This window comes from Lacerta agilis, chromosome 12 (assembly GCF_009819535.1).
Source record: "Lacerta agilis isolate rLacAgi1 chromosome 12, rLacAgi1.pri, whole genome shotgun sequence".
Classification (NCBI taxonomy): Eukaryota; Metazoa; Chordata; class Lepidosauria; order Squamata; family Lacertidae; genus Lacerta; species Lacerta agilis.
Window position 1 is genome coordinate 31,299,827 of NC_046323.1, and position 119,614 is coordinate 31,419,440.

The following is a 119,614-nucleotide window of genomic DNA, read 5'->3' on the forward strand; positions in this document are numbered from 1 at the left end:
GTTGAGATTAATGCTTTAGATCTTTATCATATGTTACTACCACAGCAACCTTTTTACTTACACGGTGTCTTGTCTATAAAATGTTGGTGTGCGATCAGTTTTGGAAGAAAACAGAAGGCTCTCATGGGTGTAGTGCCCTCAGTATGGACTGGGAGTAGAATACAAAGGAACAACCAGGTGACGTGTTCACACCTGAGAATCAGACATTCTCCCCCTTCCCCATTTCTCACAAATGCACAAGCAACTCCCCATTATGCAGATTCTATTTTTGCATGATCGTGCACACACAAGCTGGGAAGACGTTTCTCCAACTCACGAGGAGACCACAGGGGCAGGTCTCCTGAGCAAGGACGACTCTCCAGTGTATGCCTGTGGGAGCTCAGAACATAACCCCCGCGTAAATTGGGAACCACCAGTAACAACAAAAACAGTCTTTTGTCAGAAGACTGTTTTTTTTCAGCAGACCTAAAGTTTCAAAATAAATTTTGAACACAAGTCACACATTTAAAAGGATGAAATCATCTTTATTTCAGTACTTTGACAAAATACCCATAAAATTCAAAACTTCTACCTTTACAAAAATAGGTCTCTACAGGTGATATTTTTTCTCTGCAAGTGCCAGTAGCAAATAGGATAAAATCATGAAAAGTCCTTCACTTATAGCCTTATCAGAAAGTGTTGTGCACGCTTGGGAGCTACACACACGGCAATCTCAAGACATAAACGTTTCAACCTCTCAAACTGCCTGATAAATACACTTCAAATAATTTAATTGTTTAAATTAGCATTCCACAAATATACATGAAATTTAATGATCAGTTTCAAATGTCCACAAAAAGTGCCTATATACATAAGTTCCAGTCTTGGTGAAGGTGCCAGCAAGGTGAACTGCATACAATCATTGAGCTGTGTTCATGTTGGTCCCACAATATACACATACGAAAAGCGCAGCAGCAGCAGCACAGAGTTGCAAAAAGGCATTTCATCTGATATCACTACCAGTGGTAAAGAAGGTCACAAGCATTATCTTCTCATACCAGAATGCAGTTGAGTGTATGAAGCAGGTGCTGTGGACAAAAATGAAACACATTAGTGGGTGGTGGTGTGGCTTTGACAATTACAGACCTCCTGAAATTAACACAATGGTCGATGTGAACAGCAGTTGTTTACAGAAATACAAACTGGAGAGCAATAATTTCAAAAGAGCAACGTTTACCTGACTGTACACTGCCAAGCCGCCTCTGTAGAGCCTCCAAACGGTTGATATAATCTGTTAAAGCCCTGTCAGGATCATAATTCTGCAGCTGAGAACATGCGAGGGAGACTGGGCTTAAATCTGTGTGGATTCCCTGGTACCTTAGAACGGAGAGAGAAGCAACAAAAGATGTTAGTTGGTGTTGTAAAGTGCTTTCAGGTTGTAGAACGTGACAAATACCACAAAGTAAGCAAAACTCTGTTCATGTTTCCTGAAACATACGAAGATAAATGTACAGAAACTACGCCAAACAAGTGCAACAGGTATGTCAATATACAGGTGAAACTCAAAAAATTAGAATATAGTGGAAAAGTCCATTTATGTAAGCAATTGTTTTCATTAGCTACTGGAGTTTGATATAGTGACACCCTGTGTTGAGAATGCCTGCAACCCGGAAGGGTTCCAGAGCGTGCATGACCCCCTGGATGCGCAGAATGCTTTTGCGCACTTGGCGCATGCGCAGAAGCGCTCAAATTGCTCTACTTCCAGGTTTTCACAGTCCCCCCCCCCGTGTGTTCAGGATACACACGCCTGCATTTCGCACGGTGTACGTAACCCAGGGTTCCACTGTATGAGATAGACTCATGACATGCAAAGCGAGATATGTCAAGCCTTTATTAGTTATAATTGTGATGATTATGGCGTACAGCTGATGAAAACCCCAAAGTTGAAATTGTTAATTTGGGGTTTTCATCAGCTGTATGTCATAATCATCACAATTATAACAAATAAAGGCTTGACATATCTCACTTTGTATGTCGTGAGTATCTCATATATTAGTTTCACCTTTTAAGTTAAATTACTGAAAGAAATGAACCTTTCCATGATATTGTAATTTTTCGAGTTTTACCTGTACAATCCTCAGGCATTTATGCTGATCCTTCTGTAAAAGCCGTAATAACTTCCCTGCTGGCTGTGAAGCACCAGGCACTCTGATGATGCAATGTAAAATAACTAAAGAGTACAAGAGGGCAGCTCCCTCCCCCAAGGAGCTTCCAATCTAAAATTTGACATGGAGCATTAGGTGGATCAGATCCAAGGTCCAACTAGCCAGCTTTCCCATTTCCAACTGTAGCCAATGACATTCCACCGGGAAGTCCATAAGCAGGACACAAAAGTCAACAATGCCTTCCCACACCCAGCATCTGGTACTGAAAATGTGCACAGACTTTTATGGGGTGTGTAGATTCCATTTATGAATTTGTATCATCCCTTTTAAAAGCTATGAAAGTCACTGGCCCTTGCCACAGTAGGTGCTAGGTAAATCCATTCATCAATTATGTGGTGTAAGGGAGCATGTGTTCAATTGCCCCGATTCTACTACCATCAAGTTCTAGTGTTTTGAGAAAGGGACATGCATTTTCGGCATTTCTCTCACAGCCTCCTTGTAAGCCAGTATTCATGCCTAAGGAATGGCTTCCTTGATCAAGTCAGGGTCCAGCATTCAGTTTCCAGCAAAGTTCACAAAACATGGCATAAAGATGATGGCCTCTCTTAGCTTCGTACCTCTGAAAATAGAAGCTACATGCTAATTTGCTTCAGCAGCCCATCACAGACATGCAAGTAAAGAGCAAGCACTGATATTTACCTATGCTGATAGCTTAGAGGAGATCTAAGTGATTCCAGCTCTGATCTAGATCTGTAAGATGAATGCCTATGTTCTCCAAAGAGCTCCAGAGCACCAGGGAAAGAATCAGGTCGCAGGTCATTACCTATGTAAACCAACATATTAACTTTCTGCTAAAGAGAAGAAGCAAATTGAAGACTCCCATTTCAGCACACCAACAGCATTTAATGAACTTGTTTCTTGTAAATTTTGGGTGAAAATCATTGAAACGGATGGCCTTATTTACAAATCATGCTGTCACCATTCAAGCCTATACTACAGCCACGAGGACTTAGATGTATCCCCTTAAACCTGTACAGCTTTGTTTAAATTACAACCCAAAAGCTGAGCCTTTCCAAAGAGGCCAAAGTATGCTGGTTCTGAGCATTCAAATAGTGTGTTCAAAACTCTTTTCTCAAATCAACACTATGGACTCTTTTCACAAAATACAGAAATTTGAGTGTCAGGATAGTATCACAAGTCTCCAATAACTTTGTATCATGCTACATGATTGAATTTTATTAGAATCATAGAGTTGGAAGAGACCACAAGGGCCATCCAGTCCAACCCCCTGCCAAGCAGGAAACACCATCAAAGCATTCCTGACAGATGGCTGTCAAGCCTCTGCTTAAAGACCTCCAAAGAAGGAGACTCCACCACACTCCTTGGTAGCAAATTCCACTGCCGAACAGCTCTCACTGTCAGGAAGTTCTTTCTAATGTTTAGGTGGAATCTTCTTTCTTGTAGTTTGAATCCATTGCTCTGTGTCCGCTTCTCTGGAGCAGCAGAAAACAACCTTTCTCCCTCCTCTACATGACATCCTTTTATATATTTGAACATGGCTATCATATCACCCCTTAACCTTCTCTTCTCCAGGCTAAACATACCCAGCTCCCTAAGCCGTTCCTCATAAGGCAACATTTCCAGGCCTTTGACCATTTTGGTTGCCCTCCTCTGGACACATTCCAGCTTGCCAGTATCCTTCTTGAACTGTGGTGCCCAGAACTGGACACAGTATTCCAGGTGAGGTCTGACCAGAGCGGAATACAGTGGTACTATTACTTCCCTTGATCTAGATGCTATACTCCTATTGATGCAGCCCAGAATTGCATTGGCTTTTTTAGCTGCTGCATCACACTGTTGTCTCATGTCAAGTTTATGGTCTACCAAGACTCCTAGATCCTTTTCACATTTACTGCTCTCAAGCCTTTGTGCCTTTCTTTTTTTTTTTGCCCAAGTGTAGTACTTTACATTTATCCCTGTTAAAATTCATCTTGTTTGCTTTGGCCCAGTTCTCTAGTCTGTTAAGGTCATTTTGAAGTGTGATCCTGTCCTCTGGGGTATTAGCCACCCCTCCCAATTTGGTGTCATCTGCAAACTTGATCATTATGCCCTCAAGCCCATCATCCAAGTCATTGATAAAGATGTTGAATAAGACTGGGCCCAAGACAGAACCCTGTGGCACCCCACTAGTCACTTCTCTCCAGGATGAAGAGGAGCCGTTAATGAGTACACTTTGGGTTCGGTCAGTCAGCCAGTTACAAATCCACTGAATGGTAGCATTGTCTAGCCCGCATTTTACCAGCTTCTTTACAAGAATATCATGGGGCACCTTGTCAAAGGCCTTGCTGAAATCAAGATTATTGCCTATTTAAAGACACAATGTCTTGTTTTGCAATTTAGAAGAAAAGCATAGGCCAGTTAAATATCTAGTAGTGCAGAAGGCAAACCTCTGATGGTCACAGAACAGTAGACGAAAGCAAATGCTATAGGCCCTTGTTTAAGTTTTCTTAAGCACTAAGCTCTGATTACAATGGAATCTAAGTCTGCTGCATTTTGTGGAGATGACTGTCTGAGTGTTGAGGGCTCTGTTACTTCATCAGCTTCCCCATTCACTGTGTGAATGTGTGACTTGGCTCAGGTTTGTATTCTAGGTAGGAGCGACTTCATGAGCTTCAGATTTTTGTTTTAAAGTGATGACTTTCAGCCTTTCTATGCTAAGGGTCCATTTTAAACCCTAATCTACAGCACAGAATTTTAAAAATGTGCTACTTTGTATCTCTATTCATTTCCTCTGTCTCCAAAAGATGGCCATTGTAACACTGGTGTGGTCACTTTAAGATCAACTGAGAACCACCAACAAACAATTTCAAGAAAGCTATCCTTATATATGCATGACAGACATACACACACTCTTCTGTGAATGGGGGGAAATGTCCCTCAAAAACCAAATCACTGAAAAAAGTTTATCTCATTGCTAACCTTAAAAAATGAGACACTGGTCTCTAGGACTGCCAGACCTTTAAAGGTAATCTGCCAAAAAATTATTTACCTGTGTTCTGGCTAAAACCTTCTCTGTTGATGCCTGTTAAACTATAACCAGTTACTCGGTGCCATCGACGAACTAGAAACTTCATTCTGCAATTTGAAAATGAACAAAGAAAGACTTGTCTAAACATTTCTGATGTAAACAACAGGATTAGAATTCTCCACAGACACATGAAACAGTCTACATAGCCAATCTCTAAATCAGCTAATGCAACTTGGTGCACAGAGCAAACCAAACCAACCATGGCAGTGGGAAAGAAGTGCCAAGTCTGGAGTGCTGTCAATCTCATGCCACCCAGGGTCAAAGGGAGGGGGCTGTGCTTTCACTTATCAGGAGAGCTGAGTATTCAAAGCCTCCTCTTGGCCCTCAGCTTTGGAGAAGAGACAGCCACAAAGGTTCCTGCAGCCACAATGAAAAGGCCTCCAGGAACGGAGTTCCTTCTCTGCTTTCAGAGAAAGATCATAGGTCCCTCAGGATGAACTTCCAGGGACTATAGCACTGCACCCCAACACTGCTTTTCTACTACGTTTTTTAAATAATGTAGGCTTGTTTTTTGTGAATATAAACATAGGTAAACTAAATAATAAGTTGTACAATTAGTGACATTCAGGAGAGTAAAATGAATCATGTTTCCTTAGGTACTGCAAATAGAACACATGCCATAGAATCTCTTGATTCATTTTCTTTCCATGATATGTAACTTTGCAGTGACACAGGTGCTCAGATTTAAATGGAGTGGACGCCTACTTCCATCATTTTATTTCTTTACACATGCAGCTCATGTATTTGGTTCAGTTTATACAAAACAAATGTCCTGTATCATACCTTGAAATTGCAATTAATACTCTAACGACTGAGCGGAACCGAGTGAAACCCTTTGAACGGCGGGTGATCAGCTCTAGGTCTGTGTAGGAAGGCTGCCCACCCATTCTGGCAAGGAGGGTTAAGGTGGCGTCTTCACACTCCTGAAACCCGCCCAATAAGAGCAGCAAATATTTCTTCTGGTATATGAGAGCCTTCCGAAAGCTCTCTGCTCTCAAATATCTGCCATAAATTCTCTAGAAAGGAAAGGAAATTAAATAATGTATTAAGAAATAACACTCTCTGTCATCTCTGATGTCCGAATGGAGGTCATTCTTTCCACCTATCCTAGGCCAGGAATGGGGAATTTTGTTGGACTACAGCTTTCACTGGGATGCGGGTGGCGCTGTGGTCTAAACCACTGTACCTAGGGCATGCCAATCAAAAGGTTGGCGGTTTGAATCCCCACGACGGGGTGAGCTCCCGTTGCTCCGTCGCAGCTCCTGTCAACCTAGCAGTTCGAAAGAACATCAAAATGCAAGTAGATAAATAGGTACCGCTCTGGCGGGAAGGTAAACAGCGTTTCCGTGCACTGCTCTGGTTTCGCCAGAAGCGGCTTAGTCATGCTGGCCTCATGACCTGGAAAAACTGTCTGCGGACAAACATCGGCTCCCTCGGCCAGTAAAGCAAGATGAGCGCCGCAACCCCAGAGTCATTCGCAACTGGACTCAACTGTCAGGGGTCCTTTACCTTTACCTTTTTTACAGGTCTCATCAGCCCCAGCCAGCATGGCCAATGGTCGGAGATGATAGGAGTTGCGGTGCAGCAATCTCTGGAGGGCCAGAGCTTCCCCAACCCTGCCTACTACCCATGTAGCTCCTGAAGTTAGTATTGCAGTTTGAGGAGCTGCTACTTCAACCTTAACTGCCAAAGGGAAAAGGCTCCACTTGCATGCAGAATGTTGGCCTTTTCCTTTCATTTATCCAAAGGAAAAGTCGGAAGAAAAATGGAAGAAAGGAAAGATGTTAAACAGACTAGGATGTGACAGGCCAGGGTTCAAATCCCCACTCAGCCTTGAGCTTAGTTTGGGCCAGTCACAGTCTGTCCGCCTAAGCTACCGCACAGAGTTGTTACAAGGATAAAATGGCGAGTGGGAGAATGATGAAGGCCACCTTGAGCTTCTTGGGAAAAAGGTGGTATATAAATGCAATAATAAGCATTTTGCCTCAGATTAATGTAAGGGGGGGGGGAAGTAATATTCTTGACAATAGAACAAAATGTCCAAACGGCAGGCGATGAAAGGCCTCTTACCTTTAAAGCAGCATTTTCTGAATCTGACCCCAGTTCTCTCAGAAAAGCCTCATTCCTTAATTCTGCCCTCAATTTGGCCAGCTCTGCTTCGGCCTGCTTCAGGGATTGTTGCAGAGTCAATTTCTCTTTGTTCCAGAGCTCTCTTTCAGAAGCAAGGAGAGTATCGACACTTCCTCCATTGTTCAGCGGCAGTCTGAAAGTCTTGTGAAATTTCAGAAGAAATGCAGAATTAAGTCCACCGCTACCAACAAGGCAAACACCGATTTCAGGAGAGGAATCTTCCTCAGGACTAGCAGGGGAGGAAAAGTTTAAATCTCCCCTCCAGTAAAAGACAGTAGCTTGGTGGTACAGCGTCTTGCTTTGTGTGCAAAAAAAGTCTGAAGCTCAATCCCCCAGCATCTCCAGGTAGGGCAGGGAATGAACCCTGCCTGAAATCCTGAAGGTATTGCCAGTAGGTATAGACAAAGCTCATGAGCCTCACAGACCAACTCTTTGGTTCAGTATAGGGCAGCTTCCTAAACCTGCTAGGATCCTAATCACTGTTTACCAGCCAGCTAATGAGTGCAGAGAGAACGCAAGAGAGCTCCGCAGCTGGTCGCTGTCAGTTGGTGCCCATGGAAACACAGCCAAGCAAGAGGCGGATGGGGGAGAGAAAGCAGCCATTGTAAACGTTGATCTAGTTCATTTCCATGGACCTTGTTGCCCGAGAAAAGGCAGAAGGGCTTCAAATCCTGTAGGAGGCTCTTAATGATACAGTCTGAGAACGATTGGAGCATGGCCAGCTGCTAGACACCAGAATACAGGAGACACAGGAGAAGGGGGAGAAGGTAAGGGCAGGGATGGTGCAGTTATTAAGTCCCAACCTGAGCAGCCATTGAGGGAACAAAGCTGAGTGTTATGCCCAGAGGTGAGGTAGCAATGGAAGGGAGTGACCTAGAGGAAGAGCCAACAGGCATCCCTGTGATGAGATGGGTCTTGATTCCAGTAGGGCAGGGTTTCCCATATACTTGGGTCTCCATCTGTTGTTGGACTACAACTCCCATCATCCCTAGCTAGCAGGACCAGCGGTCAGAGATGATGGGAACTGTAGTCCAAAAGCAGCTGGAGACCCAAATTTGGAAAAACATGTGTTTAAAAAGGTGCAAGTTAACTGCAATGCACTCAGCTTAAGAGATGTATGACTCAGTCCATCTGGACGAGTATTTAAGGTGAATTGAAGGATTATTTATATTCAAATTAGGTAGAAACATACCGAGTCTCCACATGCCCCTCTCTGCTGGTATCGTCTAAGCTCCTCCTCCAGTTTCATGACTGCATTTCTCAAATTGTTCTTCTCCTCACTCAGTCTGCTGACAAACCCAGTCAATTCAGCATTCTGTTTTAGTAATTTTTCAGTCAATGAAGCAGAGGATGGCAAGTCTGAACTTATCTAGATAGAAAAACAAGCAGTTTTCGAGTAGATCAGTATGGCTCCCAGGATTTTTTTTTTAAAATGCTACAAGATCAGGAAAAGAGTACCCACAATTGTTCTTTAAATCAACTTTGAAAAAACTTTCATGAAACAATGTAACAAAATAGCACAGATAATTATACTTATTTTATTATTTTGCTAAATTTTGATATCTTGGGAGCCACCTTGACCTCCCCATATTGAGTCAGAAAGGCAGGAAGAAATATTTTAAATTAATAATAATTTTTAATGGATAGAGTCCCATACTAGGGTAAACTGAGTTCCATCAGAATTCAATAGGACCTATGTCCACAGAACGATGTGTACAGAATTCACAGAAAATGTAGCATGTTTTGCATACACACATGTTAATTTATCAGGCATACATACTTATGACATTCTGTATCAGAAACGTCTTGAATAAGTGCTAATTTATCTCACCTCTGCTTCCAGGGTGGGCAAGCCAGACAGCATTTGTAACTGCAAGATAACTTCTTCAATGTTATTTTGTATCCCAACAAAGCCTTCATCATCTGCTTTTTCAAATGGTAATCTGGAATAAATAAAAACAACTGTTTTTTATGTAGAGTAACAGTATGCACATAGGCATAAACCTAGCATAACACAAGAACTGGTGCCCACCGGTAGTTTTCATTTCTATAGTCTAGCTTTCAGGATTCTTTAACATAAAATTAATACAAAATAACTGCGAATCTAAACTGTGGCTAAACGCTATGGCATCTTCATGGTCTACATCACTGTCCTGCAGAGATTAAAACTTTTATTTAAGAATTTATGTCATTTTCTCCTGGAGAGCTTTTCTTTGACTTATACCATATAAAAAAGGTAAAGGACCCCTGGATGGTTAAGTCCAGTCAAAGGTGACTATGGGGTTGCGGCGCTCATCTTGCTTTCAGGTCGAGGGAGCTGGTGTTTGTCCGCAGACAGCTTTCCATGTCATGTGGCCAGCATGACTAAACCGCTTCTGGCGCAATGGAACACCGTGACACAAACCAGAGCTCACGGAAACACTGTTTACTTTCCTGCCACAGCAGTACTTATTTATCTACTTGCACTGGCATGCTTTAGAACTGCTAGGTTGGCAGGAGCTGGGACAGAGCAATGGGAGCTCACTCCATTGCAGGGATTCGAACCACCAACCTTCCAATCATCAAGCCCAAGAGGCTCAGTGATTTAGACCACAATGCCACCCACGTCCCATTCCTGGTCTTGATCCCCAGCATCTCCAGTTAAAGCATATCGGGCAGCAACACAGGATATGATTTCTGCATGAGATCCAGAGAGTCATTGCCTGCCATGGTAAACTATCCTGGGCTACAAGGGCCCATAATGGTCTGACTCTGCACAAACCGCTTCAACACAGTTTATTTGCGACATCATGAAAGGGAAGAAAACTGTTACTTTTTAAGTTATTACCACTGGAATTTAGTGGCACAAATGTTCTGCCTCAAAATACTCCGGGTTGTACAGTCATACCTTGGTTGTCAAAAGGAATCCGTTCCGGAAGTCCGTTTGACTTCCAAAAACGTTTGAAAACCAAGGGGCGGCTTCTGATTGGCTGCAGGAGCTTCCTGCACTCAACCGGAAGTTGTGGAAGCTACATTGGACATTAGGGTTCCAAAGAACATTCGCAAACCAAAACACTCACTTTCGGGTTTGCGACGTTTGACTTGCAAGGCATTTGTGAACCAAGGTATGACTGTATTCAGGTAAGTTGTACTCAGAGGAGATCTATTGAAACTAATGGACCCAACTTAGTCATGTTTATTTATTTCAGTGGGTCTCCTGTGAATAAAACGTACGACTCTGTGCATTTTGGGATGGGCTGCTCCACCTCAGTCAGCAAAATATCTTGATGGTAGAACCTGATGGTATGGCTTCTACCACATAAATTTTACCTCCTCGTATTTAAGCAGGCAATTCATACATTTTGGCACTGGTAGGTAGCCAAAGTTTACATTCAGAATGACCCAACCCCAAAAGAAAAGCACATTATCTCCTTCTGAAGCAAGGGGAGGATCTTTGTCCCAAAGTGAACACAGTCAATTAAATTCCACATCCCCCAAAGTGTGGCATGCTGCTACAGTGGTGCCCCGCTAGATGAATGCCTCGCTAGACGAAAAACTCGCTAGACGAAGGCATTCGTCTAGCGGGAGGCTGCCCCGCTAGACAAAAAAGTCTATGGGGCTGCCTCGCAAGACGAATTTTTTTCGTCTTTTTTTTCCGTCTAGCGAAAGCGTGGCTGTCATTGCCGCTTCGCTAGACGAAAAACCCGCTAGACGAAAAAATTCGTAGAACAAATTCTTTTCGTCTAGCGGGGCACCACTGTAATATAAAAGAGCTGACCACCTTAACAATAAAAGCATAACCAGAGTCATTGGTTTCTGAACATCCAGTTATTGTCAGTAGCAAGAAATCACTCTAACCTTTGGGCAGCTTTGTTAGCCAGATGTTTCAATGTGGAAGACACACTTATAAGCTTCTGTCCAATCATCTGCAGATCTTGAGATTCCTTGGTAGCATCTCCCATGCCAACTAGGGCAGAATAGGACAATTCTTTTGTTTCAACTCCTCCAATTTTCTGCTGGAAAACCCACTTTCTGGTTCGCTCGTTAGATGTATCCCAAGTAGTCTGTACATGCAAAGGTGGTGGGGGAGATTGAATTTCCATATTTAGTACAAAATCCTATTATTGAATTAAATGAAAGGACTGATGGGACCATTTTACACATGTAGCATTAAAAGATACCAATCGGCATAATTACAAAGAATAAATGGTGATTTCATTTAAATAAAGGCTGCATTAAAAAAAAAACCAACCCAACTATTAGTAGCTTCAAGCTGCATACTTCATGACCCAAGGCTATTTAGAAAATAATTTTCAAATAGGTATACAACATATACAAGGACATTAGCTACATAACAATATATGAAATATCCTTGACCACCGTATAACTGGCTTAGATGAAGTTAAGCACATCACAAAGTTTTAGGTGCTACTTATTTTTAAGCTATTGTTATCTGTAATTGTTGCTGGTTTTTATTGGTCTCCCCCCTTTTTTTTAGTAGATTTAAACTTCTTGTAAGCTGCCCCAAGCATAGTGGAAGGGCAGAGCATGAATTATCTTAATGAAATTTATTAGCATTCGCAATAGCAATTTTTGACAGATGCTAGGAGAGCTTAATGAAATACCTAAAATTTTGCTTTCAAAATTACCCCCCAAAGTCCATTGTCCTTCATTCCCCTCAATTAAAAGCAATTTTGATTCATGCAGTTAAGACTCAATGATCTAGAAATTACCAATTTTATGGGGCAATTAAAATCACTTGCAATTTTGAACTTTATGTTCTAAAAGCTACCATACCTCATTTAGATTCTGAGATACTGCTTTTTCCACTTTTACTCCAGGCTCTTCTCTCTGTTCTCTTTGCTGCAATTCTTGGATTGTTTCTTGCAATTTCTTTTCCTCACATTGCAGCTGATGAACCTGTTGTCTCTTCTCCCCAAGCTGCCACTGAAGATCTTCTACCTTGGATTCCAATTCGTGTACCTTTTTCTGTGCCAGGATGTTAGCATCTTGCTCAGTCTGTAGAGCTTTTCTTTGCACCTGTCTCTCATTTTCCATCTGTTGTTTCAATTGCACAACTTCCAATTTATATTTCTCAGTTTCGCTAACCAGGGCAACTATACTGTCATGCTTTTCATCCAGTTGTTTTTGCAGATCCTGGAGTAATTCTTCAGCTGGTGTAAGAGTTCCATCCTGACTTTTCTGGTCAGCTGCCTGAAGCTGGGCACACAACTCTTTCTCCCTTTCTAGCGCACTGTTTATCTCAAGAACCCTGAACCTCTCAGATTCCAGGAGCACCTGAAGCTCAGAGTTACAACTGCGCTCCTGGGACAACTGGGCTGCATTCAACGTTTCCTGGGACTGGATCTTCTTTTGCAAATCAGTTGACAGCTCTCTCTCCAGCTCCAAAAGATTAGTCAGTTCTACAACTTTTTGTTTCTCGCTTTCAAGGGAATATTTCAAATCCTTCCAAAAGGAAAAAAGAAAATCATACACAACTGTCTGCATGAATCTGAAAATACAACTTGAATGTTGACACTACTTGGGCTGAAGAAGATTTTACTAGATGCGATTCTAATTCAGGGCTTAACCTAATGCTGGAGTCTCTTCATTAAATATTTTTTCTCTGACTCCAATAAATAATAATAATAATAATATTTATTATTTGTACCCCGCCCATCTGGATTAAAGTACATATTACAGATGCAGACCTGCAAACATCTCAACTTAAAAGGCTTGTTAAAAGAGGAAAGTCCTCTGCTGTCTTTTTGGTGCCTACTGAGAATGTACTGAAATGTAAATTTATTTCTGGCAACTTGAAGGGATTCAGACTCCCACCTACTGTAATATCAAAAAAAACCCAGGCATCATTTGACAGCTGAGTAGATTTAAACTTGGTAAAAAGGAAGAGGAGGAATAGTTCACATGCTTATTTGAAGTATACGGTCCACCATGGGAGAGACTAGCATGCTGAAACACATTCCTTGTATGCACAAAGTCACAGGCTTACTTCCAGGCATCACCAGTTAAATGGCTCAGATAGGTAAAGGTAAAGGGACCCCTGACCGTTAGGTCCAGTCACAGACGACTCTGGGATTGTGCGCTCATCTCGCTCTATAGGCCGAGGGAGCCGCCATTTGTCCCCAGACAGCTTCCAAGTCATGTGGCCAGCATGACTAAGCCACTTCTGGCGAACCAGAGCAGGGCACGAAAACGCTGTTTACCTTCCTGCCGGTGCGGTATCTATTTATCTACTTGCACTTTGACGTGCTTTCGAACTGCTAGGTGGGCAGGAGCTGGGACGGAGCAACGGGAGCTCACCCCGTCGCGGGGATTCGAACCACTGACCATCTGATCGGCAAGCCCTAGGCTCAGTGGTTTAGACCACAGCGCCACCCATGTCCCTCAAATGGCTCAGATATAGTAATGTAAAAGACCTCTGCCTGACACTCTAAAGAGATAATGCTAGTTAGAGTGGGCAATACTGAGATAGATGGACAAATAAAAAGTCTGACTTTGAATAAGACTGCTTCTCATGTCCCTAAAAGGATGAACATATGACTTCAGGTACTGAAACACACACTGTCACTCAGCACACTGCTTCCACTTCCACACCTTGCTTGCTGCATCATTATTTAGTTAGATAAAATCTTAAGCTCTGTATAACTACATTCTGCACGCTGAGAATGTTTTAAGGGTCAAGAACTGTTACCTCAAGGTCTTCTTTTCCTCTTTCTTCACTGCGTTCTATTTTAGCCCTTTCTTTCTCCAACGCCCATTGAAGCTCTCTTGATTTCTTCTGTTCACTTGCCATGGTGTCTTTGAGCAAATCTAATTCAGCTGCTTTCCCCTTAAGTTCATTTCTGACAAAAGTCAAGACAAGGTTGCCTTTATAAACCTTTTTCAAGAAAGTAACTAGAACAGGATAAATTATTCACACGTGTGTGGACACTGAGTGTGAAACTACATGTTAAAAGGGAAACATTAGGTTCTCAACTTCATCTTTGTCTCCTAATAGTAATGGGGGGTGGGGGTGGACATTTGTTTAGGAAGTACTGAATCCTTCCTTGCCCACTAATCCGCCATCATCCCAACCATAGAATAGAATATTTTTTCTTAAGCATCAGCAAAATGAGGCATGTCAATCTGAGGGATTATCCACCCTTACCTTTTGACCCTCTTTCCAGGTTCCCCCCCCCCCAGATGTTTCCCCATGTAAACCCGCTCTTTAGTGGTCAATCGGAGCAAGCGTTAATTTGGGTATCTGTGGATTGCTATTTGCTCTGATTGACCTTTAAAGAGTAGGTTTTTGCACGCAAAGCTCTGGAACAAAAAAGGAAAGGAAAGGAAAAAAAGGATGCTAAGACATGGAGCTTTAAAGCACAGACTGTGCATGGAAAGAGTGGAAAGCTCAGTGTGAATAAGCACTGGTTTAAGTAATTAAACAGATTAAAATAACCAACCCCATACCACATTAGCTATTGTAGCTATTACAGTTTGAGGCCATTGGTTTTTTCTATAATTAAAAACCAGAGAGGTCAAACTGACTTTGTATGAAAAATTATGTATATATAATTTATATTGACATTAAACTTCAGATTTACCATAGGACCCAGCCAATGAGAACCTCACCTGATGGCTTCCAGATCTCTTAAGTGCTTATGCTGGGCTTTCAGTGTTGTTTCCAGTTCCAGTTTAGTTTGTCCAAGTTCATTCTTCAGTTCTGCAACCACCACCCTCTCAGAATTCAGCTGCTCCTGAACCTCAGCTGCTTTGTCCTTTATATTATTGAGCTCCATTTGCACCTCCATGTTGTACCCCAACAATTCTAGAGAATATGCAGTCAAACAATAAGTAAACTGACTGTACACACTAATCCTTTATGGTCGAAAAAACACCCTGAGCAAATGGCTGTAGCAAGTCGAATATACCATTTATAAAACACGTTTGATTTCAGCAAATGGTAGCAAAGAAACAGGTACACACACATATATGTCAAGAAAGGCAGCACTAGCCTGAAGGAACAGGAAGAGACTGTTCTTCCATGGGTTTGGGATGTTGCCAAGAGGGATTTGGCTCCCCTTATTGCTCAAAGGCAGGAAATAATTAACTTCACAGGAAGTTGTTGACTCTCCCTCCCTTGAAGCCAGTTCCTTTCATGCCTTCACTCAGAACAGACCCTTGACATACCTCTTCCGTCTTCTCCTTCCTCAAGCTTTTCGGCATACTGTATTGTGACTGTTTACCTATCAGTATGTTAGATTTCTTTAGTTAGTGTGACTATCTCTATGCTTGCCTCAGAATTGCTCTTAGTCACAAACAAATGTCAGCTTTATTTTGCCCTATTAAGTAAGCCACCCTGCCCTCAGTCTGTTGTCTATTCTCTGCTTTTCCTCATGCCTCCTCATTTAGGCAAGCAGCTTTCAAAGATGGGAAAGGCTTTGGGGAAAAGCACCACCTCACCCGCCTCCAAGGCATGTGTGCTTCAGAATCTGTCATCCAGGTTATCGAGTGTTGCTGAGGTCGAGACGTAGAATGAGGGAGAAGGCGCCTAATGAGGTAGACCCGATGGCACTTGAAATACAGCAGCCCAACTACTATCTTGCAGGTGCAGTTCAGAGCGGTGGCAACTGTGTGCATGGCCCAAATTTGTCCCACCTTAGAAGTGATGACAGCGGGTGGCGGCTCCGGTTGAATAGAGGAGGAAGAAGCAATACAGCTCCGGGCCAACGGAGGGAATGGCAGCAGACAAGCAAGATACAGAAGGGAGGGAGCTGAAACTGCAAGACTTCTCCCCACTCTTTTCAGGCAGGCAAGCAAACGGAGGAGAAATTCTCAAAGGGAAACCTACACTGGCCCTAACTCCTGAAGTTGTTTTATAGTCTGCTTCTTCTGAAGAGACTTCTTGGTTTGAGGAGTTCCCACCCATGTGGAATTTCCCCCAATAAGTCACCCCCATTCTGCCTTAGTAAATATATACACAAGCAAATAAAGCTTGCTTTCTTGTCTCCTATATCAGCAGAGTTAGCTAGAAACTACCAGGGTGCCAAGTAAAACCATGCCATCAGCCATAAAGTGTAATTATAGACAGCCCTTTTGTCAATGTCACCCATACCAGTCCTTTCAAAATAACCAGTTCAAGAGAAGAGGCAAGGTTCCAGGCAAAGAGACTGTGGAAATCTCTTTCAAAGTTCATTGCTGTCTACCAGTTCAGAGGAGAAAATTAACAGCACTTCTGATGCCATACCAATGAGTGGGAAACTGGCACGTCCAACAAGGAGACTTGTAACTGTCTTTTTATTCATTTTTTCTATGTCTAGTTTTCCTATTTCCCATTTTTTCTCTAGGGTCCTCCTTAGCTTGGCCAGAAAAAGAACTGAGGTTTCAAGGGAGGGAGAGTCAACTTCCTTAGAAGGCATTTCTTGCCTTCAACTGTAGGGGGAACCAAATCCCACTTGACATCCTAACACCCAAGTAGAAACACCTTTCAGATAACAACAACGGCTCCATCTATTAGCAGGTGCTTATGAATATATAAGCATACACAGCAACACAGAGTCATATAAATTACCATGACATTTTGGCTCCATTTCTAGTTCTCCCCTTAGATCGGTTCTTCTGTTGTTCAGCTGAGCACGCAATAAATTGATTTCCATTAACAGACTTCTTCTATCTGCATTCTGAATGCAGTCCACAGCAGTTCTCTGAAATATGTGCTGTTATCAATTAGAAACAAAAGAACGAACAATAACTCAGATTATTATCTAAAATGTGTCTTCAGTAATCACAATTTAGCAAGTTATTGTCATCTCAAGCATTTTATACGGAACATTGTGTTTGCCGCTGAAGAGCACATAATGCAAAACATGAAGGATTTCATCAAGGGATCAATAATAACTATTAATGTTTATAGTTATTGAGCTGGTCTGTGACCGTAAAAATAAATTCATTCATTCATTCATGTTTATAGTTTTATCATTTCTGTGTGGTGATCTTCAGTAACAAGTCTTCTACTTTTCTTAAAATGTATTTCTATAAAATAAAAGCATTGTGGTATTGCAGTAGCATGACACTACATCTTTATAACATGCTTTTCAATTTACATTTTTAAGTGAAGGAAATATTCCTGTTGCAGTGCAATTCTCTATATATCTACTCAGAAGTAAGTTTCAATGGAGCTTAGGGGGTACAAAGGTATAGGTTTGCAGTCAAAGATGAAAAAAGTTTATAAACTACAATTTTGGAGAAAGTTCAAAGTTGACCCTCTGGGAACAACCTTAGCAACACGGAAGGCATTTTCAGATGAAGCAGTAAATAAATTGTTCCCATGATATTTTTTTTGGACATGGGATTGACAGGAAAGACAGTGGGAGCAACAGGCAAGACCACTGCTAGGATTTAAAACCACAATGTGAAGAGCTTCTTTAGTTTAATAATTTAAAAGTTTCTCAAGAGAGAATCACAATTTTTGCCATACATGAGTAAGTCTTACCTGTTCTTGAAGTCTCTTTTCCAACTGATCAACTATCTCCATTACATCTCTAATGCCCATTTCAGCCAATTCCATTTCAAAAGCTGCTAGAAGAACATCCTTTTCTTTTTGAAACACTTGTTGAACAGCATACAGAAGTTCAGCTCGCCAATCTGAGACACCTTCAGAAGATTCAGATCCTGCATAAAACTACAAAGGCATGAATGCAATTAGTCATATCATGACATCAAACTTTTTCCGTTAACTTTCATTGATCTGGCTTTTAATTTATGCATACTATTTAAATATATTTAAATACTACTGGGAATGCAATACCTGTGCTTTTTTGAGGGATACCGAAGAGCGCTGTTTTTCTAAGAGGAAATAGCTTACCATTTATTCATAGCGCAAATTGCCTGAAGGCAACTCATTGTTGCCTTCCTGCAGAGTTAATTTCAACATATTTTGTTGCCACTCATTTGTGCCTGGTACAAGATTTTCAATCTCCATTTCATCAGGATAAGAAACGTGGCCATCAGTAATACTCAAAGAAGCTGCATATATGTTTTGAGGTGGCCCAAATTGGTGGAACAGATTCTGGGCTAGCTGTGGTGGTGACTGGAGTAAAGCTTGTGGTAAATGTTGTAGCAGAACATTTGGAATCTGGAGACAACTCCACCAGTGTGTTAAGTGTGACAACTGGGGCCTGACGCCTCCAATAATATGTGTGAGTGCTAGGTCCAGTTTCTGTAATCAACTGAGAAGCTGAGTAAACTCTCAAAATAGTTGTTGGATTTAGTTTTGCTTAGAGGGCCAGGGAAGGTGAGCCGTATTGCAACCTCCCGTTCATTTTAGGAGTACTATTGTGCTGGATTCTGCATTAAACCTTGTCATTCTTGACCCTTTTGCCCTTTCCTTGCATGACTTTGGCTGCAATTCTTTATACACCTTCCTAGGAGTAAGTCGCACTGAACACAATGAGATTCACTACTAAGTTGACCTGTATAGGATTCATTTACATATGGCAAGAATTAGATCAGTTGTACTTTCTTATCTCCGCTTGTAATGGCCAAACTTAAAAATCACTTGCATACGATTTAGCAATGATCTTAAATTTACTTGCAGTCCTTTTTAGCCCTTCATAGCCCTCTTCTATCAAAGAACGCACAGCAAATATTTCACATTAACCTACGTGAAGAAAAAGGCATCTAGTACAAACCATGAAGACTAAGCAGTTTTGCAGTTATAATTACCTCAGTGTCCCTGTGAATCTGCATTTTTGCAATTACATCCTTCAAAGATGAAACAGTGCCCAAGAAAGCCTTACGTTCTTCTAGCCAAAATTCTGGGCCTTGTTTAAGAGAATGTATGTTGCTTTCCTTATAAGGAGATTCTGAGAGAGAGATAATCTGTTCACCTTCCTGATGAATAGCTCTTAGCAATCCCTGTTTAAAAAAAAGAAGCCAAAAGCTGTTATAAAATCATGCTGTTTGTGGTTTACCATCCTGAGCACATCATATCAAATCAGCCATGCAAAGATAAAGGGGCAGTCCAAAGACAATGGGGAGCCAGTCCCTCTATGTGTTCAAACTTGCATGTGCCTTGGGTTTGAGCACTCTCTCACTACCTTCATGACTGTAAAGAAGAGATTGGAAGCTATCACTTTTCAATAACCCAAAGATCCTCATTTTGCCCTATTCTTTGAGTTTACAACTTGCTTTGAAACCAGTTGTGGGGTTTTGTTTTGTTTTTTTTAAAAAACCTCAAATAAGGGGGAATTGTGATTTATTTAAAAATGGAAGTGAAAAATTATAATTTTCTCCTCAATATGCTCAAACTGGCCCAGAGCACTGGCTATAACAAAGGAGAAATGTTGGCTCCTCAAACAGTATGTATGTTTTTCTGTTTCTACATTTCCCCTCTAATCTCTGTAATAGTTGTTGCAAGGATTCCAGATTATATTGGTGTAAAATCCCCTTATTTACCTTTATTCCTTTTGGAAGAATATCTGTTGATTCTTCACCTTCATCTCCTATTCCTTCTGATACAGCATCTGATCCTTGGCTTGGTATAAGATATGCTCCTTGGCTGCAGTCTGAACTAGAGTCTAAAACAGGCAAATCATTGGGACAAATCAACATGGCTTCTGCAAAGGGAAGTACTGCCAAACGCAGCAAGAGACAGGGGACATTCTCAACCATATTTGCAGATAGTGGGAACTGAATCTGCATGCAGAGAAAAAACAGTGTTCTCTTACCACTGGAGCATCCATCTCTAGCATTGGAAGATGAAGGCTGTGCTAGGCCAGGGATCCCCTAAAATTTGAAAAATAAATAAATAAATCTAAAGATCAAGATTGAGTTTACTGTAATAAACTGATGGACTGCTTTTTAAAGAAAACAATAACAAAAGCAACCAGTACAACTACTACTAGTTGTTGTTTTTTTAAAAAAGAAATACAACCACACTTCATTATCATCTAAAAGGTCAGCACAAAAGCAACCAACTTTTCCAGCTTAAATTCAGTTTGCTTTCAACAATTTATAACATCTCTGCATTCCAATTTATACCAGCCACTGGAAGTTAGAGGAAAAAATATTTGAGGCCCACTTTAAAAAGTTGATTCCATTAAATCCATGACTAGCACTTCATTTTATGAGAATCCAATTCATGTCCCAATAAGCTACCCATAAGTTTCACTTCCATAGCTAAACCACATTTCTCTCTCTCTCTCTCTCTCTCTCTCTCTCTCTCTCTCTCTCTCACACACACACACACACACACACACCCATTTTATAAAAAGAAATTGGAGAACTGATCAGTATTCCTCAACAAGGGCAGATTCATTCCCCAAGGGCCTCCAGATGCTGAGTCCTACCCTAAACCCTTTCAAAGCCCTCCCAGATCCCTTTCCTTACACCCTCTCTCTGCTCTTATCCCTATTAATCAAATCAAATATCTTTATTGCGGTCAATAGACCCATAAAACAGTTTCAAAACTTATCCCTATTAATCCCCTGAGAACCCTAAATAAGGCAGCTATTTCCTATGAAGAGTGCTAGTTTCAGAAGCATATGTGCTCACTTCTAATAGCCACAAGTGCCACAAAAAGAACATCATCATCTGCACCATCTATGGGAGCCCTCAAGAAAAAGGTTGGACATTCATTCATCCCACGTATCACTGGATTCCCCTGGACTGATGAGAAACTATGGAAATTTATCTGATAGTGATAGAACTCCATGATGCTATGACTGGTACAACACCCTTGTAGGCACCCTGCAAACCCTCTTATTGAAAATGAAGTTGTTGTGACATTATTCACAATACACACCTCTTTATCTCTCAGGGATTCTATGACATCCTTCAAAGTGTTACATTCCTCCATTAATTCCTGCACTACAATAAACTGCTCTCTTTTTAGTGCATCCGATTCCGAGATATGCCGGGTCTCCATATCCATTATTTCAGCAGCATGTAGCTCCTGCATTTTGTCAATCTTTTCACTGAATTCTTTGATGATTTCCGCAACCTCCTCTGAAGAACACCCATTCTGTAAATCAATCTGAATTTCCTCATTTTTGACAAGAAGCTGTGAAGTTTGGTTGCAGCTGTTGATGTGCAGGGCCTTGTCAGTCTGACATGATGCATCAGTTCTATTGATACAAACACCCTCTGACTTTTCAATGCTCTTTTCCTTTCTCACATAATTTTCAATTTTCTCTTCTGCCTCAGCCAGCTTATCTTTGGTTTGCCTTAGATCTTCTTCGAGACGGAGTAAACTTGTTTCTTTTACCTAGAAGTGGATCAGAATTACAGGTGTTTCAAATGCCTTTTTTTGTGAAGTATCGAGTCTAAAACATCTGAAGTGGTTAGGGCCTTGTCAAAAAGTCAGATTTTTTATTGTTGGCAGCCAGTGGCCATTACAATGCAACTCACAAAAACAAACAAGGGAATCCAACTGTAAGTTAAACACGGACATTTTCAGAAATAGAAGTTGTACAAACATAAAATGGTAAAGTTCCTTAAATCGTTTAAATTAAAAAACAAAACCCAATGGTAGCTTTGGGCACATTTATGTGGAAAAACATCAGGCAAATTGATATAAGAATAAGAATACTACCCTTCAACCAAACAGTCTTTTATGAAAATATTACAAGCAATCATTAGCTCAAAATGAAATAATTATGGCAATGTTCAGCTCTTACCGTTAACTGCTCATTAAGTTTTTCTGCCTTTTCTCTGTAACTATTAAGCTCTTCCTTAGCAGCAACAGACTCAGCTCTGATTCTCTCTAGTTCAGGATAATCAGACAGTATATTTCTTTCTTTGTTTTCACTCAATTCTTTAGCCACCTACACAGCAATGAATAAAAAAAACACAATTTTGTGACTATAAGCCCAGGCATGTTTTGCTTATTTGCTACTACAACTCTGATATCATGATTCCTCATGACATAAGCTGTGTAACAAAGCTTTAAGTACCAGTAGTTCATTAGGTTGCTAACCAATGAAATCAGGACCATGCAGCTAAGATGCGGTGTCTCTGAAGCGCTCTGGGTCATTAAAGAAGTCCACTGAAGCATTTGAAAAGGCCACTGAGTACTACAATACAGATATTGGCCTAGTTAGGAGTGTGCATATTCAGCAGGTCGTGGTGAGTCGTAGCTTACTGCAGGCTTCCTCAACCTCGGCCCTCCAGATGTTTTGAGACTACAATTCCCATCATCCCTGGCAACTGGTCCTGCTAGTTAGGGATCATGGGAGTTGTAGGCCAAAAACATCTGGAGGACCGAGGTTGAGGAAGCCTGACTTACCACATCATGCATACCAGGCCAGTATTACCTTTAGCACTTAGAGCACAGCAGTATGGCATTAAATGGAATAAGCTAAAGCTCTGATTCCAAGAGTCCATGCCTAGCAAAGTGCTTCTTTGAGTGTGCTACAACTTGTCTGAAGCGACTTGCATTGAATCAGCAAGAGAAAATGTCTACTCATTTTCAGCAGTGGTTATTTGAAGGACGCAAGCAGTAGCAGTTGGTGGGCAGAGCAGGGTGGGGCTGTGCTGCTTACCTTGCGTCCCAATGCTGGGGTCACTGCCAGTTACTGGCGGGCAGCGGGGAAGCTGGCATACAGCAGGTGATGCAGCACGGTCAACCTGGCACTCCCACCACTTGCCTGCAACGCATCCCCCTCCCCACTGCCTTGCTCCCTCCCCCTCTCATAAACTAGCAAGAGACCCAGGTACTGGGAAGCCAGCTCATTCCCACTCCAACCTGCAGACTGCTACTAGCTACAGTGGCTGGGGCACAAAAGGAAACCAAAGAATTCCCAGCAGGAGGGTAGAGGTTCACACATGATCTTTGGAACCCATCCTCAGAAATAGTAATACTTAATTGGATGACCTTTTAGAATTTACTGAAGTATATTGATGGGAGGGTGCATCTTTCTACCTTGCACAGTTATGAGGCTAGTATTATTATAATCTGCTAGAACTGGCAATAGTTCATGATAAGCAAAGCGAAAAGATACAAGTTTCCTTACAACTGAGAAATCTGTTCCCCATTGTGCAAGGAGACTTGATGAACTATTGCAGAAACATTTTTGGTCATGTATATGGTGTTTTCCAACATTACCTCACCCATATTTTGTGAAAATTCACCTACTCCATAAAAGAAGAATGAGCAGCTATTTTCAGGTCACACACACCTGAGCAGTAAGCATTTTTTCTTGCTTAGAACTCTTTGCTTTCTCCTTTTTGTGCTTTTCTTCTACTTCTGCTAGTAGCTGGTGAAGTTCAGCAAGTCTCTCTTCCTTCTCCTTTGCTTCCTTCTGTGCAATTTCCACCTTTGCTTTTTCTAGCTCCAGGCTGCTCTGTGCACTTGCCAGTTGGCTCTCCATTTGCAAAAGTTTGTTGGATAATGAAGATAATATAGAACCTGCATCTTCTCCAGGTGTGCTGTTTCCTTTCTCCGTTGAAATAGTTTTTATAGCTTCTAAGGCGTTTCCTGAAACCATCTGCATTTCTTGGAGAAGTTTACTTTGCTCCAGAACTGCTTTCAGCTGAGCTTGACTCACAAGGGCTGCAGCAACTTTCTGCTCAAGCGTTTCTTCCAGCTCTGCTATTTTCTGTTTAAGCACTGCTGACTCAGCCTGGGCTTGCTCTTTTAAATCTGTGAGCTGATTGCAATGTTGCTTTAGCTCTGAATCCTTTTCCTCCGAAGCCTTTTGAAGCTGCTGCAACTTTGAGCTGGAAGAATCTTTGGCATTTTCCTCCTCATAGCCAAGAGGGGTTTCATTTTTTAACATTTTAGTTTTCTTCTGACTTTCAGTTTTCACTTGGCTTGATCCTCGTATTTCTGCCACACCACTGTCCATCTGCATGTTTCTATGTATTCCTTCCTTTTCCTCATGTTCTTTCTTCAGTGCATCTACTTCCTTCACCAACTTGCTCATCTTTAATTTTGTTTCCTCAAGTTCATTCTTCATGACAGTGACCTCTACATCTTTATTTTCCACTTGTTTCAACAAAGCTTCCTTTTCTGCCAACACGACATCAAGCTGGTATTTTAAGTTATCTGCATCTTCCTGAGTCAAAGAAAAGTCCAGAGGTACTTTGTGCTCAATATTTGCCAACTCCTGCTGGAGTTTTTCGATAACGTCATTCAGCTGCTCGAGTTCCTGTTCGCTGTTTTGCTTCACACGTTCCTGGTCACTCTTTAAATATTCTATTTGGGCCTCCAGTTCCCGTATGTGCTCATTTTTGCCCTCAATCACCTAGGTGGTCAAAGAAATAAAAAATGTTTAATTATCCAAAAGAGGTAGACAGCTCTGGAATTCATTCCAACAACTTGCTTACATAAACAACTCCTCATATTATCAATATATGATTGATTGCATAGTGCCAATCAATCCACCTTCACATGGAAGTTTTAAGAACCAAATGTTTCTGCCAGTTATTTAAGAATTTTGGTTTGTCCAAACATAAACTTCATAGTATTTTCCACTTAAAAGTTTCAAGTTCTGGAAAATATAAAATTCACTGTGTTCAAAGGGACTATATGCAGGACCAAGTCACTTCATAGTGCTTTTTGATCAATTATGTCTGCAGATATACAAGCAGCTTACAGAGTAATTTGTGTGACTCTAATTCAACTGATAATGTCTCGCCAGAACTATTCCTGTATTTCAGCTCCTCAGCTTCGTTGCTAGTTACTAAACTCCCATTTGCCATTTGCAAAAAGAACTCTCCAGAGTGCTGGTTATTTCAACAAAACCGGCGTTATATCCCTAGTTACTAGAACTTAACATTATTTTCCACAGTCCAAACATACAAAAAAAAAATGAGTAAGTAAGGATCCTGATAGGTGTCCTAAGTTACAGAATCAAAAGGTAATTTCCACATCTTCCTACACTGAGGAAGTTGCTATATTATCTAAGTACAGTTGTACCTTGGAAGTCAAACGGAATCCGTTCCACAAGTCCGTTCAACTTCCAAAACGTATGGAAACCAAAGCGCAGCTTCTGATCGGCTGCAGGAAGCGCCTGCAGCCAATCGGAAGCCATGGGAAAGCCCTGTGGGACATTCGGCTTCCAAAAATAGTTCGCAAACCGAAACAGTCCCTTCCGGGTTTGCAGCATTCGGGAGCCAAAACGTTCGAGAAGTAAGCTGTTCGAAAACCAAGGTACATGGTTGGAAAAAAGAGAAACTCATACAATCAACACCTCATATCTTCTTTTTTTTCCTTTTTTTTAAGGTGGGATACATTTAACAACATAAGAAGAGCCATGCTGGGTTAGGTCAAAAGCCCACCTAGTCCAGCATCCTGTTCTCACAGTGGCCAACCAGATGCCTATGGGAAGCCCATAGCACTCTCTCCACTTGTGATTCCTGGCATGCATTCAGATGCATACTGCCTCTGATAGTGAGAGAGAACATAGCCACTGTGGCTAGTAGCCATTTGACTAAGAAAAAGAAAAGAACATGGCACTCTGGTGACTAGTCAAAAGCTGTGAAATCATGACTTTACAAAACAATGGCACCTATACAGATGTAAGAGATTTTGCAGGGGGGAAAGGACACTATGAAGTAGCAAAAGAAATAATAATGAAAACAATAAAGCATATTATTTCACTGGTGTATTATTATGAAGAAGGCCAAATGATCCAAGAGATAAGTTGCCAACCATACAAGGAATGTTCCAGAATTTTATCTAAAAGAAATCTATTTAGAAAGAGGGAAAGGTGTAAAGACCAAGTAAGAAGATTCAAATTATTCAGACAAATAATTTAGAGGAAGATAAAAGTAGCTAAATGGGGAAGGTGTGCTTCAGAAACCCCATGAAGAGTTTCAATGCTAGGAATTCAAAGGTAGAAACAGGAAGAGGAGTATAGTATAAATAGAATGAATTCAAAAGACCAAAAGCTGAAATATTGGCTTTGAATAGATGACAGTGATTGGTTTATATAACAACTTCAAGAATAGAGTTTTGGATGTACTTTGGCCTCACCTAGTAAAACTCTTCCTTTTTGCTTTCTCAGCAAAGGATGCAGAAAGCATTTATTAGCCACCACAAAAATCTTAAAATCAAAAGAAATACAAAAAAACCAAAAGTAGATGGAACCAGAAAACTCAGAAGCTCTAGATATTTTACATCTTAATTTACAATTTATGGGAAGCACTACAAATAATTGTCTTCCTCTTTCCAAAAGATATAGCAATTCCTGAAAAGACATATAAATAAAGCTAGTGAATTATCTCTATTGCTAATGCAAAGGAGGCTCTGTGGAGGACTTGCTGCGTAACGTAACTTGAAGAACAAGTAACATATCTAAATGAGTAGCAGCAGTAGTGATTTCAGGTATGTAGTCATGAAAGGAACAAAAATATGGGATCCTGAAATTGAAAGGAGGAAGGGAGGGAAGATCCAGAACATGTTTCTCTTTTGAAAACCTGAAAATAGCAGGAATACTATTATAACTTGGAACAGAGAAATATTATGACTCACTACATTTTGCTTTTCAAAGTACTTTGTTTCACAGTAACTAGCATCAGCACTCTGAAAACTATTAAAAACTGGTCTGCCTTTTGTGCTTTGCTGTAAAATGCACACTGACAGTCTATCCTAAGTTTGCAAGAAGAATTCAGTAACTTTCAAGAATCACGATTTCAGTTATGAAACGTATTTTTTTCTGCAAACCTCTGGCAGAAATTAGGCAAAATCCAGCAGATGGCATTAGAGTACAACCCATTGTATAAATACTTGTACTGGAGATGATACATTTCATTAGCATCCTGATAATCACTACTCAAGATTATCTACGTTTATATTGCTCCAGGTATCCTACAGAGGAATTGTGACTAAAATTGGACAATTATCTACCACTACACAGAAATTGAGATTTCAATAAATATATTAAGAGAAATCAAAATCCATGAGAACCTTATTTTGAAAATCAGGACATGGGTTTCTAAATGCAGAGTGGCATAACCCATGTTCTAACACCTTAAACTGTTTGGCTTATATGGAAGTCTTGATTTTACATCTCACAATGAAAAGAGAGGTTCCCACAAAAGATTCCCAAAACCATGTACTTTGTTATCTGTTGTAATTTCAAGTTGCTGTTGCAGTTTTGAAATTTGTTCATGGAGTTCATTTATTTCCTGTTCCTTTTCCTGTATGATCTGCACAAATTTTCCAGCAACTGCATGATGACCCTTTATAGAAGTATCTTCAGGTTTCTGGATAGCTAGTCCCATTTTTTCCATATCCTCCTACAGACAAAAAAACAGCGGCAAATAATGTAACTTGTTTTTCTCTCATTCTTTTCCATTTACAAAATGAATATACAAATATATATTAATATATTCTTTTAAAAAAATAAGAAACCAGGATGTTATGTATTAAAAGTTTTAAAAACTCATGATTTGCAGATGTGTTCATTCAAGAGTAGAAGATGGGTGGAAAATAGCATTTTCCTTTCCAGATAATTACCTTGAAAAATTTATTCTCTTGCTCAAGTTCTTGTTGTCTTGTAGTGGACTCTTTGTGCTGGATTTCTAATTGCATGTGCAACTGTTGTACTTCTTCATTTTTGTTTTCTAGTTCCTCGCGAAACTGCTCTAATTGTTCTTCAAGATTTATGATCTATATACCCAAGGTAAGTGGCAAAGGGATAATATCTTTTAAACAAGCAAAAACCATAAAAAACTGTTCTGCAATCTTACGACCATACTTATTTTCAGAAACAAATGTTTGTATTTAATTTCTAATTTTAAAGTCTATTAAAAAATACTCAATTTTACAATGAACGTGGAAAATTATGGATGGATGCTAGCTTATTTCTTCTATTCCGTTCTATCGTTCTGTCCGGATACTGAGGTCCAGCACTGAGGGCCTTCTGGTGGTCCCCTCACTGCGAGAAGCCAAGTTACAGGGAACCAGGCAGAGGGCCTTCTCAGTAGTGGCACCCGCCCTGTGGAACACCCTCCCACCAGATGTCAAAGAGAAAACCAACTACCAGACTTTTAGAAGACATCTGAAGGCAGCCCTGTTTAGGGAAGCTTATAAGTTTAACAGTCTATTGTATTTAAATATTTTGTTGGAAGCCACCCAGAGCAGCTGGGGAAACCCAGCCAGATGGGTGGGTTATAAATAATTTATTAGTATTATTATTATCTCATTCTCAATATAGCACTAGATATACAATGGGTACACACATCCTGAAGATTATTCCAGAGATGTTGTTCCTTCAGGAAGGTGACAAAGGACCTACAGGAGCTGGTGGGGCTATTAGTCTGTGGCTGAGGCCACCGTGATTCAGCACCCTGAGATTTTAAAAGGGCACCCACAATTATATCAGGATGGTGCATTGCACCTTGTGGCTAGAGAACACTGCAGTGGGCTCAATAGTAATACTAAACACCTGTCAAGTCTGGTGGTGAAGCTGGATAACCCGTAGATGACTCAGGTTTTTTAAGAGGCAACTATAATCTCCTAGGCTAAACGTATCCAAACTGACCAGGTGGCTGGGTATGGGGAGACCAGAAGTTGTGTCACAGGGTCTGGAAAAGGGCATGTGCTGGCCTCTTCCAGACATCATTCCCCTCCACAGTGAGCTAAGCAACATTTGAGCTGGCTTATATCTAAGCAGCAGCCATACCATACCATGGCCCTGCCTTTGGCTTGGGGCTCCCAAGCTATGTGGTCGCATATACATTTGCCATGAATGTGTGCTGCTTTCATTCACTCCAGAGATTGGTATGTGGCTCTCTTTGATCCCCTTACCTCCACTCAGGGGGAACAGTTTCATCTAGGCCACATGTCTGGCCCGCAGAAGAAAGCCAAGCTCATACAATGAAGCCATGTGACTATTCTGACATCTGCACACTCTGCATCCTGTGATGTTGGATTGAAATGAATTGTATGAAATATTAACTTATCTGCATAATTGAAAGGGATACTCTACCTCTTTTTCTTTCCTGTCTACAGCTTCTTGCTCAGCCTGTAACTGTGCTTCAAGGGGCAATTCTCCCCTTATTGTTGTAGAGCCAAACTGCTTCCTTTCCTCCACCTTTAAAGTAAGTATATTAGCTATCACATCTCTTGAATCCACAATTAAATAACTGAATGTTCTTGTTGATAATAAATATATAAAAACATTGTCCACAAAAAATACCTTTTGCAGACTGTCTGCACTGATCATTAAAGCTTGTTCCAGTTCTCTGATTCTGCACTCTAATTTCTCAATTTCTTCGTTCCGTTCTTGCACGTCTCTCTGAAGTTGCTCCTTAGAGAGCAAAAGCTCACTGCATTTGTCTGTTTTTTCTTTGAGGTGATTTGTTAACTGCTCAACCTGTGACAATAGGCAGGAACGATATTTCAAACCTCTTGAAATATTAAGGATGAAGAACTCTTTTGATGAAGGCTCCAGAAGATGTATGCTAATGTAGGTCATAAGTTCAAACACAAATTTACTGTAACGTTAACCAAGTTAAATTGCGTAGGAGAAAAAGAGGCAGGAAGTAAGAAGAAAGCTTTCAATCTCTGAAGTATTTAGGCACAAGGAGCTACTTAGTAACCAGAAGCCAAGAGAATAAAGGCAAGTTAAGATGGAAGACTCAAAAGAAAGCACATTGAGAGGAAAGAGAGGGTATTGGCCGCCACGCATACAGAAATGGAGGCAGCCAGAAAGACCTAATTGAGAAAGAAGTACCGTAGTAATTGGCCAAAGGAAGATAGCAAGACAAAACCAATTAACAAAACACTCCCCAGTGGATGGACAGCTATCAGTTCAAACTGTATGTACAACAGACAGAAATTACCCAGAGGCTCAAGCCTGCCAAATTAAAAGGGATGTTGCTTCACAAACACAAATTAAACAAAACCCAAGAGTGAGCTGTTGAACTCTTAAAAGATTTATTTCAGCTTTCACAGGTGCACTATTTCCTTTGATGAATGAATGAATCTGCAACTTCTTCCAGATTAGAGACTGATATATGGATAGACATATAGGAAGACAGACAGACAGACAGAGACAGACAGAGTTGCAGGGAGGAAAGAACACTGGAGTGCAAAACCACGATTACTTCCTGATATGATATGGTCACTGTGATTATTTTATATGCATTTGAGATTTGCACAGAAACATTGTAGAACCACCTTCGCCAAGCTACTGCTACAACTCTGCAGATTTAGTCCCACTGCTGCGGCTAGTGGCAGCTATAGTGCAAAACATCTGGCAAGCTCCAGGATGTAGGTGCTGCAGTTGTACCCATAGCCCTTTGGATCCACAGTTTGCACTTCCCCCACTTTATCAGTCTCTCTTGGTGCTAGCTGTGAACCTGACAAAGTGGGCTCAAGTTCACAAAAGCTTATGCTTCAATAAAAGTCTTTAAACATGCTTCAAAATGTTTTGTTTTTACTGAAACAGGTGAACGTGCTTCACCCCTGGAATGTGTCACAAATTAAAACTATGTCGGCTATGCCTGCCACACTGAAAAACACTGCCCTAATTCAAGAAAGAAAGAAAAACAACCACAAATGATGCATATCTTTCTGTATTAATAACAAAAAGCAAATTTACAAAATTCCAAGTAGTATTCCCTTTCATTATCCCTGTACAGTAAATAAAAATCATCTATTCAATCTTCCCAGTGAATCCCACAGAGCCTCTGCTCCAACCCACTTTGCATAAGGCCTTTGGAACTCACTTTGATTTTGTAAAGTGTGTTGACTGACTGCATTGGGACTATCATTAGGAAATAAATGAATTAAAAACCACACCTGAAAAAAAATCTATGGTTTCGGCTATTAATTCTACAAATAAATGGTTATAATAATGTGTAGTCCAATTGCATGCAATAGACCTTATTTGTTCCAAGTAACTGACATTAAGATGGAACTCCCCAGTTTGACTGTAAGAAAGTACTCTGGCTAACTGCGAGACCAGATCATTGTGCCAAAGCTGGCATGCAATTGGGAAGTAGGAAGGGTGACAGAGGAACATGCAGCCATGACACTTGTCCATGGTCATAAATAAAGGATTATGAAACCTTGGACAATTGTCCAAACAGAGGACAATTTTCAACATTTCAGTTTATGTATTTATGGTCAAACAAACCAACAAACCTGTATCTTACCTCTCTGTTTTGGTGTTCATTGATTGGCTGAAATCTCTGGGGAATCTTAAGCTGCTGCTCCAGTTTCACAATCTCTTGCTGGAAAACATCTCTCTCATGCTCCCTATCAATTGCCTGCTCCTGAAAATGTAACCATCATACTTCTTATGGCAAACATGTTCAAATGAACTTCAAAATTAACTCATGGTATCTTGTTTTCAATTTTACTTAAAACTAAACAAGATTTTCAAAATGAATGTAATGATACTGCAGTGCTTCTACTGTTTATCAGTTATATGTATATATATAAACACCTGTTACCAGTAAATAGCAGAAGCCCACAGAAAATCAACTTTCTAGTTGGAACATAACCACTGATATTTTATCGAAGTATTGTAGTCAGCTGGCTTATCTTATTCATGACTATGAAAATGTGACAAGCACTGGGCCCCAGAAAGCAAGCAGGTATCTGGCACACGTCTATATACATTTGTAGCAGGGCTGATAGCAATACATTTTTATATACTGTACAGTATGGTGCCATTGCAGACAGCCAAGGCAGAAACTAAATATTGTAGATGGTTGACAAACACTGGCAATTCTTTTTCTGGCACCGAGTTTAATGTGCCTGTTTGTACTTTAGGCTACTCTTTAGAGATCAACTCAAATGGGCTACCTTAATAAATACACAAACGCTTGGGGCCATCTCTAGAATACTATGACTAATGATTCTCTATTACTCATCATGTCTGGAAAAATACATCTCTAAAATATAACCATCTTATCTCACACATGTCAAGATGTCAGGGTGTGGCTATGTGCTCTTCTAAAGTATTTTTCAAGGTCTGAAATAATATATATATTTCTTTATCGAGCCTGAATTTAACAGATTTTAAATTCTGAAATCGTGATCAACGTTGTTTTTCATTCCTTTTAATGTGCATTTAAAAAAGTAATCTGCATCAAAATGTAAAAACACACAGAAAGCTTTTTTAATGTGCAGTATTAAGTAAATTAGAGTATGGCCTTTTTGTCTCTCTCCCACTCTTAAAAAAGTCTGTCATATATGGCTAGCAGGATTTGCAACCCATCTCTTACTTACATCTAGAAATTTTTTTGTTTTCTCAAGCTGTTTCTCCAGAGCTTGGTTTTGTTGCCTTAGATCCATCAGTTCTGCATTTTTTTCTTGCTCCAGTTCCAAATACCGGCTGACCTGCTCCTCTATATCAGTTTCCAGTGCTTTCACCTGCTTTTGAAGGTAGTCATATTCTTTTTCTGCTTGCCGCTGCACCTCTATTTTTTCCTTCATGAGCTTTTCTGTTTCCGCCAGCAACTCTGTTTTATAAAGGCATCAGTTGTTGTTTTGGACAGGAATAGTTAACTTAAGCCTATCAGAACAAATTCACTCCCAAAACAATGTGTTCATGCTATAGTATAATAAAGGATGGAAATAGGTTTGGGTTTTACCAGAATTGTGTGGTATCTCTCAATAAAAAGAGGGAGGTATGGAAGGAAGATATCACAAAAAGTCATACAAAACCCCAGAATGAAAGCTGAAACACTCTCAGTTTACTTTAGGGCACACCAATTTTAATGATTAATCATGTACATGGGTCACCGTAACAAATCGCAACTGCATATATTTAATTCAGTATTGGGGGAAATGTATGATGGCATTAAAACCCAACTGTCTTCTCATCCAGTAGGACTGATCCAAGTTAACAACAACAACAAAAAAGGTCCATGAAATGGCACATACAATGTTTAAATGTCAAAACACTATAGACCTTCACCTGGTGAGTTATAGAAAGGACAGCGAAGCAAATGTCTTACCTGCAGTGGATATTTTCTGTCATCGGTGTTGTGTTTAAACACCTTACTACCCCTGCCCTTCATTTTAAAAAAAAATGTTTTTCATGATGTGGGAAAACACTAGCATATTTAGGGCCTACAGTGGCATGGGGCTACTGTAAGAGATTGCCTTTCAATGCCACACCAGTCACACTGGATGTTGGAGGCCATATTGGACTACCTGGTGACAGGTAGTTTCTGTGTCGGCAACACTCCTTCTGGGATTTGGACTACATTAACGTGAACAGGAGGCGCATTGTGATCTCTTCCCAGCAGAGCTAAGGCTTCCAATACACAGAGTGGATCCGCTTAGTCAACTCCCACTGAATTGGGCTCACCATGCACATATTTCCTAACGTTTTGTGTAGCCAGAAATAATGTCAGGATAAATGCTTTATAATGTGATTCACCAGTATAACAGATACAGATACTGCAATCACAAAATGCTTGTAGATTTTTTTAAATGAGGCATACTCCAGAGTAATGGATTTATGGATAAAGATCTTTTATCATATAAATGAAAGAAAAAGGAGGGGAAAGTCACCAGATAGTGGTCATTTTGCATTACACAATACATAATATTTGGGGACCATCATCTTACATCATGCTTGCTTGCTTAAACATCGTATGTCAATACAGAAGTCATGTTTGGCAAAGGTATTATCAACCAATGTATTTGCAGTTTTTAAAGCAAAGTATTACTACTACCTGTGCTCGCAAACTAATCGACTAAGATGATGGTTATTAAATGAATCTGCTTCACTTTACTAATGTATTGCACTTAGAAATTGTGAGCAACTGTTAAAAAGAAAGTTGTGAGTATGAAACACAGTATCAAAGCTGCAGCCCAGTAAAAGTTAATGTCAGTAAGCTGAAAGCCCAAAGAGAGACCATGATTAGCCAGTGTCAGTAGCTGTTAAATCTGCCACCCAATGAAAGATTGGCCATGCAATATACAAACACACCTGCTTGGGAAGCTGCATCGACTGCAGCATCTACTAGGCCTAGGAGAACAGAAAAAAAACAAGAAGCAAAGTAATTCACATGCCATCTATAGCTTTCTTAAGGTGTAATACTGTATAAGAAAAATGAAGCTGAAGACAGAATGTTGAGTTCAGTGAAAATGCCTGATGATGCAAGAAATGTGTCATTAATCTGTTAAGTATGATAGTTTTTCCTACTATTTTAATGTGGAATATCCATTTACAGTATTTTTCTACAAAGTTTTGTGAACATACTATAGATGTTCCACTGAAAAGTCCAGGTAATATACCTGCTATTAAATGTACTGATTACTAGATTATTGCAAAATAGAAGCCCATGTCCTAATCTTAATAGTTTACGTTTATTGAAACGTAATTAACTCACAACTACCTCTTTTGATCATTATTGCTTCTTTGGCATTTTTTTTTAAAATCTAAAACTTCACATGCTCCTTATAGAATAGAGACTATATTCTTAAGTAAACACCTTTAGCATGTCAATGTACTCTTTACAATAAACACTGTTTCAATAAGATGTCTTTTACTGGGGGAAAAGAAGATTAAAACATTAATTTGCTTTATGAAGGCAAATATTAGTTGAACAAACACTTAAGCACATTAAACAAGCTTTGTGTCTTCTTTTTAGAAGCTATCCAGCAAAAAGGTAGGCACAACAGAATACAAAATTTAAAAAATTAGGGGTTTTGCTTCCTGAGCAGTTTCTTTGTGGGGAAAAAGAGACAGTATGAGTATTTTTATATAAAAATCAACTTATACACAATCTTCCTACTCATCAGTTTCTAGCAATCATCTAGTGAATTGGAACACTCTTCAATGTCTATACGTATTTCTCCAGTTACATTTAAATATTCTATTTTTCGGAGAAATGCACTAAGGCTCATAAACATTGTGGTGTTATAGTTACAACGTTGGGTTTAGGTAAAGGAAAGCCCATCTCAGCTCACTAGGTGGCCTTGGATAAATACAATCATTTAAGCTATCTTATTTCACAGCATTTAAAAGGTAAAATGTTGTTCTGAGCACCTTGAAGGAAGAGCCAGCTGAAAACGTAACTAATATATTTTAGCTGAAACAACATTTTGATTGGGTTGGACTAGATTACCCTTGGGGTTCTTTGCAACTCTACAATTATATGATTCCATGATTGCACCCCTATATTCCTTATACTGTATATGTTAGTGGACCTAACCATAAACCCATGTGTTTTCACCTGGGGAGATTCAATTCAGCTTCCCTATCTGATGGTAAATGCCTTCATCCTTTTGGAAATGTTACTAAGAAAAGGTACATGAATCATTTGGTGAGGAGTTGGATTGTTAAAAGACTGAAAGCTGATATGATATTTTAACGGAAGCATTCACTTGCGATAATAAGAGTTTGGATTGTTCTCTCAATGGGAAGGTGGCATCTATTTATGTGTGTGTGTGTTTCAAGATGGATTTAGTCCCACCACTACTATTTTTTTAAAAATTATTTCTATAGGCATCTTAGTATGGTGCCCTTGTTCTTTGCTTAAGGCAAACTGGTGGATTTTTCATGTTTCTCAGAACCTTTTGTGAAGAAGGCAAGGTACTGTTGCCACAGAGGTCAGCTGACCTGATAGGAAGACACACCCTCCCAACCAGTTTTACAAAAGTGAAGTGAAAAATCTACTAAATAGTAAGTGGTAAAACCAGGTAAGATCTTTGGAAGGGCTGAGGGGAATACATACGTTGTTCTACTGGTCCTGCATCAGCTTTCATAGCATCCTTTTGTCTGAAGAGTAACTCCTTCTCTTCTTGAAGCTGCTGTCTCTCAGCCTCTAGTTCCTGTAATTTGTTACCTGTACAGAGTAGCTCTTGCTCAAGATGGTCTATTGCATCTGTTTTTTCCTGGATTTGCTCTTCCAGAAGTGATTTTTCATCTGCATAGCCATCAATAAGATCTTTAGGAACAAGAAAAATACTGAAATTTAACCACAGTGATTTCCAAGCATATATTTCAAAGAAAAGAAAGTTTTAGAAAACATGTCAACAGCTGTTGAAATAAGTGGAAGAGCTTTATCCTATGTGATTGAACCTTGAATATTTTTTGCCTTCAATTTCAGTTTCACATTCCCAAAGTGCCATATATTTAATTAATTTTTGTGAGACAGCTTTTTCATGGGGTGGCAACATGACTGTATGTCTGCATGCATGTCTGAGTGAAATGTGTGTATTTGACTGTCATGTTCACACATCCATAGGTGATGATGGGATTCAACACAACATCTGAACAGGCCTAAAGATCTTAAATTCAATAAATTCCAAAGAACCCTACTATGTTAGTGGGCATAACTACATACTAATAAAAGTTGCTCCAACGTGTTCATTTATCTGTAAAGTGTTTGGGGGGTGATGAATTTTTACTAATAACGTCTTCCTGAAATTATGTATTAAAACTTCATAGACATAAAAATAGGTAGGTCTTAAATTGGTATGAATTCTACTAACCCACTTGTTAACTGTTCAGAATTTTTTTTTTTTAAAAAAATACATGTTTAATTTTCCAGCTGTTTTAACAGAATTATAAAACTAGTAAATGCCTTTAATTAATTACTTCAAAGTTTTTGCATATTGTATACAACAAAATGGGCTTTGTCTCAAACACCTTACAATACCTATTGCAAACACAATGGCTGCATTCACACAAGAATGCACAGATGGCTCCCACTTCATATCCCCCCTGGCGGGAGCAACAAATCACAATTCCTGGCTTAGCCTTTCACAGAACAGCGGTCACTGTTCTGCTCCAAACTACCATGTGAGGGCAAGGTTTGTTTAGTATAATGTGTGACTCGGGCCTGTGTAGTTATGATAAATGCAATGTTCTCAAAAGGGACAATAATTAACAATATGCTTATACTGAATCTATTATTATACTTAGGAAAATATAATTAACCAGAAATTAGTCACCCACCACAGTTTAATGCATCACTACTGCAAATTAGGCCAATGTGGTTTTTTTTTTTAACTGCTGAATTTTCCCCATCATAAGATTTGTTGATTTATGAGCTCCCAGATTAGATGCATCAATAAAAAGGTACTTCAACAAGTCTTCGCAAGTCAAGTTGGTTGTTTCATAGTTGAACAAACCTGAATTATGAGACTATAATGCCAGCAGTCCCTTAAAATGATAACGTGAAGATTTATAGACATGTAGATAATGTACCACACCAAAACTCAAGTCAGATGAAAGCACATTTAGTACGTTATGCATAAAAAAGCATGTTTGGCAAGCCTTGGTATTTTGAGGGAACACAAACCTAAAGAACTTTATTGCCTCCTCACCAACACAAGAGTTAAAACAAAATAAAAAATAAAAAAATCCTTCCAGTAGCACCTTAGAGACCAACTAAGTTTGTTCTTGGTATGAGCTTTCGTGTGCATGCACACTTCTTCAGTATGCATGCACACAAAAGCTCATACCAAGAACAAACTTAGTTGGTTTCTAAGGTGCTACTGGAAGGATTTTTAAATTTTTTTTATTTTGTTTTGACTATGGCAGACCAACACGACTACCTACCTGTAACAAGAGCTAAACATTCCAAGCACTTTGCAGCATTATTTGCCCTTTCCCACACTTTAGTCCCACTGAATTTTCTACTGTCCTAAGTTAGATTTCTTGTAAACATGAGAGAATTTGAATTCCTGTACTTGGTTAGGATTCAAAGGAATACTTTAGTTATGTCCAAGGAGCTATGCTAGTCTGGTGGATATTTTCCTTTTAAAAAGCTGATCCCCAACTCAAATCAATATTTGCTTCTCTCCCTCCCTCCCTCTCTCTCTCTATTTTACAACAGATATGCTTTTTGATGGTAGTGGTGGGTTGGGAGTGTTGATGCTAGGTACATGAAACAAGTTGGGCCCGGCCGCCTTTGAATCCCAATCTTTTTCTTTACTATCTGAAAGCCTATAAACTTGCTCTTTAAGTAACAGTGGCACCAGGATCTACCGGCCCATGTGTAAGCCAAACAGATATACCAATGTATAGCTTATGCATCTGGTTACTTGTCCTAGGATGATATTACCATATGAAAAGCAAACTGGACAAGTCATAGGATGTGTGGTGAAATGGGTGTTTTTTATTAACAAAACCATTCGATACTATGTGAAGCAGGATTGTGTACGTGTGCATATACTTTAGAGCTGTAGACACTACTTAATATGTAAAGAGGGTTGGTTTTAAATCTTTATGACAGGACAGAAGGCCATAATTTGGACTTTTTTTGTATGAGTGCACATTCATAATGCATGGAATTCTACCAAACAAGAAAGTTTGCAGTAGCTTAAATCTGCCTTTAAAAAAAAAAATCAAGGTGACAAAACCAGAATTTAAAGGAGTTGGCTGCTGTAATGTCAGAGACTGTAAATACTGCTCCCAAGAAGCAGTCATGAATCAGATCTTTTTTTTTTTTTTTAAATGGCATTCAATTTCATGAGAACTGCCCAAGGTCACATTAGTAAATCACTAACACTCATTAGAAAGTAGTGTTTATCTTAAGGAAAAATGCAGTTCCACAGATTTCTTTTGACAAATTTTGCAAGCTTGGTGAATACTGTTGTTCGCTTTGTTGTTGATAAATAGTCTGAAGTAAAGTTATTTCTAGCACAATTCTATCAACATTTACTCAGAAGCAAGTCCTATTGAGTTCACTTAATCTTATTTTCTAGTAAATATGTTTAGGATTGCAGCTTTAACACACAGTTTGTTTTTTTGTGCTGCTGAAAACAGCCAACAAACAACACACAAATACTTTTAAAGAACAATTCTAAACATTATTTTTTTTAAAGAAGCAAAGCACAATTATCCAAAAATTAAAATAATTTCTTTGGCTTTTAGTACAATGTAAGTAATCTATTTTTATATCAGTCAGAATTTATTTATTAAATGCCAATGTACAGCCTATTAAAGGACAGGCTCATATGATGATTTATGTGAATGGTTCAGTGCTGCCAAATTCTGGCTCTTTGATTTATCGACTAAATCATTGACCCATGACTCAAACACCTGTTGATTCATTCAAAGGCTTATTCAAAATCTAGGATCATATGCATTTCAAAGGAGAGCTGACTGAAAAGTTGAAGTGATGCAAAACAGAGGCCATCCACCAGCTATAACTTGACTTTCCTTGTATTTAATTTTTTTAAAATAATTAGTTAATGAAAAAGTTGTTTAAATTGAGCCCTAGTTTTTGAATCTTGCCTTTATGCCTTGCTCAGTAAACAGAACTTTTCACAAATAATCTGTGTCTTACCCTGCACTAATGTCTATTGAAAGAACGAGTACAATGGTGATAGGTTTCTATGGCAACGGACATCCTGTTATACAGGTTTAACAGATTCTGAATCATACACAAAATGTGATATTATGAGTAAAGAGCTCATTACTCCTACTGGTGACATGCAAATTGAGAATATTCACAATGATGAAAGCATCATCTATAAAATATGCCAGAGTTGAACCAACCATGAAAACCCTCATTTTTCAATTTTCTCATCAATAAATGCTCAAGAGACTGCTGCTGTCCATCACAGAACAAATGAATGATAATGATGGTCTTAGGAAATAACCTTTAATGTAGTTTAACTTGAAGCACAGGTTGAAAAGAAAGAGGTTAGATTATACATTGCAGAAGATTCTGAAATTCCTCTCCCCCTTATTTTCCCCTAACCTTTGCACAAGATACTCATTTTTAATTTTATTCTTCATTTCTGCTCTCTGTCTGTCTGTTTCGCATTGTGGCTGCTTTCCTTTCTCTCAGAGAGGTATGAATTAATTTTGTTTTCTATTTGCTTGCACCTTCCTTTTCTCTATTGCTGTAAAAGAAGGACAATTTATCCATAACTACCTGAAAATTTGACATGGATTCAAGAGATCACTAAATGAGTTGCACTATGATTCTGGCATTTTTTGGGCGAAGAATGCAAATACTGCAAACACTGACATAATGAAGGGAAACGATTTGCTATGCCTTAAACATTTAAAGCCTTATACAGCAGATGAATCATTACTTACTCTCTGCTTTGCTAAGCTCCAAAGCCAACTGCTCTCTAGCTTTAACCTCTCCATCAAGTCGCTCTTGCAATTCCTCCTGGCATCTGAGCAATTCAGTGGCTTCTTGTTCCTGTTTAAAGGACTCTCGCATCAATTCTGTCTGTGTAACTTTAGCATGTTCAAGCTGTGTGATAAGAGAATGAAAAAGGTTAAAATGTGATGGTTTAAACAAATAAATGTTTACCCAAGTCTTACACTGGAAACTTGAACTTGTTTTGGAATGATAAATAATCTGGAAAGGATGATTGGGCCATTTCATTCATTTCTACAGACTTCTAAATTAGAGGTTTATTGGCCTTACACAATATGGTCAGTGAGATAAGTAAATACCTGCACACTGCAGTATAATGAATCACAGTGTCACATGACCATATCCGTGTCCAAGTGCCGGAACTTGACACTTCCTAGCTTACGTCAACTTATGAGAGGCTCATTTTAATGTTCATTACAAACTTTCCAGAACGTAATGGAATCCTCAGCAGATACTACACATATTATCTTTTGCTACAAATTTTATATGAAAGTTCCTAATTAGGATGGTTGAAAAGGAATGTGGAACAACGGATTTCATGTTGCAAATAATAATTCTATTTCATAAGAAACTGTGCAACTCCCTCAGATCAAAGGTCGGAGAACCACAGTGAAGCAGAAACAACCCTATAGACAAGGTTCATTAGGTGCTAAAGCTCTTTAACACAAATGAATTAGTACTTGAAGGGAGATGTTGTTTCCCATTGTATATTTTCCATCCATTGTTTAATTTGTGGAAATGTCACCTACTTAACTGACACAATTTTTAAAAACAAACATTGAAAAAGTTCATTTGCCCCCCCCCCAGCAATTCATCTCAAAAACCAATAGCTCTGAGTCAAAAATCTTGCATGTCTCTTTTGAATAAATCTTTGAGAAGTGATGAAGAACCACCTGCTGTAATTATCAGAACAGAATCACAATGGAGACTTGGGGAAAACAGTATTTTTCAAGCCATGTGCTTAAGGTAAGTAAGGAAATAGCATGACTTTACTTAGAATTAGTAAAAAAAAAATTAGCTCAGTTGAACAAGTGAAAAAGTTCAGAGTCTAGCTGTTAAGGGCAGGTAAGGCTGCTGACATTTCACGTGCTACTCAAATTACAAAATGACAAAACACATATTTGTTTAACTGCAGGGAAGGAAAGAACCCACACCCATGTTTTTATAAGTATGGTGAATGTGTTCACATATTATGTGTCTTGTAATATATTCCTCATAGTGTGTGGCTTTATCAGAAAAAAGCTCTTCTATTTTTATCAACTGTTTTAGTGTTAACAAAGCTAAGGTGGTTGTTGGGTCAGCAAGCAAAATGTCAAGCAATCCATGCAAACAGAGTTCTAATACTAAAGCCTCCTGCAGCAGTGTATACTTGGGGTTAATTTTTTTCTTATCTAGCAAGCTGGCTTGGCTGTGTGGAAGGGCTCTCAAAATCCAAATAACTGCAGTCTGGATGATGACAGCTGCACTGATGGAGAACTTCTAGTTTCCTCCACTACCATCCCAGGGAAGGGGAGAAATGTTATCTAGGTATCCCAGCCCCATCACTAAATCTAAAGACAGCAAAACTACACCAATATATACAGAGAGACAGAAGTACACCTCACAGTACAGATCTCAAGTCACCTAAGTCTGTGTAAATATCACACATTTAAAGCACAGGAGTTCCCCCTCCAAAATCCTGGAAACTGTAGTTGATTGGGGGGGGGGCACGTGTTTGAAACGTGCTTCAAATGCATAGTATGCACAAAGCCTCAGTTAACACATTGTGCCAAAACACAAAATAATATTCCTAAAGGTTATTTAAATCGTACTAAAGATTTCTCTATGCTTTGATTACATGGCAGATAACTATACTTAGCATTATTGAAAATTCACAGGTGCATTTTACAGAATATACTACTGCATCTTAGTTTAAGTATGCATTTGATATATCTTATTCAAAGTGACATTAGTATTTCCATTACTTTCTGTTTCTCCACTCTACACTGAAGCATGGCCAAATTAAACTATTCACTATTAAAGCAGCACATGCAACACATTGCCCAATGTGGGCATTTGATCCTCATTTTGTCACGTGCCTCCTATTATCTATTATAACAATGTTGCATTCAGCTTTGGGTGCAAACAGAATCATACATTCATTGGAAACAGTCCTTATATTAAAGTATGCTTTTTGCTTCTTTGCAAAAATGTTTTACTGAAAGGCATGGAGGAGGGGGGGGGGAATCAAATAAATAAAATCAAATAAACAAAGAGAATAAATGTGATTGTTAAATAATAGCTAGATATGCTACATGGCTCAGATACACTGCTGTCATATCTTAGATTTAAGTGAGAAGCACTAAAATAACAGATACCTACAAATATGTTACACCTGCACCCGCTTTATAATGTCAATACTGGCACTGTATGCTGAATTCAATTCTACTGTAGTGTCAATAATTAAAGAAAAAAGTTTCATTAGCTTTGTTTATAAAATAAAAAAACTGCTTCAGATACAAAAATATTATCAAGTACTATATATAGTTTAAAACTTTCCCCAGTTACCATTTCTGCCAGCATGTAACACACACACACACACACACACACACACACACACACGTGTACAGCAATATTGGAATTCCTTCAGGTTCTTTCATACTTACTGAATAAGGGGGTGTAGGCAAAGAAATTTTTGAAACAACTCTTACTCTATGCTCATTTTTCCTGCGGCTAAAATGAAAAATTGAAGTATTGACAACTACAGAGTTATTTTCATCCAACTCTTCGGTGAAAGGAAAAGGATATGGTAAAGGCACACGAGATTCAACTTCATATGCATCTTCTTCCTGGCTTTTTTCTGACTTCAAGCCACTGAATAGATTTGATGCCCAATATGTGCGGTAGGAATCCATTCGAGAATAACGCTGCTGCCCTCGCTCATCAGATAAGGCTATTTGCCTTAGCTATGAAAGGTTTCAATATATTGAGAAAAAATTGCAGAGAAGTTCACCAGTTGTCTGACTGCTGCAGAGAGCCAGGAACTATCAGTTCACATCCGGATAAGTAACCCACAAGTAAGGAGAAGCCCAAGTAAATATCAACTTGAGAAGAAAAGAAAGTGTCAACATTTGCAGACTTCACTGAACTACGACTTTTCCCCTCAGAACCAAACTCGAAAAGGTATTTTAAACAAAAAGAATTAGTAATGTGAGGCAGGCATTCATCGAGGGAACAAGGTATCTTCATTATTAACCATGTAACGACAAGCAACAGGCAGTTAATCAATCCATTACAGCAAAAATTTGCAGCGGTTGTCAATTGAAAAAACAAAACAAAACACCTGCTACAGTGAGGTTAAAAATACAAAAAGCGGCACACTATTTGGCTCTGATTACTTTCTTGAAAGAATTCCCTTGAAGTTAGATAAAAACTTCATCGTGCAAAGTGAAAGTCTTTCTCTCTCTCAATGACTCTGTTGAGGAAGAGGTCAGGACAGTGGGAGTGGCCTAATTTCTTTACTGCAGGTACACAAGCTGATGGAATTTGAATTAGCACACCCACAGTAAACCTTGCCTGACAAGATTCAAAATCCAAGTCAGAGCAGAGAAGCTGTATTCGTAAGGGAACAATAGCTTCAAGACTAAAAGACTATTTTCAATGCTTTTTTTAACATTTCTAAAATACAGTTGCATCTCCAGATCTTTAATGCTGACAGCCTGAAAAACACTCCTAGCAAGGTTTCTCTTTCTATTAGGATCAATGTGCAAGTCCATGAATTAGATGATAGGCCAAATTCAGACTGTTTCTAGATTTTTTTGGCACAAAGATCACCTTATCATCACAACACAGTTCCTTTGGAAGTTTGAGGGAGATGAAGGAAGATAGAAAGGAGAATAAGATTTTGATTACATCCTTTGGAGAAACAAGTTGTAAAATGATGTATTGTCCATTAGAAAATAAGTCTTTGATTTAACTTGCTGGGCATTTTCTGCTTGTTCTCTTGCAAGAGAGTCTTGAGAAACTATGCTGACAAAATTAAACTTGATAGGCAGATATGAAATAGAATAGTACATTTCAAATTCAAAGATGTGTTTGATCCATTCACCTGTTTCTAAGAGGGATGGAAGAGCTCTCCTTTGAGCACTGAGATTCGTTTTAAATGCATTTGACAGACTGAGGCTATAATACTATGATGCAAGTTCCAAGTTCAAATGCGGGACCATTTTGAGGCATGCAAGAAATGTGATTTCTTCTTTGAACACTAAAACTGCATGCTACAATTTATTGCTTTTTCCAAAAGTTATTCTAGGTTTCAGGTTAAAAACTGACCTTTTTGATAGGGACAATTTTTGAAAGTGAAATATTCAGCACTGAAAAACTCGATTCAAACTTGGTGTGCACATTCATGGCATCATTCTAAAAGTTCCAAGTATTTGAGGAGGAGGTAGAAGAGATGGGTAAACACCTAGGTGCGATGACTCAAAATATTGCAGAAAAATATTGAGATGGAAACATAAAAGGCTTCCAGTAGGAAAAGCAGGTTGAAACAACTCCAATGAAACAACATTAGGATGAAAGACCTATTCAATCCTACGATTCACTAGTTTTTAAAATGAAGTATTTCCTTTCTAGCAAAGCCAACAATGAAAAAACTGCATTGCAAATGAAATCCTATTGCAAGTTATTGGCATATACATATCTTTCTGGAAAGAATAAGAACTATATAAACACTAGTTGAAACTGGGAACAACTACACATTCCACACTTTGAGGGCACCAATGGTATAGGTCTGAAGAAATCCAATTTACTTCCTCACATTGAGGTACTAGACAATGGTTGTGTGCAGCTTCCCTGTACCCAAAGAATTGACCCTTCAACCAATTGATACACACACCAGCCTATAAGAGTTTAAATCCACAGAATGAGAAATATCTGCACTCCCAAAGAAGGAATGATCAAGGTCATGGCAACCAAAGAAACAACTTTCAAACAATCTGATTTAGCTTATCACAATTTTGAACTCTTTACGTCATTGTTTTAAATACATTTAAACATTTAAATGAAAGAAACCTCTGAAAACATAACAGAGACATCAAAAGATCTGAAAAACTTACCACAATCCCTGAAAAATCATATACTATTGTAGGTGTTCCACCACCAGAAGGTGAGATGGAGGTGGAAAATCAATACACCTGGCTCAACAGATAAACAGGTATCAGGGCTATAGCTACCTTTTAAGAGATGCTAATGCTTACTTTTCTAAAACTATCCTACAGTATTATATAATATATAAGGATGTCATCTTGCTGTGGTTTGCATGGCCAGCAACAGATGGCTCTGTGAACTACAACGTGAAGAAGGAAAAGCAGTGTTGGCGGATGAGGATGATGGAGATAGAGATGGGGGCAGCCCACGCAAGTGAGTGAACAGGCAGGTGACAGTGCAGGTGAGCAGGTAGCCCAGATGATCAACACAGGTGTCAGGTAGCCTGGACAAGCCACAGAGGAAAAGCCAGGGCAGCTCCCCAGCAACCATTCAGCTCTGCTGCCACTGCCCACTGCCCACTGGTATTGCTGTTTTGGCCTCAGCAGCATTGGAGTAGAGAAGGAAGTAAGCAGAGACAGGTGGGAACCCCAGGCAGGCTGCTGAGGAACAGTTGTGACACCACAGGGGAGCTGTCCTACCACTTCCTTGCTCTTCAACTTCTGCAGCCATGGCCAAGGCAACCATGTCAGTGTGAGGCAGGGAGTATAAGCAGAGGGTGGGAGGAGGTCTAAGGGAGAAGGTGTGGTTGGGATAAGTTGTAAGGAGAAGGGGGAGTGGAGGCTGGGATGAGATGCAAAGGGAGAAGATTTTCAAAACCTATGCTGTCTCCAATAGTGTTTTGCAACCCACTCCTCAATAATCTACTAAGGATATAATTAAGGAGTGCTACCTGATTGGTGGTTTCGTTTATTGTTTCCAGAAGTTTTTCAACGGCTGCCTGAAGTCGAGAACTGATATTTAAAACCAGCTCTTCATTTTTGGGGTCTACTTCCACTCCAGCAAAGCCATGCTCCGTGAGGTACTGTGAGAGTTCAAGGCCTTCATCTGTGACTTCTGACCACATGCTAGGGCCATCACCTTCTACATCGCTGCCATGATACGAAGACGATGCCTTTTCTACACAAAAATAATAATAATGACAATAATAATATGAATAATGGTGTCTTGTAAAGCTTTTTGGTACCAGAAATGGTAAAACGGGTTCATATATATACAGAATGAATCATGATCAAATAAATAGTACAAATACACATATATAATAATATATGGCCATACTTACACTGCAAAAGCAGGACATCACAGCAACAACAAAAAATACATTCTGCACTAAAAGTTACACAAATAAGGTAAAGAGAATGTTAGCAAGCAGAAACAGGCAATAGAAAAGGAGATACTAACAGAAGAAAAATATTTTTGTAGCATGCTATAGTCTATTCCTCTTATAGCGGGTACGTAACTGGAAACTAATCTTACTGGCTTCTGTTAGTGTGTCCCAGTTTGGAATAAGCAGCTGCACATTGCAAGCATATAGAATGTAAGTAGACTGCACTTCAGTACCACTTTGAGCCATAACATTCAGATTATGCCCTTAATAAATTACTGTTGGACAATTAAATCAGGGAACTATTCATGTTGACATCAGGGTTTGTTTGTTTGTTTGTTTGTTTAAAAAGATATACCAAGTGGGCTGCAATTCTATGGACAGATATATGGGTTGGGGGGAAATGATTCCTGCTCTCAACTGGCCTGCTTGGGGCCAACTTTATTTCTTCATAAGTCTCCTCCTGGGACGTCTACTCTGTTAGATTTCCCAGCAAACTAAATATATTGACTCCACCACTAGTGTAAATTAAAAAACAAAACAGCACCCTGCCTCTGTGTTTACCCAATGTTGCCTTTTACTCAGATCTCAGTTTTGATCAGTATTTTCCAGTTTAAAAGTAAAATCCACTGTCAGTAATGAAGCCAGCAGTAGCAGTTTTGCAAGAGCTTTCATGTCCAAAGTAGCAAAAAGGAAGTCTTGGTTCAGATGTAAGAGGCATCTTAAATTAATAAACTATGACTAAAGCACAATTTCTCCATTAGGTTGCAATGTGAACCTGTCATTAGAAGAAGAACTGGAGGCAGCTGGGTAGGAAGGGACAAGAAGGAAACACACAGGCACACTCTCTCAGGCCTTTAGGACTGCAGTTTTCTCAGCTCTGTCTGAACCAGGACCATGGCAAGAGGTCTATATAGGAATAATTTTATAGTGCCCTTTCCTCTTTGGTGAACTAGTCAGTACAAAATTGCAGTAGGCACCACCAACACATCTTGCTTAGGCTTTCAGAGCCTTGGTGTACCACCTTTATAACATCCATGAAATATTTTCCTTAATATGAATTACTGTTACATATCTCCTTTTATAGTTTTCGTAAGGCCAACGTAAAATTCCGTAAAACTGCAACAATCCATGAACAAAAATAAAACAACATAGTTTTTTATATGAATGGAATGAATAGCTGGATGAGTGTCAAGTTTACATTCACATGGCACCTTTCATCTGCACAGGATGTCAAAGCACTTTACATGCCCTGCAGGATTCAAACTTAGAGCCATCAGCGTGCAGTTCCCTTAGGGATTTGCTGGCAAATGTTTTCGGCCAACTCATTGCGCAACATTTAGGATGGATTTGGAGAAAGGAAGAGTTTAAAAACTTTCCAAACCCTTCTTAAAATCAAAAAACAAAAAAACAAAACAAAAACTTTCTACAGACTTAACTGGTCACCCTTTTTACAATATGCAAAGTGTTACTATTCCATCAGGAGGTGAAGGGCCTCCTGGTGTCAAAGCGTATTTACTGCAGGAGCTTTAATATCCTCAGAGTAGAAAGGACCTTTGAGATGAACATCCAGGATACTGTTTGGTCAATGTTAATACATTGGTTAAGGCTGAGTCGAGGGGAAGCATAGCCCCGTACTGAGCCACCGGCACCACTTACTGACGCAACGGATGCTCTTTGAAGTTCACCCATCTTTAAGTACTGACCAGGTAAGAGACCCTGCTTAGCTTCTGACAAATAAGAACCTGGAGTACAGTAAGCAGAGCTACAGAAAAGATACAGTCAATTACAAAGATATATTAGTTACTGCGTATTCTAAACTATGTGCAAAGTCCAATGGGTATATATTACTCTGGCCCAATCCACAACTTCATTACACTGTGTGCCATTGCACAATGACCCCTTTGACCCAGGAAATAGGGCACCCAAGCTTGTAGCTTTGGCTGTGCAGTCTCACTAGCAGACCTCCTGGCTACGGCAATAACTTCAGAAGGTGCATCACAGTATGCCTCAAGTATCTGTAGATCCGAGGAATGGCTGTGGGTTACCAGGACTCAAGAGTCTGGCAGCGCCATGCAGTTCAGCAAAGCTGACTCAGTCGCCAGTTTAACTCTTGTCTTCCAGATGTATCATGCTTTTCATGGAAACAGAAATGCATCCTTGTCATTTAGGTTGAAGACTGTAGGTTTGCTTGCTTTTCTAACCCCCCCTTAAGTAACATGAAATTTTAAAGCTGTTGCTAACTAAAAACCTTTAAACTTATCCTTGCAAGGAAAATGCATGTAGTTCACATTAATCTACCATACCCTATAATCTAAGTCCTTACAGGATTTTTTTTGCTGAGGTTGTATGGCTGGATGTATTGTGCTTCAGTAAGCTACTTTAGAATACAGGATGCTATTTTCATAGAATTACACAGATGCGCAAGAACATTTGAACTTCTTAAGGTCTATGAGGTTTTCATGCATCAAATCAGCAGGTTTTGTGCTGACTTAGCCTTTGTTTTAAGCAGCTCATGTTTTTTCAAGTGTTTATACCTACAATTATGAAGTAAATCTCCCTTATGTATTCCAGTGGCTGAGGGGCTGTGAAAGGATTACAAATATTCTGAAGTTACATTTCTAAAGCCTTGTGTTGGCTCTAGCTATTTATTAACCAAACAGCTCTAAGATTGTGACAACTGGTGTGGGCAGCTCCTGTGATTAGATGGGACTTGTTTATGCTCTTTCCTAATGGAAGCTGAGCCAATGGTGGGATGCTCATCTCTGGCCAAGAGCTCATACAATCATGCTTGTTCCTCCATCTGGTACCACACAGTGGTGCCAGCACAGAGGGAAGAATTATTTCCTTTGGTTCACCTCAGGCTATACTTATGAGGCTGAGATGTAGACTTTGCCTCAGTTTCTGGCAAGCCTATGCAAGTGGAGGGTGAATAGCAACAGTGGAGCCAACATCTTGGTGTGAGCAGGGAAAGTGTCAGTATGACAACAGACCTAAAACAATTTCCTACTCCTCCACACCTTTGCAGTTAGATTCTGGCTGTTAATTCACAGGAGCTGTGAGTAAAGGATGCCATTTTAGGTGGTTCAACACCAGAAGCTACCCTCCATTCCTAACTGTTCATAATGCACAATCTAATCCACTGCACTAACAACATTAAACCCAAATAATGCAAGTTGGATGGCCAACTACTCTATTCTTTTTTATATATAATATTTAGCTAATTTGTGATAGAATAACACTGATTCCAACGAAACCTGTGCAGTGTTACAAGCTTATATCATTCACAAAGGAAAAGCTGAACAAGGACACTGTAAAATAACTGAATCATTGAAGGCTTCAGCAATCCATGACATAAGCTCTCTATAAATAAGCATGAGTTGCTGGACGTCTTACATTAATGTCACTTCTATTTACATAGGTTACATATGGGGACCATGCCTTATCAAAAATGATCCTTTCTGTGTTGCGTTTGGTGCTCAGACATAGCCAAATCCCAAACTTTCCCTCACCATTCCATCTATCCTGTTCTTAAGCTCTCTAAACTTTCCAATTTATTTACCTGTCACGAGTTCAGAATAGTTTTGCAACATATACGTTCTGTCTACTTTCCTCTGGCTTTCACATACAGCTTCACCCTGCACCAGTGATGAAGACAGCTGTTTCTTTACCCATCTATATTTGCTGACCACACCCAAAAGCAAGCCTTCCTTGAAGAGACCAAAAGGCGGCCTTCATTCACACACCCTCTCAAAGAAACATCTCAATGAGTTACCGTACATAAAACCAAAACAAAGCATGAAGTGACAGATCATGCTAAATATATGATCGCATCTTAAGATCAAATTTTAAGATTAAAGACTTATGTTTTAAATCCACAACTCCTAACAACTAATGTTTTATATGAGAGGGCGTTTCTTTGAATTTTGATGCAGATTTAATTAATCACACAATCTTTATAAAAGCTTGAGATTTCTCTCTTCCTGTGCAGTAACTTTTATGCTGTTGCCATCTTAACAGCACTACTCTTTTCCTCTTATTCATCCATGCCTCTAGAAAACAGAGTCATGGCACATTAACCAGGCTTGGACGTTTTCCAAAGTTATTGTATTGCTACATGCATAAACGGCAGGGCTTATGTACATACCACAGCTGCAAAGAAGAGATCAGAAGCTTTTCGCTTCAATTTGCAACAAACTTTTCAATTTGCAACAAACTATGGTTACTTATTCTGTCCAAACCTGGACAAACTGTGGTTAATGTTAATTATGATTAAAGAAACCAACCAACTGCAAACCATGGTTTATGATCCTGGCTTCTTTCTTAAACCTAAACCACTTAGCACAGGTCTCAAGTTGAGAAAAGTTAGTTAAAAACAGAAGCAAAAGTTTCCAACCTCCTCCCTGAGAGTTGAGATAAGCTTACAGACCCATTTCTGTAGCACTAAATAGTGGCCTGGCATTATGTCAACATACAGCCATTGTCTCCGGATACCTTTTCATGCTTAGTTATTCCTAATAAGTGATGCTTCAGATGTGATATCATTCGTTAAGTGCAAAGCATTTCCATCTATGAAACAGCACGCAATCAATGTGTGCACAGTTGTATATGCCTGAATTTTTCTACATGAGTATCACATGGTTTCCAAAACAAAAGAATTGGAGGGAGGAACAGAAGCCAGGAAATATGCAACAAGAAGAAACTAGTTCCCCAAAGTGCCAATTACCAAGGCTTATCACGTTTCAGAACCAACGTTTTATCTTCAGGAACTCTGGTTTTCCTTATGTCAACAGATAGGCAGTGAAGTGTAGGTGGGTTCCCACAAGGCAAGACACAGTGATAACAGCAAGAACCTTTATTGAACTAACAGAACAACAGAGGAAAAGCAACTGCTTATATACATTTCTGAAGGCCTGGGCCACTCCCACTCCCAATGTGATTGGCTGTCTAAACTTCCAACCTGCGAATCATAACTCAGAGTTTAAGGGCCAATGGCAGAGGCCCAAATCCTGAATTGTTCTGTGACTGGATATCACATATCAAATCAGAACACAGGGGCTCAGAATCCTTAGTCCAGACTCAAGCTCAGGCAAACACAGACCACCAAATACATAACAGGCAGCAACACCAATGTAAGCTGCTTCAGAAAGTCTAAGATTGCTCCTGAACAAAGAATTTTGCATTGATCTGCAATAAATCTCAATAGTTAAGAATAAATACAATATGGTTACATAGCAAATGTTTGTGTAGGTGCACCAACACAAATCATGGTAGCCTGCATATGGCTTATCTGCTATGTTTTACTAGTATTTGACCCAATTTTGGGTCTTCCTAAAAAAAGCTCAACTTTCAGGGTGTCCTAGTTTTACATGGAGGCACTTTCTGCATTGGAATTTGTCTTATCTGAAAAAGCCTTCAGTTCCAGACCAGATAGCATTCTTGTATAATACCACATGGAGTTCTGTACTATTGCGCAAGCACAGTGGTCGATAATTATTTGCAGGCACAGCAAGTCCTTGATTATATAACTATCTCTGACATTAAACCCCCAAATCTACTGGGATTTTTTTTTTTTTTTTTAGCTTGGTTGACATACTACACCAAAAGAATGAACGACTTAGATATATTCCTTATATAGAGTTGCTTACTAAATTCTAGTCAGCTGTGCTATCTCAATTTATCACCAAATGTGTATTTTGGCCCTATGTACCATTTAAAATTGAGAGGGTATTTTATCGGAACCAATGTTTTTAACTATGTGAGTTCAGCTGACATAGTTTGCCAATTTAAGGAAACAGCATTTAACTTAATATTCCAAACCATTTCTTATAACATATATTGGCTGTGTTTGTCCATCACAATAAACCATGGTTTAGTGTAATAAGCACCAACCACAAGTGTCATGGTCAAGTCAAAAGACTCTTTTACTCCCACATTTTATTGTTATAACTTACCCTAGGATCTTGTGACAAAGGGCAAGTAAAATATAATAATAATAATAATGCAAACAAATAGTAAGCAGGGCTCGTAATTGCAGCCAAGGATAAAGGCAGTCCCCCTCTCATATTGAGAATGGAAGGTGCCGATTTCTTTATATTTAACTATGATGCACTCTTACTCTTTCTGCTCACAGTATGAACAATTCATTTTTATAATAAAAATTAGAAGCCTTCATGCTGAAAAAGGTAACGAACAAAATGTCATGTCATTAAATTCTATACTCTATAAATCAGTATGAAAGGGTTCATCAGTGTTTATTTTTAAATACTGAGACATGTTAGTACAAGTTGAAGAAGGCAAGTGTAGTCTTGTATTTCACTGCACACATTACTTATGCTCCAAAGAGCAGAATTACAACAAATGACTGACTGAGGGCCAACATAGATGACACATGGGGAGTCCAGGGCTGGAAGTTGATGTACGGCAACTCCCATCAACCACAGCAAGCATGACCAGTAGTTAAGGTACTACCAACAATTAGAAGGGATACCAGAAATGACAAAACAAAAATGACAAAACAGTTTCAAAACCATTTGATAAAACAATATACCATATTGGCTTGAATATAAGCCACACTCCCCCCCCCCAAATTCTGACCATGAAAAGTTAAATGCGGCTTATATTTGCAACCTTACGAAAAATATCCCGTATTCAGACAGGAGCGCGGGGCAAACAGCGCCAGGAGTGCAGTGATGGGGCATCCGCCCCACATGTAACCCCCCATCCTCTTCCCCAAGATTAGGAAGGGAACAGCTTGTATTTGGGTAATGTCTTTTTTTCTCTCCCTCCATGACTTTTAAATGTGCGGCTTATATTCGAGTGTGGCTTATATTCAGGCCAATACGGTATTAACTACATAATACTGCCTAAGTAGAGTGATCCTAAACTAGCTTTTTCTCCTGCATAGACACAATTCTTTTTTATTTCTCATAAGATTTTATTAAGGCTTTTTCATAATACAATACAATAAAAAGCTAACATAAATAAGAACAAAAACGGGGGGGGGGGGATAAAGAGAAAAGAAAATGCAGATTTTGTTTCTCAAAGGTAGATCTGCGTCCTACACAGAAAGAAGTGGACCCTCCCAGCTCTCACCTAGGAGCTTCTCTTTCTTTTCCCTGTCTCCCACCTTGGGAGATCTTCCCTTCCGTGCCTCACACTCTGGGTCATTCACCAACCAACCATCACCTTCATGTGTGTATAATTCCAATAATGTCCCAGATTAGAGGACAACAAGGAAAACAAAAGAGGAAAAAAGAGAGAAGGAAAATATAAAAAAGAATAGAATAAAAAAGGGGGAAAGGAAAAAAGAAAAATCAATAAAAAGGACTTCTGATTTTCCGTCTGTCAGTTACATATATAAAAAATATAAAATATTCACTCTAGGATGACATCCAGCTGTTCTACCTTCTGCTAGGCAATATTTCCCCAATCTTCTGACCCAAATGTCTCAGGTTCATTCATTTTGTCTTCCACACAAAAAGTTGTTGTTGTTGTTAAATGCCAGCAATATTTTTTCTCCAGTAACTTCAACAACCATTCATCCATATTAAGCAATACTAAACATTTTCTTCTTTATTCACACAAGAGTCTCCCCACTGTAGTCAGACTACAGAGATATAATTCAAGCACTAATTTATTTTTGAAAATCCAGATAATGTTCCATTCATTCCTCTGTTTTCGCAAGCATCTGTTTGCAATGATTTCTGGTTGGAGACAAGCATGCAACCTCAGCATTACTTGCACCGTACTCTTTGAGTTTTAGCTTCCAGTGGTATCAATAAGGTGAACTGAAAAGTCTTTGTGGTTTCACAATCATTGTCCTTAGAGTAATAGCTATGAAAAGCAGCAGAGGGGTGGGTAGAAACTATCTAACACTTACTCTGTTCCTCAGTCCAGAGAAAGAAATCTGCTGGGGAGGCCTGCCAGGTTAATTAAGCAAAACAACAGCTGAAACAAATGCAACACACTTAAGAGGGTTTGGAGGTGGCTGGAAGCCATTGCCAACCTGCTATGGGGTTAAGGTGAAGGAGAGACACTGGCAGGTAAATTAGACAATGGAGAGATTCCTACTCTTCCTCCCAAACCCACTCTACCAAAAAAAAAAAAAAAAAAAAAACTTAAAAAAAAACTTGCTGACCTAAACCAGCCTACTCAAAATGAGTTTGTAAACTCTCATACCAAACATATACAGTTCTTCTCAATGCAACACCAATCATAACAAAAATACACAGTCACTCCATCTCCAAACACTATGTACAAGGAAAGCTGGTCAACGAGGGGTTCTTTGTCTTGAGGAAAATGAAAACTGAATCCTCACAAACGTGTTAGAACCTTCTCTGAAAAACTTTCCATGTTACCCTCTTCCAATGTCCTAGTATCCTTTTTCTTTTTTAAAAAAAGGCTTTTGATTTTTTCTTCTTGATTATACAATCTCTTCCCACACCCCCTTTCTTGGTCTCTTTCAAGTGGCCTATTGATATATCCCCAGAGGCACTAGGTCAGTAAGCCACTAGGAAACCAGGCACAACGTGCAAATCTCCAATCGCCATTCTGCCACATGAGCAAGCAGACCACACTGAGTGGAGAGAAGAAAAAACAACAGAGCAAAAGACAGCATGATATTTCTTGTTAGCACAGGAAGACTCGATAATGTAAAAATGCCATAGAACAGAGACAGCATTAGCAACAAGAGAACCCCAAAGCAATCTGCAAACACCTAAACTTCAAGAGGACTGCTGCATACCTCAGGAGTAAGATTCACACGTTTAGCTGGCAACCTCCATTCTATCTATTCCACAGCAGTCCCAGGCTTTTAAAAAGGCTATTAAGTAGGAAAAAATGCTCTGGGAATTGTTTCATTGGCATTTTTCATAAGTCCTATTTCACTGTAATTTGTAAATCTCATAGGCATGTGTTACATAGAAAACATTTAATTAAAATTGTAAGACGTTTTAGCTTCAATATTCGGCAGCCAAGCATGCAAGTTCATTTCCAGAAGCATTTTTTCAACACACTTCACTTTATTTCAGTAATAATGTAGGTAGGAACATTTCCTTAGTGGCCCTGTAAAAGCACTCATAATGTCAAACTAAGCATGAGGTCAGACCGCTGGTCAACATATTACTGTGTTCCATCTCTGACAATGCTCACACAAGAAATTTTAATGCTGAAGTGCAACAAAGGATACTCTATTCTATTGCTTAACATTAACTCCCAATCTCTGTATGTTTACAGTACCATAGTAAATATAGACAAGGATTCATGTTCTAAGTTCTAAGACCTACTGGTGCTTCCATCTTCTGGTAATGTGTGTGCTTGTTTTATTTTGACTGTTTGATTAGCCATTACTAAGGTCTAATTTGGTTGCAGTATTGTTAATTATGGTTAAGAGACTGGGAGTGTGCTATGACCTGGAACACTCCCTCCTCTGCACAAATTATTCCCTTTCTTCCATGGTCTTGTTAACTAGCATTTAGTGTTATGTCTAAAATTAGCCATGGTTGGCATCAATGCAGCCAGATTTCTTTAACTAAGGTCTGGAAATCTACTTCAGCATCTAGTTTCAAGCACTGGTAATCAGGTATGAAAAATCATCTGATGCCCAAATATACATTCAGTTTTCTATTTTACTTATTTATTCATTGTTAATTCAACACAGAAGTATGGGGAGATCCTCAATGATGCAGAAATATCATCTTTACAATGGAATGGAATAGGTCAAGATATTGTGATAAGCCAGGTTGCAATACTAACGGCTGAACATAATGTCCTGTCTACTTGAAACTAAGCTGAGCAAATGAAGCTCTCTGCACAAACTTTGAGACTGCTGCTGCTTACAGAAGAGAGACACTGGAGTTGTCATCAAGCTTGTACTAAGATGTAGCTGTTGCCTGATACCAGTTAATTATCTACCTGCTGCAGAATTTAAAATGTTGGGCATACTGTTCAAGCACCCTACTTCAAGCACGTAACCAAAAAACCCGGCATGAATTGTAGACTCATTGATTTTCCTTTCCAGAATAATAAATAATTTTAAAGTTAGAAATATTTGAGAGCTATAGTCAATTCATTATTTCTTGCTGCCCCCATAGTAAACACACACACACACACACACACACACACACACACACTTTCTGCCAAATATCAATATTCTCACAGCGGGGTAGTGGGATTTGTTTATCCAGCTCCCTGTCTTTGTCTGGGACCTACAAAAGCAGATCCTTCAACATAGAGCTGTGTTCTACATCCCCAGTTGGTGGCAGTGATGCTTCTGAATACCAGCTGCTGGAGAATGCTCTTGTGTTTGGATCCTGTTGTGGATTTCCCAAAGGCTTCTGGCTGGCCATTGTGAGAACAAGATACTGGAAGAGATGGACTACTGGCCTGAACCAGCAAGATACTATTAAGTTCTTAGAAATTTACACCCCATGGAGCCAATGGCATCATGGAGCCCACTCTATTCCATGGAAAAGATCCAATTAAAAATTAAAGCCCTAAACTATATAAATCCAAACTCAGTTTTAGGTTTCTTATTACAGAATTAGTTTTAGAGACAAATTTTAGAGTTCCCTCAACACACCTGTTGTTGGCAGTAGATTCAGAATAGATTCCACATAAAAGCAACAGAGAGCATGGCCTCATTGTAAGTACCTGCTTCGTACGCCACACAGATGCTTGGTTTTGTGGAATCCTCAGCTCTGGTCTCCCATGCAAGACTTTTAAAAGGCAACTGACATTTAGACGAGCGATCCAGAAGTCCTACAACATGGCGGCCAATTGTTTCTTCTACAGCTACAGTAGTTTTCACGACTTCCAACAGAATCTTCAGCAGTCTGTTATTGGCTTTCTGCAAGGCACATCTGGAAACAGAAAACAGAAAGCGAAGTCAATAAAAAATTGTGTACTGAGAATTACACATTACACAATGGTAACAGAAATATTAGATGCAGGGCATAAAGCTGCAGACAAAACTTAACAAAATCCAAATAAGCAACAAATGGTAGAAAGTTGAGTGATTGGCATATTAACTCAAACTCAACCAAATACCACTTACTTCCATATGAATAAAGTTCATGACTCAAAGTAATGGATAAGAACTAAATTACGCCCCCAGGTAGTGCAATAAGCAAAAGGGTTTACTAGCATACATAAATGGTTCCAACTCCCAATGAGAACAGGATGCTGGATGAGATGAAAAAATAATTTCTGTGTTCTTGATCCTGTGTATATTAAGTTCCACTACATTAAATGGAGCCTACCCCAAATAATCCTGCATAGAACTGATCTTTTCAGCACCAACCTATGCATGTTTAAGAGATTTTTGTGGCCCCATCTGCACTATACATTTAAAGTAAAATTACACCACTTTAAATAGTCCCAGCTTCCCCTAAAGAACCATGTAGTTTAAGGATTCTGAGAGTTCCTCGGGAAGAGGGATTGACCTTTAAACCACTGAGAATTGTGCAGAGAAAACCACAAGTGACATTACACGGTTCTTTTTATTGTAATCACACAGCTTGTATCTGTCAACCAGCAAAATCACTGTTACGAAAAACCAAACTGTAAATGTAAGTTAGAATAAAGGTATAATAATATCATGGAGCTTAATGCATATGGACAAATCAGTTTTGCATATAGTACACAGCCATAGATGTAGCACAAGGCACTAACGATTACTACAAATTCAAGTGATAATACGGCTACTTAATTAATTCAGTAATTAAATTTTAACACCCCACCCCCACCCTGAGTTTTTAATGTGTAAACATTCAAAGTAAAAAGTGACAAGGATCCAATCCTGGCTCATTTTAGTCAAGCAATGCCTTGAGATGAAAACATCTACAGATCCGTAGTCACATTACATAGCTAACGTATCACTGACATTGACCTATCAGCCTCAAAGTTATGCAATTTCTTCCAGCTGTTAGCATAAAGTTTCTCAGGCTGAAATATCTCAGTCTTCTTAACAGCATACCTTTCTTTGGAAAGGAGATCTGGAGAAGTTTCTTCATGCTTTCCTTCACCTTCACAGATTTCCTCTTTGGATTCATTTTGACTTACATTTTCACCCTGGGTAAGTTTTGGCAATGGCAGAGAGGAAAAAAGATACAAAAATCCCGTCATACTGGAACCAGCACGCTTTTCTGCTTCACAGTCATGTTATAAAAACAGGAGGGGAACACGCCCCCCCCAACATAATTCACAAGCTTTATATAGATTTAAGTAATAGTTAACTATCCTGTTATCAGATACCTCAAGCTACAGATTGAAATAGTTTAGTCACAGCCTATAAGAATCAAGTTTGTTGTGCTAAGTAAACAGTTTCTCAGTTCCTTGTTGGGCGTTACTACAGCAACATTAAAATTAGAGTTTGCTTTCAATATCATGTCAGCAGCCTATGCCCCACCTTCTTGTTTAATCAAACCCCATTTAAGTAAATCTGCCACCTAATAGGAAAATGTCCTGTGCTGAAAAGAGCAACAATAGCAAGGCTACTTCATTTACATTCCGCAGCTTCTAAAGACAGCCGAAGTCTACACTACCTGTGTCTGAGTACCACTGTTTTTTAGCTCAAAGGGTAGCTTCTCTCTCCCTGGCATGAGCCGCTCCTTTAGTGATTCTAGTTCCTCTAAAAGCATTTGTTCTCTTTCTGTGATGATGCTTTCACTATCCAGTGTGTCACTCTAAAAAAAAAAGAAGAAGAGCACACCACTAACATATTAGAAATACCACAAAAGGAATCAGATTTTACTGTATCTGACAATCGTATGGCTGGGTCCCAGATATGAAACCATTAAAAATTCTGTTCACTTTGGTCACAGGATTAAAGAGAAAACCCAGTCTAAAATTAGGACACTAAGATAAACAGTTCAGTAGTTAGTTAGTGTGTGTGTGTGTGTGTGCGCGCGCGCACACACACACACACACACACTCTCTATTTATATGGGTTGGCTCTAGACTTACATTCATGGAAGGGAGACCCAGCAGATGCTCTCAGCTGCAGAAGGACAACAGTGATTTTTGCCCATTATTCCTTTCCCTTGCATCTACCTTCTATGCTGTTCTTGAGGGTTCTGTAGCCCTCTGGAATAGCTTTCCGGGTGGCTGCAAGGGCAAAGGGGGAATTGGGGGGAAAACCCAGCTCCCCTTCCTCTATGCAAATAAATCTCCACTGAATGCAAGTCTAGATAGAATCTCTCCCTCTCTCTTTCTCTCTCTCTCTCTCTCTCTCTCTCTCTCTCTCTCTGTACATACACAGAGTTTTTAACATATATTGGCAGACAAAATGTAATCATACTGCTTAATCAATTCCACTATAAGATTTACACAAACACCCCTTTATTTGCATTCTTTATGGGGTGGTATTATTTAATCTCAGGCAAAATGTAGAACCTTTTCATTCTCATATCAAAGAAATCTATTGAATTTCTGTTCATGGGTTGCCTAGAGAGAGCTAAACCATGAGCCTGGATTCGAATGAAACACTAAGCCAAATCATGACTTAGGTTCAGTACAGTGCGGCGGCAACAGCAGCAGAACTGATGCTTGTAAAAGGCAAGGACCACTGTTCAATTCATGAAATATCCCCAAGACTCTTTGAGTTTATGAGAATTGCCAATACCACATTGGTAGTGACAAGAAAGCTACTCAATTTATCTGTATTCTTTTTTTAAGTAAAAAATGAAATTTCAAGCAAAACAAGTGAAAAATGTATCCTTCACACAATATGCATCTAGATTCAGTTAGGTAACCGTGTTGGTCTGACACAGTCAAAATAAATTAAAAAATTAAAAAATTGTCCAGTAACATATTCTTTAGATACCATCTGAAGAAGTGTGCATGCACACAAAAGCTTATACCCAGAACAAATGTCTCTAAGGTGCTACTGGACAATTTTTTAATTTTTTAATTTATTTTGACAATATGCATCTGTTTGTGCATGTCATGAGTCTTATAGAAAACTATGGGCAGGGGAGGGTGTTTTTTTTGGGTTTTTTCTTCCCATATTTCCAGATCTTTCCTGTCTCAGGGCTCACATTACCTCTGCTAATTGTACTTTAAGCCTATCAAGCTCGGCTAGGAGGATCTCTTGGTTTTCTTTTTGCAGCTCCATCTGCTGCATGTGACCCTGTTTCAATATTTCTGTTGCCTGCTGATGTTCCTGATGCTGACGGACAAGCTCTTGACGCATATCTTCCAAATGCTCTTCATACAATGATCTCTGACTTGAAGATACTATGCTGGAGGTTGAAGCTTCATTTTGAATCTGTAATTTTTGTTGGCAATTAATTAAAAAATGGCATGAGTTCCATGAAGTAAATTTTTTACCTTGCATAGATACAGCTTTACATATATACCACCAAATACAAGAGCCTATTAAGTGAGAAACATCACATTTTAAAACTCAAGAAGTTTAAAGCCATGCTTCGCTAATAAGAACATTTATGGTAATAAAACGTTATTTACAGTGCAGTCCTACAGATATATACTCAAAGTAAGCACCATCAAGTTCAAGAAAACCTACTCCAAAATAAGCATACAGGATTGCAACCTTAGTGAACTTTTAGTCTTTTATGTCCTTTTTTGCATTAATTGTGTTTGAACCAGGCTTCCTCAAACTTGGTCTTCCAGATGTTTTGAGACTACAATTCCCAGCATCCCTGACCACTGGTCCTGCTAGCTAGGGATCATGGGAGTTGTAGGCCAAAACATCTGGAGGGCCAAGATTGAGGAAGCCTGGTTTGAACTATACAAGCTGAATATCAACCCCCACAATTACAGGGTGCCCACCCTACCCCCATTCTCAAGCATTATTGTGTACTGCACAACAGAATGAATGGCTTGCTAACCATGCACTGGGAACAAAGAAAATTCACCAAATTATGATTTTCAAAGTAATTTTTTTGAAATATATTTGACTATATTTACCAGAGATGTATTCTGCATAAGCTCTCTATCATTTAAGGAAGTGATTGTTGAATCAAAGTTGTATAACCCAAATGTTTTAGCAGGCTTAACATCTGGTTGAAATTGTCCTTCAAGTGATGAAATTTCACCACATTCTTCACTGATCTCTCTGCTAAGTGATTTGGATTCTTCATACTTAGGCATCGAAATGAGAAGAGAAGCACTATCGAATTTTTCAAGACATTCCTTTCTAGTGAAATTATTTTCTTGCTGAGTTTCTATTGGTACTACCGATAACATTTCTTCTTCCTTTAGATTAGCAATCCTTGCTAGTTCATTTTTCTGTGCAAACTCAACGCTCATGGTTACCACCACCTTAATAAATAACAAATTGAGAGTGAGAGAAAGAGAGGAGCTACTTTAGATTTTCATATAGCTCAATGAATGATGCATTCCCTCCATCAGTGACAGCGTAAAATTAAGCTTGCATTACACATATTAAAACAAGTATTCAACAAAACAAATGATTTTCATTTTTAATCATTTGTGACATTTGATAAATGGCAGAAATATACATGGGTTAATAGGAATTAGCTAAAGGAATGTTGAAGTAGTACAACGGGCAATATCTATATAAGGCAAGACGTACTCCTCAAAGTATTCCACAATGCACACAGCACTGACAGGAGTACTTCTTGACTCAGTTCAGTTTATACCAAACAAAGGTTTGTGCTAACCATAGTTCAGAAGCCAAACTACAGTCTGAATCAGGTCTGGAGAAAGTTTTCCAGACCATGAGCTGCATTTTCTCATGGACAACTTATGGGGCACAGGGAATCACATGCCAGTGGTCAGCTGACACAGAGGCAAATCTGGGTAAAGTAATGGAGGTACTCTTATGTTTGGACAGTTGGCTACGTTTCAGTCACCCAAAAACCAGAGGTTTCTACACTCCATCACCCACCACCATCACTTCATAGAGGCATCACAGTTCAAGGAGACATTCAAGCTAGGCAAAAGGCTGTGATGAGAGTGCAGGGCTGATGAGGGGTATGGCCCTGGGAGACTCTCAAGTGTGGAATAGAAAGGCTTGAAGGGATTCATTTGACAACCCCGCCCCCCAGCCTTAGCTTCCCCAACCCTGTTTTAAACTACCACACAAATGATGCTTTACACTGTTTGCCAGTCTTGTATCTGCTCCGTAATGCCAAACTGTAGTAAACCTTCCTTAACCATATTTTGGCATGATTCTGAATTAAGCCCCAATATATTGCCCCAGAAAGATGGTACCTTTGCTACTTCTTGTAGTAATTTTTCTTGGTACTGTTCTTCCAGAAATTCAGTAACAGCAACGTCATTAGTGAGCTATATATATATATTAAAAACAAAACAAAACAGGAAATGTATTCATTTTTAAATATTTTAAAAAAAGAATAAAAAAAGAAAATCACTTCTGAATATTCTAAAAGGTTAACTGTACATATTATAAGGTATGCCTTCAGCGTGAAGCAAGGTGATGGCCAGGCATAAACTTTCAAAGTTGTATACAACACTGATTTCTACAAGTAATATAATAGCAGCTCTTTTACTGGCTAAAGCATAGGTTTTTGGAGGAAAGAGCTCAGCAGTGGTTCACCCTGCATCTCATTCAGTAGGTAATAACAGCTCATACCACATAGCCCTGTTTTTTTGCTGCAGCAGAATTAACACAGCACATTACCCTTTTGAAACACACGTTGAGCGTTCTATCTCGGAATCAAACAGAAGTTGTGAAAAGTAAGTAGAATCTCCTGACCAAGTATGAAATCACTTTACTGTATTATCATTTGCTCAAGAGGCCCAAATCTGTTTAAATAAAGCTAAAGGTAGTTTGATCACTGCAAATCAGTTAATCCCAGATGAAATCTGTTTACAAGTTTTGTGTGTCCTTGTGTGCGGTTTATGCTGATGAGGATCTCTTATTTGTAAACACTAAAAAGTATGCTGGAAAAAAGTAAAAATCCAGAGTAATCTATGATACCTCTTCTGTGTTTTCTGTACATTGTTGACGATCACTTTTGGCGTTCTTCCCATTCTGCTTAACTTCATTTTCCTGTGATTCCACAGAAATACTAAAAAGAAAATGTTAAAGGTGAAGCACTAGATGACATTTTTTCTCCTAAGATGTGTCCATTGTTAAAAGAAAACACTCATCAGAGTCACAGATACAATGAAACTTTCCAAAGCAATCCAATATTAATAGATAACATAATCACCATTGTTTCTCAAAAGTGGCAAGTACAGTCGTACCTTGGTTTTCGAACAGCTGAGTTCTCGAACGTTTTGGCTCCCAAACGCCACAAACCCGGAAGTGACTGTTGTGGTTTGCAAACTATTTTCAGAAGCCGAACGTCCGACGGGGCTTCCACAGCTTCTGATTAGCTGCAGGAGCTTCCTGCAGCCAATCAGAAGCAGCACTTTGGTTTCCAAACATTTTGGAAGTCGAACGGACTTCCATTTGGCTTCCAAGGTATGACTGTACATGAAAAGGTGGCCATATTTCTTACAACTACAGAGCATAAATACCAGAGGTATCAAAACAATTTCACTGAAAGATAGCAGAAGGGTGATCTGTGTCAAGTCTGGGAGTTTCCAAAACTTAAAAGCACACTGTGTGGGACCTTATAAACAAGCCGCTCTCATGCTTGTCAGGGTGCCTCCAGTTAACCAAACCAATTTCCCCCTTTCTTACTGGGAGAGGAACTAGCGTATTTGCCTCTTCTCCTCCTTTCATGCTAAAATAGTACATGGTACCCTAATCCTTGTCTCATACTGTGGCACCAATAGAAGACCAGGGGCTTGATAGTACGAAGGTTTTCCCTGCTATCCCAAGTGCTGCATTCTGCTTTGCAGATGATCTCTCACATCCACACTCTCTGCCGCAGCTCTTTAGCGCTCAAGCAGCAAAGACACACGAGGGAGGGACTGATGTTTGTTGTTGTTATTCAGCCCCATCCCTTGTGCTTTTATGTTCCTGCTGTTTCTCTAGATCCCGCGGAAGCTGGAAACCAGGTGTTTTCAATTTCCCCAGGGCAAGGACTCATCCTGCAGCAGGTGATCTCTCTCATGCCCCATTCATTATCACTCTGCAGTTCTTAAAAGCTCAGAGTCTGGGTCGGAGTGATATTCAATCTTTCCCCCAGTGCTCCTATTCTCTATGATCAACATCAACATTATTATCAGCAATGATAATAATGGCATTGTTCTGGTTGTCAGCTGTTTTGTGGAGCAGGGCAGCCATGATTATCTCCCTCATGTTCTTGTTCCTTCTTGATTCTCTGGTAAGCAATACCACTGCTGAGGATTTGAAAACAAGTGGAGTCAGATAAACCAAAACTTTCAATATCACATCATCATCATCATCATCATCATCATCACCATCATTATTATTTTAAATTTCTTACCCATCCTTCACCATGAGGTCCCACAGGGCAGGTTACAACAATTTGTGTTCAATTTACATTGCACACAACACTGAATTCGATGAACTAATGTTCTGCCTTGGTGTTCAACAGTGTTCTATGTCCCTGTAGTTTCTCTGAATAGGATGTTCCTGGACCCCTGGGGATTCTATTCCTAATCTATTAGAAACTGATTTTAATATCATAGTTTTAAATTGTAACCTGGCCTGTAGGACCTCATGATGAAGGATGGGCAAGAAATTTAAAATAATAACAATGATAATAATATGATATTGAGTGCATCTTAGACTGGAAAGATTTACTTTTCAGAGTTTGGGTTTATCTGATTCCAGATGTTTCCATGTCCTCAGCAGTGGTATTGAAGGGTAGCAGAATTTCAGACAGGAGATGCCAGGGATTGAAGTGGGACTTTCCGCCTACAAAGCTTTTGTTCTACGACGCACGTCATGGCACACACCCCTTCACAAATCATTCAGAAACCATGGTCTGAAGTGGTGGGGGCAACCTGCACCTCATTCTCCCAACAGCAGTCTCTGTTCACTGTTCCTATACAGGCGAAGAAACCATCACATTTTCTTTTGCCTATAAGACAATATGGTTGCAAATGGGAAAATCCTTGAGGAGAAAGCAAAAATGCCCTCTTCATATACCAAATGGTGGTGGGGAGCAAACTCATTTTTAACTATGGAACAAAATTGCTTGTGTGATCTCTGTTGTAGCTTTTGTTGTTGAAAAAAAGCGGAAAGCCAAAATCATAGGTACCTGAAGCAATCGGAAGCCACACTGGCATCTTGGAGTCTGCTTTGTAAGTGGACTATCTCTGCAGTATATCTTTCCTCAGTTTCTTTCAACTGCTGATGGAAATATGATCTGAGGCGCTCCACTTCCTGAGCATGTTGTTCTTCAAGTCGAGTTTTAAAGTTATCCATGTCTTCCCAACAGGGTGACCTCACTTTAAGATCTATGAATGAACAAATCATAGACAATAATTCTAAACATACCGTATGCATCAACCGGGGTGGGGGGTGGGAAAGCAATGATATCAGAGCAACATTTCTTTGTATAACGAATACAAATTGTTTGGGGCGGTACTAGCAATCACTCCAAAGGGTTTAGGAATTCACGTTGAGCCTCTCAGTCCCATCCGACTTTCAGGGTTCTCAGCCCAAGAATGATAACCCTCATCAAGATGGGCCAGCATTACCAGCGGTGTCAGAGCATGTTCTAAAGGTAGAAAGATACTGAATCATACCTTCAGAAGAGACTGGCTCCTGGTCTTCAGTTGTGGGGAAAGCTTTCTTTTCTCCCCATTCTTGCTTCTCAACTAGCATGAATGCAGTATCCAGATCAAAACTGTTACCTCCATATTTCACACGAGTTGTCAGCATTATTTTTTATTCCACACCCTCAAAGCACTAGCCAAGTTTATTCACTCTAGAATTTATTCAATGCTCCCCCCACCCCATGTACATTTTGAGACTTGCCCAATAAGGGAAGGGTCTGTGGCTTTGTAACTGATTTAAATGCATTTGTTTGCTTATATTACACAGATCTTCTAATTTGACTTTAAATGTATATCTTTACCAGCAAGATCCTGTGACAGAGTAGGTAAACATTCTACGCTCTGTTGAAGACAGTCACTTTCTTTTCCATTGTATTCTGCAAATGATGCCTCTTGCTCTTCAAGCTGGAGAAAATTAAATAGAACCAAATGGGAGACATGGAACATGAACAGTAGCCTTTCTAAAATTGCTGCTAATATTTTACTTTTTGTATATCCTGCTGAATTCTCCATAAATGTGGACAGTTTTGAAGATGTAATAAAACTATATTGCCATGGAAATGTATATATATGTAACTCATAGCTCTTGGGTTGTACTTAAGTTATTACCATCAGTGATATTTACAATGCAGTGTTATGCATGTGTAACTCAGAAAAGCGGCTCGCTCCTTAATTCTGTCTAGGATACAAGCAAAAAGCAACCTACCTTTTTTCTGTCTTTCACAAACTTTGAATGAGTTTCCAGTAATCTGCGATACTCTTCCATTATCTTGCTCAGAAGAATTTGCAGAGTTCCTTGCAAAGCTAAAGGCAGAGAATGAATTAAACACAATTATTGCATTGCTCTAATGTATTCATTTCTTTTCTTTCTACAAGCATTACATTAAACAGCATTCTACTGCTATGTTCTTAGAAAATGTAGCATATCCTTTTTACCTTGCCACGGATGACGATTTTTCTCCTCTTTAATCAGCTGAACATGGGATATTTTCTACAAGCAACTTATTGCAAAGGGGAAATAATCCTAGCACACCATAGCTATTAAATTGTTTCCTAAATGTCATTTTTTGTTTTTACTGTCCCTGTTAGGTTTTAAAGTATTATGAAGCAAAATCTTGTACTTGCTAAATGTTAAAGAGCAGCTCAGACTTCTGTCCCTCCAATTTCCATATCCCCTCTTTTCCAGTGAGCTTGGTTCAGTTTTCATCTCTCTTTTTTATTCGGCGGTTCGAAACCCCGTAACAGGGTGAGCTCCCGTAACAGGGTGAGCTCCCGTTGCTCAGTCCCTGCTCCTGCCAACCTAGCAGTTCGAAAGCACAAAGTGCAAGTAGATAAATAGGTACCACTCTGGCGGGAAGGTAAATGGCGTTTCTGTGAGCTGCTCTGGTTCGCCAGAAGCGGCTTAGTCATGCTGGCCACATGACCCGGAAGCTGTACGCCGGCTCCCTCGGCCAGTAAAGTGAGATGAGCGCCGCAACCCCAGAGTCATCAGCGACTGGACCTAACAGTCAGGGGTCCCTTTACCCTTTACCTTTTATGGCCTCCAAGGCTTCCTGAATCCCATTTAGAAAGCTAACATTCTGACAGAATATCACAGCTCCAATTGCTCCTGTGCCATCCACTGCCATGCTGAACTCTGGTAAAGAGATTTCTCTAGCTGTTTACATAGCAAACTCCCAACCTTGCTGTGTTCCAGCCAGTGCTAGCTTCACCTCCAAGTTGCTCCTCAGATAAAAGCAGCATTCTATGTTTACAATAAGACTGCTACCAAGGAGATAAAAGACAGGTCTATAAAATTAAGATTTGTGGTTTTCGTTACCTTGAGCTTCTGCTCTTGATATTAACACTGAGTTCGACTGTTCTCTCTCGCCAGCACCAGATTCAACAGCAGGTGAAACATTTTCAGGTTGAACCCTGCAAAGGGACTATAAACAAAGGAAGAAAGTTAAACATGTTCATATTGCATCTGATTGTATCAAGCAAACAGGACGAGGTCAATAAAACCATTATAACATCTTGATTCTTCGTCCTAAAATGGGCATGAAGAGAATTTAGCAAGAGGTAGATGACACAATTCAACAATCCTAAGAGATTCGCTCATATCATTGTCATATGAGATGTAGGGATCCACAAGTGCACACAATAAAGGAATTTTTGGTTTAATTATAATAGATGAAAGAAAACAGGATTTGCAAGTATCCTGTGGTAAAATGCTTCTCACCTGAGTGAGCTTAGAACATTCTTCAGCTACTGTTTTGCTAAGCCTTTCTAGATGCACCCATGGAGACTGGCCTTCTTCATCTGTGAAGATAAACCATCACTGAAAATTATTTATTTTAGAATGCCTTCCAACATTTTGAGAAAGGGGGACAATAAAGACAGATATTTGGGTCTGTTTTATCTGTACGCTATAATAAAATTCAAAATCCAAAGTAGAGCAATCAGTTGAATGAATGATTTATTAGAGTCACGGATGACTGAAATTAGATACACAGACCAGTGAAATTAGAAGACAACAGTGGAGGGTCAGAGAAACATAGAGATGCCTCCAAGCAAAGGCAGGAAATGAATTGAAGCTTCTCAGCGTTGGAGAACTAGCTACTTCTTCTGAAGTTTGGCATTTCCTGCCTTCAAGGACTAAGGAGCAACCAAATCCCACATGATAACCTTTCTCACTCATGAGAGGATGCAGAAAGAATAAACCAACCACTTTGCACAAAGTAAAATCTTGAGATAATCTGCTGGTTGGAATTTGCTAAACCAAATGCCTGCCTCAGATTGGGAGTCAGAGTTCTGCATTTGTATACTTTAGCATCTTATGTAAACAAACTATAGCATTCCTTTTTAAGGTCCAATCTGTTTAAACCGGATACAAATGTTAAATCAGAAATCACAAAATTAAAATAAGACGACACCAAAAACCTGCTTTACACTCTGCATTATGAGCACCATAAAAATATATGCAACGGTCTACTGCTGCCAGACTAAAACCAACTACTAATACAAAAATACTGCCTCATATTTAAAACTCCAAAAAGAATTTTCCTCTGCTTCACCACTTTACCTAAGTTTTGATTTTTAACATTCTGAAGATCTAGTTGGTTTTTCATAAGTTCATTCAGTTCTTGTGCATGATGGGACTGGAGCTCTTCTTTAAGAGCAGAAAGCGCATTCTCCTTTTCATTTTCCATGCATTCGCGCACTTGGTCCACGTGAGCCGAGTAAACCAAAGACAGGCAAATGCGCTGGGCTTCCATCTGCAGTTTTAAATCGCTCTAAGTAGAGATGGGCATTGTATGAGGGTATTAATAAACTTTTTTTTTCTATTCTGTAAATAAATGGCTTTAAATGTAGCATCAAAACGTTGGCAAATTAGCATTTGAGCTTATTTTACAAGACTTCAATCGATCATGCAAAATAAAAAAAAACCTGAATACCAAAGTTCTCACTAAACATTGCCACATCTCTCCCGCTCCCCGCCCCACTTCTCTGCCCCAGTTATTCACTATGTACCACACAAAGAAACCATGTTTCCTTTGCAAAAATTCAAATCACACTTATCCGCAAGGCTGTAACGTTTGTCAGAAAATGCTGGCTCTTAGTGCCTCATAGTGACTGGATTGATTTAGAGGGAACGTTCTCAATTTAAAAGCACAGCCACTCTTTTTAATGAGCTCAGCAGGACATTTTTATGGGTAAATATGCATAGGATTACACTGAGACATATTAGCTGCTGAGGCGCAAGCATAGCTAAAATGTTAATTGTGTGGGTTACCATAAATACCTGTTCAGATTTCAGCATATCCAACTGCTCCTGAAGCTCACTTTCACTTTGCAAATGGTTCAAACATGAAGAGCCTCCTGCTAGCCCATCATTCATTTGGTGAAAGTTATCCAACAGTGATTCTGGCTCTGATATTGAATGTTCAATTGTCTCTTCCACTGGAACATGATGAACCACACTCTGGCTTGCTATGAGTTTCTCCTCTCTTATAGCTTTGTCATAGTCTTTGTATGAATCAGGAACAAAGCCTGCGTGTTCGCAAACTCTGGGGTGGCCAGTCTGTAGCCCCCCATTGGGGTATTTTGTCTCATGTTCACATGAGTTCATATTCTCTTCCAGTCTGTGGCTAACTAGCACTTCTAGTTCTTTACATTTCACGGACATGTGCTCTTTATCTTGTTTTAGAGATCTAACTTCTTCATTTAATTGGCATACCTGACTACTCTTTAATTTCAATTGTTCAGAAAGATCAGAAAGTCTCAGTGAAAGTTCTAGCTTCTCACGCTGAGTGACCTCAAGCTTTTCCATAAGCTCTGTTGTGTCTTTTTCCACAACCTCCTCAACATCAAATGTTTCTGATCTTAAGATCTTCTCTCTCTTACCACAAACAATTGTACTTTGACTTTTCAGTACAACTGATATATCTCCTTGTAAATGTTGGCTCTCTTCTGTCAAAGCCCGGAACTTGGCTTCATATTCCGCTTCTCGCTTATCCTTGTTCTCTTCTAAATCCAATTTTACTCTTAGTAGAGAAGCATGGGTTTTTTGGAGTTCCTGGTAATTATGCTCAGCAAACGATAAGGAATTCTGTAGCCTCTCAATCTCTTCTTTAAGTTCAATATCTTGTTTTACAAGTTTCTCATTTTCTGCTATCAGATTGTCTATTCTGTTTTGCAAATCAAATTCTTCTGACTCGGAACTAATGCCATCAGTGAAACTTTCTTCTGTATTCTTAATAGCATACTTCTTTAGCTTCTCTTTCAGAGCATTACTTTTATCTTCAAGAAAATTGTTTTGTGTTTCAAGTATGGTACATTTTTCTTGAAGACTATCCTCTTGTTCTTTCATTTGCTTTTCTAATAATTCTGTTTTCAGCTGTAATACCTGAACTTCCTGCTCAAGTGAACCCTTTTCTTTTCCTTCTAGTCTAAGCACTTCTATCTCTTTTTGGAGGTCTTGGATCTGAAGCATCATTTCTTCAGATTTAGAATTTACAATAGACTCCTGCAAATCTTTTAGCCTTGATATTTCTAATGTGAGCTCATTCTGCTTTGCTATCAAGTTTTCATTTTCAAATTGCATAGCTTCTATCTTTTTGCTCATTTCATTTTGTAAGTCATCCAACTGCTGTTTAGATTGCATAACCATATTATCTTTAAGATTTTCAGTGTTTATTCTGTGCTCTTGCTGTAAATCATCTCTAAGTTTTGATAGCTCTTCTTCATGACTGAACAAAAGATGAGTCCTCAGTCTCTCTAGTTCAGCTTCTTGAGATTCAGCCATCCTGCCCAAAACTGCATCCTTTTCTCTTTCTAGCATTTCAAGTTTTATTTTGTAATTTGTAACTTCTGCCTCATGTTTCTCTTCTAATTCTTCCCTGGTCTTAGATGCAGCAGCAAGTTGTGCTTTTAGTTCTGCGGTGGTGATTTGTAACTGGTCTACTTCATGTAACTTTGATTCTCTCTCATTTATAGTCTGCTTGGCTCTCTGAATTTGCTCTCTTGCAAAGCCCAGCTCTTGACAAAGATCTTCAACTTGATTTTGCAGAGCAGACTTTTCTGAGGATAATATTTCAAGCTGCTGTGATAAATCTTGCCTCACCTTTTCTTTCTGGTAAGTAGCTTCCTGAAGCATGAGATTCAACTCGTTAATTGCAATATTCATTAAATGCATCTGGTCTTCATTAGTATTACCAGAGTGTAAGCTCAACGTTCTCTCCATATCTGCTTTTTGTTGGGCAAGAAGCTTTTCAATCTCCATTGTGTGTTCCCTAACCAACTCTTGCTTCATTTGCACAATCTGTTGCCCATGAACTTCCTCCAATTCTGCTCTGAGGTCTGCAAGTCTCCTTTGTGCTTCAAGTTCCATTCTTTCTACAATATCATTGTCATGCTGGCTATCTTTGTGATATCGCTTTTGTAGCTCTTCCACAGTTCCCATTAATTGCTTTATTTCATCAGAACATTGCCTTTCCTTTTGTTTAGAACTGCTTAATTCTACTCTCACATTCTGTATCTCTTGATTCTTTTGCAAGATCTCTTCTTTTACTTCTTCAAGTGATTTCTCAGCAGCTGACAGTTTTTTCTGAAGAATAAATATATTTTCTTCCTCTTCTAAAATTTTTGCCTCCAATTCTTCAATAGCTGTTTCCTTTTCCCGTAGTTTCCTCTTAGTAAAATCTTCCTCTGTTTTGCATTTTTCCTGTAATAGAAACAAGTTGCTTTGATTTCTTGAATTACCATATTTGACTTACTAGTTTATTTAAAAGAAAAAAGAAAAAAACAACACACACACACACACACACACACACGATTTCAAGTGGTATGGCCCATTTTCTGCATGTTTGGAAGATAGCATATAGAGTGATTTCCAAGGCATATACATACAATTTTAAATAGATGCCTACAGTATGTTGAATGTGTTTCTTTTTACTTTATGTTATCAGATTTAAATTAAAGCCATTAACTGTTCATGTGCCTGTCCCATTGTGTGTGTGTCTGTGTGTGGTGGGGAGATATAGTAATCTAATATTTACTTCAAGAAGAGGGAAGTGAGAGAAATGAGCAGAATCCTTTTCCTGCATCATCTCCCAACTTGTTTCGATAACAAATTAAGAATAAGCATACTGGAAATGATCCAGGTTAGGAATCTTATGGTGAACAGATTGGGAGCAAGAGCAGGAGGAGGAGGAGGAGAAATAGCAGTAGTGATAGTATCTGAGGTGAGAAAGTAAGGTGGAGGAAAGTTCAGCTACCCACACAACCATTTAAATGTAAACATTAGACTCCCTTTGGTCACCACCATCCTTTTTTATATGTAATTGAGAATGACACACAATTTAACTAGCATGACTATACCCATCACATCTATTGCAGAAATCCCCCCCACACAAACAACATGTATTATTAATATATTACAAAATACAGGAAAACATGAATATCTAGTTCAACAGTGGCTTTGATGGTTGTTAATGAAGTTGTTCAAATTTTACATAAGAACTGATAAATTCTTGACCGTTTATATAGCATCAATGTATTTTCCATATATGATATTCTAAGAGGTCCAAATTCAGTTTTTTGAGGTTGCATATATTTATTTAATTTGTTTATTTAGTTGTCAACATATTTATATACCACAGAAATATATCACAGCGGTTTAGAACAATATTTTCAATAATTCTAAAAGAAAGCGCTTTTTCATAACACTCACACAAATACGCAGTGTGTTCCTGTGTTTGCATGCTGAAATAATTAGATAATCCTATACACTTGAGGCAAAGAGATTATATCTCTTTTCAACCATCACCACATGCCTCTAAAAAACACAAGCTTAATGAGAAATATACCGTTTCGAAGGCAGTGACTCTCTGTTGCAGAAGGGAAACTTGCAGTTCAAAGTCTTCATTTTTCACTTGATAATTCTTCAATAGCTGCTCTTGTTCTTCTAGCTGTTGCTGATATGCAAGGATCTGCTGTTTTGCTTGCAGTAAGTCAGCAGCTGTGCTGCTATGACTAGTGTTCCTTAAAGCTTCACTTGCCTGCAACTTATACACAGAATTACTTATTAAAGATCAACTGCTTGAATAACAATTATCAAATATATGGTGGTTGGAGCCAATTAGCATTCTTCATTTCTTTCCCATCAAAGCAGCACACGCGTTGTGTTCTAGAGAATTAATGTTGTTACTCTCTGCAAACCTGGAGTACAATATGTGCCCGCTCAGCCTTTCTGCCACTGTATTTTTATGAGTCGTTTTTGTGAAGCAAACTGTCTTGGATGCAATAAGACAAAATTATTTGTCCCAAAAAAGTTTGCATTATGTCAGATATACATTCTCTTTCTGTAGTGTCCAAATTACAAGGAACAAAAAGTATACGCCAAGCTGTAGCAGTTAACTTGTAGTGTGATGAAGCAAGCCAATTTATTGGCCACACCTTCAGAACAGCCTCATAAATAAGTCCACAAAATTTATTAGCTTTAACAGAATTGCAAACAGTTTGCACTGAAGTAAGTCCCACATTATTCACTGGGAATAATCCCTGCACAGTGTAGGGGGTGGGCAGTGGGATACATCAGTATATCATACTGATCCTTCAGAAGCAGGACTTCCCAATGGAAGAGGAGACAGATTGCCGTGTATGTATTTTGGCACTGCCTTCAAGGCTAATAAATTTTGTTACCAATAACTTACATGTTGAAACTGAATTTGCAGTTTTTGACTCTGTTCAGTCAATTCCAAAAATTCCCTCATTGTTTCATCCTTTTCTTTCCTTGCTTGTTGCAGATTCGCAGTGAGCTGTGTGATAATGTCATCTCTCTTTTTGATAGCAGCCTCAAATTCTTGTAACTAAAGGAGGTGAAATTGTAATATTAACACATTTCATATCAGCAGCAGCTATTCTGGAGAAACACTAAAAGATACATTCTGCTCCTGATGTTTCCAGCATAGCTTTCCAAGTACAATTGTGTAAAAGAATACATATTTATTCACTAGGAATATTGTTTCCCTAATTAACACTTTAAAAGGTGAATATATGATTCTGTACCAATATTTTATGGCCCTTTAAAAGTTCTATTCTTAAAGAGGCTTAAACTGAACTCTTCCATCCCCCATTCTAAAGCTTTTCCCCAGAGGAAGATTTTGGAACTATCTGTTTAATAAAAACTGGACATCCATCAGAATTGCAATAGCAGACAGGTATATCCAATAAAAAGTGACACTTCTTAGCTTTCATAACTTTCCTGAAAGGCTCTAACATGTAGTTATATATATATATATATATATATATATGGGGGGGGGGGAGCAGACTGCAGAATTCAGAGACAATACTTGAAATATTGCAGAAATAAAGCAGACCTTGTTGCAACCCTTTGCTCTGCCAGTTCCAATGGCCTCAGTGATGAAGGTATTGGCGACTGAACAGTAATGGATTTGGGAAAGGACTGGAACCTTCTCCAGGAGAGATCCAAATCCTCTCTCCTCCTGTCAAACTTGATGGACCTTACACTTCAATATAAGATTTAGAATCTATAACCAATTAAATACTGCCATATCTTTAAAAAAAACCCTAGCAAGCTTCACCTAGTTAAAAATTCTGAACAAATGAATTCTGACAGTTATCACTTTGTACAAAATATCTGCCACTATTAAAATCCACATTCAAGTCATTTTTAAAAGCTTCTACCCACATCCAAAGCATAGCAAATGCTCTTTCAAGTCTGTAATCTGTTCCTACCAGTTGCAAAAGATGCAATGTCTGGCATTTTATAAATCCCTGACCTCTGTACATGCACTCAGGTATATTCTGGTACACAATACCACTTTAATGTACATGGCGTGCATGCAAATTACCCAGCAGTGAATCTACATGGTTGGCTGAAATCTTGTTCCAGTATGGTTGCACAAAAATTCCATGACTGGGCAGATTGCTCAGCCATGCTGTTCCCATGGTCATCCCATCTTTACTGTGGGCAGGGACAGATGAGAAACCAATGTGGACTATAGTCACATATACACATTACATACAGAGAACCTTTAATAATATGGTGCAGACACAATTTTAGCAGTCATTTTCCTTACTTTAGAACTAGGCAGGTGATTTCATTCTGTTTGTAGTACAACTCGGGTAACAAGGTTCTTCTTGTTTAGTAGGAGGAGCAAGTGCTATTTTGGCACTGTCCTTTTTAAAAACAAAAACAAAAACACAGAAACAGGCTGCATGGGGGGACGGGGACGATCCCATGTCTTTTCAATAGAGGGTCAATGTTTCTACTGCTATAACTCACAGAGCCAAGAGCCAAACTCATAAGCACAAAACCAAACAAGATACAAAGCGTTATGACATAAAGTATTCTTTCATAAAGCAAAATGATAATGAACATGGACACCACTGACATTCTTCTCTCATACATTCAATGCCTTTGAATTGTGACAAGCAATACTGAAGGACTGTGTGTACGGCCACAAAGCATGCAGAAAGCAACGTAAGGTAATTATACCTGTTGCAATCCTTCTGTACCATATGCTGCCCTCATTTCTTCTAGCTCTCTGTTTAGCTCTTCAATCTCTTGCTGTTTTCCAGCCAATTCATTCTCCATCATCTCCAGTCGTGCTACAGAATGCTGTGTCCCAAGCTCAGAATAATTCTCTCCAAATCCAAATTCTTCTTCCTAAACCAATCCAAGTTCCTTAGCGTCTCAGCATTTTATAAAATTTGTTCAAGGTGAGGATACTTAAAACATTTCCTTCTCACCAGATAGCACTTTAGCACATTGCTATGGAAACCTGTTTTGTTAGTATAATTTGCTCCAGAAGAGCAGTAACAATACAGTACTGCTGTGACATCAGTTATAAACTGAATTTTGTCTTCCAAAGATTACTGAAGAAGCAATAGCATACATGTATAAACTACATAAGGTAGTAAACTTTTATGGCATGCAAGCAAATGAATTTCTGTTAGCAATCCTGATACATTTCCCAAAGCAAAGCATCAAGTGTGTTTAGTATTGAGTGCCATGATTTAATTTTAAATACTATACCCTAATAAAGTCTGCAGGTACCTCTGTTCTTGTCAAAAAACTGCAACCATTTACCTGTATAAAAAGAATTTCTAGATGCATTATAAATTTAAATTGTAACTTACAATGCAACCCTGCACATATTTACTCGCAATTAAGTCCCATGGAATTCAAAGGGGCTTATCCCTCAGCAAACATACACAGGATTACAGCCTCAGATTCTAGCTTTGCCTGATTACATTTTATTCCTCCCTCAAATTATGCAAATACAGCCAGTAAGTCCATAGCTTTTTGGACAGTAAGATATAACAAAGAACACTGCCGTTTTCCATACCATGTTTTCCATACAAAAATCTGAACCAGTTCAGATAAATTGTATATTTATAGGGTTCCAAATCCACAGTGTTCTGATTTACATACCAATTTGCCATGTAGCAGCTTTTTATTTTAAAAGATATGATATTAATATGCTGTCCAAAAGTAAGATGTGTATCTCAGCAGAAAATAGATCAAAGTTTCTGTAATATATATACACCAAAAGACAGACTTTAAAAGCTGGCAGAAGTAAGTTATCAATGTATTTTTGGTGTTTCAGTGGGAGTTAATTCTATGAATTATTGCCTTATGAGAATGAAGGGGCATGAAAGGGCCAAATATCTAAATTTTAAGTGACATGATTTTGAAAAAAATACTCTGCCAACATTTGCTCAAGATTCCCATAAAAGATTGTGTATTTGGGGGGGGGGGAATCTTAGCACCCACACTACTGATATGAAGCACCTTCACTGTATTCTTTTTGGCATCTGCTAAAAACATTCTTATTTAGACAAACCTATACAGATGTTTAGAAAGTTGATGAGAGTTTCAATTTGTTATAGTCTTTTGTTGTTTTAACTTTTGCTGTAAAATTGTAAGTGATAATTTCATTGTTTTAACTTTATATTAAACCGCTTCGAGATTTTTTTCTGCAATCAAGCGGTATATAAATGTTACAAAATAAATAAAAGCTAAGTAGATAAATAAATAATTCGCTCCCAGAAAGCCAGACTCTGGGCTGAGGAATAGAACGCTATTAAAATATAGGAACCTGCAATCTAACTTCTATGTTTACAGCACTGAACAGCAAAACGCAGAAGTCATTAACATTACTGTTCAATAAAAAGAGTTGCAGAATTTGTCTGCTGAACTAGTCCGTTATTATTCCAGGTCATCTCGTTCCAACTTAAAACTTTGTTTTACTCAACTATTTTGTACTGAAGATTTTTGCCGCGGTGTTAAGGCACACAGAAAGCATGTGAATTATTAAGCGCTACTGAAAATAAATTGGTGGTTTGAATATAGCGGAGCATTAAACCTTTTGCAACATGTGCAGATTACAATTCTAAAAAACCCTCCAAAGTACAATATATAAATGAGTTCCCTATCAGGACAGAGCATAACACATTCCCCATCTCATATGTGAATTCCATCCTCCCATATTACCCTAGGTCCATCTTATATTATTATTATTTATTGAATTTATATACCGCCCTATACCCACAGGTCTAAGGGCGGTTGGGAAGCTAGACCAGTGCAAGTAGATGCTACGTTTCCATGCAGAAACTTGTCCCAACATTGAGATTATCCAGAGTGGGCTACCATGCGCTGCAAAGTGATGCCTGTGGGAGGCATTTTTGCCTCTTCCTCTCCTCAAGGGTTCAAGAAGCACTTTCCGCCTGCGCAGGCGTGTGCTTGAAACTTGCCCTATGTGCTAACTCTGGAATTGTAGCTCAGTGAAAGGAAAGAGGAGGTCTCCTAATAACTCTCAGCACCCTCAACAAACTATGGTTCCCAGGATTATTTGGGGCTGGGGAGCCATGAAAGCTTAAAGTGGTATAATGCTGTTTTAAATGTATAGTTCAGATGGGGCCTCTGGATACAAAAGTGCTCCTAAACTCCAATGTGGGTGCCTAGGATCCCATAAAAAGGTAACAGTACCCCTGACCATTAGGTCCGGTCGCGGACGACTCTGGGGTTGCGGTGCTCATCTTTTTCTATAGGCGTACAGCTTCTGGGTCATGTGGCCAGCATGACTAAGCCGCTTCTGGCGAACCAGAGCAGCGCACGGAAACGCCGTTTACCTTCCCGCCACCTATTTATCTACTTGCACTTTGACATGCTTTTGAACTGCTAGGTTGGCAGGAGCAGGGATTGAGCAACGGGAGCTCACTCCGTCGCGGGGATTTGAACTGCTGACCTTCTGATCGGCAAGCCCTAGGCTCAGTGGTTTAGACCACAGCGCCACCCGCGTCCCTTAGGATCCCAAAGCCCTCCTAAACTATCACTACCTTTCCCATGCAGAAGCCTGCTATGTAATTCTCAGCACAGTTCTGCGTGTTTCTTATAGATGCACAACAGAAAGTTAAAAGTTTAAGGCAAATGTGCTTGAAACGTATTTCCTTTATATAGGGTTGCCTTGTTTCAAAAAGTGAAAACCCAACACAAAATTTGTTAAGCTTTTTTTGGGGGGGCAAAATTGTTTCACTTTTTTGATGTTTTTGAGCTATTTTTAAGGAAGTTGACAAAAAAGATATTGCCAACATGGGTCGCCATACGTTCAGATTTCACTGGACATCCCTGCATGCTCCACAAACACATCCCGCCGGATTTCCATCTGGATGCTGCTTCCGACTACAGTATTCAGGATATGTCCAGGAAATTCCAGACGTATGGCAACCATATCATCCAGCATACAAAGTATATGCTCAAGACTTAAAAGCAACAAAACAATTCAACGTATGAAATATAGTACAGTCGTACCTTGGTTGACAAACACCTTGCGAGTCAAACATTTGGCTCCCGAACACCGCAAACCCGGAAGTGAGTGTTCCAGTTTGCAAACATTATTTGGAACCTGAATGTCCGGCGTAGCTTCCAATTGGCTGCAGGAGTTTCCTGCAGCCAATCGGAAGCCACGTCTTGGTTTCCGAACATTCTGGAAGTTGAACAGACTTCCGGAATGGATTCCATTCAGCTTCCAAGGTATGACTGTAACACCTTCTACCACAAGAGGTCAGTATCACATTTTTACTTTAAATTAAGTAAATAACTGGCCCCCAAAATGTATCAATCTCCTAAAATTATGAAAGCATACCACAATTTTAAACAGCAACTAGTCCCATGTCAATAAGTAAAAGTCTTAATTGAAGCTGTAAATTCTCCAAATGATTCTCTCTAGGAAACTCACAAATGCTATTCCGCTCTTGCTGAGTTATTTACAAATGCGGTCCCAATAAATAAAGGAGTCCGACAAGGTTGTATATTAGCACCTTACCTTTTCAACCTGTTTGTCAGTGATATGAGAGAGCCTCTAAACGAGTCGCACGCTTACATTCACGCCCCCCGCATCGCAAACTACCGTTGTCCGCTGCTTTTATACGCAGATGATGCGGTGATCCTTTCTTACTCAAGGGTTGGGCTATGTAGGGCGTTAAAGATCTTTACTGCTTACTGTCAATCTAACCAATTGTCCATCAACCACTCAAAATCAAAAGTTGTAGTCTTCTCTAGAAGTCGGAAACTTTTTCAGTGGAAGCTTGGTGGAGTAAAAATAGATCAAGTTTTTAAGTTCCAATATCTAGGGATTGTTTTCCAATACAACCTGAGCTGGAAATCCCAAGTTCTACATCTACTTAACAAGGGCAAAACTCTATCGCATGCACTTCTCCAGTTCTTTTTCTCAGACGGAGCCCTACACGTGCCCTCGGCTTTAAAGGTGTACAACGCAAAAGTTATTACCACTCTTACTTATGCTGCTCCGCTTTGGGCAGCTCTGGTAAATCCGGCCCCGCTGGAGGTGCTGCAAAATCAGTTTCTTCGCCGGCTCTTAAAACTCCCTACGTGTGTTAGTAATGCAGCTATACGACTAGAATTGAAGATTCCTTCACTAGAGACTCTCTTATGGAAACGAATATTCACCTACTGGTTAACTCTTTGGCATAGATTACCCAGCCATTATCTCGTCCAATGTCTTTGGCGTGACGAATTTGCAAACCCTTGGACTGGGAAAATCCACGCCAAACTTCTGTCTTTTGGAATCTCTCCTTCAGATTCGCTTAAATTAGACCCTGCTTCGGCAAAAAGATTAATCAAACAAAGACTGGACGATTTGGAGCTGCAGCGTAATCATATGCTGGGTGGGGGTGTCTGCTCGCCTCGGAATTTTGGAGTTACTCCAATACATCATGTCCCTCTATACCTATCCTCCCTCTCCACTGCTGGGCACCGATTCGCTTTCACCAAAGCGAGGTTTAATGTTTTTCCTTCTAATGTCCTGAGACATAGATTTTCCAAGGGCCTAGTTTCCGCCTTCTGTGATTGTGATAAAAAGTCAACGGAATCTCTCCATCATATAATCTTTATCTGTTCCCTGCATAGTGAGGCTCGGGCAAAATTACTAAGACCAATAACTCAGAAACTTACAGGTGCACCAGCTGAGTCACACCTTGCCTTACTCCTGCAAGACAATGACTCCTATACAACCTTGCAGGTGGCAAGGTTTCTAAACTCTGTCATATCTCAAAAAAGGCGCTGTGGCCAACTACACGACTTCTAATTTTTTTTGTTTTCTGCTCCCTGGTTGCAATTTTAAAACTTGTATTTGTGCTGTGGTTTGTTTCCCTATGACTCCAGGGTCTATGGTTTGCTGTAACTTTATGTCATATATTACATATTTTATGTTTTTATGGGCTTATAGCCGCAATAAAATTTGAATTTGAATTTGAATTTGGTTGCAAGCATGGGCTCCAATAATTATTTTACATTTGTCATGACTCCAGTAATTTGAGAACGCAAAAACTTAATATTATCAAAAGTGGCTGACAGTTTTGCTTAAAGGTGGTGCTTTAAGCAGATAATATTTCCCTTTAAAAAAAATTCAGCTGCTGTCATTCTAGATTCACCCAGGTAGGATCCATTTAAACCAAATAGTAGTAGTTGCGATGTAGTTATTATTAAGATTAGAAACTTTGCAACAAGTACCCTCTGCAAACCTTAACTGTAAAACTACACATGTGTTTGAACTATACATTTGTGTTCATCATCAAATTGCAATAATTACTAGGAGTTTTCTACTCCTGCTAAGTGTTCTGTGAGAATATTTGGATTTTTACTCCACTTGATTTAGTTGTTAGGGAGCAATCTTCCATAGTCTGTACCTGCCTGGGGCTTCTTCAAGCGATGATGTACTGGTACCAAGCCAGTACAGGCGCTAGACTACTGCCACAACACAAAATGAAGCCTCTTTGACAATGGGACAGCCACTGCTATTCTCTACTGGTGCTTGCCACAGAGAGACACACAGCCTGTATATTTCTCAATTAATATGCACGGTATGTACATGAAACAAGACAGAAGTAATAGCTGTTAAGTGAAAATGGTTCATTTGGTAGTCATAACTAAATATATTTAACTTAAATAAATCAGAAGCTCATTATACATAAATCACCTAAGATATATACAAAACTAGAAGCATCATTGCAGCTGTAACACTACATCATGGTTATCAAGAGATGATGGGAGGAAATGTGCAAGTCCATAACCCATTCTAATCTCTTAACTATAGTTATAGAGATCGGAAACATTACATTTCTCTGTATATATGTACTGAACACAGACAGACATTTCCATGGGCAATGGAACAGAGTTGCTGACCAGGTTTGCAAATAAATATTGGCACTATAGTCTTATCATGCTGAGTGTTTCCTTCATAAACATTCATTTTCTCACCAAAAACCTTCCTGTTATTAATTTCAGCTTACTCACTTTGGCATTTAGTCTGCTATAGAAAGGAAATAATGATATATCCAGAACACTAAAAAGTATTAATGAAATAACAGGGTGCAACAGTAACCAACAAGCTGTCACACAAACATCTCCTTTTCAAATTTCAGCATGGTTCTAATTTCTTATTTTTACATACTCACCATACCTGCAGAACATAGAACTTAAAAAGCACAACCATTACATTTCATTTATAAAGGTTTTTCATGACTCACTTTCTTTCATATAGTCTGGGAACAGTAAGTATTCAACCACACAGCAAACATTAATGTATCATTTACAACATTTAAAAAACACAAAATGTTACTAAATACTTCACTGTTGTCTTTAAAAGGAAAAACAGTCAAGTATAAAAACCCACTGCAGCACATGAAGCATCATTTTTGCTCTTACCTCAGAGCTATAATCATCCGCTGTAGTGGAAATCTCACTTTCCAGCTAAAAGATGATAAAAAAATAAAAGGACAAAAATAAGCATACCCATTTCAAACAAACGAATCCTTTTATTTATATGATTCCAGAAAGTATTTCAAACGGAGTGAAAAGCATAACAAACACCACTGCCTCTCAAGAGAAATTCCCCCCAGTCGCAAGCACCAAATCTTTATCCTTCCCTTTCACTCTGCAGTACTCAAAACACATGAGAAGGAACTGCAACAGTCATTACTTCAAGAGGCATCAACAAGCACCATTTATTATTGCTAAGATCACCTAGAATTAACAATGTGCTGTACAAAAATTAAGGTCCTTTACAGTAGGGATACCAAATCTGAAGACAACTGGGTACACAGACCTTTGTTGCTCTCTGTGGAAAATATGTTGCATAGGTTCTAATTAAATGGTGATTATAGCAATTAGTTGTTTTGTTCCACTGATTCTTCCAAATCCACAAACCATTTGGAACTCGTGTGTGTGTGTGTGTGTGTCTATACACACACACACACACACACACACACCCCTCTAAGTGCAGGGTTAAGTGCAAGGCAATCCCCACAAAGTCAGCCACCAATGCCTAAATTGTTGTGGTCAAGCTCTCCCAGTCCAAGAACGGTCATAGCTGTCATGTCAGGAGAAGTTGGTAGAAGGTGCTTCTAGCCACTGAGACTATCTGGGCCTCCAATAACAAGGCTGAACCCAGAACACCCCCCCAAACTGTTTATCTGCTCCTGCTACTTCAAAGGAAATGCATCCCTGTCCAATTGACAAATTTCTTACACACGGGTACCATTCACCCATGATGCCTCCATCTTGCCAGGATTCAATCTCAACTTATTTTCCCTCATCCACCCCACCACTCTGGCCCAGGGCATGCACAGCTTCTCCTGATTCAGATGCGACAGAGAAACAGAGATGAGTGCCATCTGTGTATTGACGGTACTTTGCTCCCAAACTCCTAATGACCACTCCCAACGGTATAGTCATTGGGGATGAATGCACTCTGCAGCATGCCACAGCATAACCTCTAGGCAGTTAAAAAGCACTCTCCCAATGCTACTTCCTCGACTCACAGTCCCTTAGGTGCCCCCAGTTTCCAGTCCATGGAGCCAGTCCAGGAGGATAGCATGGCTATCAGTACTGAAAGCTATAGAGATCACAAGAAGTAGGAGGAAGGTCACACACCCCCATCCTTCATTCTGTAAAGGGCCACCGCTTTAGGGCAACCATAAGGGTGACCATGGGTCATCTCAGTCCTATGGCAAGGCCTGAACCCAGATTGGAAATGGATCTAAATAATCTGTGTCACCCAAGAGTATTTGTAGCTAGCTGCCCCACCACAATTCTCTCCACCACTTTCTCCAAAAGTGGGATATTTGCAGTTATTCCAATGCAAGGCGCCCAGGATCAATTTCTTGAGGAGTGGTCACACTACCAACTCTTCCAAGGCAGCAGGGACCATCCCATCATGCAATGAAACATTGCCCATGCTCTGGACCCAGCCAGTCAAACCCCCTCTGCTAGATAGCCACAAGGAACAGGTCCTTGTCCAACTCCAGTGGCTCTTCCTATGCATTAAAACCACAGAAAGAACCAATTACTGTGCAAAGTGTCCTTATTCTCTTTGATGATCAGCTCTGTTTGGCTACTGAAATTAACACTGCTACCACAGCTTCCCTCTGCAGCCATTTATTTTTATGCTGCATTTGTATTGTTTTCGGATTTTATTTTAATTTTTACTGCGAGGAGACCCATCTTAGAAATGCCAAAAAGTAAATTATGGTAAGTGAGCAGAAGCTGGTCTTAAAGCCTCAGAAGAAGTTTCATTCCACTCACTCACTAAGGCTATTACAGAGACAACTTCTAAAGTCCATTCCTAGATAATTAGAGATCGATGTTCTTTGTGTAGGCCATCTTAGGGTGTTTTTTTTAATTAAAAAAGTGCATAGCCAGGTGGAAAGAGTGAAATAATTTTGAGAAAATAGAAAATACATATACCACACAACCTAGAAAATTGTGAAAAGGTCTCCCTGACTAAAAGGAATGCTGGCAAGCTAGGAATTTGAAGAACCCCCAAAAGAAAACTCTTGAAGAAAGTTCTCAGCAATGTTGGTTGTAAGACAGCCAGAAAATAAGTGAGCAAAAAGGCACTTACCCCCATCTCTTGGGGCATGTATATTGTACTGTATAACTCATCTTCTCTATATGAGAGTGCCAGCTCCCTAAGCAAAACATTACAACTTTCTGAGGACATTCTGTACAAGCATAGAACCTAATTGCAAGACTACACATAGAACCACATTATTGGTTTTAAATGTTCTAAAAAAATAAAATAGGTCAACTTTCAGGCATAATGCTTGGCTACAACTGACTATTTGCTCTGCCAAGAAATATAACTGAACAATAAACCCTAGCCAAACAGATCAAATTAGATTTATTCCATTAGATAAACACAAAGATTGAGATCCAAATAACTGTGTGCCCAAGTGTGCTAACTCAAGAGGAAACTGCAATGTACTACTATGGTATTCTAGCCCCTCCTTCTTCAATGTGTGTTTCTCTAACTCCAGCCCGGCTTCATGACAAACCTTTTTTTGAAACAAAAGTGGTAGATGGAAATCTGCTTTCAATGTAAAATTACCTCCTGAAATTTGAATTCCTTCTATTATTATTTTCTTATATTTCCTATGTTTTGGGGTAGCTGATGGTGTCCAGTGCTAAAAGGAAAGGCAGAACTTTCTAGAAGGGAGGCAATTAACAACTGGATATTTAAAAGAAGAAAACAATATAATCCCTTTTTGTGCCAGTCCTCTTGATTTGAGCTTTACATAATAATGTACTTTAAAAGTGATAAAGGGTGAAAGAACAGGCAAATCCCAAAGACTGCCTTACAAATCTTCATTTTACAGATTTACTAAAACCAAAGTGAAGCAACTTTTTGCTGTATCATTTTTCCTTTTAAAAAGATGTTCACTTTGTCCTACCTCTGTAGCCTTACGGTAAGTAAGAACAATTACTCAGAGATAGATAATTTCTCTCAAAAAGCCTGTGATAATTAAAATGTAAAAGTATATTTTTAAAGGATATTATCATGCCGTCATCTAATACATGCATGGTTAGGTATGTACTGTACATATAAGGTGCCAGTCCACTACATTACTCAGGGAAATCTAGCTATCTGAGGCTTTCTTCCCATTCTGTTTTACTGTGGTGCAAATAAAATACATACTGAATAGGCCTAATATATCAGTGCTTTTCATTACTTCTGTTCTTTTGGTTCCCCCCCCCCTACTCCTTGAGTTCCATGAAGCTAATCAAGCTTCCTAGTTCAAATAAAGAGTTAGAAGTTTCGCTGATTATCATCATTATTTTTGCCTGGCGCCTAAAGATACGTAACAAAAGCAGCAGGCAAGCCTCCCTGGGAAGAAGCCTCCTTGAGCATGGAGCCACCACAAAAAAGGCCTCAAATGATGACTGCAGGGTCCGTTAGTTCTTATGGGGAGATATGGTCCTTGACCATGCCCAAACTATTGGTACAGTTGGTATTTGAATCCCAGTCACTGAGTTGTCTTATTTGGTTAGGATGACAGTCCGAAATAACGCAATAATAATTTATAATAATTTATTATTTATACCCTGCCCATCTGGCTGTGCTACATTATTCTTTTCTTTTAAGAGGCCTAGTTTCACATTGCAAACCCAAACATCAGCCCAGAACATCCACTGCATGTCTCTCAATTTCCCAGACTCAAATTCTTTCCTGAAGAGGTACTAAATTTCCCTATATATAGCATCTCAAAGGATGTTAAGTGTATGATTACAATATTTGACAGTAGAGACAAGTTCTAAAGTGAAAATCAGAAAATAAAAATGAATGAGTGCAAATTACACTTTATAGTAGCAACACTTCTTGAAAAACTAGCACAAGCATTCTTAGCTTGCACAATATTCATGATGTAATAATCTGAATGCACCATATTTGAAATATTCTAAAACTCATAATCCATGTGATATAAGTGGCAGTCTGCTCCAGGAATTCTATCATTAAATGGAGCAAAGCATAAATGAAAATTAATAGATGTGTTACCTGACTGGCAACCTAGACAGCAGCAGATCTTCACATAGTGCCTATGTTTCATGAGAATTGGAAATTTCATTTCATCTTCAAACTTACCATTAGTGAGAATCTACATATCTCAATGTCATCATCCTCAAAGACTACTGTGAAAAACCTGAATATGAGCAGAACCTGATGGAGCTTTATCATCTAAAGTTTATATTTAGTTATATTCCTGGTAACTAGTTACTTGGCTGACTCCCTGACTTTCCACGTATATAGGCAGCCTTCTTTGCCTCTTTCACAAGTACATTGGTGGGGGGAGTTTTTGCATATGCCTTGATGATCTACAGAGGCCTTGTGAGAGATATTTTATATAGCAAGCAGACTGCCTGCCTACCAGCATCATTTCAAATGAATAACAGTGCATATCCTGGAATTGCCCAGGACAAAACAGGACATCCAATTTTTTCCACACGAGAGCACGGTGGCCATCTTGGGTGTCATGATCTCGCGTGACTTTGTACAAGTATCTCACCCTGAAAAAAGTATGTCTTTTGGGCTCCGTAATCTCACATGGGAAGACACAAGTCCCAGTTTTGGGACTCAAGATGTTGGAGGATATGACCATGAAATGCTACAAATGGAACCCCAAATACCAAACTAGTCTATGATCAATGATTATTTTGCATAGGTCATGGAATAAACTTCAAACAGTTACATGCTTTTACTCTCTAAAGTTATTTTCCATCTAATAAAATGCAGATTATTTATCAGCACTTCATAAACCATTCAGTTTCCCTCCCTTACAAATTAGATTAGAAATTTATTTATAGTCTAAGTACAGAAAACCGTAAGTGTTACAAATAGTGCTTAGTTTTTAAAATGTGCATGGGAAACTACATTAATGAACACATTCAAATGCAAAGTTTCACCCCTGAGCATTACTGTGGAACAGAGAGGTAGCCTCCTCATTCTGACTTTAAAATGCATGGTGATATAAATAAGTTTTTCTAATGTCAGAAACACTTACTTCTGTGGTATACATTTGATCATGCTTGATCAATTCATCACTGTGCAAAGTCCTCACAATGGCAAAGTCAGATGCAGCAGCTGCTCCTCTTTGACAGCTGTGTGTGGATGCATCTTCTCCTTGAGACTGGTCAATATCCAGACCTTCTTGTACCAATTCTTCATCTTTGGTGTTTGATACCTTTTTCTTTTTCTTCTGCTTCTTGGGTGCATGCTGCCCATCAGAGTGTGCTTTCCTTTGTCTAAACTGTGCAAGCTGAACACAAAAGAAAATCCTGTTAGAGTGAAAGTTTTCTTCTTTATTGCAAATGACACTGATTGGTAGTGCTCTACATAAACCTTTAGAATCACTGCAGGTGAAAACAAAGCTCAATGTTAGAACGCTCTACATACTACAGTATCTCTGGATAGAAAATATGAAATCATCATCACAACTGCAATGTGTAATATGATCAGCACATCAACATGAAGCACGATCAGATGAATATATATATCTTGCAGACTTCACACTAGCCAGTAACGTACCTACTTAGAAAAAACTAAAAACCAGTAAACTTGCATTTAAAAGCATATTATTTTGAGCTCCTAAGGCATGTGATGTTCTTTTGCTTTGCACTCCCTTTCCACAACTCACAGCTTTTATTAATCAACTTAGTAACATCCTATGAAGCCATTTCATTAGTTTAAAATGCAACTTTTAAAAAGAGGTCATAATGTTAAAATAATAAAGTCCCTCTTAATTCAGAGCATCAAAGGGAATCCCATAATTGTGTCACAGAAGGCAGCAAGAAATTGACCAGACACCCTACCTTGTAGCAAAACATGCCTATGAACATAAAGTCGCAGGTGAGTCAGACAAAGAACAGCTGAAAACCAATTAGTACGTAAGCTATTCAAATACTGTAAGTCAATGCCTTTTGCACAGCTTAACACTTTTAATGAGATAGAAATGGATTTTCACAACTAAACCAATACAATACATTTTTCTTAGCAGGAACCAAATATAGGCTCCAGTAGGAGAATAACAAATTTCCTACTTTGCATTAAATATTAAAAAACCCATAAACTATTCAACGTGCGTTTTTGTTCCTTAAGAAGCCTTTTTTTGTGACAAACCATGTTATTTTGTACGTAATAAAAGTACACAGAGAAGCAAACACCTATTTCATATATTAACAAATGCAAACGTATTGCTCCTTTTGGAAAACAGATATCAAGAAACAATTATACAATACAAGAATGCTGTGCTCATGATATTCACCAGTCCAGAAAGCCAGGCCTCCATTCAAGCTCTTCGCGACACCCAAATGAACGAAAAAAAGGATTCAGACTTTTGACAACAACAAAAAAAAGATCCCAGTTGCTGTATGCTGGAACATGAGCTGTTTCTTCCAAATATCAGCCAACCTCAAACTAGCAGCAAATACCACTAGCAAAAGAGAAACAGTACTTGCAAATCAAGCCACAGCATGTAGCTACTTTTGTCCTTCAAGTGCAGATATTTCATTTCCCCAGCAGGACTTTGCAGTCTCTGGTTCTCGATGAGACTGCTGACAACCCGGCATATGGCTCCTGCTCCACTCACAGAAGGACCTTGAGATTTGCTGATCCAAAAATGTTCACGTATTTAGCACTTGCCTCCCTCCTGCTCTCCTTTGACTGCTTAATTAGCTTACCCAATTAACATAGCCTTCTCTACCTTTAAATTAGCAAACTTTTTTCTAAAAAAAAAAAAAAGCTTAGGAAAGTAAATATTTAATTAGTATCCTAACAACACAAAAAATGCAACACTTCAAATTGACTAGAGATTCTCCAACTATCCAATTAATTTGTTGCTATCCCCATCAAGTTCAGGTAAACAATAGAAAGCGCAAGAGCTTTATCTTCTTAGCAGAGGAAAGAATGGCTTTCAGCTCCATTAGCCTTTTACACAGCCCATATTGACATACAACACTTACTTAAAGCTGCAAATCTGCCCACTTACATGCATTAAAAAATCCTATGGATTACAGTGTGATTTTTTTTGTCCGTACAGAAATATATTCCGTAACTGCAATCAATGAACAGAAACAAAGGAGGGCGAAGGAGTAGCTTCTTACTCACTGAATACTTTGATGAGGGACCATAACGTGTTTTTTTATAAGAAATTTTGAATGTGTGGCACTTGTTTCACACATCACATCTGAATATTGTTTTTTAAATCAGTTTATCATTAAATTTTGTATGAGCATGGTGATCTGCATGTCAAAAAAGAACAGGGAAATTTGTATCATGTTGATGAAATATTCGGTGCTTGTCAACAAAGAAGATCCTATAAAAGACCCTTCTCAAAGACATTTCTCAAACGTTTACAGTGGCTGGGAGCCAGTGAACTGCACAACTAGTTCCATGAGCCCAAATGAGCTACAGGATTATGTTTCACAAGCAGTTCTTCATGCCACATGATAAACCATTTCTAAAATTGAGGGGATATGCAAGAGCAGTTTGCCATATGATGCAAAGGCCTGTGGCTTAAAGGGGGAGAGAGTGAAAATTTTGACTGGGCATGCCTAAAAAGCAAGTTTTTTGGACCCAAGATTGCATGAATATCAATTTAAATACATCTTAACAGAGTAACTGAAAGAACTTAGTGGAACAGTAATACCGGTATATTCCATTATGGAATAATATCAGAATCAAAAGACACTGTGTATTTGATTTTAATTACACAACACAATTTAGAACGCTAAAACAATTGCCAAATCTCCTATGAATCTTCATATATTTCTGCTTTCTCAAGTCTCACAAACTGACTTTTAGTCAGAAGAGGAAAGTATGAACAACAAAAAATGCATGTATTACAATTTGTAGAGGAATTGCGTCTTTGGTACGAATTTCTAATATGTCAAGTATAGGCAACTCTCCGTTTCCATGGGGGTTGCATTCCAGGTCAACATGTGTGTCAGTGGAGTGTGCATAAGCCTGCCCCACCCCACTCCATTTCACCCTCGTCTCATTCCTCCCTCTTCTGGGTTCAAAAGGATCCGCCTGCTGGTGGTCTTGCATCAACTGGATGTGCCTAAAATGATATTTCTTTTACTGATATTTTTTCCTATATTACAGCACTATTCAGGTGTTATTAAATAGTTTCTCAGGAGGGGCTGCAGGACTTGCACACGCTGGCCTCCTCCCTTCCACCCAACCCATCCCGCGCTGAGCAGGAGGGTCTAGGAGGGTATTGTTAGTATGTTTAGCTAAATGCAGAGTCCTTGACTATCAGAAGCCTCAATCATGAAGCGTTCCTGATTGCAGGGAGGCCAGTAACAGTGTTTAGCCAAATGCAGTTACAATCTGCACTTGGAATTTGCTGCCAAGGAGTGTGGTGGAGTCTCCTTCTTTGGAGGTCTTTAAGCGGAGGCTTGACAGCCATCTGTCAGGAATGCTTTGATGGTGTTTCCTGCTTGGCAGGGGGTTGGACTGGATGGCCCTTGTGGTCTCTTCCAACTCTATGATTCTATGATTCTATGATCCCCCTTCAGATCTTTCTACTCAACAGAGGAAAGTCCAGGTTGGAGGGATGGTGTGCGTGACCTCACTGCCTTTCCACATATACAATTCAAGAGCATCTGAGTAGGAATTAAAATTTAAACAAATTCAGTGAAGCTAAATAGTATCCCAAAGAATGGGGTTGCTTGGTCATATGTAGAGCAATCAATTTAATTCAGCCTTACAAATCGATTATTAATAATATTCCACAATGCATAAAGAGCAAATATCACCAAGACGTTAAAATGTTATTAGACTAAATATGAAAGATGTTTGCAATGTGCTTGAATCAATACAAATAGTGATATATTGAATATAACCTGTCACAATTTATAACGTGGCACACACCAGGTTAATCAGAAATGTCACTATGCCAGCTTCTTGTCACAAGAAAAATTACCGACAGTCCTAGCACTGCTTGGGCAATTATTTCACTTCATGTCTGCTGTGAGGAACAGGTGCAAATCCAGTTGGCACGACTCATCTGCTGGACATTTAACCACTTTAAGCCCCTGTCTGAGCAGCGTTCAGTTTCCATTCAGCATGGGGTTGATAATTTGCTTCCACAGCAACACAAACTATGTCTGTGTATACATTACTGGCTAGACCCATTCATTTTCTCAATTCAGATCAAAGCTGGTTTGCGGAAAAACACATAAAAACGCACTATTTTATAGGAAACTACAGGACAGATACTGGATAAATATGGATTGCGGCTAATGTCGTGTGGACCCTGCTTCCCAATGCTGCAGTGGGAGTTCACTGGCAGCAGGTTAAATAGGAGTGTACACAGCCTTTTTCCTCAAATGCAAATGAGCAGGAGTAAATTGCTAGCATGCTAGCATGCCGTATCTTTAAGCCAATGACAATAGAATTATTTATCTGCATTAATGCTCATATAACCAAGTATCAATGATTTATTCAAGCACTGGATAATTGCCTTTGGAATCTAATGGAAAAGGTCCTTCAGCTGCATTCTCTCCTTCTCCAGCCTCTTCCCCTTCCTCTGTTAGACATATCATATACTGGTGTTGCCAACACCCCCATCGGTAGGGTAGCATTTCTAGAGCATTACAAAATAATAATAAATGCTGTAAATTAGCTATTTTAAAATCAAATAGCATTTTTTAAAAGTCTGGGCCCAATCTAATTAGATTAATACATTCCCCATTATGCACCTGCAGTTGTACTCCACTGTTGACAGGGAGAGTGAGGCCACAATTGCACATAATGCTGAACCATGGGTTGGTTCTATGTGGATGAGCCTGAACAAGCCTATGCAAAGCACAAGGCTCACACACTCCATCCACTGCTCCTTCCACACAGTTTGGAGGTGACCAGCAAAGTTTACTTCCACTTTCACAAAATCCCAGCCTAGCATTACGTTCAAACCAGAGATAGTGTTTAAAATGAACTGTGATAGGTAAGCTTTGTAACATGCTTACTTCAAACCATGAATTATAAAGCTGGCTTCTTAAACTAACCAATGCTTATTTTTAGCTATGTTCTCTGGTTCATATTGCTGGACTGGGATTATATGAAAGTGAAACTAAACTCTGCCAAAGTCCTTCTCCCATCTGTGTGCAAGGTGGGAGAAGTGCTGATCCACAGTTTAGTGTCACGTGCTACAATGACCAGAGAGTCAACAGTAGGAAATGCCCACACACAGAGCAGTGAAGAAGAAGCAAAGCAGAAGTGTATTGGTTTAATTTCAACAGAGCTAAAAAATCAAAACCACGTTGCAGCTAAAATCCCAGCATAAAAAGAATCCTCTATTGCAACCTAAAAATCTACAATTATGGACTTGAAAGGGGAACTCTAATTGAATTCTACAATGCAGGTACCACAAAATAAAAGTGAGCACCCCTAGCAATGCCCCAGCAATGCCCTAGCTAGCTAGACATGAGGCAAAGCCTTTCCAGAAGATCACAAGAAGCTGGGTATACCTGGGAGAAGATGTTCCTGAATGCATGTCATTTTATTAGCAGTTCAGTTCAGGCTCTCATGCAAGGTGAGTCTCCACTTCCTATTCCAGCATAAGTACAGTATACGAAAATGTTGGAAGTGGTGAATCTTCATGGGTGTTAGGCAATGCTTGACTGGAAAACAGGCTAGTGCAGGGTTGCCATGTTTCAAGAGGTAAAAACCCGGGGACATTTTTTTTTTTAGCTTTTTTAGAGCCACTGAGCCCAAGCTGCCCACACCAGAGCCTAAACCAGAACCACCCATCCGTGTACACACAAAAAAATAAACCCAAAATCAAAGGTATTTGCTTAAAAGGTGAAATTCCCCCTGAATGGGCATGTAGGACCCCCCAAAAGAGGACATGTCCGGGAGTTCCCGGACGTATGGCAACCCTAGGCTAGTGCTGAGCTGAGCTCCAATTAAAACTGCAATTAAAACACTGCTCCTGGAGCAGTCTTTTTCTGCTAATAATAGATAAAATGTTTTAACGTGAGCACTCCCCCCGCAACCTGGCATTTTGAGAAATTATACAATAAGGATTCAGCAGATATCATAGAAATATGTTGCTAGAAACAAATGATTTGATTACTCTTTCGGTTATATAAAATGTTTCTCCCCCTTCCCAGGCAGTCTTATGATGTTTTGGCTTGGTACACCATGCCAAATCTGGAATTTAAACTCATATACTGTAACCTTGAACTACAAAGGGCTACGATAAAGTGTGTACAGCATATTTTGGAAGTTTATAAGAGGGTGACTTGGGTTCAGAAGGGGAGGAAAAATTAAATTGCTGAAATCCTCTTAATCCTGTTTTGTAGCATCTGAATACACTATGCCATGCATCTCTGCCACAGGTTTTCTGTTCTCTTGTAGACTAATCCAAATCCTTGAGAATCAGCAAAATGTTCATTGGAGCAAATCCTTTTATTGTGAGGATAGAAGAGAATCCTAAGTGACTTAGCATGCTTATCTGTCTAATTTATTATGTATTTTAGATTAAGGAGAAAGATGTACCACTTCATCACAGATTGGTGATGATACAATTGATGTATTTCTGTTTGCTCCGAATATTCCCGCAATTTCTAACTAATTGGTTAATTAACCATGATTATTATTAATGCTGCTTTTTATGTGCTCAGTTCTCACAACTTCAAATAAATAAATAGAACGAACATCACATACAGAACTATGGTTTGGATATACAGAAGTTCAATATGTTGGAATCTCCTCCAAAACAGGGTTGGGGAGCATATGGTCCTCCAGATGTTGCTGAACAACTCCCACCATTGGTTATGTAGGCTAGTGCTGAAGTGAGTTGGAGTACAACAACATCTGGGTGGCCAGACATTCCCTACCCCTGCAAAATATGGATGGTATGGTTAGTATGGTAGCAAATTATAAAAATGAAGCTCACAAATTATTAGATTTATTCAACTGAGACAAAAGAAAATAGTGAATAATCGTAATCAAAGTCAGCTCGCCTTCTAAATAGTACCATTGCATGCATAAGTTTTTTTTTTTTTTTTAAAGAAACGACACAAAGCATAAACATCTCTATGGACTGATGAATATCAATATGACAAGGTCACAGGGCTTCCAGATTAACCAGTAATCCTGCATTCTAATTCCAGTTCCACTCCACAACTATAACTAAAAGCTGAGTGAGAGGGAGAAAAGAAGTGGTTGGAAATGGAGAATGGAGGAACCGAGACATAAGGGCACCTGCCCGTTCATTCACCAGCCAGCACCATCCTGCTCACTTGCTCTAGGCCAGGGATGTCCAACAGGTTGATTGCGATCTACTGGTAGATCCCTGGGAGGTTTTGGTAGATCGCGGTTGATTGCTGGCTCCCTTTCCTTATCAGCGGCAAAAGAGCATCCTGCCCCACCCCCTCCTCCATTCTTCCATGATCTATAAAACAGAAGACGGAGTTTTCTCTGCGAGGCTGATTGTTTGTATTTTGGTGAGTGACTTTCCCCCTTTCTCCCCCCAAAAAGCTCAGCATCTTTGGCCTGAACCCCTAAAAAACCGAGACTTTCCTCCCTAAAAAAAATCTCAACAACTTTTCCCTGAAACGCCCCCCCTAAAGGGGTAGATCACTGCCAGTTTTTTATTCTGTGAGTAGATCACAGTCTGTTAGGTTTTGGACGTCCCTGCTCTAGGCAGTCTCTTGGCTTTGAAAGCTCTGCCCCCGTCAACATACATATCTGAAACATTTTGTTGCAGTGCCCCATGTGAATAGACTAAGTGAATTCAATTTCCAACTTGGGGCAACCCCAAAATTTCAAGAGCACTTTTTTAAATACAGTACTGTATAGAAAAACTGTTAACTCCATAAAGCCACCCAATAAAAACTGAGCATGCCCTGCTGGCATAGAATGCTGACTATTTTGGGCTGGGTAGAGAATGGAAAATAAAGAACAAAAATTGAATTTTCTCAACAATAGCAATCCATGCTACTGTTTCGTTGCAGGTCTACTTGTTGCAAAATACCTTACTTCTGTTTCACAAAACAGAAGAATGAAACAACCCAGGAAGAACTTAGCAGCAGAAGCAGCCCCAAGCTGCTGAAGTGGATCTTATCATCCCCTTTTTTTCTAGAGAGGACTCTTTCTTCGCAAGCCAAAATAGTTAGAACCTATGTAAGTATCAGACTTAGGCCGATACCTTTGTTCTCAAGTGGAAGATCTACATGTGAAAGCCAGCCTCATGCTGAGACGGTAAACTTTATTCAACTATGTGTGTGAGCCACCTTAAAGAACTAAGTAGTGGAAATGCAAGCTATAAATCTATTAAATACGCAAAAAAAAAAAAAAACCTGGACACCTATTACAAAAAGAGTTCCAGTTCACATAATTAAATAAGAATTTAAAATTACTTGTTAAACACAATTTGCTCTAACCAAAAACTTATGGAAAGCCAGAGTCTACACCATCTGTGTTTTCCATATAGGAGCCAATTATAAACAAGCAAATGTATGTAAGAACTGCAACAGTTGCTGCAGTCTCCAAGCAATACCGTACATACCAAGCACTCCGTACATATTAGATGACTGAAAAAGTCCAGACTTGATTTAAGACCTTGATTCCATTCAGTGATTTAAAGAATAAATCTATTCTTGATCAAATATTAACTACTGTAAGAGACCAACAGTCTCAAAGGAACAGTTTTCGAATACAAATAATGGCCTTATCTTAGGGGGAATTGAAGAATATTCAAGAAAATTGAAAAGGAACATTGCCTTGATATATTTTAATGCTTTCAAAATAATTCAAAAGATTACTTTACTGACATTTTAACAAATCACGCACATGTCTTATTGGAATCCAAGCGCTGTCACAAATTATCTAGGCTGCTTTATACATTTCTATGTCATATTTTGCAACTCTCTCAGGAATACCTTTACAATTTAGAGAATTGTTGAATATTATCAATAAATCAATATGGATTGCTTTATTAGTAGGCAGAACATAACTTCATTTTACCCCATCATGGCTCTTCCTTTGAAGAAATGTAATGAAAATGCCTTTGCCACCTTTAAAGCCAATGGTGATGTCACAGTGGATATATCCTGAAGCTAATAGAGCTCAGTATCCAAGAGAAAACAAACTTTATCACTGACAGGTGTTGTCATTCCCTCCAGGTCACAGAGCCTGCCACCCATCATTACCTCAAATCTTGTCTGCAGTCTATTTCAGTGGCTTCTCCACATCCATTTCCTAAGACCAGATACATTTTAAGAACAGAAGTAGCAGAAATGGGTTTGGATGGGGGGGGGGGAAGGAAACAGCTACAGATAGCGACATGGGGATTCCAGGGCCCTTTTCAGCAAACTCCTGCTGCTCTTAGTGCCTCAGTTGTTTCTTGATTTATTTATTTTTTTAAAAGAGGAATATAAAAAAAAATGATAGCTACTGCTGGTCAACAGCCTGAAAGTGCCACATGCCTTCTTAAGTCTTCTAGACATTTCAAGTTTGTTTGTTTTCTCTGAGGGTTTATACTCCTATAAAACCGGAAACATCTGTTTATCCCTATTGCACAGTGTATAGCACATTCCCAAAATGGAGTTTGGGCCTTTTGAAAAGGAGACCAATAATGTGAAAACTGGCCTAACCTTTGGAATCACAGCCAGTAAACTGGTGATGGCTATACTGTGGCCTTCCAGTTGTTGCTGGGTTACAATCCCCATCATCCCAAACCATGACAACAGCAGATGGGAACTGGATTCCAACATCTGGTAAGCCACAGGTTAGCCAATTCTGCAGTAAGACTTACATGAACAGTCAACTCCTACTTTTACCAAAGATGTCCTAGAATAACTCTTTGCATAAAAATTTAAGAATTTCTTAATTTCATGTCAAAAGCTGTAGATACATAAACTCAGGAACATTATGACATAACACGTATGTGTTAAGCGTTTATTATGGAATTTAAGAAAGCTGCTCTAGGAGCCCTTTGGGGTCAATACTAGGTAAAAATTGCTGAAATAAATAAATAAGGACCTTAGTTTTCTGATTTAATATAATACATCAATGCTGCATTTAATCTTGCTTAACCCATAGTAAATGAAGTATTGCAATCGGTCTTGTTACAGGAGAAATCATTATGCTTTCTTGGTTTTGATTTTTGAAAAAGGAGAAAGCAAATGGTACCAGGTGCACAAATGAAATCCAATTATTCCAGAAAATAATGCCATAATAAGGTGTGTAGGTGTCTTTCAAGCTTGCTATTAGGGAGATACAGTGGTACGTCCAGTTGCGAACAGGATCTGTTCCAGTGGTCTGGCCGTATCCCGAAGTTTTCGCAACCGGAGGACCGCTTCTGCACACAGCGCGGTTTAGCACTTCTGCACATGCGTGTGTGGCAAAAACCCAGAAATATACTTCCTGGTTTGCTGCTTACATATCTCGAAGTTTACGTAACTGGAGGGATACGTAAGTGGAGGTATGACTGTACTTTTATTAGGTCAACCAAAGCAGCACAAAATTTTGGTTGACAGCTGATGTTGAAGCTATGAAGTTTGCATCTGGTTACAGTCTTGAGATGGAATGGAAGAGGAGGTTCTTTAGGTGTTCAGCAAATATCAGACTGCACAGAGGTTTCCTGGGAATGAGAAGCATAACAATGGTCAACTCCCCATCTCTGAAGGAATGTGTATTCACCTAATAAAGGTATTGTCCTAGTGCAGATTTTGATTCTTTTCTTGTAACACAGCTCCCTTTACCTTTTGTGTAGATTCTCCTACATTTTCACCCAACTTAAGAATGAAATTGTTAATACTGACACTATGTGATACATATTAAACCTTAAACATTATGATGACAAAGTGTAAGTTCTCCTAAATTCATTAAATGATGCCAATGTTTTAATCTGCACAGACAAAAACCTTTATTTACAGGAATAATTATTAGAGAGAGTACCTTGGTGGTAACACCTAAATTAGAATTTACATTGTACTGTTTTGTTTTACATTAGTACCAACATATTTTAATACGGTATACTTTGTTGTTGCTCCTATGCATAAGATTAGTTCAAGACATTTAACTATTTTTGATGTAGTTACTAGGACAAAAATTATGAAGAAAAAGCAAGGTTAATTTTGTTTAAACAGTGATATGAAATAAAATCAGAAAGATAATAATTTATTTGGCTGACCTGTGCACACTAACCCATTTATTTAAAGCATTTATATCCCGTATTAGTATAAAATATTGAAGGCAGCAGGATTTGACAAAACAACTCCCACTGAAGTAGAAATCTCTGTGTCTAAATGTGGGTTTTACTTATAAACCAACACAGGATTACTAGTCTCTTCCAATCTATGAGCACTAAAAAGAAATTACTGTAGAAGAGGATAGCTTAAGTGATTGGAAATAGGATACAGAGCTTTTCAGCTCTAGGTCACAGGTTTGTGTAAGCCACTGAAGATATGTCTTCAGACACATTCTTCATTCCTGGGATTCATCCACTGGGGAGATGTGTGTAAGGTACAATTTCTATGATCCAAAAATACTTTTTCACTACTGCATTTGCCATGGCAGAAGGAGGAACCTAGAAGTATACAGAATTGCTCAACTACAATGTAATTCTATGGCCTCTTATTTGGAAAGTAAACCTTACTGAACACACCATAGGGCTTGTCTTAATCTGCACGCACTTGCACATTCACTAATACTGACCTTCAATCAAGTATAGAACAAACCATGGCTGCAAACCCCTCTCTTCTTCTTTTTTAGCATTATGAGAAAAAGCCTAGACTCCACTCAGACTCTCACAGTTCTCACTCCCCTTTCCTTCTCCAGCAGGACCACAATGAAGTCAGAAGTTAACACTCCCATTTTAAATTTACTGCAGTTAATCATGTAATCTAAGGCCCAAAATGATTAAAATTAACTTCAGTTAGTGGAAACAATGCAGCTTTTAACTATGGTTTGGAGTTGGCTTCTTTCCACTAACCATAGTTAAGATTACCCACAGTATGTCCAGGTTCAGACAGCATGGCAAGTTCAGGTTAATCAAAAACTGAAGCAAAATAATCTGAACTCATCCTTGCAGCTGTACTGGTGGGAAGGAAGACTCACACAAGCGGGGGGGGGGGGGGAGCAGGCTCATTCTCACCAAACTAGGATTTAGAGACCAAACCAGCTTACGGTTTATTACAAAAAAATCAGATATTTATTTTTCCTGTACCTACCAGAAATATGCTTTCTAAGAAAATAGGAAGTTTACAACCAATAAACTCTTTTATTTCTTTAGAGCACCAAACAACAGAGCAAGTGCTGTGATTTCAGCTATTACATTGGCTGTAATTATTCACTACAGTACTACCATTCAGAGACGTGCAAGCCCCTTTCTTTGTTCTACAAACAAGATTACTATTCACCGCCCCCTCCCCATTGGTATTGTTTGGAGATGTAGACATCCCTATATGCCATATGCATAATAAGTCCAAACGCTTAATTAAAGCTGCCTATTAATTTCTTGGAATGTCACTGCTTCTGCAGAAGACTTGGCAGGGCTTGAATAATAAAGGTAACTGCTGGTGATGGTTTGCCCAGTCAGCAGCTGGTTGTGCGCTAGACTCTTAACGCAGTTAGAGCGATCAGTGAAAGGGAGACACACCTATGCATGGGAATGAGGATTAGTACAGGAACAAAGGGGAGGTAGAAGCCAGCTGATCACTGTAGCCTTGCACTTGCCTTTACAGATAGCAAGGAACAGAATATAAGAAAATACATTGATTTGGGAAATGCAAACCAGCTTAATAAATAGTCCATGAAATAAATAATCAGCCTGTAAGGAGCAACTGCTGAATTCTAAGGTAGTAAAACTACTAGTGTGTGAATATATATTGGGGGGGGGGATTCTGAAGTTAGCCAGCACAGAAGAACAACAATAAAAATAACTGATGAGGTCTCTTAATGGTGCAGTAAGGCAAGAATATACATGAGGCTCTGCCATCAAGTTCATTTTTGCAAATATTCTATGGTTCTCTATTTCTCTGTAACCAAACAGAAAGGGGAAGGACCCACAGACACCATTACACAGACAAAAGATTGTAGAAATTCTCATGTTCTGCTTGGTTCTGCACAGTGATCACTGATCACTGTATCCTCAACACAGCTGAACTGTCCCAAAGTTCCTCATAATGCATGGCTCTTTATCAAGTACAAGTTTGCAATCTGTCACACGCAGCAACAAAATTTACCGCACACAGATCTGTCAGGGCAGAAGGAAGCCCTGCAGCTCACCTATAATCTCTATCAAGAGTCCACATCACTCCCCAGAAAGGTGAAAGAACATGTGACATCGAGTAATCCTGCTAGATTGACCTTACAATACTGTCTCCTACAGGAAGAATTTGGAAATCTTGTCTAACCTTTTCTACTTGTGATCCTATGTAAGACACACAATGCAAATATGGTTCAACCAAAGTCTTTAATGCTGCAATCTCACACTCACTCACCTAAGGCAGTGGGGCTTACTTCTGAGCAGGTATATATATAGGACTGTGTTGTAAGGGAATGTGTTTTTACACATTTCTTATACAGCAATCATCTGTGATCACAATATATGCTGTCAGCATACTTTATGAAGACAGACCTGCTGCTTCATTAGGCCAGTCAAGAAAGAAAATCTGCCCAAAATTGGACATTAGTAACAGCTAATTTGATGGAAGAGTGGTATTCCAGATTTAGTTGGTGGCCCTTATGGAAAAACTTACTTGTCAATTGGGGGGCAGGGTGGAAAATCTAAGGAGAATAAGATGTATTTCATGTGAAATGCTTTTGTTGTTTTAGTCAAAGAGCATGATTGGCTTCCTCCAGCAACTCATGGGGCTTTATGGAGAGATATTATAGGTTAATTTCCCCCCTTCTCTTTATGCTTGGCTAGCTGATTACTTCTTATGATGGTTCCCCAATTGCTTCGTGTTGTGTTTATATGTTCATGTGTTATGGCTTGTATATTTGCAGGAGATCTTTTGCAGTCTACTTGTATTGTTCTAGACATGCATAGCCACTTTAAGGAGCTTTGTATGCATTCATTCAAATGAGTGGCAAGATGCGCTGAAGCCCCTATGATGACTTATTGTAAGAAGCTAGTAAATTATCACAAGAATGTGCTGCTTGCCACATTATATATGACAGATGTGATTAGGAGACTGAGTAGCAAGCTTATATCTTTGCTGTACTTTGGAGGAACAAGGTGGAGCAGAAGGAGAAACTGGGTGCTTGCTATCCACCTCTCCTCCAGTGTTGATGCCAAGAAAGGAAGAATCTAATGGGGGAAAAGGATGAGTCAAGACAGGCTTTATCTAAGCCTCCCTGCCAGAGCTGGACGAGCTCTGGAGCAGCCTTCCTCAACCTGATGTCCTCCAGATATACTGTAGCTGGGAGTCAGCCCCAGCCAATGGCTAATGATCAGGGATGGTGGGAGTTGTAGTCCAAAACAACTGGAGGGCATTAGGGATATCACAATCTTCTCACCCATTTGCCTCTCTATTCTCCTCCAGAAAATGAAAATATAGCATGCAGAATACAAAAAATAGTATTTTGGAGAACTTGTCTATCAGCTTCTTCCTCCAACCCAAATTTAAATAAAAAGCTTGTCTGACTTTCGAAACAGTATAGGAATTTGATGTGTAAGTTAAACACAAGTAGAAGATCAGGCGAGGAGAGGAATCCTGATCAATAGTTCTAAGGAGATGTGCTTGTTGCAGACCCTATCCCTTTGTATCTACTGATTTGGGGAGGGGGGAGTATTTTAAATTAGTTGATTTTAAATGATTTTATTGCTGCTTAATCTCTTGGTTTAGTGCATTTTACCTAGATATTTATTATATGTTTTCAACTTTTTGTAGTCCATTTTGAAAGTTTTGGCTGAAAAGCAATTAATTCATTTCTTAGATTAATAAACAAATCTGTTCTTTATACTCAGAGGTGTCAAATGGAGTTTCGTGTTCACCATTGATGGGGTCTCTAGATTAAGTACTCAAAACTACTGCAAATATTAACATTATACAAATCTATTTTCTCTCCAAATTCTGTTATTTGGGATAAATTGTTCACTTTGACCTTTCACAGATTAAGAGCTGGCCTTTCACGGATTAATTGGTAGCCTGATTTACAGCGTGACAGACTAGCTCTATTGTGCTACATTATTTATAAGCATGGTGTGAAGGCAATTTGAGTTGCATATCTGTTTAATGCAAATTTGTTACCCATTAGCACCAAAAAATCCTATCTATCATGGTGCTAAGGATACAATAAAAATGACAGTTATTCCACTTTTTAATGCACATCTCCAGATTTTAAGTCAAATTCTAGCAGCCCAAGAGCTCATTAACGGAACTTCAGCAAGTCATGATGTTTCTAACCCTAACAAGTGGTCAGAATAAACCAAACATGTCTCCTCCTTTTTACGTATTTTTACATTATGATAAACAGTGATGTACTTATTGCAAGGATAAAAAAATCTTGTTTTAGAGCACTATGCAAGTTGAAAATATTATAAAGCTAGTGTAAAGCAAGCGCTTTACACATAGAAACGTCCCTTTTAAGCTATAACTAACAAAAGCTGCAGAAAAAAACCCTAAGGGTTGATTATTATTTCGACTGTCATTCATTAGTTGAGTGTATTTATCCCACCACCAAACATGACACAGGCTAGATTCCAACCATCTACTGCAGCTGAACCATCAGAGAAATCAGGTGTACAAATGTAAGCTCCACACCACACCACTTCTTTACATGCATGAGGGGTAGAGGTAGTGATGGTGCACAAATGACCGATAGCTGGTTACACATGTGGGGAACATGCAGGAACTCTTAATTTATCTTCTTAGATTTTGGACTCTACTGCTTTTAGTCTACAGCGTTTTCACATATGTGTGTGCGTGTCTTTCTTTCTTTCTTTATTTACTGTACTTCTTCTTTATTATCACGAGGCCTCCGGGATATGCATTCGAAAAGCGAGATGTAAACACCTGCAGCAATTAATTCAAGCCAAGCCAAGCCTGGGACGTCCCTTCCTCCCCTTGGACCAGCTGATCCGGCACGAGAAGAGCCACACACAGCCCTTCCTCGTTGGCACCTGTGGCATTTTCCAGGCATGTGGCCGCTTCTGTCCAGCAACAGCTGTCACGAGCCAATCGCATTACTACACATACAAATAGGAAGGAGGCTCCTCCGAGCTGGGTCCTACATTTTAAAGAGACGGGGGGGTGGGTTTAAAATAATAATAAAAAAGCAAGAGCAAACCCGCGGCGATCGACGCCGCGCAGCGCGCGCTCACATACACAAAGAGAAGCGGCAAACAAAGAAAAACGCAGCTCGGGAAGGATGCCAGGGCCCGCCTCGGAGGCGCACGATTTCCCCCCGGAGGAGCTTTAATATTCCGCTCAGTCCCCAACGCATGACAGCGAGCAGAGGGGCGGGCCCGGCAAGATTAAACCTCCTCTCACCCGTTAAATCCAGCCCTGAGACGGCTACGCATTTCCCCCGACGGTAGCCCCCCGGGGTCCTACTTGGCCCGCTGCTGCCCAGCGCCTTCCCGCCCCTTCTCACCTTCGCTTTGCCGGCCTCCAGCTTCTTCTGCCTCTCCTCGTCCTCCATGGCCCCTGCGCGGAGAGACAACAGCGTTATTGCGCGCCAGGCGGAAAGGGGAAGGGGGCCGTTTGCCCCCGAGGCGCCCAAAGGGGACGGCTCGCCTCTCCGACTCCTCCGCCCCGGTTCCTCTGGCACCCCGGATGCGCTCAGTGCGCTACGGGGACCGGGGACTCCGTGGCAGATCCACCGGCGCCGCCATCTTCATCTCCACGTAAACATGCGGCCGGGGAAAGTGACGTCCGCGCCGCCGCCTCCTTCTCCGCCTCCTCCTCCGCCGCCGAGCTGCCAGCAGCGACCACCTCGAGGGAGTTGCTTCTCCCGCGGCGTCGCGCGTCCCAGGGCGGGAGGTGGTTGCCATAGTGCAGGCTTCCCGACTCTTGGCCCTTTCGCAAGCCGTTAGGGTTTTAAGGCGGGCTTTCTTTCTGAGTTGAAGAGCTCAGTTCCGCGGAAGCGACTGGTTGGGAGCTGCCTAGGACGCCTGTTGGATCTTGTAGATGTGGGCGCTTCTGGACATGCACAGAGTGCGTTGAATGCACCCCCACCCACAGCTGTGGCGCAGCACGTCCAGGCTAAAGGGCCTGACTTGCAAGCCAGACTGAAACGAGAAAGGTGCCCAGTTGCAAAGGAGAAACATGGCTCCTGCCTCGTTAAATTTTGTGTAGTTGAGGGAAATTTGGTAGATGTAGCTGAAATTCCCTCTTCTGCGCAGCTGTTAAAACTAGTGGAGACTTGTCATTTTAGTATGGGCGGAGGCCATCTCTCTCGTTTTTAGAAATCAAACATAGGGTCTACTCTTAAGTGATGGACAAAATCGGTCAGCTTTGGTTTCTCAGTTTCCTAATCAAAAGTACAGTTCTCCACTTTTCCACATCAGTTTGCAAATGTTTCCTCTAAAAGTTCTCATGAAAATCCATCAGCACTTTAGTGCAAATTTACCTGAATAAAAACATTTTGGTGTGCAGTTTTGTCTAATATCTGTCTGTTACTTTCACAAATATACTTTCATTTATACACACACTTTACCCTAGCATATCCATTTTTTGTACACATTTCTTGACTAGATAACTAAACTGCAAAATTTAGAGAACACTTAAGTTTGAAGGATGGCTGCATGCAGTTTTATGTTGTGCTTAGGAAAGTGCAAACTGGGTAATGTCACCTCTGAATGTGAACTAAATCAAATTTCTCCATCTCTGCACCTGACCCTGCTTTCTCAGAGAGGCACCTGCTTGAGCCAAACAAAGTTGTAGATCAGGCAAACCCAAACTCTGCTCTCCAGAGTTTTGGGACTACAACTCCCATCATCCCTAGCTAACAGGACCAGTGGTCAGGGATGGTGGGAATTGTAGTCCCAAAACATCTGGAGGGCCAGGTTTAGGGGTGCCTGTTGTAGATAGTTTGACTGGGATCTGGAGAACCTTACAACAGACACATTGTAAGAGCAAGACTTTGTGGGTAAAGGTCCCTGTTTAGGGAAGTTTTTGATGTCTGATGTTTTATTGTATTTTTATTATTTTGTTGGAAGCCACCCATAGTGGCTGGGCAAAATGGGCAGGGTATTATTATTATTAAGCAGAACCCCCAGACAAAATGGCTGGCTTCCCACATTTTTAAATAAGACCATTATCCAACTATATGACAGTTCATTCTGTGGCTGTAGGCCACTTGCTGACCAGATTTGCACATGGTTTGGCATAGCTTGCCAAGCTATGGTTTGGCAAGAGAACAACAATGTCGGGATAACCAGCTTCTGGGATAACCAGTAATCCTGGAGAGCCTGCTCCCACTGGTTATGATGGGTCCACTGGTTATGAGGTTTTCCTGAAGGGCGTGAGAAGTTGTCTGGAGTTGCAAAGGTTCTGAAGAGGATAGGATAGGCAGCAAGAAGAATAGCAAAAGGTGCGGCCGAAGGCAGGAAAAAGGCCAAATAAAAAATAAGAGACTGCAGTCTATTGTTGGGGTGCGCTCTCCCAACTACTCTCTGTGCGTGTTCTTTCCCTTTCGTTTCTCTCTCATTTCTACACGCTTTCTCTCACCGCTTACAGAGAGCAGGGGCCATTTATTAACAAACTGAACAGCGTCATCACATTAACATTAACCAATCAGAGCATTGCAATAGTCAGTGTTTCTGGGCGGGAAACAAGCCTTTGGCCATTACCAGGAGGCTTCCTGGCGCGCTTTCTAGCAGGCGTGGAGGGATCCAGGCAGCAATCACCAGCCAGATCTCTTTCCTTCCGTGCAGTAGCGCGGAAGGTTTTGTGAAGCGGCAAAAGCGCGGGAAATCCCAAAACGTATTCCCACACAACAAGCATGTGGGTATCCAGAGCAAAAATTGCCCTTCCCCTGATACTGATGTAGAGCTGCCCCAGCAGAACTGTAAACTAAGCCATCATTTTCTTAGCACAACATGAACCAAGGCTTAAGTGGGAAAGAGGAAAAGATACATAGATATAAAGGCACCGGCTGTCTGTTCACTCATTCAGTGAGTTGCTCACCTGTTCACTTGCTCTCTCTAGCTGGTGCCTGCTGTTCACTCATTCACTCCCCATCATGCCTCATGTGAGTGACCCCGTTCATGAGTACGGTTAGCATACTATTAACCAATTGCCTAAGCAAGTGGGCTTATGGCATACAAATGAGTTGGTTCATTCAATACATGGATTTATATAAGATGGGGCTCACATGCAACACTTTACCCATGGCTGCCATCAACCCTATTCTGAAGGAAGTCCTCTAAAACCACCTGATTACTAAATATATTAAGTTATTGTTGCTTGGCACACTTTTAGCTTGTTTTAAGGAGTAATGTTGGGTTTCCAAAGGTACAACATGAAATGCCTTCTCTCAAAATGTTTTCATTTGATTTCCTATGATAGGTTAGAAAGGACATAGGCATTTAAAAAACTGGATTGTTTCTTAATATATTTGCTTAATTATACTGACTTTAAAATAGTTAGCTCCTAATATCACATAAGAAGTGTGATCCTTCCAGAGAGCACAGGAGGATAGCTAGGGAATTAAGTCTGAGTCAATTACATCTACAGATCAGGAAATACCTTCAAGGATAATGCTGTTGTCGGCAGATTTTTTTGTGAGAAAGGAGTTAGTGATACTGCAAATGAGGCCATGTGCATTTTCACATGTCATGTATATCTAAGGCTATGATTGCTATGGGTTGCATAGCAATGATAGATGTGGAATGAGGCAATAAGAAACACCTCATAACACCAGACTCCATTAAGGAGTAGCAAATTTCCCTGCCTTCTGATCATCCTGATACCGTAGCTTCATTGGCCATCTGTTCTGACAAATGAATTTTCATTAATGTTAATTTCCCCCATGTGAAAAATCTAAAGGCCTCTTTCATATATTTATTTTCTTGCTGAAATTGCATCACACAGTTGTGCCCACAAGGACAACAGAGAAATCCATTTCTATTTCATATTGGTGGCCTGCATCTGGGCCACAGTTTCACACACACATGTTAGAATATGTACCGGTATTCAGTCAGTGTTAACATTATACTTGGTTCACATTGTCACTTGATCTCATAAATGGCAAAACCAAAACAAACTGTAAGTGATAATATCAAATACAAGAATGAAAATGTGCAGGTGTCTTGCAGGTATCTACAATTCTATGGTTTTAAATATTGTTCCTCAGCCTTAAGTGTGTTGGACAGAAAGAAACAAGACTTTTATCTCCAGAATATGCATCTTTACCCTTGTGACCTGTTGATGGGATTAAAGCCTGTCAGGAAGAAAAACTGCAAAGAGATCCGTGAATAAAATATTTGAAGCAATGTGAAAATGAAAGAGACACATACATTTGCGTCTCTACATTTGTGGAGAGTCTGTGCCTGAGGCGTTATTTGATCAGGGTCTACTCCTATTTCCATTAAAGGCAGTAGGCGTTTTTCACATTGCCTTTGTAAGGACAGGATAGTTATTTCAATGTCCAGCTGTCAGATAATATATTAAAGGTAAGTATAAAGTATTGTCCTTAACATTGTGTGGGAGGAATAGTTATTCTTATGCGCTCACCACAATTTCTTACATGAGTTCTTTCCCTGTTTTGCTGAACTACCCTCTGTAATTCATCCCGCAACAGAGCCAAGCATAGCTTTGCATCTGAGTATTGCAGTATGCCATGGTCTTATCTGTTGCCATGGGAGCAACAAGGAATGCCTTTAGGTAGTATACACTATGTGTGGCGAAGAAGAATTGTGCTCCAAAATGGGGTTAATAGGGCAAAAAGACTCTGGTGGGGGAGCATATGCCTCTGCTGAAATTCAGAGTGTGTTTGGCTCACTGACCTTAAATATTCTGCTTAAGCGAACAGACAGACAGTCTCATCCTTAAGCTATACCAGGTGTCGACTCAGCAACAGGGAACCTGCGGAATGCATGCAGCCTTTGACGAACTTTTATAATCTTTTCATCTGGACTTGTGATTAAAATCCAGAGACTTGGGGGCTCTAATTAAACAAGCAAACAAATAATTGCCTTCCTGTTAGTCATAGTTGTATGGATTATCTTGAAAATGCAACAGCTGCAGTATTATGTTCTCTGTTAGAAGAACCAAAAAAGCACCTCTTCTGTCACAAGATGCAGCACAGGGTATTATTAGATGCAAAAGAGGACAGGGCATGGCAAGCCGAAATTCCCTCTCCCACACAACTATGAAAGAGATAGGAGCCCTTTCCTCTTTTGTATTTGCCACCCTTCATAACCATTCACTGACTGATCTTTCATTGATCAAGGCATATACATTCCAGTTTTGTTCATGCAAATCATGGAAGGTGCATTCAGCTACAATGCTGTCATTAGCTATGACTCTTTAGTTTGTACCAAATTTCCAGTGTTGCCTTCAGTTACCCTTCAGTTTCCAATACAGTATATCCTTCAGTTCTATTCTTCAGCACTATTTATTCCTACGCTTGACGGGAGTATTGTATTGCAGATTCTGCTGCAAGAAGAACAAAAAGACTTTATAGATTGGGAACGAGAACTAAATGGCTAGGAGGGGAGACTGAGATTTTAATGAAACGAGACAGAATTGTTCAGGTTTAATCTCAGAAAAGGGTGCTTTGAAGAAAGAAAGTAGAAAATGGAGAAGAAAGTATGAAAAATAATCAAGACTGCAGTCTTGAATAGTTAGTACTTGGTTTTATCTGTGTATTCTGATTGCACTATCATTCTGAATGCACTATTCAGATTAAAAACATAACATGATTGTTTGAGAAAGGCCCTTTAAAACATTGTTACACCTCTGAATATTAGGCAGCTTGTGTTATACAAGGGAAACTGTGCTCTTGTCCTCTGGTTATTTGATTGTCATTGAACATTTTATATTGCTCTGTAAATCAAAACTAGTATTATTCTAAGGAACCTTTTATTTACAAGATGCTGCAATGTGTATCAGATGACAAGTAAATGAGAAACTCACTGAAAAATTCATACAAATAAATGCACACTCACAAGTATGTATGCTACATGCACTCATATGCACATTTATAGCCACACATAAACATGTTTATAATGCCTTCTATATACATGCATGCACAATTCACACGCTGTCTTGTTTCCTAAGCAACCAACATATCATCACATCACTCTCCTGTTGTAAAGAGATCAAGATAATCACTTATAAATAAAGCATGAAGCATAGGTGTCTTGTAATATTGCAATAATACATACCCCCTGAAGAAAAGTCCCTTTGTGCCCTGGATCCTAGAGTTGTGCAGCTTATAGTTTGACAGATCGTAAGCTCTACATATCTTTTTCTGGACATATTTGATTGTGCCTTATCTTTTAATTAAACATTCAATAATGTTGTAGTTTTGCAGTTCAGCTGGTACCAGCACTTTAACTGGAAAGAAGATTAAGGCTTCCTACAACAGAGAAAGTTTGTGAGATGAATTATTTATTTTGCAAGTGTAATATATCAAAGACGATACACACTTGAAGAAAGGCTGCAGTTGGTAATTAATTAGCTGACCCTGCTTCCCTAGCTGATATATTTCCAATCATGTACAAAACATTAAACGTAAGATATTCAGTAATATATATGGCTCTGTTATCGCAGGTAGTTTGGAATTTTGGCCTCGATCAATAGAGAAGCTCAGACTCATGCAAGGGCTATGCATTAGCTCAGTCACATTTTTTACTTTTTCCCTTTGACCCCCATGCCATATCACAAACACTTTTGAAGCTAAACCTCAGCTTTCAAAGCTGTTTATCTTGCAGCATGTGAATGATGATTAAGAAAAACAAATCTAAGGGTCCAAGTCCCCAAGTCTATCTCTTGCCCTCTGGTTACTCCTCATCTTTGAATATTCTCTGAAGGTCTGAAAAAGCAGTCTGAATATCTTCTACGAAGAAAACAGAAGCAGGTGATATTTATGTTTCAGTAAGAATTATTTGCCTAGGGATGACTGTGGTTATTTAGTGCTGGCTTTTTATTAATTAAAATGCTAATTCGCTGCTTCTAGTTGTTATTAGCTGCTTCTAGTTGTTAGCCATGCTGAGGCTTCACGGATGAGTGAGTAGGGGAAAGGGCTAAAATCTGAATATTAGTCTGGATCATCTTGCTGTTGATTGTATTTCTTGCAGCTAATTAGGAACAAATAAAACCTCATATGGAGTGTGGCAAAAGAGCAATGCTGCATGCAACAGGAAAAAATAAACAAATAAAAATCCTAAACACTATTGATTGTATTGACAATACAGCAATGCTTCATTACAACCTGTAGTATTTTAAGGATGTTTATTTGATACCTCCCGTGCAATTATCACTTCAAATTTGAATATGCTATTGTGAATATGTGCCTGTAACCCTTATGAATAATCCATGCATAGAAACTGATATGGAGCACAGTATGCTATTCATCCTATCAGATCTTTTATCTATATTTGATATTGTGGACTATCACATGTTGGCGAATTGACAGCAGTAACTGCAGGGTAACAGCCAGGCGATGTGGTTCTGCTTCTTCCTTTCAAGAATGTTCCCGAGAACAACTGATTGCTAATCAAATCCTTCCCCCATTCCACAATATTCTGTCCTGTTCAAAACTTGCCACATAAATTTCTGAAAAAAGATCTGGTGGATAGTCATGACCATACCAAACTTCCTTATCTGCTTAATTCTCCAGTCTTGGACCTTGCAGTGGTAAACGTGTGACTGAACCACTTCAGATTACAGGTCCCAACTGACTGTATGCTGCTGTGTACAAAAACTTCCTCTACATACAGCAGACAAGTAAAGAACATGAGAAGAGCACTACTGGATGTGAGTTCTGTCCAGTCAAAATTTCCCACAGTGGGAAACCCATAAGCCAGAAATGAGCACAGAGGCACTCTCCTGCTTTTGTCATTAGGAATTGGCATTCGAAGGTATGCTGTGTACCTGAAGAAGCCTTCTGGCGGTGTGAGGTTACAGAGAACCAGGCAGAGGGCCTTCTCGGTGCGAGTGGTGCCCACCCTGGAGAACACCCTCCTATCGAATGTCAAGGAGATGAGTAACTATACAACCTTTAGAATAAATACATCTAAAGACAGCCCTGTACAGGGAAGTTTTTAATGTTTTATTATGTTTCTGTATATGCTGGAAGCCACCCAGAGAGACTGGGGCAACCCAGTCAGATGGGTGGGGTACAAATATAATAATGATAATGATAATTCTGCCTCTGAACCCAAACATACACACATCATAATGAGACTGACTCGCTGAATTTTAAAACTCACTGAATTGAGGCAGTGTAATGGCTAAGTGATGCCAGCATGCCCGCATTTCCAAATTCATACATAATCTGCTGAGCAATAGCCAAATAGCCAAACATCTCATATTTTAAAACAAGCTGCTGTGTGGGCTGGGGAGACCAATACACATTCCATTGCATAGAACAGATCAATCAATCAATCAATAGACAAAAGAGCAGCAGCAGCTCCTTTGCCCCAAAGCAGTACCTCAGAAGGCCGAGATTATCAACAGATTCTAATGACAAATTAGAAAAGAACGCACTGTGAAACAAAGAATGTGTGAATATGATCTACTACCGCCATCTCCTGGTAGTTTGCTTTTTCGGCAAAAGGAAGGCAGGCCGAGGCCTCTCTGCTAGATGGCAGCACTAAAAAAGTAAAACACCCATCGCGCTTTCCCCCTCCTGCATGTGCGTGCTCTTTGGCGCTTTCTGCTTATTCAGTTTGCAAATTTCCACGCCTCCCCAATGAAGGAAGCACACGAATGCCAGCGGTGAGCAACATTCATTCTGCCACCCACTCTTGCGCGTTGTGTGTAACGCCTTTAAAAGTTTCTCAGACATAGAACATGAAGATTAAATTTTGGGAAACAAGATTTTAGCGGCTCAAGGCTAGTAAAGCTGAGGCTAGTAAATAGGGAAGGCAGTGGCAAAGGGGAAGAAGAGAAAAGGAGGTTCGCTTCAGGGGCAATGTGTATTTCAGTGGTGTGGATCTTCGCTAGATTTCTGAAGGAAATTCAAACTCCCATCCGTGCCGTATCTTCTCTAGGAATTAAAATGCTGTTGATTTCGAGGGAGCTGATACTTCATTAAGCAAACCTAGGGCTCAGGCTTGTTTTCCTGTTTCCGATTTCGCCACGACAGCGCAGTTGTGCACATTCATGTCTACTCAGAAGTGAAACCCCCATTTTTCCGTTTGTATGTGGGAAAAATGCCTTTCTTACAGGTCACCCCAGGGTCTCAGCAATGGGGTGAGAGGCAAGCTGTTTTTTGGAGGGAAGATGTCTCTGCACGCCCGCGGCTTCATCCCCACACCCCCAAATCTGCTGTTGCCTCTTTGTAAATAAAGCCGGGTCTTATTTCAGAGTTAACATATACAGATGCATGGGCGTAGCCAGGATTTATTGTAGGGGAGGGCAGGTATTATGTTGGGGTCGGGAGAAACTGAGTTAACTGTGATGCAATTGGTCAGTTAAAATTTTATTTTTTTTACTTGATTTAGGGGGCTGCCTCCCCTGTCCCTCACCCCCCCCCCCCACCCCCTGCCACACTCATGTACAGAACCTGGCTGTAATGAGGTGAAGATCCAGTGTTGGGGAATGATGCCTTTCCTCAGTGAAAATGGTTTAGGAACATCGGAAGCTGTCATACAGAGTCAGACCATTGGTCATTTAGCTCAGTACAGTATTCAATAGCGCGTCTCCAGAGTCACAGTCAATCTTTCCCAGCCCTGTTTCGAGATGCAGGGAGTCAGACCCACAACATCATTTATTTTACCCTCCTTCCAGCAAGCATGTATTGTGTGAAAATGAAGCCCAGCATGAGCTCCTGATTATGAACAGAGAGTGCTATGCAATTGGGACAAGCAGTCAGGACACCCTGCAGTTGGTTTCCCAGCATCCAAATGTGGGGTTACGTGCTCATGTATAATTCTGTGGCTCCTCTTTGCTGGTGTGAATTGTGCATCTGCAGTGAACTACAGCAGAACATTTTGGAAGGACGCAAAAGAGGGGGAACTGCTTTTCGTCTCTGCTTCTCCTTAAAAGTATTTCATTAGCATGAGTGCACCATATGCTAACTGAATCATACTCGGAGAGTAGACCCTTTGTTACTTATGGCCATTGTTTTCAGTGGGTTTACTCTTAACACGACTAATATTGTATATATTCGTACCTTGGTTCTCAAATGTATTGGTACTGATATGTTTTGGCTCCTGAACGCGGGAATTAAATGTTCCAATTTTCAAACATTTTTCGGAAGCCGAATATCCGACACAGCTTCTGTTTGAGTGCAGGAAGCTCCTGCAGCCAATTGGAAGCTGTACCTTGGTTTTTGAATGGTTTCAGGAGCCACTGTACAGTGGTGCCTCGCAAGACGAAATTAATTTGTTCCGCAAGACTTTTCGTCTTGCGGAAATTTCGTCTTGCGAGGCACCGTTTCCCATAGGAACGCATTAAAATTTAATTAATGCGTTCCTATGGGGGGGAAAAGTCCGGGGGCGCCGGTCGGAAGGGGCGCGATCGGCCAGTGCCCCTTCCAACCGGCACCGGACCGCGCCGCGTCGCGTTTTAAGGCTGCAGCGGGCGAACAGCACCGCTGCTGTTCGCTCGCTGCAGCTTTAAAACGTGACGCGGTGCGGCTCCGGTCGGAAGGGGTGCCGGCCGATCACCATCCTGGGTCGACTGCGCATGTACAGACATGTGCAGTCGACCCAAGATGGCGGGCGCGATCGGCCGGTGCGCCTTCCGACCGGCACCAGAGCCGCGCTGCGCCGCATTTTAAGGCTGCAGCGAGCGAATAGCAGCCTTTGCTCAAATACTACCTTTGCTCAAATACTAGAAGGCTAGTAAAAAATAATAATTGTGTGGCCAAGACAGGTATAATTATTCTGAAGTTGTTATTTCATATATTTATATAACGCTTAATATGAGAACAGCCTCTAAGTGGTTTACAGGATAAAATATATATGCACACAAATATACAAACAATGAAACCGATAAAGTTACAACATTGGATGAAACAATAAAGTTCTTCAAAAGCAAAAACAGAGTAGCATAGTTAGAAAACATCTTAAGAGTCAAGAGAACTTACTCAGTAGCCGGGCCACTAAGTTGCTTTAAGGTGGGTATGGAAGGTTGGAAAGGGACACACTCTGCAGCCATCTGGACCTCACCCAATTCCATCCATACCTTCTTCCCCATAACCACCTTGATAGGAGTACCATCCTTTTCATCTTCCCTCAGCCAGCCTCTTGCTAGGGTGCATTCTCACTCACAATATTCAGCTGCAGGTAGGTAGCCGTGTTGGTCTGCCATAGTCAAAACAAACAAACAAACAAAGAAATTCCTTCCAGTAGCACCTTAGAGACCAACTAAGTTTGTTATTGGTATGAGCTTTCGTGTGCATGAAGAAATAATACAGCACAAATCATACAGCACCCAGTACTCATCCCTTTTTAATTCCCACACCCTTAACTCATCCACCAATATGCATGTATACATGCTCCACCCACCCATTCTTCAGTTTTTCCCTCTCCGTCATCAGACTGCTAAGACTTTATCCACTCTACTAAAATGTTCTGCAAAAATACCAGGAGACACTGACAGTAACATGTAGCACCCATCTATCCACAGATGTACTCTCCTAGATAGCAATCTGGCTCTCATCCAGGTTGCTACCTCCCACCTACGACTCACCCAAGATATTGCCCCAGCTTCTTCCACTGGGGAGGAAAAAACTTAAAACACGTAGCAGAGATTCCAAAAAATAGACCACAGGCAATTGTAGCTTTACCTGCTACTGAAGGCAAATGAGCATAATGGTCATACATCCAATACATACTCTGGATTGGCACAGTCCATAAAAAAATTCAGTTGCAGCACTTACAATAAAACTTACAAACTTATAATAAGACTAAACCTTAACACTATAGCATACACCAGAACAAAGGGAAAGAAAGAGAAAGTGAGTGAGACCCAGGCTCCTCCTGGTCTTACTATTATAGTCAGCATGACCTTGACAGAAAGATAATAGAACCAGTTTAAACCACCTGTACTCGGCTTCCCAGAAGGAATATAACCCAAACAAAAACCTTCCTGTTTCTTTCACATAGAAAGAAAACCTTCTAGAATCCTCTTGAATTAATCAGAATAGGAGAGATCGCTACACATCAGATCAATACTTTTTGTACTAAGAAATGTAAACTGATTGGTGGAATTTCATGCACCCCTCTCTGGTACTCCTTCATTCCACCAAGGAGTGTTCACAGATGTTTCTAACCCATACAATAGACACTCCACACACAAAAATAATAACCCAACTAGAAGGGGGTTGCTAACATTTAATTAATTCTCACAATGAATATGAATATGTGTTAAACAAATAAGTTATGAACAGGTTGTTCATGAATGCTTCCTTACAGTTTATTATAATTCTCTCTCCTTGTCTCTTACTTAAAGATACTGAACTGACTGGAAGTACAATTTTATTCAGAGATTTGCAGTGCCTGGTTAGCATCGCAATGAGAGGGCTGGTGAACATGAAAAATAAACTGCTTTTCAACATGAATTTACCTTGGCTTATCAAGTTGTCTACAGACATTATATTCAGAGGGGATTCTACTAGGTTTCTTTGCCTTAAGATTGATAGCTCCAGTGATGAATTGGACAAGGAGAACAACATTTTAGTGAAAAATCTGGCTGGTATGGGCGTGGATGTCAAAATGGTAAGAAAACGACAGCCTGGTGTTCTCAAGAGGCAGATCACTAATGAAGATGGCCTGAATATTTTTTTGCAAGGAAAAGGGGCTAACAGAGAAGCCATTGCCAGTATAATCTCACACTATCCACGTGCCATCACTCGCTCACACCAGTCTCTCAAAGAACGCTGGGAAATTTGGTGAAGCATTTTGATGACCGACATGGAAATTGTAACAATCCTGAAACGTCCCCCTGAATCCTTTTTTTTGTTCTGGGATTAATGAAAACATGCAGAAGAACATCACCTTATTTTGTTCTAATGGGCTGACTTCTAAGGATCTTGGCAACATGCTGACCAGAGTTCCAAGTGCGGGGATTCTTTGGCTGGAGCCTCCCACACACAGGACAAGGTCAACTGCATGCGGGATACCAGTTGCTGGGGGATCTGGTGGCCAGCGCCTCACATGCGCCCTTGCACGGAGCACCGGCCAAGCCTGCAGACGGGACGACCAGTAATTCCGGAGCCCAGTTCACACTGTGCCGTGAAGTAGATTGTCTGCCGGCTTTAATCTGAAGGATGAGTGAGTTGAATGGATGAATGAATGCCTCGTAGATGGATTTGCAGGCGCTTGCGACCTCTTAAGTTGTTCCGGAAAGTAAAGCACCAAAATAAAGGTGGCCAAAACGGCGGCCAAATAAAACACTGGTAAACGGTAAAGACTACGACCATGGTCTCTTTGAAGACGGCTTTGGCTGACCCGCGCGGGTTGTTTCGTTCTCTCTGTACCTTGCCACGCAACCTTCTCTCTGGGCTTGTCCGTTCCACCGTCTTCCACGCTAGCTAGTTCTCGTATCTCTCTCTGATTCTCCAATAGTTCCCCTTTTTTCACCAATAGTTCTACCCCCAGCACGGGGAGCCGCAGCCTTTTATTGACAAGAACAAACAACGTCATGATCAATACTTTTACCAATCAGAACAGTGTTGCTGCCCCTGAAAAGGGTGGGAAGCAGATTAACTGACCACCAAACAATTTGAACTTGGAGCCAAAAAGTCCCGGCGGAGGGATCTCAGCGGCAAGCCGCCTGCTGGATCCTCCTTTCACTTTCACTTTCTTGCGGAGGGATACATTAAGTAGCGCATAATTAATAATAAACAAACATAAACGACCGCAGGTGCAGGTGCACCCACGAAGTGTATTCCCACATCCAAGGGTGTTTTCTAACAGTATAGAGCTCAATAAACAAATGATAAGCCTCTTGAATGACATCTATTTAGATCTAGGTGGAGAAAAGCCAGATGACTTTGTAAAACAGATAATTTCTAAAAATGTCTTTGTCCTCTTACGGAGCAGCAAGCAAGTGAAAGCAAATGTTCAGTTTCTGCAGTCATCTTTAAGTCTGAGCAATGAGGAATTTCTAACTCTGTTGCATGGGCAAGGAGGTGATGTTCTGGATCTCTCTAATGAATACCTTAAAAAGACACTTGCAAATGTGAAAGAGAAACTGTTGTCTCATTGGTGCACTGAAAAAGAGGCAGATATGTTTGTCCTTAAGCACCTTCACATTCTATACCTTTCTCCACAGAACCTGAATGATAAAATAGATTGCCTCTTGCAGGCAAATATTAACATTAATCTAATACTGAAAAGTCCTCTAGTTCTGGACAAAAGCATCAAAACTATAAGTAACCGTATTGATGAGCTGGGAAAGCTAGGCTATAACTTTAAAATCCATGGGATTGGAATTCTTGCGTTAAGTAAACAACGATTTGAAGCAAAATTGGAAAAGTTCCATGCAGCAACCATTTTGCACGGCTCTAATTGATGTGCAACCACTAATGCATGGGTCTTTTTGGACCCAGAAGAGTGCAAACGGGTGTGTGTGGGGTAATGGAGGTGAATGGGCTTATGCATGCTCCACCAACCCTTGTGGGGGCCAGAAATTGCACCCAGGTGCAAAATGGTTGCTACCTATATAATGTACATAATAAAATATTTTTTAAATTTTTTATTGCCTTATGTGACCAAAGAAACAGAAAGCAAAACTTACGGAAGAAATAAATAAATGGCATTGAAGTTAAAAATAATTTAGCCTTACAGTACTTTCTTTGAATTAATAACTATCTGTGGCTATTCTAAATTTTCAAAAGTATTGGTTTTAATAGGATCTGGTGAATAGATGCGCTTCAAATCTAGGAATATCTTTACATATCCTCCCTGATATGCTACATTTCTACATTTATTTATTTAAAAATGGAGCCTTCTAACATGATAGCTGAAATGATGCAGTAGCAATGACGCATTACGACTGGATTTTTATGAATGTATGTTTTAATATTTATTGTGCTTTTTTCCTGCTCTTTTAAATGGAGCATTGTATTAAGTTGCCTATGTATTTCTTGGCTCAGGTTAAACTTAAAATGAATGTTGCTTTTCTATGTAATTCCACCCCCCTTGCCTTTGATGGCCACTTAAGGAACTGTAAAATTTTATACGGAACAAAAATGAAACTGAAACATGGTAGGAAGAATAGCAAGCTATTTTCTTTTTGGTATTTAGAGTGAATTAAAATAATAA

The 119,614-nt window shown here is 39.6% G+C and overlaps 2 protein-coding genes across 11 annotated transcripts; one reads left to right on the forward strand and one right to left on the reverse strand.

Annotated features, from left to right (window-relative positions):
- Positions 1-499: 499 nt before the first annotated feature.
- On the reverse strand, positions 500-105,102 carry AKAP9 (A-kinase anchoring protein 9). 10 transcript variants are annotated; one of them, XM_033166110.1, is made up of 51 exons: positions 104,818-105,101; positions 88,262-88,516; positions 83,130-83,174; positions 76,959-76,991; positions 76,398-76,568; positions 74,590-74,745; positions 73,744-73,941; positions 70,179-72,599; positions 69,459-69,669; positions 68,616-68,695; positions 68,214-68,319; positions 67,101-67,198; positions 66,697-66,799; positions 65,875-66,073; positions 63,672-63,762; positions 62,942-63,016; positions 61,673-62,026; positions 60,786-61,010; positions 59,287-59,427; positions 58,719-58,813; positions 57,395-57,603; positions 46,310-46,536; positions 40,323-40,485; positions 35,998-36,210; positions 34,248-34,286; positions 32,534-32,766; positions 31,453-31,572; positions 29,490-29,666; positions 29,280-29,384; positions 27,806-27,958; positions 27,406-27,585; positions 23,520-24,587; positions 22,020-22,166; positions 21,146-21,607; positions 20,070-20,127; positions 19,798-19,919; positions 19,066-19,257; positions 17,834-18,022; positions 16,913-17,057; positions 14,974-15,169; positions 14,054-14,204; positions 12,139-12,807; positions 11,200-11,405; positions 9,194-9,305; positions 8,555-8,731; positions 7,303-7,503; positions 6,016-6,248; positions 5,194-5,279; positions 2,844-2,967; positions 1,217-1,356; positions 500-1,067 (listed from the first exon to the last, which is right to left on the reverse strand). In XM_033166110.1, exons 1-51 carry the CDS (start codon positions 104,863-104,865, stop codon positions 1,024-1,026), a joined length of 11,646 nt encoding a protein of 3,881 aa, XP_033022001.1. In that variant the 5' UTR covers positions 104,866-105,101; the 3' UTR covers positions 500-1,023. The 10 variants fall into 10 exon arrangements, with proteins under 10 accessions (XP_033022001.1, XP_033022000.1, XP_033022002.1 ...); XM_033166109.1 differs by having other exon boundaries at positions 76,938-76,991; XM_033166111.1 differs by lacking the exon at positions 104,818-105,101 and adding an exon at positions 89,522-89,582 and having other exon boundaries at positions 76,938-76,991.
- A 9,133-nt stretch (positions 105,103-114,235) lies between these two features.
- Positions 114,236-118,898, forward strand: MTERF1 (mitochondrial transcription termination factor 1). Its single transcript, XM_033165984.1, is given in 4 exon segments — positions 114,236-114,252; positions 116,799-117,307; positions 117,309-117,405; positions 118,249-118,898. Coding segments are annotated over 3 exon segments (1,158 nt in total). The 5' UTR covers positions 114,236-114,252; positions 116,799-116,860; the 3' UTR covers positions 118,863-118,898.
- Positions 118,899-119,614: the final 716 nt, after the last annotated feature.

What these genes read in the sequence shown, in the direction of transcription:
- AKAP9 (XM_033166109.1), bottom strand. Translation starts at nt 104,865, where the DNA reads ATGGAGGACGAGGAGAGGCAGAAGAAGCTGGAGGCCGGCAAAGCGAAG. An exon ending in ATCAAATGTATACCACAGAA is followed by an intron (nt 83,175 to 88,261) that starts GTAAGTGTTTCT and finishes ATCATCTTTTAG; the next exon opens with CTGGAAAGTGAGATTTCCAC. An exon ending in TTGTGAAAGACAGAAAAAAG is followed by an intron (nt 66,800 to 67,100) that starts GTAGGTTGCTTT and finishes AATTTTCTCCAG; the next exon opens with CTTGAAGAGCAAGAGGCATC.